A 144,179-nucleotide genomic window follows, 5' to 3' on the forward strand; every position below is an offset into this window, starting at 1 on the left:
GAACAAATGTTGGGCTGCTGAAAAGAATCCAGGATAAAGTGAAAGAGGAAAACCCTGTCCAGGATCTTATTTTCCTTCACTGCATCATCCATCAGGAATCCCTGTGTAAGTCTGTATTGCAGCTTAATCATGTCGTGAATCCAGTCGTAAAACTTGTGAACTTTATACGAGCAAGGGGACTTCAGCACGGTCAGTTTATTACGTTCCTGGAGGAAACTGATGCGGATCATCAGGACTTACTCTCGTGTCCGCTGGTTAAGTTTGGGGAAAGTGTTACAACGAGTGTGGGAGCTGAAAGAGGACATCATCGCATTTTTGGAGTTGATGGGGAAATCTGACGAATTCCCTGAGCTAAGCGACAAGAACTGGCTTAGTGACTTTGCGTTTGCTGTGGACATATTTTCACAAATGAATGAGCTGAATGTGAAACTGCAGGGGAAAGATCAGTTTGTTCACGACATGTACACACATGTGAAAGCCTTCAAATCCAAGCTCACTTTGTTCTCCGGACAAATTGTGAACAAATCTTTCGCTCATTTCCCCACACTTGCCATGCAGGAAAAGGCACCGCGAAACGCAAGAAAATGCAGCAAATCGCTTGAGGACTTGCACGGAGAATTCTGCCGTAGGTTCTCTGATTTCTAAAACATTGAACAGTCAAATTTCGATTTAAAGCTTTCGTGACTGCAGGGATTCATCTTCTTGGTTCATAATAAAATAATATGTTTTATTTTCATTATTTTATTATTTCCATTCTACGTGACTTCACCGAAAGAACCAAGAAGATTGAACAGTCATTTCAGCTGGTGTCCTGTCCCCTGTCACAAGACCCTGAAACAGCACCACAGGAGCTGCAATTGGAACTGATAGATCTTCAGTCTGACTCCGTCCTAAAGGAGAAGTTCAACTCTGTTAAACTGAATGACTTTTATGCTTCACTTAACAGAGCCACGTTTCCAAACCTCCGGAGGACTGCACAGAAGATACTGACTTTGTTTGGCTCGACTTATGTGTGTGAGCAGACATTCAGCGTCATGAACGCCAACAAAGCCCGTCACAGATTAAAGTTAACGGATCCGCACCTCAGATCTATCCTGAGAATTGCCACAACCAAAATAACTCCAGACTTGAATGCACTGGCAAAAATGGGAGATCAACAACACTGTTCCCACTGAAACTGATGATCTGTTGCTGCAGCGAGGTTGAAACCAAATCTCCATCACACAGCCTGCGTGGCTGCTCTAACCTGTTAATGTAGAAGTTCAAGTGAGGTCATTGGTTTGGGCGCAGGCCTCAGATGTTTTCATGATGTTTCATCAGTCACGTTACGACATGTTTTTGTATTGTTCATGTTCGTGCAATTTGTTAAATTTCCTTGCAAATAAATGCTTTGCTACTTGTTAAAGGCCAAATCCTTTCATGTAACGACTATTACATGTCATTTATATTAGTTCACACAAACACTCCATCCATCTGTTCCTGGCCCGGCCCCTCTGTCAAATTTTAGAACCCATTGTGGCCCGCGAGTGAAAAAGTTTTCCCACCCCTAACATAGACCCATCCACAGTGATGACCCCATTTGCAGGCTGCAGCAGCCCCTGTGCAGCGATGGAGGCCAGGGCTTTTTTATTATTATTACACACTTTTATTTAACTCACTCTGTCTGTTGTTGTCGTTGTCGTCGTTGTTGTATCCTCAAATCTTGTAACTCAATTTTAACTCACTTCCAAATGTGGTATCGACTGCAAACTTGGTATACTTATGTCATACTGATGACAATACCATATTCTATCATAAAACAATATTTTTTAACTATCTTTTTACACGCTTTCTATGAACTCACTGTTGTTGTCGTATCCTCAAACCTTGCAACTCAATTTTAACCCACTTACAAATGTGGTATCGACAGCAAACTTGGTATACTTATGTCATACTGATGACAATACTATATTCTATCATTAAAAATAAAAACAAGTATTTTTAAACATTCATTTTTAGATGTTATGTTTCGGCTTGGGTCTAATTGTCCACGCTCAACTGACGTTGGCTGTAAATCACCACGGTCCCTTATGTTATAGCAAGCCTCGGGGCCACTTCCTGGAGTCGTGGAGTTCTGCCATTACACATTTCTTTGAAGCGTGTTTTTAAAAAAAGTATTTTTAAATATTACTTATTGTGTTTAGTTTGTTGTCCTTCCCCCGCACCTCCGATTATCAAAGTTCATCACACAAACATACAGCTAGGCTCAAACAACGCGCAGGAGCCTGAGCCAGTGACCCAATCACTCTCCACTGCTACCTGAGTCGTGGACAGGGCTACCTGAATAGTAGATGGGGCTACCTGAGTAGTGCGTGTAGCTATCTGAGTAGTGGGCGGGGCTATCTGAGTAGTAGGCAGGGCTATTAGAGTAGTGGGCGGGGCTACCTGCGTAACGGGCAGGGCGACCCGAGTTGTGGACGGGGTGAACAGCGTGGTGGGCGGGGCTACTGGAGCAGTGGGCCGGGCTACCTGATCATTGGGCAGGGCTACCTGCATAGTGGGCGGGGCTTCCTGAGTAGTGGGCACGGCTGAGTAGTGGGTGGACATGGCACAAGGAGGGGCTGTCAGTCTCGGAGAAAGTGAGTTGTGGGTATCTTTATAAATAAGTAATTTTTTTTTTACTTTTTTTAAAACACGCTTTTATGAAATGGACTAGTAATTGAAGTACTCCACGACTACAGGAAGTGGCCCGAAGCTATACCAAGTTTGCCAATTACAGCCAACGTTAGTTGACTGTGGACAATTAGACCCAAGCTGAAACATAACATTTAAAAAAGAATGTTTAAAATGTTTTATATTTTTTTATGCTAGAAAAAAGAATTGTCATCAATATGACATAAGTATGACATAAGTATACCATTGTTTGCAGTCGATACCACATTGGGAAGTGGGTTAAAATTGAGTTACAAGATTTGAGGATACAACGACAACAACAACGACAACAACGACAACAACAGACAGTCAGTTAAATGAAAGCGTGTAAAAATATAAATACAGTAAAAAAAATACACGGTCTGTCAAAATCACGTAGCATTTCTGTAAGTCCCGTACCCCAGTAACTTTGCGCGGCAAATGGCTACGAAGCGGTGAGCACTGCGGCTCACAGTCCCAATCGTTGCAAATTGTTTTTTACATTTTATGGACCAACCCCCCTCTCCACCACAAAAGATGTTCTATACCAACCACAGTCTATGCACTCACGCTATTTTGAGAACACGTACAGATTCAAGTTCTTCAGTTTTATAAAATTTACAAAGAGCACATTTATACATTTGGCTTGATAATAGCATGTGGCTGTATTATTTATGCACTGTGACAACCTCCAAATACCTTATATATATTTTAAAAAAGGCTTGACACAATGAAGGCACACTGGGAAGCTGAGAGATGAATTATATATTTAATTGGATATCATTGTTTTGTTCTGTTTCTGCTGGGAAATAATGGCTATACAGGAGAGGCTCCCGCCCACACACGCAGACCGTCTCACCTCCCGTGTATTGTGCTCATCCTCCAGCGTAGCCACATCGTGACCCTTGTGGTCTCCTGCGATGGTGCAGGTTGTGCAGACCAAGCTCTTGTCCTGTCGGCAGTAAAACTCGAGCTCCTCTCTGTGCTTCTTGCACTTGCGGTCTTTAGGATTCGTGCCTGGATCCACCAGAACGTGGTCCTTAAACTTCGGGTTCTCCTGATGAGGCTTTACATGAGTCACACAGTAGGACATATCACACTTGAGGCAGGTGTTGGAGGCAGCAGTCGTGCCATCGTTACAGAAGTCACACAAGACCACGGTGGCCATTTTCTCTGCGGCACTGCGATGCTCCACCAGGTTGGCGAGCGTCACGCTCTTGTTCAGCTGGGGCCTCTGAGGGAAGGTCACTCGGCACTCCGGGCAGGAGAAGGACTCGGCCGCATCCCAGGCGCCCTCCACACACTCGAGGCAGAACGAGTGGCCGCAGCTGAGCGTGCAGGGGCAGCGGAAGGCGTCCAGGCAGAGGGTGCAGGTCAACTCCCCTGGAGCCTCGCTACCACTGGGAGCCGCACTCGCCATGGCCCCGCGGCTTTACCCAGAGACGGGCACTGGCTATACCTCAGGCAGTCTCTGGCTGTAGCTCAGGCAGTCTCTGTAGCTCAGGCAGTCGCTGGCTGTAGCTCAGCCAGTCGCTGGCTGTAGCTCAGGCAGTCTCTGTAGCTCAAGCAGTCGCTGGCTGTAGCTCAGGCAGTCTCTGTAGCTCAAGCAGTCGCTGGCTGTAGCTCAGGCAGTCTCTGGCTACGTCTGAGATGCTAAACCAGGAACAAGCCGCGCAAATGTGAGAAAGGGAAGTATTTGAGTTTCATCTTGACTTGCATATGGGCCGTCCATATTGACGTCAAGCGATTTTGGACGATTTTCTTTTATCCCCCCCCTCCCCCTTTCGTCACACAACGTTACAAAAAGTCAGACCCCCCCCTCAAATATGACGTCACAAAGCTCTGACCCCCCCCCCCCCCCAGAAAAAAACATGTTCCAAATCGCTTTAAACTATTGTCATTATAGTGCGTCACGCATCGTCACAAATGTCTAACCCCCCCCCCTCGTTGCGTGACGTCTTTTATGGACAGCTCCATATCACGATACAAGCTCTGGAATGTGTTGACGTGTGAGCGAGCACAGACGCCTTCGTGCCAGAGGAGACTGAATAAAAACTCAGCTCCCCTCGTTTCAAATTCTCATCCTCACACACCTCATCTAAACGCACCTCATGTGAACTCACCTTCACTCACCTCATGTCAACACAACTCATCTCAACTCACCTCTCTTCATCTCAATTCACCTTGTCTCAACTCACCTCTCCTCAACTCATATCGTCTCAACGGAACTGGGAGGAGAACGCTGCTAGGAAATGTGTTGTCTAGATTTAGATGATTTTGCTGCTATACATTTCCACGTGATGATAAGCCACGTGGTTGAGCTATAATTTGTGTTAGTGGGCCTCACCTGGTAAAATAAAACAAATGGCTTAGTTTCATTTGTATGTTTTTAAAAGTAATGTTGTTCACCTTTCTTATACTTTGCAATCCTATCGTGTTTCTGTATTGTTTGTTGTTGTAACGTTCTGACCTGCTCCTATTGGACATCTGTGAAAAAGAGCTTTATAGCTCATCGGATTCCGCCAGTATTTTCTGATTCTGTTGCCTCTCCCGCTCTGCTCCACGAGATTGTCTCTTCGTCTTTAAGCTTCAATTTGTTTTAGTTATTTAAATCGTTAAACTACTCGATTAAACATTGGTTATTGTCTTGCAGTCTGGTTCTCGAGCGTGACATTGTGGCGTTTAACTCAATCACGGCGCTGCGACTCACAGTCCAGTGTTGTACAGAGACAAAGCTCCCCCGTGTAGTCCACACAGACTGTAGTGGGGCAAGTGCTGTTTGCGAGCAGAGCCGATGAAGGCCGCCGCTGTAGTACACGAGGGGGTGGGTGTCCTGCACCACGCCCGGCCGCCTTTATCTCCCTGTTGGCGATATTTACTACATACCAAACAAGGTAAGGGGCCATCCATAAATGACGTCATGCACCTCGGGGGGGGGGGGGTCACACATATGTGACGATGTGTGACGAAGTGGAGGGGGGGGGGGCGTTGAGAAATGTGACGTCACATCAAAATGCGCAACTTTAAATAAATATAGACAACACGTTCTACTTAATTAAATATACTTTTAAATCCTTTATATTAAGTTCGCGTGCTTGCTTGCTTGCTTAGGACCGTGCAAATCTTTCGGTCGTTTTTTAACCCACTTCCCGTGATCCAATCGAGCTGACATTTTCCACACAGACTCGTTGTGCCAGACAATTATTGTTCGTGAAAAAAAATTCCCAAAATTTTACACTTTTTAGGCAAAATAAATTATTTTACATATATTCAAATAGAACGCATTCATGGCTTTGGCTGAACGTCAGAGTGTAAGAGCCCAGAGCGTAACCCCTCCACAGGCCGTGGCAGAGTAGCGCAATTGGTAGTGCCCTCGCTTCCCATGCCAAAGGTCGCGGGATCGATCCCTGCGTCCTCCATAGGCGAATATATTTTTAAATCCTTTATATTAAGTTCGCTTGCTTGCTTAGGACCGTGCAAATCTTTCGCTCGTTTTTTAACCCACTTCCCGTGATCCAATCGAGCTGACATTTTCCACACAGACTCGTTGTGTGTGACAATTAATTTTTGTGAAAATTTTTTTCCAAAATTTTACACTGTTTAGGGAAAACAAATTAAATATTTAATTACCAATTGCTTAATACTGGCAGACAATCATCTGACCCATAGATTGCAGCCATCTCAAGCCAGAGGACGAGAGGACTCTAGCCGCCACGCATATAAAGGATTTAGAGTGAAAAACTTTGTTTTTACGGGTTCACTTGTTAATAAATGTTTTCTCCTACAACATCAGAGTGCAGCGCCACGGTAAATACGCACTACAATGACAATAGTTTAAAGCGATGTGAAGCATGTTTTATATTTTTTTTGGGAGGGGGTGGGGGACAGAGCTTTGTGACGTCATATTTGAGGGGGGGTCTGACTTTTTGTGACGCCGTGTGATGAAGGGGGGAGGGGGGTCAAAAATCGTCCAAAATCGCGTGACGTTATTTATGGACGGCCCCTAAACAATTGAGGCTGAGTCGACCTAGGGGAGGCCCAGAACCCCGGTTCGGACAATCGCTGCTGTCGCTGGTGATGGATTCGTTGTTCATCGTAACGCGCTGACCGCTGTGCCACCGCTCTCCCCCCACAGTATTGTACACACAGGCGCGTACAGTAAGTGCAGTAACTCTTAACCGCTCACACTGCAGAATGCACAACACTTGCACTGCTATGGTGCACTCGCACATGACAGTGAGTGCTCCATGAGTCAGTCTCGACTCACTGCTAGCTCGCAGTACATTTCATCACTCCGTTATTTTCATTCCACTGCTTGGCTTATTCGTGTCTCTTATCCATTAGTCATTTTTATTTCACTGCAGGATTTCGCGTGTCTCATCGTGAGTCATTGTCACTCAATTGCTATAGCAAGTGCTGGTGATCTACCAGTCTCTATCACTCCACTGCTGTATCAACACAGTGCTGGTGATCTACCAGTCTCTATCACTCCACTGCTGTATCAATACAGTGCTGGTGATCTACCAGTCTCTATCACTCCACTGCTGTATCAACACAGTGCTGGTGATGTACCAGTCTCTATCACTCCACTGCTGTATCAACACAGTGCTGGTGATCTAACAGTCTCTATCACTCCACTGCTGTATCAACACAGTGCTGGTGATCTACCAGTCACTATCACTCCACTGCTGTATCAATACAGTGCTGGTGATCTACCAGTCTCTATCTCTCCACTGCTGTATCAGCACAGTGCTGGTGATCTACCAGTCACTATCACTCCACTGCTGTATCAATACAGTGCTGGTGATCTACCAGTCTCTATCACTCCACTGCTGTATCAATACAGTTGTTGTATGTCTTGGAATTATGAAATTTTTATGAAAATAATAAAAATTAATAATTTTCCGAAAAATGCGCAAATCGCATTAATTATGGTAGTGTGTGTATTAATATGCATAAATTATGATAATGCGTGTAATTATATGCATAAATTATGATAATCACGGAGATAATCGTAGTAATTTATGCGGAGGCTTGCGATTATGTTAATGTGTGCAGTTATGATAATTTGCTTAGTTTCGTTTATCCAGAGTTATCAATCAGGATAACACGATTATCATAGATTCATTTACCGATTATCCTAGTGTGTGTTATAATATTTTAGGTCTCCATTTTCATATCTCATCGCAGGATACAGTTGTCAAGAATAAGACAGTTTTGCATGGACTTGGAAGGAACACTCGATATGCTTCTGTGATAACAATTTTATTCTAACAAGCACGTGACATTCTATCATGCAGGTCAAACATGCGTCAATAATTCATGGGCAAGATTATGCAATTAACTAATATGAACGACAAAAACTTATGCAGTTGCGAAATTATGCAATTATGCAATATGAATAACGAAAACTCTTATGCATTTATGTAACTCGACGGCAGCAACTGCTTTGCACGATCAGTTGATATTGAACGCACCACCTCGAAATGGCAACCCTTTTTGAAACGAAAAGACAGTTTTTCTTTTAAAGTCTTATTCGTGTGCGTGCTGTGTGTGCGTTGTCCCCTCGTAATATTAATTGTGTCGTTAGCTTGTGTGGTGTGGGAGGATACGAACAGCTCCTGCTGCTCCCTCGCTCGGCGTGTCGCTCGGCTTTTGCTCTCTCTCTCTCTCTCCACTGCTGGATTGAGCGGCGTTGGCACGATGTTCCTTGACGAAACTTGCTTGCTTGGCGCTTGATGGTTCCGGGGGCTTGGTGCTGCTCGTGCGCTCTCTCTTTCTACTGCTAGATGACGAGTTGGCACGATGCTGTCCTTGAAGATGCTCGGTCGCTCGTGTCGCTCGGTGTCGCTCGGTGTCGCTCGGTGTCGCACGGTGGCGCACGGTGGCGCACGTTCAGCGCAAAGTGGTGCAAGGTGGCGCACGGTGGCGCAAGGTGGCGCAAGTTGGCGCTCGTTCAGCGATCTCCGCCTTTCCTGCGGGTTGTTCGCTGGTCGTCACTCTGACGAGGAGCGATGCTTCGTTCGTGGCAGGGTGGACGTTGGCGTCTTTGTTGGCTTCACTCGCAGCTCTGCGACTCAGGGTAGCGATTCTTCTCAGGTGGTGCAGACCTCGGCTTGTAGCTACTCGTCGCTACTCCGCGACCCTCGTCATTCTGAATGACAGGAGCTTCTTCGTTGGCGGCGACGAGGAGAGATGGTTGTCGCCCTGGAGAACTCTGGTGGGGCCTTAGCCCGGAGACGAGATGAGATGTAGGCCGGAGCTCGTGAAGATCTGTGGTGGAGCCGAAGATGGGCTCGTAGCCCGGATGATATGTGTGTTGGAGCCGAAGCCCGGACGATATCTGTGATGGGGGCCAGAGCCCCTGACGATCTCTGTGATGGGGGCCAGAGCCCCTGAAGATCTCTGTGATGGGGGCCAGAGCCCCTGACGATCTGTGATGGAGGCCAGAGCCCCTGTCGATCTGAGTTGTATGGATTTTCCTTCGGTTTATATCGGAAAATTCCACTCGGCTTCCCGAGTTGTTCAAAAGCTGTGTCATAAAACCTTCCTGTGGGGGTGGACCATCTGCGTCCGTGTGTGTGTCCGTCCGTGTGTTTCGCGTGCGTGTTTGTCCGTGTGTTTCGCGTGCGTGTTTGTCCGTGTTGTGGGGAGACAAAGGCGGTTGTTTCCACGGTGGGAGCACCCGGCGCATGCGCTTATTTATTCGAAGACGTGTTAATTTCCTTTGAGCCATTGCCCCCTTTATGGGTGTCATTTCCTAGCTTTGTGCCTGCGTGTGGAGATCCTCTCGGAAAGACAAAGGCGGCCGTGTTGCTCGCTTCCCATGGGTTGTTGTGTTTGGTTAATTTTGAGAGCCTTCTCCGCCCTTGATTCCTCTTCTACTTTAATTCCGTACTTATTATTTGACTTCTTGTGATTATTTAATCTGATATCCCGGCTAGGAATTTTGTTTTGGAGCGAAATCGATGCCATAATTATTCTTTGATGCTTCGGCCCGGCCGTGTAGATATTCTTTAAAGGTAAATAATGTCAGTATTTATTAACAATGATGGGTCGCGATTCTGGTTCAGATTGTCGTCTGGTTTTCAATTGGAGTGAGGATGGATACTGTTTGCTTAATCTTTATGGTTAAGTTGGTAACTTGTGTATTTAACATGGTTCAAAGACACATCTGTGCTTTTTGTCGTCGATACTGTTTCTTTGTTAAGAATATAATTATCTCTTCCTCCGTGTCTCCTGGTTATGCAACCCCCCGCCTGCAATTCCCCCCCTCCCTTGTTCCTCTTGTGTGAATTTAGGGGAGTTTTTTTTTATTACCTTATTGCCCCCCCTTTCATGTCCTCTCTCCTTTGAAATGAGGTATGCGCGCATCTGTGGAAGTGTGGGGGCCTCTGTGGAAGTGTGGGGGCGTGTTCGTTCCCACGTGGCCGCGTCTATTAAAAAAAAACGATATTATCTATGTTGGCAGAATAATTCTTAAAAAAAAATAATATTAAAAAAAAATAAAAAGGGGGTACATACACAACAGTCCGCCCTTTTGAAAATTATCAGGGGTCGATTTGGCCACTGGCGAATTTTCAAACAAAGTAATGCCCCCTTTTTATGTCATGCATCCCATCAGCCGCCCTTACTCTCGGCGGTTATTTCTTACGACGCGCGTGCACGTATTACGATCTTAACCTGGTTACATCTGAAATAAGCAAAGAAAATAACAACACGTTAACATCGATATTGCGTTACATCGGTTCTCATACATCATAACTCTGACGAACATTCATTTTTGTTTTTGTTAAATCCTGGTTACATTTGAATTAAGCAAAGAAAATAACACACGTTAACATCGATATTGCGTTACATCGGTTCTCATACATCATAACTCTGACGAACATTCATTTTTGTTTTTGTTAAATCCTGGGAAACGCTAGGTAGCGGTTTCGAACGCATTTATGCGTTACCTTCCTCATGTTGCCTGGTTTACCACTTATCACTTTGATAATTTGATCACGGTTTTCGGGTTCGTTTTTGTAGTTTCCTCTCTCACTCTCTCGCGTCGTGGGAGTGTGTGGTGAAAAATTGTGCTGCACGTAACCAGAATTCGCGCACACGACCCACTTTGACACTTGGTTCGTGGCATTCGCTCTCTCTGCGATTACATGCACATTTGCCGAGTCAGTGTGTCGATTTAATTCTGTCCTTCGTAATGTTGCCCTCTTTGTTTTTACGAGTGTGTTGGATTTCAACACCATTCCCGATACGTCATGGACATTCGTCTCCATTTTAGCACTCCGATCCACATAATTTTTGGTTTCCCTTGGATATTTTCCATTCAAAGGCTCACGCCTGCGCTCCTCAGGGCGTGTCTCTGTGTTCTCTCTTTGTCTCTGCTGTCTGCTATCCACCGTCCGATCACTCTTCCATTCAGCCCTGTCACTTGCAGCCTGCTCAGGGTTTAACACCTCAGCGGGTGGGGCGCGTGTTGGCCGCTCGCTCGCACTCACTGTGGATGGTTCATCACGTATTTGGACCGCATTCTGTGTTATTCCTCTATTCCCTCCTGGTATAGCCGGTGGAGGAATTGGTCGGAATTGGATCGATTGTGTTTGACCTCCCATCCTGCGATTCTCCTGAATGTTCGCATCCATACCTCCGCGGTCTGTGTAACACCTTCCCGCTAGGTGGTTATCTTCCCATCTCTGTGCGTAATTTGAACCTTGCGTGTGTCGTGGGATGGGGTGTTGATATGGTTCTGCTCTGAACCTCTCCCTCCTGCGATTCTCGTACATTTTTAGCCCAGTATTTCTCCCATTTGGGTGCCAAATTTTTCCTGGATTGTTACCTCGCCATCTTTGTGGGTAATTTTGATCTTGTGTGTGTCGTGGCATGGGGTGTTGGTATGGTTCTATTCTGAACCTCCCCCTCCTGCGATTCTCCTGAATGTTCGGCTTTGTGCCGCTCTCATTCTCGTGCCAACCTCTCTCTGGGTTATTTTGCCATGTGTGCGTGCGTTTCTGCTCTGTCCTGCATTGTGGGACTGCTCGGTGATTTTTATTCCTCTCTGAGAGGCTGGGTTCCTCATCCCTCTCCCTGTGTTCTGGATCCGAATTATGATTCTTAGCTCTGTACAACCATGCCATGTACGCCTTGCTCTCTATGCGGCGTAAGGATGCGGTTTCTGGATTCAAAACCATTCTCACCCTTTCTGTAATCTCTGGGCTCAAGGATTCAAAAAACATAATTTTGAACATTTTATCTCCTTCGTGGTATTGATTCACATCGCCTGCATAATACGCTCTTTTAAATTGGACGAGGTAGTCACGTGGATCTTGGTCCATGCCCTGGGTCATCGATTTTACAGCATAAAACCCCTCAGTGAGTGTCGAATATTCTCCAAACTTCCGAATCACTGCCAGGCTCAATTGTTTAAAATCATTTCTAACCTTGTGTGGTAGTGACTTTACCCATGGAATAGATTCTTTATGTAAGGTCCGTTTCAACAAACTCGCTTTTTCATCCCGTCTCCTCAGCCCTCTAATCATTGCCTCCTCTTCTACGGTTGCGATATGTGTGTGGATATCCATAGTCTTATTGTGGGGGTCAAAATCGGGAATTCTGACTAGAGCCTTGTCCATCAATTTAAGGGTTTTACTGGTGAATAGGTATTCCGAAAGTTGATTGCCGACAGCGTCATCATCAAACAAGTTATCATCAGGCAATCTGTCACTTTGGTCTGTGCTGTGTCGCTTGTGTTTAAGTGGTGTGCATTTTCTGTGTGCGCGCCCAGTGCCGTGTCGCTCGTGTTGCCATTTCCCTTCAGTTTTTGCCTCTGCCCTTAGTGTACCATGTCCTGGCGATTTTACTTTAACATTTTTCCTCCCTCTATCTGTGAAGTTGTCAGTCTCACATGTTTTTGTTTGCATATGTATCTCTCCATCCCTTCTCTCGAATTGTGAGGGTTTCCCTTTGTCAATGATTTTTTGTTTGATATCCATAATTTTTGTGCGATCAATCCCTGGACTCTGTCCACGTACCCAAGAGTGTGATTTAATGTCACTTCCATATTTATTCTGTGGATCCACGTCTGTGAGTTTCGCTGGTGTCGCGAGCACTGATTTCTCTCCCGTTTCCTTTCCAAATTTTCCCTCATTCCACAATCCCTGTCTGTATGCCTGTGTGAGAAGGAATGAGTCCTGTCCTGCCTTCTCTGCAGTTTTTGCATCGTGTTCGCCTTCGTTACCTTTTATCCAGTCAATTAGTTTCCCCCGAGGTGTGTTCGTGTTATCGATACAGCTCCCTTCCCATATGTCTCTCTGACTGTACTGCTTTGTAACAGATTGGTCGGTACGTTTAAATACGAGCTCCCCGTATCCCGTAACCCATTCAAAAATTATTCTCAATCCTAGCATCTTAGGTATGGCGGAAGTTACTTTGACATTTCTTTTCAGAGTGCATATAAAACAATTATCTCACAGAGTGTAGTCAATTTGACTCGAGCTATCTGTTATTTTCCGATTCAGAGTGCGTACCTCTAACACCATTTATCAGAGGATGCAATTGGTTTGATACGATATTATCTTAATTCCACTGTCTCTGTTTTAACCTGCTATTCTGGGTTTTAACCTTAGAGGGCGTTTTTTTTGTTTTCCGCCCGTTCACAATCACCATGCAATGTTCGATCCTGATATTCTGGTTAACACGAAGTGATTCATTCCATCATCCATGCAAAACACTGTCTGCGAGAGATCCCGGACGGGCCACCCATTATGTTGTATGTCTTGGAATTATGAAATTTTTATGAAAATAATAAAAATTAATAATTTTCCGAAAAATGCGCAAATCGCATTAATTATGATAATGTGTGTATTAATATGCATAAATTATGATAATGCGTGTAATTATATGCATAAATTATGATAATCACGGAGATAATCGTAGTAATTTATGCGGAGGCTTGCGATTATGTTAATGTGTGCAGTTATGATAATTTGCTTAGTTTCGTTTATCCAGAGTTATCAATCAGGATAACACGATTATCATAGATTCATTTACCGATTATCCTAGTGTGTGTTATAATATTTTAGGTCTCCATTTTCATATCTCATCGCAGGATACAGTTGTCAAGAATAAGACAGTTTTGCATGGACTTGGAAGGAACACTCGATATGCTTCTGTGATAACAATTTTATTCTAACAAGCACGTGACATTCTATCATGCAGGTCAAACATGCGTCAATAATTCATGGGCAAGATTATGCAATTAACTAATATGAACGACAAAAACTTATGCAGTTGCGAAATTATGCAATTATGCAATATGAATAACGAAAACTCTTATGCATTTATGTAACTCGACGGCAGCAACTGCTTTGCACGATCAGTTGATATTGAACGCACCACCTCGAAATGGCAACCCTTTTTGAAACGAAAAGACAGTTTTTCTTTTAAAGTCTTATTCGTGTGCGTGCTGTGTGTGCGTTGTCCCCTCGTAATATTAATTGTGTCGTTAGCTTGTGTGGTGTGGGAGGATACGAACAGCTCCTGCTGCTCCCTCGCTCGGCGTGTCGCTCGGCTTTTGCTCTCTCTCTCTCTCTCCACTGCTGGATTGAGCGGCGTTGGCACGATGTTCCTTGACGAAACTTGCTTGCTTGGCGCTTGATGGTTCCGGGGGCTTGGTGCTGCTCGTGCGCTCTCTCTTTCTACTGCTAGATGACGAGTTGGCACGATGCTGTCCTTGAAGATGCTCGGTCGCTCGTGTCGCTCGGTGTCGCTCGGTGTCGCTCGGTGGCGCACGGTGGCGCACGTTCAGCGCAAAGTGGTGCAAGGTGGCGCACGGTGGCGCAAGGTGGCGCAAGTTGGCGCTCGTTCAGCGATCTCCGCCTTTCCTGAGGGTTGTTCGCTGGTCGTCACTCTGACGAGGAGCGATGCTTCGTTCGTGGCAGGGTGGACGTTGGCGTCTTTGTTGGCTTCACTCGCAGCTCTGCGACTCAGGGTAGCGATTCTTCTCAGGTGGTGCAGACCTCGGCTTGTAGCTACTCGTCGCTACTCCGCGACCCTCGTCATTCTGAATGACAGGAGCTTCTTCGTTGGCGGCGACGAGGAGAGATGGTTGTCGCCCTGGAGAACTCTGGTGGGGCCTTAGCCCGGAGACGAGATGAGATGTAGGCCGGAGCTCGTGAAGATCTGTGGTGGAGCCGAAGATGGGCTCGTAGCCCGGATGATATGTGTGTTGGAGCCGAAGCCCGGACGATATCTGTGATGGGGGCCAGAGCCCCTGACGATCTCTGTGATGGGGGCCAGAGCCCCTGAAGATCTCTGTGATGGGGGCCAGAGCCCCTGACGATCTGTGATGGAGGCCAGAGCCCCTGTCGATCTGAGTTGTATGGATTTTCCTTCGGTTTATATCGGAAAATTCCACTCGGCTTCCCGAGTTGTTCAAAAGCTGTGTCATAAAACCTTCCTGTGGGGGTGGACCATCTGCGTCCGTGTGTGTGTCCGTCCGTGTGTTTCGCGTGCGTGTTTGTCCGTGTGTTTCGCGTGCGTGTTTGTCCGTGTTGTGGGGAGACAAAGGCGGTTGTTTCCACGGTGGGAGCACCCGGCGCATGCGCTTATTTATTCGAAGACGTGTTAATTTCCTTTGAGCCATTGCCCCCTTTATGGGTGTCATTTCCTAGCTTTGTGCCTGCGTGTGGAGATCCTCTCGGAAAGACAAAGGCGGCCGTGTTGCTCGCTTCCCATGGGTTGTTGTGTTTGGTTAATTTTGAGAGCCTTCTCCGCCCTTGATTCCTCTTCTACTTTAATTCCGTACTTATTATTTGACTTCTTGTGATTATTTAATCTGATATCCCGGCTAGGAATTTTGTTTTGGAGCGAAATCGATGCCATAATTATTCTTTGATGCTTCGGCCCGGCCGTGTAGATATTCTTTAAAGGTAAATAATGTCAGTATTTATTAACAATGATGGGTCGCGATTCTGGTTCAGATTGTCGTCTGGTTTTCAATTGGAGTGAGGATGGATACTGTTTGCTTAATCTTTATGGTTAAGTTGGTAACTTGTGTATTTAACATGGTTCAAAGACCCATCTGTGCTTTTTGTCGTCGATGCTGTTTCTTTGTTAAGAATATAATTATCTCTTCCTCCGTGTCTCCTGGTTATGCAACCCCCCGCCTGCAATTCCCCCCCTCCCTTGTTCCTCTTGTGTGAATTTAGGGGAGTTTTTTTTTTATTACCTTATTGCCCCCCCTTTCATGTCCTCTCTCCTTTGAAATGAGGTATGCGCGCATCTGTGGAAGTGTGGGGGCCTCTGTGGAAGTGTGGGGGCGTGTTCGTTCCCACGTGGCCGCGTCTATTAAAAAAAAACGATATTATCTATGTTGGCAGAATAATTCTTAAAAAAAAAATAATATTAAAAAAAAATAAAAAGGGGGTACATACACAACACAGTGCTGGTGATCTACCAGTCTCTATCACTACACTGTTATATCAATACAGTGCTGGTGATCTACCAGTCACTATCACTCCACTGCTGTATCAATACAGTGCTGGTGATCTACCAGTCTCTATCACTCCACTGCTGTATCAGCACAGTGCTGGTGATCTACCAGTCACTATCACTCCACTGCTGTATCAATACAGTGCTGGTGATCTACCAGTCTCTATCTCTCCACTGCTGTATCAGCACAGTGCTGGTGATCTACCAGTCCCTATCACTCCACTGCTGTATCAATACAGTGCTGGTGATCTACCAGTCTCTATCACTCCACTGCTGTATCAACACAGTGCTGGTGATCTACCAGTCACTATCACTCCACTGCTGTATCAATACAGTGCTGGTGATCTACCAGTCTCTATCACTCTGCTGCTGTATCAATACAGCGCTAGAAATCTATTAGCAGCCGTGATAGATCCGACCTCCCAGATATATCCAGGGCTGTCTCTTGAGAGGAGGGCATGTCCACCGGGTTGAAGAACTCAAAGTGTTCCTTCCACCACCCGACTATCTACAAAGTTGAGTTAAATGTTATGCCACCCTGGCTGAAAACAGCCTGGGTCACGTCCCGTCGACCCATCGTAAGGCGTCGGATGGTTTAATATCCAGAAAATATTTGAGGCTGCCCAGTAGCCCCTCTCCATAGCCCCTTCATACTCCGTCTGAGACCATCTTTCTCCCTGCCATACTGGCATTGCGCCCACCCTCACCCTTCATTCTGCTGATGGTGGGCCCACAGTACGGCACCACGTAGCCATTTCGGGCTGGGTCTGACCGAGTTATGTGGGTCACCCGGTCACCAGGTGCTTACACCACCTTATCGTGCACATAACGGTTCCCCCTGTATGAGGCCAGACCAGGCCCGACCCGATATAACTACGCCCAGCGCGGCCAAAGCTTGCTCAAATGCGGGAAAAGTGCAGATTCACTATGGGTGGCACAGGAGGGGCCAACATTAGGCTGCGCTCACATCGTGCATCGAGGGGTCACTGCCGAGTAATATGTATCGTCCACAAAGCGGTTTCCCCTCAGCCCATACCAGGCTCGGCCCGATATAACCACGCACCGTGCCGCCAGAGCTCGCATAAAGGAGTGAAAAGTATATATTAGCGATGGGCGCGAGGGGCCAACCTTAGCTTGTGCTCATACCACCCCTGTGGAGAGATACACATTTTACATACCCACCCACGGGTAAGATGACATATAGGTACATACACGCATAGAGGGACACACCTAAAGCGACGGTGGCACAGGCACCTCCGACTCAACAAAGCGAGGCGTGGAGTATTAACCCTGGGGCGAGGGAGTGGTTGCCCAGCCGGGGTGTGGGATGACAAACCGGTGGTGTACGGCGGTGCACTCAAAGGAGGTGGGGGGTAATATCCTCCAAGAGGGCATTGCTCGGAGGAAGGACTGTCCTATGCAGGGGGACGATGACACTGAGGAAGAGATGGAGACCAGCTAGAGGCGGGCCCGTCGAGTTCGCAACCAGCATGGTAGCAAGTCGCATGGTGCGCCCCCACAGAAGTTGTTCGCGGATACTAGAGATGATGGCGCACGAGAGCCTGGCAGTGGCCAGAACTGCTCCGGGAAGGCACTCGCTGTGCCAGCAAGACTTCAGGTGGAGTCGGCCCACCAATTCCCCCACCCTGCTTGTGTATACTTCGCGTCGCGTGACAAGTCTCTATCACTCCACTGCTGTATCAATACAGTGCTGGTGATCTACCGGTCTCTATCACTCCACTTCTATTCCTCAGTGTGTTTTATCATGAATCATTCTCATTTGACTTCTGGATCAATACAGCCCTTTTGACTTCATTGCTCTAGTTTTTGTAGTCGATAGGCATATGGCTCTAGATTTCATACAGTGGATAGGCATGTTTATCTGGATTTCATCCAGCAGACAGGCATATGGCACGATATTTTTTCAACGAATATGTATATGAGGGAAGAGAAGAGAGATAAGTGATTGAGTAAATGGGTGAACAAATGAGTAAGTGAATGATTGAAATAATGAGCGAGTGAGTAAATGAGTGAACGAATTAATGAATAAACGAGTGAATGAGGGAGTGAATGAGGGAGTGAACGAATGAGCGATTGATCTAGTGCAGGGGTCCTCAAACTTTTTAAACAGTGGGCCAGTTCACTGTCCCTCAGACCGTTGGAGGGCCGGACTATAGTAAAAAAAAAAAACTATGAACAAATTCCTATGCACACTGCATATATCTTATTTTGAAGTGAAGAAACAAAACGGGAACAAATACAATATTTAAAATGAAGAACAAGTAAAGTTAAATCAACAAACTTGCCAGTATTTCAATGGGAACTATGGGCCTGCTTTTGGCTAATGAGATGGTCAATGTCCGGTTCCATATTTGTCACTGCTAGTCGTAACAAGTGATGCAAGTGTGCATCCGTTAGTCTAGATCTGGTTGGAGATTTCAAATGTTTCATTCTGGAAAAAGTCTGTTCACAGACATAAGTGCTGCCAAAGATGGTTGCCATTTTGAGTGCATGGTTCCTGAGATGAGGATATGTCTCAGAGGGGAGAGATGCATAGAAATTATGAAGGCTGCTTGACTTGAATGCGTCTTTCAGTCACAATTCTGCAGTTCAGCCAGTTCCATTTGGTAAATTGTATCCACATTTTCAATGTCAATAGAAAATGGGTTACAGAAAAGCTGTATGTCCTGTTCATGGAGATGAAGCTCTTTAAATCTAAATTGGAACTCCTTTTGCAATTTTTCCAGTGAATCCACACATGTTTTGTTTGGGAATTGCAACCAATGGTTTTTCCGCTAACAGATTTTGAGTTGTGGGGAGATGGCAGAAGTTTTCCTCCTTAACTTGTTTGATGAGGAGGCCTAATTTTACTTCAAATGCTTTGACATGTGATTGCATATCACAGATGAGCTTCCCCTTTCCTTGAAGTTGCACATTGAAACTGTTGAGTAGCTCTGTTACATCTGTCAGAAAGGCAAGATGCCATTTCCATTCTGCATCATTGAGCTCTGGTACTTCTTTGTTTTTTTAAAGCAGAAAAGCTGTAATCTGTGGAAGTAAGTCATAGAAACATTTCAAAACTCTCCCTCGACTCAGCCAACGGACTTCTGTGTGGTACAGAACATCTTCATAGTCAACATTTAGTTCAGACAGAAATTCCTGAAATTGTCTGTGGTTTAGTGCATGAGCTCTAATGAAGTTAACACAAGATACCACAATTTTCATAACAGAGTCCCACTTCAGTAATTTACTACACATCGCTTGTTGGTGGATGAGGCAGTGTATGGCTATTGGATGAGAATTGTTATGTTTGTCCATCTCTTGGTTAATGCGAGCAATTACTCCTTTCTTAGACCCCACCATGCTAGGAGCACCATCAGTTGTCACACTGGCTAGTTTAGCCCAGTTCAGCTCCAAACCATTCACAGTTTGGCAAATTTTTCATAGATATCCTCTCCTGTAGTTGTTCCTTTGATGCTTTGCAGTGCAGAAAGCTCTTCTGTGACTTCGAAATAGTCATTCGTCCCACGAATAAAAATTAGAAGTTGTGCAGAATCACGAACATCATAGCTTTCGTCGAGTGCCAAGGAAAAATAGTAAAGTTTTTTTGTGGAGTTTTGCAAATGCTGATGCAAATTGTCTCCCATTTCTTCAATCCTCCGTGTAATTGTAGGTCCTGAAAGACTCACTGTACTAAATAAATCGGCCTTCTCTGGACACATCTCTTTGGCAACAGAAAGAAGGCATTCTTTAACAAATTCTCCCTCCACGAATGGTCTGCCAGTGCACGCTATTAGCTTGGCAACTTGAAAACTTGCTCGCAGTGATGAAATATTTATCTGCTTCTGCTTCACAAAAGTATTTTGCTGAGTTGTTAATGTATTTTTCAGTTTTAATATTTTATCTTTTCTCACTTCTCCGACCAAACAATCATTTATCTTTATGTTGAGTTTCATAGTGTCGACGTAAATTGTATTCTTTGAACACAGACACTATATTCTGGCATATCAGACACACAGCTCTTTCCTTGTACTGCATGAAAAAGTAATCATAAGTCCACTGTTCTTTGAATATCCTACACTCCGAGTCAATTTTTCTCTTTCTTGACATCATTGTTTCCTAGGGAGTCAAAATTGCTATTAGTAAAATACCAATATATATACAACGCTACAAAAACAATATACCAGCAATAACTTTGCCCACACAGAAACATACAGACTGCACTGCCCATCAATGCAGTCTGATTGGGGGAACTCCGCTTTTACCCCAGGCTCACACTGGTGCGGGTGCCATTAAAAAGTTAATTACACCTGCAGTTTTGTTCACAGATCGCAGTACATCCCCAGCACACAGGGATATCACTGGGAGTGGAGCCGAGGGGCAAGTGAGGGAGCTGAGGGAGGGAGAGCCAGTCAAGCGCAGCCAGGGGAGGGCTGGCAGCCTTAGGCCTGGGGGGCAAGTCCAGTCAATTGGCCCATTGAACCATTCACCAGCGCAGCCCAATGAGTGCCCACCGCCGCAGCTCAATCAGTACTCACCAGCGCAGCCAAATCAGTGCTCACCAGCGCAGCCCAATTAGTGCTCACCAGCGCAGCCCAATTAGTGCTCACAAGCGCAGCCCAATTAGTGACCATGGGCCGGATAAATGTCCTCGGCGGGCCGCATGTGGCCCGCGGGCCGTAGTTTGAGGACCCCTGATCTAGTGAGTGAATGAGTGGGCGAGTCCATTATGACCACATAACCATGGGGGATGGGGGTTTGTGGGCGAGTCCAAAATGACCGCCTGGTCCCGTGGGGGGAGGGTGGGTTGTGGGCGAGTCCATTATGACCGAGTCCCGGGGGGTGGGTGGGGATCTGGTTGAGTCGTTATGCCTTTTGTATTAAATATGTTTACCCCACATCCTCCCATCATACATTTTGACGTTCTGGGCGGTAGTTCCAGGGGCGTCGACGGCACCGGACTCATCAGAGGAGGCTGGAGGGGGGATATTCTTTGGGGGAGGGGGTGAGGGGAGAACGAGAGGAGGTGGGGTTGCCGCTCATTGTCATTCTGGCTTCAGCTGTTCAAGACTGGTCTAAGGTTTCGGAATGAACCCCATGTCCTTGGGTATTCTGTTTCTGTGCTTATCGTTTACATGCTGCAGGGCTGAGATTGGGCCGAATGAGTTTAGCTATTGAGTATGGGAGAGGGGTTAGTGATTATTCCACGTCTTCCTGGCCGCTATATTGAAAGTCCTTCACAAATCGTTCTGTTCTCAGGTCAGCCCGGCTTCCCTTAGGTCCCCACAGGGTAGTTTACAAATTTATATTGACAGATGTTGTGTTAACCTTATTGAAAACACACAGTAGATGTTCATAGATTTCAGCAATTGGTGAAGAGGACCATAAAACATGTTCATGATCGTATAATCTACGAGGGGGGGGGGGCACCTTGGGCAGTCCCGGCCCTCCTCTGGTTGGTCGTGTAATTGGATAGTTCTCTGGGAGAGGGATCTGGCCCCTTTGGAAGTGGAGCTCCAAATCTGGGGCCATTTCAGGTTGTGGATTGGCCGGTTTACTTTTTACTCCCGCAGCGCTTGGGTCCCAGAGTGCCCGCTATTCGTCCCTCAGAGCAAAATCCGGTATACCTTGGATAGTTTGTATCTCACCATTCTATGGGGGTGCTATCAGATTTCTTCCTCTGGCTCTGGCGATCATGTCCCGAATCTGGAGATACAGTGAGGGAAAAAAGTATTTGATTCCCTGCTGATTTTGTACGTTTTCCCACTGACAAAGAAATGATCAGTCTATTATTTTAATGGTAGGTTTATTTGAACAGTGAGAGACAGAATAACAACAACAAAATCCAGAAAAACGCATGTCAAAAATGTTATAAATTGATTTGCATTTTAATGAGGGAAATAAGTATTTGACCCCTCTGCAAAAAACATGACTTAGTACTTGGTGGCAAAACCCTTGTTGGCAATCACAGAGGTCAGACGTTTCTTGTAGTTGGCCACCAGGTTTGCACACATCTCAGGAGAGATTTTGTCCCACTCCTCTTTGCAGATCTTCTCCAAGTCATTAAAGTTTCGAGACTGACGTTTGGCAACTCGAACCTTCAGCTCCCTCCACAGATTTTTTATGGGATTAAGATCTGGAGACTGACTAGGCCACTTCAGGACCTTAATGTGCTTCTTCTTGAGCCACTCCTTTGTTGCTTTGGCCGTGTATTTTGGGTCATTGTCATGCTGGTATACCCATCCACGACCCATTTTCAATGCCCTGGCTGAGGGCAGGAGGTTCTCACCCAAGATTTGATGGTACATGGCCCCGTCCATCATCCCTTTGATTCGGTGAAGTTGTCCTGTCCCCTTAGCAGAAAAAAACACCCCCAAAGCATAATGTTTCCACCTCCATGTTTGACGGTGGGGATGGTGTTCTTGGGGTCATCGGCAGCATTCCTCCTCCAAACACGGCGAGTTGAGTTGATGCCAAAGAGCTCCATTTTGGTCTCATCTGACCACAACACTTTCACCCAGTTGTCCTCTGAATCATTCAGATGTTCATTGGCAAACTTCAGACGGGCATGTATATGTGCTTTCTTGAGCAGGGGGACCTTGTGGGCGCCGCAGGATTTCAGTCCTTCACGGCGTAGTGTGTTACCAACTGTTTTCTTGGTGACTATGGTCCCAGCTGCCTTGAGATCATTGACAAGATCCTCCCGTGTAGTTCTGGGTTGATTCCTCATCGTTCTCATGATCATTGCAACTCCACGTGGTGAGATCTTGCATGGATACCCAGGTCGAAGGAGATTGACAGTTCGCCGCGGCCCCGCCCCTCACTGCGTCGCTGGAGGTCACCGCTGCTACTGCTGCGGCTCTGCACCTCGCTGTGCGGGTGGGGTGGACTGCGGCAGCCGCGGCACCTCCGTATTACACCGCCGTGACTTCGGCGTGGCGGGATACGTGCAATGGGTGCACGTTCGCCTCCTGGTGGATACGGGAGCGTCTGCCACCATTATTTCAGAGGCCATTTTCGAGCTGCTACCCCGCAGCATTGGTCCGTTAAGGCTGGTTCGTGGGGCTTGTGTCGGCGCGAACGGCAGCAGTTTGGGCATCTTGGGCCACGTTATAGCATCAGTTCGGGTTGACGAGATTGAGTTGGCCGGGCCTATTTTGGTCTCCAAGACCTTGACTGTTCCATGCCTCTTGGGGACCGACTTTTTGTTTAGAATGCCCATTCGAATTCTCGTTGACCAGGGCTGTGTGGAAATGCTGTCAGGGAGGCGGCTGCATTTCTATCAATCACTTACCGTCCTGTCTCTCTTGGTCACCAGTGCGCGGGCCTTGAATAAAGTGGCGGTGACCGTACCGTCGGCGTCACAAATCCTGCGACCCCTTAGGTTGCGCAGACCGCTCGAAATGGGCTCCACCAAGACGGGTATCCTCCTGTTCCCGTCGAGCTACTTTTCAAGGACGAAGGTGTTGGTGGGCACTTTGACAGCCGTGTCAGGAGACCAGGACCTTTTTTTGCCCAGGTCCTCAATTTGAGGCCCGCGCCGGTCGTAGTCCCGGCCGGCAACGTCCTGGCACACGTGACCCCAGCTCCTTCACCCGAGAGCACTGCTCCGGATGGAGGGGTCGTGGTGGGCATGATGCGCACGGGGGACCCCGACGCATCGTGGATCGCCATGTTGTGTGACGAGAATGCCTCGTTGTCCTCCGGGGAACGTCGGCAACTCACCGACCTCATCGAGCGGTTCACCGATGTGTTTATCCAAAGTAAGTTTGATCTGGATCGCACTACTCTTTTGGACCACCACATAGACATGGGCGACTCGGCCCCTATTCGACTTAATTCCCACCACTTTAGCCTGGTGGAAAAAGATCATGTCCTCTCAGCTGTCGACGAAATGTTGGCGGCGGACATCATCTCCCCATCTACTAGCCCTTGGGGTGCCCCCATTGTGGTAGTCAACAAACGAGGACGGGAGTCTCCGGTTCTGCGTCGATTTCCGTAGATTGAACAAGATCTCGGTGGCTGATGCGTATACATTGCCTCGCATAGATGATTCCCTGGATGCCCTCTCGGGCGCGCGGTTCTTTTCGACTCTAGATTTGCTCTCCGGCTTCTGGAAATTGCCACTGGATGAGGCCTCTAGACCCAAGACAGCGTTCTGCACGCCCCAGGGGTTGTTTGAGTTCAATCGGCTTCCTATGGGTCTCCATTCGGCCCCGGTCACCTTCCAGCGTCTCATGGAGATGGTCTTGGCGGGGCTGCAGTGGGAGTCTTGTCTAATCTACTTGGACGACGTTATTGTTTTTGGCGGTACGTTTGGCGAGCACTTGCAACACCTTGAGGCGGTGTTCGTCAAAGTGCGTGCTGCTGGCTTAAAATTTTAACCCCAGAAATGCCACTTACTACAACCATCGGTGAAGTATTTGGGACACATTGTTAGCACGTCAGGTGTCACCATGGACCCGGATTAAACGGCTTTTGTCCGGACGTGGCCGACTCCCACATCTGTCACAGAGGTGCGTAGCTTCGTCGGCTTCGCATCGTACTATCGCCGGTTTGTCCGCGATTTTGCGATAATTGGGAAGCCACTGCATGCCCTTTCCGCCAAAGGCCAAAGATTTCACTGGGGCGCGGAGGAAGAGGCGGCTTTTGCGGCAATTCGCACGGCCTTGGTGGATAAGCCGCCCTTGGGGTACCCAGATTTTTCGAAACCCTTCCTGCTCGACACTGATGCCAGCGACAGGGGCATTGGGGCTGTCCTGGCCCTGGTGGTCGATGGGGTTGAGAGGGTGGTAGCCTATGGCAGTCACGTTCTGTCCCCGATGGAACAGCGATATTGTGTGACCCGGAGGGAGCTTTTGGCCATAGTTTTTTTTGTTCAGTTGTATAGGCCCTATCTGTACGGTAGGTGGTTTACGGTCCGAACCGACCACGCAGCCCTGCAATATTCCCTGAGGATTAGTCAGCCCTCGGGTCAGCTGTCCCGCTGGCTCGAGGTGCTCCAGGATTACCCCTTTGATGTAATTCACAGGAAGGGGACACAGCATGGAAATGCGGACGGTTTATCCCGATTGCCGGCAGGCGATGGGTGTGCTTGCGCCCTAGGCTCTAGCCGTTTCAAGGGCCCAGGGGACGTCGCGGCCCAGTTGGTCGCGTCGGCCGAGGCGGCCACCCCTCCAAGTGCGGCATTGCCGGCGGATTTCGGCCTGGGACTCCCTCGGGAGGTATGGTCCAGCTTGCAGATGGAGGATTCCTTTCTGCTAAAGCTACGATACCGCGTCGGGCGTCAGGCCCGGAGCTCGGCTTCGTCGGCTGCCCCGGTGATCGCCGTGCATGACGGACTCCTCATGCGTTGGGATGCCCAATTGGAACGCTATTATGTGGTTGTGCCCAATAGCCTACGTGGTTAAATGAACCCGAGCCATTCACGAGAGGCTTATGCACCTTGGCTACCGCAAAACCTTATTGACCCTTAAGCGGGACTATTACTGGCAGGGTGTGGAGGGTGACGTGGCAGTGATTTTGAAGGGTTGCTATGACTACGCGCGGAGAAAGGCCCCAGTTGTCCAAGACCGGGCCCCGCTGCAGTCCATCCGGGTCTCTCACGTTAATGAGCTCGTGGCGCTCGACATTTTGGGGCCGTTCCCTGCATCCCAACGGGGCCGCAAATACCTCTTGGTGGGCGTTGAGTACCTCACACGTTGGCCCATGGCATGGCCTTTGGTCGATCAGTTGGCCTCTTCTATCACCGAGGCCTTCGTCTAGGGGTACGTGTTTGACAAGGGCGCGCCGGAACAATTGTTGACTGACCAGGGGCAGAATTTCTCGTCTAGATTGCTCAAGGAAGTGTGTGACCTCCTTGGCACCAAGAAAATCTGTACCTCGCCCTACCACTCCCAGTCAAACGGGATGGTAGAGCGCTTGAACCGCACCCTTACTCCCATGCTGTGCCACCAGGTGAACACGTCCCAGTCAGACTGGGACTTGTTCGTCTCGGGGGTCTTGGCGGCATATCGGTTGGCCCCTCATGCCTCCACGGGATTTTCGCCCTTTTATTTGATGTACGGTAGGGAACCGAAACCCCCGGTGCATGTCCAAATGGACGTTGCCTCCTCCAGGAAGGGGTCGGCGGTGCCGGTCCCTTTGAAAGTCACGCTTGACCGGCTGCGCGAAGCGCGACAGGCCGCTGCCGAGAATTCCGCCAGCCGGCAGGCGGCTAATGAGCGGCTGCCAAAACACCAGGCAGCTGACCTTCCATGCGTAGCAGGCCAAAAAGCGTGGCTGCATTGTCCCCAGGTCCCCGTTGGCACATCGGCCAAATTGCATTGCCCTTGGCAGGGCCCCGTGGAGGTCGTGGAGGTCCGCTGGCCGCAATGCGTCCGGATTCGGTTCGGTCTCCGGCGGTGGATAGTGCACCCGTCCTGGCTCAAACGTTATGTTCCATCTACCCTGGGGGATCCACCCCCAACTCCGGAGCGGCCGGCTGGTGATGCGTCCAGCGTGCCTGACCAGCCGGGTCTCGTTGACAGAGGTGACGTCTGGCCTGTATGTGTGCCCCCAGGCCGCTCCCGAGTGAGGCCGACAGAGACCCCTCGGTCACCGGAGGCCACACCTGCATGGGTGGCGGATGTCGCACGGGGTAGCGGGCCGGCGGCGCATACCCACTCGAGGGGGATGCGGCTCCACTGATGGCCTTGGTGGCCGTTCAGCGAGCCCAGCCCCTGGCGCCCGTTCAGCGCTATTCGGTGGATGAGGCCTTCGGGCTCTTTTTGTTTTGTTGTGGTTGTTGTTTCTGTTGTGCCTGAGGGGCCGTGCTGCCTTAAGGTTGAGTTTGTTCTAGCAGCCGGGTTTGCCCTCAGGCACAGGCGTTTTGGTTGTTCGGCCTTCGGAGCGGGGTTGAATCCCCCGCTTGCGTGGTGGTTGCAGCTGGGTCGGCTGTTTTTTTCACGGGGGGGGGGGGGGTGATGTAGAGGAGTAGAAGAGGGTAGTGGCGTCATGTGTGCTGTCTGGTGCGATGGCGTCATGGGACGTGGGGTCATGCGCTCTGGATGGCGCACATGACGACACAGCTCCTCAAGTATAAAAGGGGGACCCCGTGACATAAGCGGGTCATAGCTGGAGAGTAGCGTCAGAGTAGGGGTGGAACGGGGAGCGAAGGGCAAGAGGGTAGGAAGAGGGTTTAGCACAGCGTCAGGGCTGGACGTGGCTGTGCTCCTCGGTCGGCCGTGTTGGCTGATCCCACAGCCGGTGCAGAGGAGACAGCACAGGGCAGCCGGCTGTGTCAGGACCCAGTGGGAGATAGTCCGGGACCCCTAACCCCTGGGAAGTGATTCACCCCCTGTAATCCCGATCCCTTAATAAACTTATGGCGGAAGCCCTTAACTCACCTCTATCTCCGAGTGAGTCGTCCCCAAGTCCTCTACACATGCATGTGACGATATTCATACGAACGGCAATAAAGAAACATATCCTGAAGGCAAAGTATGCGTCAATGAATTCATCGGTAAGATTATGCATTTAACGAATTGTCTTGGAACAATGGTGTGCGGCAGTGTGCCTGCTTCAGCAGATGCTTATCAATTGGTTAAGGCTTTATTAAATTCGCTGGCAAAATTCTGTGATCAAAAGGAAAATTTTACACAATATTCTCCTTGTGAGTGTGTAGGTTCGTAATGTAGGTTACAAAACGTTAGTTTTCATCGATGAATTCATTGGTAACATTTTATGCAATTCAATTTAAAAATAACGACTAAAATACTTCTAAACGACCGTATCCACGTAACTCAATGGGCAGCAATGTTCTTCGTTATCAGCTAATAGTTGACGCATTCTTATCATTAGTCTTTATTAGTCCGGGTATGTGTTTCATGCGTGAGTGGTGGTTTGTCTTCTTGTTCAACTCTGTTGTGTTAAGCAGACGCCGGGCGATGCATCATGAGTGTGTGAGTGTGGGGGAGGGTCATACGAACAGCTTCCTTGCTCTTTTTTCTTCTTGGTTCTTTCGGTAAAGTCACATAGAAGGGAAATAATAAAATAATACATAAATAAACATAATAAAAAAAATTCTCACGACGTTTTGGTCACAACGCAAGCAGCCGTCCTCAGGTGAAGAACAGGTATGTCGGGAAGACAGCTTCTGAATGAAACACCCCAGGCTTGGAGCATATATTTAAGCTGGGTTCGAGGGCGAAGAGCGCCTTGACAAAATAATTTGCATATGTGAAATGCGTAGGAGGTGGGCGGGGGGTTTCAAGGTCATATTATGCCCGTGCATTATGCAGGATTAGCAGCATCAAAGGGAGGGGATTGGGGTAGCATTAATAAAGGGAAGGAATGTTAATAGTATTTAGCTGCAGTAACTAAACCACCACATAAACTACGGACTACACAATCCGCAAAACCATCACTCCAACCATCAAGAAGGATCCTGTTGAGGAGCCTTTAAAATCCATCACCTTACCCTACATTGCTGGGGTCACAAAAAAGATCTCCAAAATCCTGATTAAACACAAGATCCAGGTCCGATTCAACACAGTACATAAAATCCGTGATCTGGTCCCGTCTGTAAAAGATGTGATTCCAGACATACAGTACCCTGGCGTCTACAAACTAAGTTGCCTCTGTGGTAGCAGTTACATTGGAGAAACCAAACGACATGTCTCGGACCGCATCCGTGAACATAAAGCAGACCTGAAACACGGTAGGACAAACACCTCAGCCATGGCAGATCACTGTTACAATTCAGTGGGCTCACATGGCATTGACTTCTCCAAGACAGAGGTTCTCTGCAAGCCATCTGTTCACCAACATCTTTACCACCTCCATGGAGACATGCCATGTACCAGCCTGTCTCAAGTCCTCCATCATCATTCCAGTGCCCAAAAAGCCAAGGCCAACAGGATTAAATGATTACAGACCCATCGCCCTTACCTCCGTGGTAATGAAGTCTTTTGGAGCGCCTGGTCCTGGCACACGTCAAAGCCATCACAGACCCTCTAATGGACCCCCTTCAGTTTGCCTACAGAGCCAACAGGTCTGTGGATGACGCAGTTAACATGGCCCTCCACTTCACCCTACAGCATCTGGACTCCACAGCATCCTACGCCAGGATCTTGTTTGTGGACTTTAGCTCGGCTTTTAACACCATCATTCCTAGCCTGCTTCAGGACAAGCTCTCCCTGCTGAACGTGCCAGACTCCACCTGCAGATGGATCACAGACTTCCTGTCTGACAGGAAGCAGTGCGTCAAGCTGAAATCACAAGTTTCTGCCTCCAGGTCAATCAGCACCGGATCTCCTCAGGGCTGCGTCTTTTCCCCACTGCTATTCACCCTGTACACCAACAGCTGCACCTCCAGTCACCAGTCCGTCAAACTCTTGAAGTTTGCGGACGACACCACCCTGATTGGGCTAATCTCTGATGGGGATGAGTCTGACTATAGGAGGGAAGCTGACAACCTGGTGACCTGGTGTAGCCAGAACAACCTGGAGCTTAATGCTCTTAAGACCGTGGAGATGGTTGTGGACTTCAGGAAGAATACAGCCCCACTCACCCCCATCACCCTGTGCGACTCCCCAGTCACCAATGTTGAGTCCTTCCGCTTCCTGGGCACTATTCTTTCCCAGGACCTCAAGTGGGAACTGAACATCAGCTCCCTTATCAAGAGAGCTCAACAGAGGATGTACTTCCTACGGCAGCTGAAGAAATTTAATCTGCCAAAGACAATGATGGTGTGCTTCTATACAGCCATCATTGAGTCCATCCTCACCTCCTCCATCACCGTCTGGTACGCTGCTGCCACTGCCAAGGACAAGAGCAGACTGCAGCATATCATCCGCACTGCTGAGAAGGTGATTGGCTGTAATCTACCAACCCTTGAGGACCTGCACACTTTGAGGACCCTGAGGCAAGCGAGGAAGATTGCGGACGATTCCTTGCACCCTGGATACTCTCTGTTCCAGCTACTCCCCTCCGGCAGAAGGCTGCGGTCCATCAAGACCAAAACCTCACGTCATAAAAACAGTTTTTTCCCATCCGCTGTTGGCCTCCTCAACAAGGCCAAGGGCTTAAAATGACTTTTACACTTAAAATGACTGTTACACTTACTATAACATTTTATCTACATAATTACACCTTTCCATACTTACAACGTGTAATCTTATTTGTATTTTTGTATTTTAAGATTGTTTAATAAGGCTAATTAACATTTTACATTTCGCATTTTATAAGGTCTACTTATTCATAATTTTAAAGATTGTAGCCCTTTAGTATTACTTATACTTTGTAACGTTAGTATAGTTAGAGTGTATACCTTTTATATAAGTTAAGATTCCTACTTGTTAAATGTATGCACCGTCCTGCCATAGTGAATTCCTTGTCTGTGCAAACTTACATGGCGATTAAAACCGTTTCTGATTCTGATTTCTGATTCTGATTCTGATGAGAGATTCGTCCATGAGGCGATCCATATATACAAACACAGAGACAATTTCAACCGAGAAGATGGATTCCGGCTTAGCAATCATTGGAAGGACGTAATAAACCATTTCGGATCTTAACTGATTGTGTTCACGTTTACGGTGACTTTCAGACCGCAGTCCACTCACTGGCATTGACTATATATCTTGTATTCTCCACAGGGAATGGATTATTTGCTCCGCTGCAAGTCTCCTACCACCACTTTCCCATTGACATATTTCGTTGCTTCCTTTTAGTATCTTTCATGCGACGGTCAACGGTATAGTGTATAGCAGATTGTATAATAATAAATAGTATAAAATTGTAATGTTTAATACAATGTATGAGGTAATATATAGTATCGTACTTGTATAGTGAATATACAGTGATACCTCGGTTCACGAACGCTTCGGTTCATGAACAACTCGGTTCACGAACAGAAAATTTTATAAAAATATGCTCCGGTTCACGAACTCCGCTTCGGTTCACGAACAGGAGCCGCGGCCATTTTTATGCTAATTCCAGGCTGTCACATGGTCGTGACTTCCTGTAGGAAGATCGTGGAGAGAAGCAGAGACACAGAAAGAAGTACTGTGAGTACTGTGAAGACACTTTCAGTTACTTTTTGATTTTTGGTGTGCTTTTTAGCACATACAGTACTGTACTACTGTACTGTACAATACTGTACTTACTGTATTGTACAGTTCACCCGTTTGAGTGCTTACTGTCTCCCACCCGCCTCCCACCTGCGTTCCTCCATGCCAGAAGTCATCTCAAGCAAGGTTAGTGTTCTCTCTTTATACATTACTATACTGTACAGTACTACAGTAATGTGTATTGTCATTTGTTTCATATTTTTGTGCTTCAAAAACCAAAAAAAAAGGTCAGAACGGATTAACCGGATTTACATTGAACCCTATGGGAAAATGTGCCTCGGTTCACGACCAATTCGGTTCACGATCAGAGTCAGTTCACGAATTAAGTTCGTGAACCGAGGTATCACTGTACAGCAGTGTGATATACAGTAGGGTGGGTAGAATAATACATAGTGTAATATTACAATGTACAAGGTATAGGGTGGTGTAGAGTAATACAGTATATAATTTAATGTTGGGTTTGTCTATGGCAGTATATAGTACTGGGTAGACCCGTGTGATGTAAGAGAAAAAAGTTTAGCTGGAAGCATATTATATTTTTTGCGACATAGAATTGTAATGTATTACTTACTGTTTGAAGCTCAGCTTATTGGAGAGTATATTTAGTATACTGATGATACTATGTAGTTTATACTTTAGTTGTTTACGTGGTGGTTTAGTTACTGCAGCTACATACTATTAACATTCCTTCCCTTTATTAATGCTACCCCTATCCCCTCCCTTTGATGCTGCTAATCCTGCATAATGCACGGGCATAATATGACTTTGAAACCGCCCACCCACCTCCTACGCATTTCACAAGGAGTACTAATCCCATATCTGCATTTCCCATAAATATGCTAAATTCATCTTGATATGCAAATTATTTTGTCAAGGCGCTCTTCCACCTCCAACCCAGCTTAAATATACGCTCCAAGCTTGGGATGTTTCATTCAGACGCTGTCTTCCCGACAGACCTGTTCTTCACCTGAGGACGGCTGCTTGCGTTGTGGCCAAAACGTCGTGAGAATTATTTTATTATGTTTTTATTATTATTATTTTATTATTATTTCCCTTCTACGTGACTTTACCGAAAGAACAAAGAAGATGAATCCCTGCAGTCACGAAAGCTTTAAATCGAAATTTAAGCTTCCTTGCTCTCTCTCGCTTTGAGGCAGCAACAGTTTTTGTCCACTGCTGGAGGAAGGGAGTCAGCACAACGCTCGCCGTCGGCGGTGTGCGATGATGCCGTTGTCAGATAGCGCCCGCAGCTCACGGCGCTCTCCTCTTCCTCACGGGCGGCTGATCAGGCTCTTTCCCCTGCTGGATGTGCTGAGTCGGCACAACGCTCGTCGCTTGTCCACTGGCAGCTGACACCCTTGCTCGGTGGCGCTCGGTGGCACTGCTGCGAGCTCTCTCCTGCTCCCTGCTCTCTGGTGGAGCACGATTGTGCGTGCAGCTGGTTCTCTGTGATGCTGGCTTGGTCGACGCTTGGCGCTTTCCGCCCTTTCTCGAGGTTGATTGCTTGACGTTGCTTGTCAGTTCAACTCGAGCTGCAGCTCCTCTCGGGAGCTGGGACTCACTCTCAAAACTTGTAAATTGTATTTGCACCCTCTTAAACAACTGTGAAAGCTTAATACAATACAACTTATCGCAATCCTTGACTTTGCAAGCGACTCAAAACATCAGGAGAACTGTAGAATACAACTTTCAGCGATACTCCGTCGGTCCATGCCGATCTCAGCACCGAGCATATCACCTCGCCCCTCTTCTCTGCGAGACACCACCCATTGTTGAACTCGAGGCCATGCCCCGGAGTCTGCTCACTGGTCGTAGCTCTTCTGTCCCTTGTAGTAGCATCAATGTATGGGTAGTGTCTCTGTTTTTATGTGAAAATCTCTCCCCTCGGCTCGCCTTCTCACAAAGGACCGGAACTTACTTTGATTTCGCTCTCAGCCTGTAGCAACAGCTGTTTGTCCAGGGTACTTGTGTGTGTGTGTTCTCATTTTATTCAAGTAATATAAGTTTAATCAAAGCCTGGTTCCTGTCGCCTTCCTCAAGCCATCCCGCCATCAATGGAAACAGCTGCTCCATATTGCCCCCACGTGTGTCCTTTCAGTCCTCCAACCCTCTGCAATAATTAATCTAGAAGGAGGGGGGGGGGGTCCCCCTCTTCGGTTGCATTCTCCCCCTCTTTCCCCACGGCTGGGTGTGACATTCTTTGCCTCTCACAAAGAGGGGTGTTGTGGCTTTTGAAGTTCTTTCTCTGTTGTACCATTTGGAAGTAAAAAAATATAATTTTACCTCTTATAGCTTGATACCGTACCACTTTTCTAGTTATGATTTTGTAAGTGACTCAAAGTATGTTTTATGTAGTGTTTACAATACTTCCATCGTAGTGTCTGATTATTGTTTTTAAGGAAAGATGTCCTCTGCATGCGTAAGCAAATTTCTATCACGTGCTGCTGGGAGACAAAGGTGGTTGGGAGGCTCTCTCTCTATGAGATGCATTTTATCTTGGCTATGTGTGATTGGCCTATTTCGCCTCATCCCTCCTTGATGACCCTTGGTCTAATACTTCATAATTATTGTTTGGTTTATGTTTTTTAAAGATTTGTGATTTATCATTGTTATTACCACGTATATTCCTAGGGTTTTATTAATCTTTGTTGTCTGTCTGTATCCAGAGATTTGTGCTGTTTTACTCGAGTTATATTTTGATGTCCTGAGGTTAGATGTAACTAAGTTTTCACTTAAGCTTTCTTGACTGCTGGAATTCATATTCCTTGGTTTTTGGTAAGGTCACGTAGATAGCAAGATACAACAAGAAACAATATGTGAGGTGAATGGGAGTAAAATAAGGTAATTAATAAATCAAGGCCACCAATGTGACTGCAGTCTGGTTTTTAATCTGGGTGAGTGTGTTGGCAGACTATGATATCGACTTAATCTTTGTCGCTAAGTTCTGAACTTTTAACCGTTGTATTAAGGGAAACTAATTTTTATTTTTAAATATCGTGGCGCCTGCTGTCTGCATTGTTTTGAGGGGGGCCTTTTGAAGTCCTGTTGAGATTTTCCAGAATCTCATTAGCAAAACCCCCTCCCCCTTCTCTTTTGTTTTTTGATTTATTACCTTTTATGGCTTATCTCCGTTGCTTTGTCGGTGTGAAAGGGCAGCTGCTGTGGGGGGGGGGGGAGGGGGGTCTCACTCTTTCATGTCCCATGCTCGCCCCGATCAATTATAAAAAAAATTGGAAGAATTATTCCTAATATAAATTTTGGAAAAATACCTATATATATGTAATGCGAGCAAGGATTGAGTGGGGCGGAGTCTAGGTCACGTGAGGAGAGGGAGGAGTTAGGGTCACGTGGGGGATAGGAGTTAGGGAGAGGAACCGGAAGGGATCGGGGAGTTAAGACGGAGTGAAATGGGAGGAGGCCACGCTGGGCAGTACTGGGAGAGTGGCGCGATCGCCACGTGTTGGGAGACCTCGGCACCGTTGGCCATCGGGGTCCAGGCGTAGAGGGGCTAGCGGGCTGTGGAAGGCTGGCCGTGGACGAGGAGGAGTGGAGCAGCAGTGTGGCTGCAGAGCGGAGCAGCAGTGTGGCTGTGGAGTGATCGACGGAGGAGACCCAGGCCTGAGCGAGGACGCCGTGGGAGCGAGATTTATACGAACCCAAATAAAGGACAACGGAGATCGACACTGTGAAAGAGTCCTTTATTACACTGGTGTCAGAAGTGAAACGGCATGTCAAAACAGCTCAGAAGAAAGAACGTCCCTGCACCATCTTCTGCAACATCTTCGGACGACGACCTTCCTCCAGCGGTGGCGCTACCGACGATGAAGGGAGGGAGCGACGCAGGGACGAGCGACGGTCCGGGGGTGCAGGACATTGCCGATTCGGTGGGTCCATCCGCGCAGGTGGACGCCGACGAAGGATGGCGACAAGTGGCGGCCCAGCTTGAGGCACTGAAGGCGGTGTTGATGCAGCTGTGCGACCTCGTGACGCCGGCGACGACTTCAGGGAGGCCCAGTGGGGAACAGTGGACCGGGGCCTTGCCTACGCCGTCAGCCATCTCCACCACGCGGCACGAAGCCGCCATCTTGGGCGTGGCCGACGAAGAACGGCGGGAAGCCGCCATCTTACGCCCTCCACCGCGGGGAGCCGCCATTTTGAACACGTTGCAGAGTGACGCCATCTTATCCTTGCTGCACGAGTCGCCACCAATGGAGGACAGCGGAGCAAGGACCCGCAGCCGTCATCTAACAACTGTTAAAGAATTCTCCATCGGCGGGGATTGGAGTGCGTTCGCCTGCCGGTTTCAAGCAACGGTACAATCCGCCAAATGGACGGACGCGGAGGCCCTAGAAGTCCTGCCAACACTTCTCGACGACGAGTCCGTCAGGTTCTTCCGCTCCATCAAGGCCGAAAAGAAGAGGACGCTACAGGGGGTCTTTGAGGAAATGGCGGATGCGTACGAGCCTCCAGACGATGCTCATTGCAGATTCGTACAGCGGCAACGGGCGCCGGAAGAATCGCCGGTGGCATTCCGAGGCGCCGTTCTGGAACTGGCTATGGCTGCATATCCTGAGATAGAGCCTGATTTGTTGGAACCCCCATATTGGGCAAGATGCTGGAATTATCTAGAGACTTGGGGATCCCCATGCCAGTGTGCGGCCATGATAAGTTGATGTCCCGTGCTGCGGCTAAGTGCTTGGATGCCCAGTTTAACCTGCGACGGTGGAAACAGGTGTCGGCTTGGACGGGGGGCCCCATCGTCGAAGGCGGTGCTACAGGGTGGGACCCCAAGAAGGCCGTCTATGTTCCTGACGACAGGGATCCGCAGGAGCTGACGGCCGCGTCCGCCCAATGGCCTGCTCGAGGGGGAGCGGGGGTGCGCTCCGGGCCGCCGACGCGGGAGCGTCGGGACAGAGGTGGTGCTGCGCGCCGAAACGACGTGGAGTGTTTCCGCTGCGGCCGTAAGGCCCACTTCACCAGGGATTGTTGGGCTCGCATCTCGGGGCCGCCCCAGCAGTAGGCCTCTGCCACGGACGTGACACGAAAGGACCATCCAGGACAGACGAACCGGCCGTGACACAGGCGGATACATCGAAGCCTGCTCTGGGTGGGCCTACCACGGCGACGGGGACACTTGACCCCGCTGCCCCTCCAACCCCACCACAGACAAGATTGCGGGAGACCTCGGACTCGGGTCTCTCTGGGGAACGGGACCTTGGCGTTGACGGGCCTCCAACAGCGGCGGGCGGTTATAATCCCGTCGCTTCTAAAACCCCGTCGCGTTCTCGGTCTGTAGGGGGGCCGCCGCCCGTTCAGGACAGGCCGGCGACCCGCACGCATTCCAAATCCCTTTCCTTTCGTTGATTGTTGTTCTTGTTCTTGTTGTTCTTTGTTATCGTCTTGTTATAGTCTCCGTTGTCCGGTGATGCTCGATGGTTGAAAGTTGCTCGCATTATTTTGTTCTGTTGCAGCCGGGGACGGCTGGGTTTTTCATCAGGGGGGGGGGTCGTGTAATGCGAGCAAGGATTGAGGGGGGCGGAGTCTGGGTCACGTGAGGAGAGGGAGGAGTTAGGGTCACGTGGGGGAGAGGATTTAGGGAGAGGAACCGGAAGGGATCGGGGAGTTAAGACAGAGTGAAACGGGAGGAGGCCACGCTGGGCAGTACTGGGAGAGTGGCGCGATCGCCACATGTTGGGAGACCTCGGCACCGTCGGCCATCGGGGTCCGGGCGTAGAGGGGCTAGCGGGCTGTGGAAGGCTGGCCGTGGGCGAGGAGGAGTGGAGCAGCAGTGTGGCTGCAGAGCGGAGCAGCCGGGTGGCTGCAGAGCGGAGCAGCAGTGTGGGTGCAGAGTGGAGCAGCAGTGTGGCTGCAGAGCGGAGCAGCCGGGTGGCTGCAGAGAGGAGCAGCAGTGTGGCTGCAGAGCGGAGCAGCATTGTGGCTGTGGAGTGATCGACGGAGGAGACGCGGGCCTGAGCGAGGACGCCGTGGGAGCGAGATTTACACAAACCCAAATAAAGGACAACGGAGATCGACACTGTGAAAGAGTCCTTTATTACATATACAACAAGACCACCTGGAGGAGCGTCACGGACCGCACTCTGAGAGCCACTGCCCTCGAGGGTTATCCCAGTTAAGGAAGTAGACACCAAGGAATTAGAGTTTAGTGAAGCACATAGACAGGCTATAAATATAAACGGTTGATAATAGTAATTTAAACACGAGGGCTTTTACAACCAAAATTATTGATGATAAAGTGTGTAAATGATTTTATCCTTGGGTAAGATCACATTAATAATGTGTCGTTAACCTGAAAACACAAGACAAAACCAATTAGTGAGGGTAATTCTGGCAAATCGTCCGATGAAGCCGATTGTTTTAATCACCAGCGACACGTCACAGCACTCACGTTGTAAATGTTGAAGTGGCTTTACTCTCCTGGAGGAGCGCTGCGGATCCATAATCTGTCAACCACTGCGATAGACGAACACGTTACAAACTCCACGCTTATCGATTATTTTTTCTAGTGTTTACTTTAACCGACATCTGCGTTTTCTAAGCACAGTTCCAGGCGATGAGACTGAGCAAGGCCATGTCCCTGTCAAGTAGGACACGCGTGCCAACGTTGATGGCGGCGGCAGTGGTGGTTGGGGCAAAGGATATCAGCGGAATGATTGGGTGTGGGGGGGAGCAGCAGCGCAGTGGTTATAGTGCCCTGCACTACGAACCCGGCACAGAGATTCCCGCTCACGGCCACCGACACCAATTAACGACTTCATCGGTACTGCTACTTGCTCAGGGGCCGTTCATAAATGACGTCACGCGATTTTGGACGATTTCTGACCCCCCCCCCCCCCCCCCATCGTCACACGGCGTCACAAAAAGTCAGACCCCCCTCAAGTATGACGTCACAAAGCTCTGCCCCACCCCCCCCCCCCAAAAAAAAACATGCTTCAAATCGCTTTAAACTATTGTCATTGTAGTGCGTTATTTTAATGTGCCGCTGCACTCTGATGTTGTAGAAGAAAACATTTCTTAAAATATTTAATGATGTAGAACGTGTTTATATTTATTTAAAGTTGCGCATTTTGATGTGATGTCACATTTCTCAAACCCCCCCTCTCGTCACATATCGTCACAAATGTATGACCCCCCCCCCCAGGTGCGTGACGTCATTTATGGATGGCCCCTAACAACACTTGCTCCCCAAAAGCCTGATGAGGCTATAACAGTGGGGTCTGTGTCTTTGATGCGGTGCAGCTACTGATGTTCAAATGCGTTTGTGATGGTTGCATCAGTGGTGAGTGGTGGGCGAGTGAGGAGCGGTGGTGCAGTGGTTCGCATGCTGCGCTACGAACCGAGCAAAGCCCCATCACGGCCACCAACACCTTTTACAAGGAATCAAGTCTGCATTAACTAAACGTTCTTGTGGTGAACATGCAAACAAACATTACTCTGACAATGATGTTACATGTGTAGAGACGTAAATAGCGTCTCTATGGCGTATAAGCCAACCACAACCACAACTGGTGAATGAGTGTGCACGTACCTCTCGATGGGGCCGACGGAGATGTGGCGGGGAAGCAGGCCCGACAGAGCAAGGTCCCGTCGCAGAGAGAGAGAGGGGACGTGCCGACACTGAGTGGGGAAGGGGGCCCGGAAACGGGGGCCCGGAGGACATGTGACGCTGGCTCCGGTTCCGTCGAAAGAGACCGAGGAAGGGGTGTGGCTGGAGGCGGAGCGAGGCCACGCTCGGGAGAATAAGAGAGATGGATGTAGAGCGATCGGGGTTGTCTGGTGGGAAGAGGCTGAAGAGCTAACCATGCGGGGTTGGTTCGGGGGGTCTTAGAGCGTCGGTCGTCGGGGACTCGCGTTACATAGAATGACCCCGTTATTAACCAGGAAAAGTCTTTACTGACTGTGATATTTCCATCCTACCTGCCTATGTCAGCTGTTATTTCCGACTCTCTGTGTCTCTCTCTCTATGCCTCTCTCTTAGATCTCTCATGCTCACATGCTCACATGTCCTTTGGATTGCACTCTCATACTCACATGCCCTTTGGATTGCACCCGTTGGGTTGCACTCCCTCGTCGAGGAGGCCGCTCTCCTCCTATCTTACAGTTACATGCTAATTTCTCACATTAACATCATGCTAATCTCTCACATTAACATAGCCACTTCCGTGCCCTCGTCGAGGAGGCCGCTCTCCTCCTATCTTACAGTTACATGCTAATTTCTTACATTAACATCACTAGCCCCGGCCACTTCTTTATGACCCTTGGGCTACACCCATTTCAAACCTTTTAAAACAGTCTGCCTCAGCAGCAGACAATACTTTCCCACCTGATGACGGACACTTGTGTTGCGCCCGAAACATCGTGATTTATTATATTTTATACCTACGTGACTTTATCGAAAGAACTAAAGAGTATGGATTCCTGCAGTCACGAAAGCTTCAAATCAAGATTGTAATTTACCCACTAAATATGTCGCGAGTTCATTGTGTCCGGTTCAGCAGCCACGCCCAATCACTCAATGTCAGGTGCTGTCTCATTAACATTATTTATTCAAATTTTGATTTCAAGTTTTCGTGACTGCAGGGATTCATATTCTTGGTTCTTTCGGTAAAGTCACGTAGAAGGGAAGTAATGAAATAAAAAATAATGTATTGTTTTATACTTTTTTTACTTTATTATGAAAAAATTACATTCATTTTTTATTGTTGTATATTTGTACTATTTTATTATTTCCCTTCTACGTGACTTTACCTAAAGAACCAAGAATATTATTTATTCAGTGGGAGGGGGTAAACTCGCTAGTGACGTCATGTCATCTCCACCGCGCGAATCCGCGTGACGTCACGAAGTCCCGGAAAGCTGCTCGCCACTCAACTGAGATCAGAGGTGAGAAGTTCAAATCGTGGTGGTGGTTTTTGGTGGTGGTGTTTGTTTATTGAGGTACAGCCTCGCTTCTTCTATTGTTCTCCTCGGGATATCAATTGAGTGTAACAGCGAGAATGGAATCGATGTCCAGGTTGGAACGTTACAAAGTGTGGCCTAGCCATGCTGGCCTTGCCTCCTGCCATCGCCTGATTGTATTTGCTTTGATTTTTGTTAATTTTTATTTGTCCTCACCTGGCTGATTACTTTAAAACCATGTTTTGTTTTAATATTTCTATTTTTAGCTATATATCTTTCAGAAGCGACCTGCCCACAACAAAGTGGCTTGTCATCGTGTGGAAATGTATTGCTTTCAAATGCTCTAAACTCGTGTTTCTAAATTTGGAGTTCAAATCCACGCGACCACGCAGAAAGAGAGACACGCAAACTCCAAATAAACACGCGTCAGCGTCGGGATCCAACCCACGACCTCCTGTATACCGCGCGATGTCGTGAAAATCTCGCCAGCGTGGTGCACACTCGAGTGCTTTATCACACTGAGTCTCTTTACTTCAGTTCAGAAGCGTCCTGCCGAGTTGGTTTGGCAGTCGGGGGGAGGGGCGATGCTTATTCGCGTATTCCCGATTGAGTAAACTGGAGGCATTTGTTCAGCATTGCAATATTTGAACGATACCAGTCCAGAAGTTTATTTCCCCATTGAAGTCCATTGAATACACTTTTTTTGGGGGGGGGGGGGGGAGCTCAATAATGCATATATTTTTTGCACAGCAAGTGAGCTGAGACGTCAAATCTGGCATGTGACCCGCGCATGTGGAACTGTAACGCATTGCAGTGTAGGGGTTAGCGCGCTGCGCTACGAACCCGTCGACCCGAGTTCGATTCCCGCTCACGGCCACCACCACAGACGATTATTTGAACCGGTCCTGGGCCTCCCCTAGGTCCACTCTACCTCAAACAATTAACTGGTGTGGTGTGTGAACATCGCCACTGGAGAGACAAAGGCGGCCGGGCGTGGTAAATTAAGTCCCGGGTGAAGCCGGGGCAGTAAAGCTAGTGAGGTTATAAATAGCAGAATTGAGATGCCAAAAGACGATACGTGGTTCCAAACCTTTGGGCAGAAACATCTGGGAGACGGTTAAGACAATCAGTCATACAGCAGGGACGTGCGGTCAGGGGAGGCAGAGACCCACCTGTCATACTCCAATGAAAATACAGTAGCTGTTAGGAAAAAAATGAAGATTTTTCCACTGATCTGTGTGACAAATGTAATTTCTGTTTGATTCCAATCATTACAGAGAAATAGTAACAGGCACGAGCTTATTGCCCGCGCTCCATCCAGTTTCTGAAGGGTTGCGCAATCAGAGGGGAGGCTGAGCTCGTCGCTGCCTCACCTCTCTCCCTGTATTTGCAGCGGAGCTCCGCAAATTTGGCGATTTTGACTATAAAAATTATTGGAATCGTACAGAAATGAGATAACAGATCAGTGGAAAAATCGTAGTTTTTATTTTATTATTTTTAACTTTTCGTTACAGATATTTTCATTGGGAGTATGACTGGTAAGGCTGTGCCTCCCCTGCCTCCACTGACCGCATGTCCCTGTCATACAGGAACCCCTGGACTCGCACAGAGACCCAAAGAATCGCACAGAGACCTAAAGAATCGCACAGAGACCCAAAGAATCGCATAGACAATCGGATGCACGTCGCATATTTTTCGGGATTGTCCAATGGTTTAATAACAAGTCAAATAAAGAGCAAATCTACTGAAAAAATTGCCTTGTAAATAAAAATATCATGCGGTTGATACAGACTTAATGTTTGTGTTAAAATATACCACAACAATGTTTGGTTAATGCAGACTTAATGCTGCCTTTCAATAGATATCTGTTTGCAAATTGGACTATGTACTTTATTCATTTCTATTTATTTTTCGTGAATTGCTTACCTTTCATCTATTTTGCACTCCTATCGTTTTTTGTATGTTGAACTTCTTTCACACCGTACATAGCCAACGATGTTTGTTTTTGTAACTTTCTGACCCGCCTCGACTGGACATCTGTTACATTCCTCCAGAAGACAGATTCTCATTTTAAAGATTCTGATCTTAATGTCTGTCTTATTGCCGAAAAGGTTAAAGCCTTTTCTTCTTTAATCAAAATAGTTCTATCATCATACATTTCAACCATGACGCCAGTACACAATGGCCTACTTATGAAAAATAACGCTAGAAAAAAATACTTGAACATCTATATGGAAGCATATTGTGCGTGTTGGTGTGTATAATATGCCTGCAATATTCGTAATACAATTATAATTTACATTTGTAAAGTGCTGCATTTCATCCGTGGACCCCACCAATCCGTGCTGTGTATCAAAAGTACGAAATATACACACCCACTAACTCAATCACTCACTCACTGGATGACCCACTCACTCCCTACTCAATCACCTCACCCACTCGGTGACCCAATCACTCACCCACTCGCTTAGGTAAACGGCGAAACTAGGCCGGGGATGAAGACCAGTTTATAGAGGTGAGTTTTAAAGACAGACTTAAATATATCTAACAACTCTGATTGTCTTACTAATCAGAGTGGCTGCTACATTTTACATGAGTGGTGAACCCGGAATATTGTGATTGGTGACATTTGCAATTCGTGGGCAAAACCTTATCTGGAACTGGGAGAGGAGGCAGTTTGACTAGTAGCTTCTGCAGTCGGTGTGGGTTCCTTTGCACTCATACTGGTAGAGCTCATATTCTTGGTTCTTTCAGTAAAGTCACGTAGATAGAAAAATAAAAATAAAATTTAAAAATAAATTAAAAGCTAAAAACCACGATGTTTCGATCGCAACACAAGCGGTCTTCATTAGGCGGAGAGAAAAGAGGGGGCAAGCCTCCAAATGCAACTGCTTATAAGGGCTTACAAAGTGAGTAAAGCTGTGCGGCGTAGAGCTCACTTCGTGGCGATGGCGAATGGCAGCTGTTGTGTGCGATAATGTAACCTATAGCGCGCTGCGCTACGAACCAGGCAACACGAGTTCAATTCCCACTCACCGCCACCAACACCAGTGACTATCTGAACCAGACTTGGGCCTCCCTAGATCGACTCAGCCTCAAATGAGTGCCTGGTGCAGTGTATAAACATAGCCACTGGAGAAACAAAAGCGGTCGGGTGTGATGCTGGCCATACACCCACTCCTGACCTTATTGTTAAGGCTATATTGGGGGTCTTTGTTGCGGGTAACTGTGTATGTGTGTGCATTGGAATATGCTCATGTGTGTTAATGTATTTTATTTGACTGCGAGTGTAAGTTAACACTGAACCTTGTTTTTTTTATTTGCATGTTTAGCCTCTGTTAGTATTACCGTTTTGTAGAGCGTGTTTTGGGAGTGTGTTAACGACCTGGGTAGCTAACACACGGGTTTGTGTATTTTAACGTGTGTTTGTGTGTATATATATTTGTTGCTTTTGCTATGCCTCAAATATTCCAGTAAGTAACCACACTGTCAATTGTTCGATGGTGCAAAACTCTGGTGACAAAGTTTAAACCCAGAATATTGTGATTGGTGACATTTGCACAGCTTGGGTAACCCAGAGTCTAAGAGCAGTTTTAGTGCCAGGCATAATTGACTTCCAAAGGAAGGTGCTGAGGGAGGGTGGTAATTTTACACAGGTTGCATTATGGAAAATTATAGAAACAACGTAGACTAAACGATGATCTCTTCTGGATTGGACGAAGATCTAACGTTCGTCCACACTGATTGCCAGATAATGAATATTCAGCTTGCCAGACCTGCAGAGAAGAAGCTTGCAAAGCCCCAAAGCAGTTTCAGGCCAGGGCAATAATGCGCAAATGTCATACAGTAGACCCATGAATACCACGGGTTTATTTTTTGCGGTTTTGACCTATCACGGGCAACCTCTTTGCATACCAATTTACACTTTTGTGAGTATACTGTTCTGGGAAGGAGGGCGGGGTGGGTGAGGAACGTGAGGAAATCGCTGGTACCTCAACTTTTGCCATGCAAGCATTTAGCCTTAACAGACTGTTAGGGCAAGTAGCACCTATAAAGGTTGGCACGGTACACAAAGGGGTAGGTTACCAGCATCATTCCCGGCCTCCTTTTTCTCCCCAGTGGCTGTGTTTACACAACACACCAGATACTTATTTGAGGCTGGGAAGGCCCATGGCCAATTCAGATGATCGTCATGTTTTTGGGCGTGAGCGGAAATTGAACTCGGGTCGCTGGGTTCATAGCGCAGCACGCTATCCCGAAGCACTTACCACTCTCCACTCACGCATACACATTGTCATCATTGTAAGTAGAGTATTTATTCAGTATTTATAATCCTATTTATTGTCTTGGAATGTTTTATTCAATACAGTTTCTACTTGTTTATTTAAATTGTTTTGTTTTTAGTTTAGTTGGCATGCTGTATAATACTTATTTCAATTGTGATGTGTATTTTGGTTGCCGTTTACCTAACCCCGTTCTTTCAGTAAGGCTTAAGAATTGCATATCGCTGTTTTGGCTTTCTCGGCATGTTCCAAGAACGCAACCCCTGCGATATTCAAAGGTCTCCTGTATTTTCTGTTCTTTGCTACAGCACAGATGTTATCGATTTTTTCTTTCAAAAGCTAGATCTCTGCTTTCTTGATGTCATCAAGGTCTAAGTACCATGAAGAGGCTCCAGCTTTTGGTTGTTCATTGTTTACGATATCCGTGCCCCTCTGCTCACATTTGTTAAGGATTTTTATGATTTTGGGCAGGCCCGGCAAATGCTGCGTGACAAGGATTCGGAACCGTTTCCTGTTCAAGTTGGCGTGTGACAGGAAGTCCCTCTGGCCACATACATCACGGTAAGTCCCCGGGTAGCGGAAGACCCGACTTACGGAATTCCAACCTTACGGAAATGCTCCCATAAATCATGTATAAAAATTCAACATGCGAAAATGTTTGCCTTGGTTACTTAAGCGTAAGTAGTCCAGCGTTTTGAGGTTGTAGATGAATACTGTGGAGCGAGGCGTAAGGCAGGCAGCATCTTCCCCAAAACGGTGGTGTATAGCCGCTCTGCACTCTCAGTCATGCTGTTACATTGTTACCGTGAGTGTGTTGTACTTGCCACATCGTCTTGTAACTTTCAGTGTAATATCACCCTTAATTGCATTGGAATAATGACTGGAAAAGATTACGGTAAATGGAATTGTTTTGTAGCATTGCCTAATTATTTTTCTTTTGTAGCATTGCCTAATTATTTTTCTTTTGTAGCATTACGTAATTTTGGTTTTCTGTGCTTAGAACTATCTTGTCTTTCCCATGTTTCTCTTTATAGTTTTAATTTGAAGTTTATTTAATAAGTTATTTACATTGTGTACTTTATTTAAACATTACACTTGGATTGCTTATGGTCTAAACCAACAGCGATCAGAGAGGTCTAGGCCTAGCCTATTGCATGGTAAACGAATAGTCGGAAGTGACTGTTTTCTGTTAATAATTAATATTAGAATGTCTCATGGTGTTCATAAATAATTGGATAAGTATATATTCCATTAGTTTAATTATGGGTAGTGTTAGGGTAGATATTCGATAAAATGAAAGAATCATAGGAAGTGCAGAACGTATGTAGAGCAATACGATACAGGTCGTGATAGAAAATGGACTATAGCGCGATACAGTACTGAGAGAAAACGAACGAGTAATTGGGTAGGGGCGGCACAACACAAATATTTCCGGCTATGGGATTTCGTCTGGATTTTGGGGGCGAATTGCGTAGTGTCCGACATAGGAAATTGGGGTTACAGGACGTTCCCAGGAACCTAACCCTTCCATAACCCGGGGACTGTTTGTACATTAAGATACAGTGGTACCTCAGTATACGTCGTTAATTCGTTCCAGAAGGTAGGACTTGTACCGAAAATGACATATACCAAACGAATTTTTCCCATAAGAAATAAAGGGAAAGGAAATAATCCGTTCCAGAGTATAAGAAAATTTTTTTTAAAGGGCATATTATACATTAATGGGGTTGTATAAAATTATTTAGACACTACTTATTACTAAAATGCATACATAAATTAAAATAAATGCATAAATAAATTTTAATAAAAATTAATTTTAACGTCACTTTACCTTGCTGAGAGGAGTTGATAGTCTACGAGGATGGTGGTGAGGAAGGGGAGGAGGAGGAGATGATATTTTTTGGAAGGAGAGTCCCCTTCAATTAAAACTACTGTACAGGCAGACTGAGGAGCGGCGCTTTGTTTCACACGGGTACGCGGTGACTCATCCCGACCCATACAAGTTCTAGCAAGTGCGTCATATCCCAAGCAAGACGACGTATCCCAAGACATTTTTTCTCTCATAAAAACACGACGTATACCAAATTCGATGTATTCCAAAGCGGTCGTATACCGAGGTATGACTGTAGCATCTTTAATAGTTGCATCGTTTTGAGAACCTCACAATAGCCCTACAAAAACCCATTTGGTGCAGTTACAATGAGAGGCTAATCGATGGCTGGTTACAGTTAAGGGATGGAGTTAGGGACTTCTGTACCTGGATAATTTCATCATGAGGAGGAGCCTTACATATGTTCCAAAAAAAGAAAGCACCTGCCTGGGTATATCATGGCATCCAACATTCCGCCTACTCACCTCTTTATGAGTAATCAGGCAGTTCTACAGGTGGTGGAGGAGCTCCCATACTTGGTTAATGTGTTCACGACCAGCTCTGGTTTGGCAGCTAAAGTCTCAATTCAAATTAGTCAAGCAGCATTCTTTAATTAGACTGTCTAACATGGTGAGGAAGCAGCCTGGACCGTTGCTCCATACAAATCGCTGAATCTTCTTGCCCACAGCTATGACCCCTTTCTCTGTGGATGTGAAATGTGGACTCCTTTAAAGAAGCATCTGTGCTGTCTTATACAATTAAGGCTTGCCTGCCTATGATTCATCCTCTATTGAGCCAGACTTGATGGTATTCGAAGCTTACAAATCCCTGAGATATACGTACAGAATATAATCAGTGAGCCTCTTTGGCAGGCGAGGCTGCATTCGTTGGTCGATCTCTGCGGAGGAGGTCAGAGGAGTGACACATCAATGCAGCAAGTTGGCACAGTTGGTAACACAGGTGATGCATCTGTCAGTCATCTCAGTCATCCCTTGATACCTGCATCATTCCCATGACCTCCTTGCAAGTGCTCCACACTTACATGGCCTCAATTCGCACCTATCATGGCATGACCACTGTAATGATGTTACTACCAATTAGTGGTGATTGGTAGCTGTTTTCTTTATATAATCTGTCAATGATCCATGTGAAACATATCTGTATGTAAGAGTGTATCTACATGGGGAGCGGAGGCACATTTGTTCGTCCACTGCATTATGGAGCCAACATTCACAGTTGTATTATTGCTGACAGCAGACATGATTGACAAGTGATAGCTTAACTTATTGTAGGCCTCTGCTGGGTTAATTGTTCCTAGGTTAGTACTTGGTGAAGAGTATAAGCGTCTGTACTGAGCAGATGAAGGCAGGCAGGCAGGCATGGTTCTAGCCACAACACCACCACCTTCACTGTTCCAGTGCGAGAGAGTGTAAAGTTTTTTTTTTTCTGTAAAGTATATTGACCATATTATACACCTAGGTTTAATCAAAGAAATGGGGGTTTTCTATTACATGTGTAAATAAGCTCCTTGGAGACATACATTTTCAGGGGAGTAGAGCTTTAGTTTTCCGAACGTATATACAGTCCAAGTGTAACGACTGCCACCCTCGCAATCGCTATGGCTATCTTCAACCCCGATGGTTTCCACAGTTGGCCCCAACGTCGTCCACCTCTGGTCGTGAATCAGTCCCCGAGTAAGCGCCCCGACCGCGGGCCTCGCTCCCCCTTATATACTCGCCCCCCCCCCCCCACTTTACTATAACATGTTTGTCCTTAATTGAATAATTCTTACAGTGCCTTCCGGTCACCTGTTTCCAATCATCACAAGGCGCGCCTTCTAGAACCTTCTCTTGTACAGTCCCCGACACATGGAATGTTTCATAAGCATAGAAAACACAGCACATGAAGCTGAAATTACATCTGTCCATCCAAGCATTCAAGCAAATCTGAGCCTGGCTTCGGACTTCCAAGTTGTGATTGAACGTTAATTTGTCCATTTTATAATATTTCTTCCTAATGTGAATAGTTTTATTTTTAACACTATTTGCTATTTTTATGAAACTTTTGCAATAGTTAACATTTCTTCAGTAGCCAGATACAACCGACATTCTGTACATTGAGTTATGGGTTATCATTGATATTAAATATGCTTGGGCCTCCAGGCATTATACTGACCACTTGCCTTGCTATACCAGGCCAACAGCTGGTCGTCAATAGTAGCAAGTGCCGTAAAACAGCCTGTGTGATACATTTGAGGATTATTCTTTTTTTATATCTCGTTAATGTTTGAGTGTTCTTGTCTATGTAATATGTGAATATCACGTGTGACTGTGTATATATATATATATATGTATTTCTATGCTTCTATGCTGACATACATTGCGTGGGTCTTACTGTTTTCTGTCTGCAGCTGCCAGTTCCTCTGCCACTTTGCTGTACAGAATTGGTCAGATGGAGCGAAGACAATCAGCGGGAGAGAAACCATTCAAGTGCACTGTGTGTGGGAAGGCGTTTGCATATCCATCACATCTTCAGGTCCACCAGAGAACACACACGGGAGAGAAACCGTTCAAGTGCACTGCGTGTGGGAAAGCATTTCCACGGTTATCAAATCTTCAGGGCCACCAGAGAACACACACGGGAGAGAAACCCTTCAAGTGCACTGTGTGTGGGAAGGCGTTTGCAGATTCATCACCTCTTAAAAGACACCAGAGAATACACACAGGAGAAACACCCTTCAAGTGCATTGTGTGTGGGATGGCCTTTTCACAGTCATCAAATCTTAAAGAACACCAGACTACACACACAGGAGAAAAACCCTTCAAGTGTACTTTGTGTGGAAAGGCATTTGCACGGTCATCAATTCTTCAGGGCCACCAGAGAACACACACGGGAGAGAAACCCTTCAAGTGCACTGTGTGTGGGAAGGCATTTGCAGAATCATCACATCTCAAAATACACCAGAGAAGTCACACAGGAGAGACACCCTTTAAGTGCACTGTTTGTGGGAAGGCCTTTGCAAAGTCATCCCATCTTAAAACACACCAGAAAACACACACGGGAGAGAAACCCTTCAAGTGCACTGTGTGTGGGAAGGCGTTTGCAGATTCATCAAATCTTCAGGTCCACCAGAGAACACACACGGGAGAGAAACCCTTCAAGTGCACTGCGTGTGGGAAGGCATTTGCACGGTCATCAAATCTTCAGGGCCACCAGAGAACACACACGGGAGAGAAACCCTTCAAGTGCACTGTGTGTGGGAAGGCGTTTGCAGATTCCTCACCTCTTAAAAGACACCAGAGAATACACACAGGAGAAAAACGCTTCAAGTGTACTGTGTGTGGGAAGACGTTTGCAGATTCATCACCTCTTAAAAGACACCAGAGAACGCACACAGGAGAAAAACCCTTAAAGTTCACTGTATATGGGGGGAAGGGTTTTCGACAGTTAGGGGATCGAAACAAGCATCAAACCATTCATCAGAAAATTAATCTGAAATCGGCTTGTGAAAGTCAAAGTGCTGCAATGAGTCCATTCCTCATGAAACAAGAACCAGAAAAACATTTGAGATATGAAACGTGGCCAGGATTGAAGGCGAAATGTCAAGAAGTGAAAATTAAATTTGAATCGGTGAAGGTGAAAAGTGAAGTGATGGTAAAGAGTGAAGAAGTGATAGTGAAATGTGAGGATGAAGATTCAACTCCAAAATCTGACCTTCACGTCGATGGAGACAGCGTGAAGCTGGAGGAGACTAGGGACTCTGAGGCAGAGCGAGGCAACTCCCAGAAATTTGTGGATGTGGAGGTGTGGGTGGATTTTTTAGACAATACTGAGTCAAATGGAGACCAAGTCGATGTGTATCATTGAGCTTAGTATAAAGAAGTTCCATTCCATTCAAAGGCCTTTCTCATAATAGAGGTTTTTTGGGTTAGATCGCGTAAATATATAAATGTGTCGTTAAAACCCGCCACCACCCGACACAGCCAAACTAGTAAGGGTTGTCACGTAAACAGAACATGCCAATTTGTCACTAGTACAGCACACCGGTGTGTTGGAGAGCCAAGCCACAACATTTACAATCGGACTATGATGTTTCGCAGTCATTACAGCGAGCTTCATCAGGCGACAGCCAGATTTGTGCCTTTCCCATTGCAAGGTTTTAACCTCCAAGTGGTCAATAGAGGCAGCCTGAAGCTGGAGGAGGCTGCGGACTGAGAGAGAGTGAAATGAAATCCAGCAGTTTGTGGAGGTGGACTTTTTGGAGGATGCAGAGTCGGAACGGCCAGCATGTGTGGTTTTGGAGGTTGGGTAGATCTGTAAGCAGGAGCGGGAAACATAAAAGATCCACAGCATTCAACGTGTTATAATATTTATATTAATAATTGGCGCTAGCATAAATGTGTTATTTCTTTCTCACTGTACGTAGCCAATCTTGCAAATCAAAGGTGAAATGCTTCAGCAACTGCAAGCGGCTTATATCATATTTCATCTCAATCGTTCGACGGCTCGCCCAAGCGGCAGCTGTCCCTTTGTGGTAGAAGGTGACTCAGTACCGACCTGCACGTGGACATGAGTCTGCCAGTAGGGTGGAGCGATGATTGATGTGTAACCCCAGTTGGGTCGTTTGTGGCTAATCTTTCGAATCTGGCAAATTTTGACCCTGACACCATGAATGTTGAACATCCACTGTTAAGCAGATGGTGCATATTTTTGGTTAATATTGCTGCAGTAATCATGAGGGCTGCCGGACAGATGTGAACTGTGAACTTATTTTTAAATCCTTTATATTAAGTTTGCATGCTTGCTTGCGTGCTTGCTTATGACCGTGCAAATCTTTCGGTCGTTTTTTAACCCACTTCCCGTGATCCAATCGAGCTGACATTCTCCACACAGACTCGTTGTGCCAGACAATTAATGTTCGTGAAAAAAAATTCCCAAAATTGTACACTTTTTAGGCAAAAAATAGCGCAGTTGGTAGCGCCCTCGCTTCCCATGCCAAAGGTCGCGGGATCCATCCCCGCGTCCTCCACAGGCGAATATATTTTTAAATCCTTTATATTAAGTTCGCTGCCACGCATATAAAGGATTTATAGTGAAAAACTTTGTTTTTACGGGTTATACTTATAACTAATATCAACCGTGCTATCACTTGGCTTCTCGCATTCTAAGAATGCATGCAGGTGTAGGCATCCATTGAGAGATCAGTGTACAGTAAATGCGCTGTAATGTGATGCAGTTTATTTCAATGCAATAATTGAATGTTGGCGATGTGTCTCTTCATCATTTAGAGTTATAATTTTAACACGTATGATCTGATTTTGAGCATATACAGCAAAATATCTTATCCAGCATCCATGGGGAATCGAGGGTGCCAGTTCATCAAATGTGCCGGTTGTCTGAGAGGTATACTTTATGGTTCAGCAAAATTCTCAAATGTGAAGAAATTAAGCATACATTTTTACTGATATTAAAAATAATTTACTATTTTACAGAGGCACTCGCCAGTCATTTGTACAGCATTTTAAGTTCATAGTTGAGAAGCAGTGGTGCTGTTTAGATTACAGTGTACAGTAGTGCAGTATTGTATGTACAAGTCCAGTGAAACAATTAGGTTAGGCAGCCCACAACACGATCACAATGGCCGATTGCAGATTGCATTTGCGATTCCATTTAGTGCTACCACTCGGCAACGTCATAAAGCACGCTGCAAGATTGCAGAATTTTTCTCGATACGTGAAGTAATATTTATTTTTCAGCTTGACAGATGCCGGTTGATAGAGCATTCCGGATGGTAAAGTGCGTGATAGCAGAGATTTTGCTGTAAGTACCATTTGGTATTTAACGGTCAAAAATGGAAAGTCCTAAATAGACGAACTTTTGTTTTGATCGTAACCTTTGCGGAACATTTAATTGATTGCTGTTGTTCATGTGATGCAGGGTCAAAAGCATTTTTGTAGCTTAGGAACCATATCGCCCAACTCATTGTCTTCTAAATTACGAATAGAAGGGAAAACACTGAAATGTTACATAAAGGAGATTTTCTCCACAACACTAATTATGTTGTGTTATCTGACATATAAACCTGATTTTTTTTGTCTGCCTGTGTCTGCTATGCCTATCCTCGTAACGCTTTCAACTGACAAACTGTAGGGTTTATGTTTTAACAAAGTACATATACAACAAACTAAGCCCCTCCACGAAAACCGCTATTTGTTTTTGCTCTTGGTCCAATGTAAACTAATAAGATCACACCTTGTAACAATGGTCACTGATCATAATGATAACTTTGAGCGCGTGCTTTGCATCTGCGCATACATAGAAACGCCACCTCACTGTTGCCCGTAGCAACGCAAACAAGCTTTTGATTGGCGATGGGAGGGAGGTTCTCCGCGTTAAAAAAAGGCAAAAAAAAATCAGTGACTGCTGCACAAGCACACAGCTGAGGTAAATCCTGAACAGTGTGATGTCCCCCCCACCTCAATTTGCATTTACTACAATGGTCAGTATATGCTACGAGAGTGAGTAGATACTACTATAGAGTCGGTAGATATTCTATGGTTCTTTCAGTAAAGTCACGTAGATAGAAAAAATAACAATAAAATGATACAAATAAAGTGAATAAAAATATCACGACGTTTTGATTGCGACATGCGGTCGTCATCAAGAACAGGGAGGTTAGCCTCTGAGGGAAAGCTGTTTACAAAGGTTTAGAGATGGACGGGGCATCTAATGTTAATGTAGGAGAGGACTCTGACACCGGCAGTCGGTCTACATCAGGGGTCCTCAAACTTTTTAAACAGGGGGCCAGTTCACTGTCCCTCAGACCGTTGGAGGGCCAGACTATAGTTAAAAAAAAAACTATGAACAAATTCCTATGCACACTCTATATATCTTATTTTGAAGTGAAGAAACAAAACGGGAACAAATACAATATTTAAAATGAAGAACAAGTAAAGTTAAATCAACAAACTTGCCAGTATTTCAATGGGAACTATGGGCCTGCTTTTGGCTAATGAGATGGTCAATGTCCGGTTCCATATTTGTCACTGCTAGTCGTAACAAGTGATGCAAGTGTGCATCCGTTAGTCTAGATCTGGTTGGAGATTTCAAATGTTTCATTCTGGAAAAAGTCTGTTCACAGACATAAGTGCTGCCAAAGATGGTTGCTATTTTGAGTGCATGGTTCCTGAGATGAGGATATGTCTCAGAGGGGAGAGATGCATAGAAATTATGAAGGCTGCTTGACTTGAATGCGTCTTTCAGAGAGTCACAATTCTGCAGTTCAGCCAGTTGCATTTGGTAAATTGTATCCACATTTTCAATGTCAATAGAAAATGGGTTACAGAAAAGCTGTATGTCCTGTTCATGGAGATGAAGCTCTTTAAATCTAAATTGGAACTCCTTTTGCAATTTTTCCAGTGAATCCACACATGTTTTGTTTGGGAATGCAACCAATGGTTTTTCCGCTAACAGATTTTCAGTTGTGGGGAGATGGCAGAAGTTTTCCTCCTTCACTTGTTTGATGAGGAGGCCTAATTTTACTTCAAATGCTTTGACATGTGATTGCATATCACATATGAGCTTCCCCTTTCCTTGAAGTTGCACATTGAAACTGTTGAGTAGCTCTGTTACATCTGTCAGAACGGCAAGGTGCCATTTCCATTCTGCATCATTGAGCTCTGGTACTAATTTGTTTTTTGAAAGCAGAAAAGCTGTAATCTGTGGAAGTAAGTCATAGAAACGTTTCAAAACTCTCCCTCGACTCAGCCAACGGTCTTCTGTGTGGTACAGAATATCTTCATAGTCAACATTTAGCTCAGACAGAAATTCCTGAAATTGTCTGTGGTTTAGTGCATGAGCTCTAATGAAGTTAACACAAGATACCACCATTTTCATAACAGAGTCCCACTTCAGTGATTTACTACACAGCGCTTGTTGGTGGATGAGGCAGTGTATGGCTATTGGATGAGAATGGTTATGTTTGTCCATCTCTTGGTTAATGCGAGCAATTACTCCTTTCTTAGACCCCACCATGCTAGGAGCACCATCAGTTGTCACACTGGCTAGTTTAGCCCAGTTCAGCTCCAAACCATTCACAGTTTGGCAAACCTTTTCATAGATATCCTCTCCTGTAGTTGTTCCTTTGATGCTTTGCAGTGCAGAAAGCTCTTCTGTGACTTCGAAATAGTCATTCGTCCCACGAATAAAAATTAGAAGTTGTGCAGAATCACGAACATCATTGCTTTCGTCGAGTGCCAAGGAAAAATAGGAAAGTTTTTTTGTGGAGTTTTGCAAATGCTGATGCAAATTGTCTCCCATTTCTTCAATCCTCCGTGTAATTGTAGGTCCTGAAAGACTCACTGTACTAAATAAATCGGCCTTCTCTGGACACATCTCTTTGGCAACAGAAAGAAGGCATTCTTTAACAAATTCTCCCTCCACGAATGGTCTGCCAGTGCACGCTATTAGCTTGGCAACTTGAAAACTTGCTCGCAGTGATGAAATATTTAGCTGCTTCTGCTTCACAAAAGTATTTTGCTGAGTTAATGTATATTTCAGTTTTAATATTTTATCTTTTCTCACTTCTCCGACCAAACAATCATATTTATCTTTATGTTGAGTTTCATAGTGTCGACGTAAATTGTATTCTTTGAACACAGACAATATATTCTGGCATATCAGACACACAGCTCTTTCCTTGTACTGCATGAAAAAGTAATCATAAGTCCACTGTTGTTTGAATATCCTACACTCCGAGTCAATTTTTCTCTTTCTTGACATCATTGTTTCCTAGGGAGTCAAAATTGCTATTAGTAAAATACCAATATATATACAGCGCTACAAAAACAATATACCAGCAATAACTTTGCCCACACAGAGACATACAGACTGCACTGCCCATCAATGCAGTCTGACTGGGGGAACTCCGCTTTTACCCCAGGCTCACACTGGTGCGGGTGCCATTAAAAAGTCAATTACACCTGCAGTTTTGTTCACAGATCGCAGTGCGATCTGCGAACTCGCATAGGAATCTGATCGCATGGGGGAGAAGACCCATGCGATCCGATTCCACTGCAGGAAAAAAGAAGGCACATGTGCCTTTTTTCTTCCGAATCTAATGCAAGTTCAGCCATACAAGCATATGGCTGAACTCGCACTGCTCAGAGATCGCAACAGTATGAACCGGGTCTTGCACAACATACAACATATAACCTCATACAACTGAATAGCAATCAGAATATAAATGCACTTACTGTCATTTAAATTGGGTTTCCTACTCCTCGGCTGTCTGTCACTGACGAGGACGGGAAAACAGCAGGCAGCCCCTCCAGAGATCAGAGATCACTCTGTTATTACCCCTCTATCATTTACTCAGCGGTGCGTGTGCTGGGGATCTACATCCCCAGCACACAGGAATATCACTGGGAGTGGAGCCGAGGGGCAAGTGAGGGAGCTGAGGGAGGGAGAGCCAGTCAAGCGCAGCCAGGGGATGGCTGGCACCCTTAGGCCTGGGGGGCAAGTCCAGTCAATTTGCCCATTGAACCATTCACCAGCGCAGCCCAATGAGTGCCCACCGCCGCAGCTCAATCAGTGCCCACCGCCGCAGCTCAATCAGTGCCCACCACCGCAGCCCAATGAGTGCTCACCAGCGCAGCCCAATTAGTGCTCACCAGCGCAGCCCAATTAGTGCTCACAAGCGCAGCCCAATTAGTGATCATGGGCCGGATAAATGTCCTCGGCGGGCTGCATGTGGCCCGCCGGCCGTAGTTTGAGGACCCCTGGTCTACATCAATCAAAAGAGCTGTTTTATAAAGATTTAGAGATGGGCGGGGCAGCTAATGTTATTGTAGGAGACAGCTCCGACACCAGCAGTCGGTCTGCATCAATCAAAGAGCTGTTTATAAAGGTTTAGAGATTGGCGGGGCAGATAATGTTAATGTAGGAGAGTGCCCTGACACCAGCAGGCGGTCTACACCAATCAAAGCACTGCACCTCGCTCCACACACCCACACTGCTGACGGTGGAGGTGGACAAGAAAACAAATCAAGTCAAGACCCAAAGTGGTTGATGATATCTTTCCAATGATTGCTGAGTCTATAACCTTCCTCTCGGTTGAAATTGTCTCTGTGTCTGTATATATGGATGGCTTCATGAACGAATTCCTTCATGAAGCCATCCTGATGACTGCTTGTGTTGCGATCGAAATGTCATGACATTTTTATTCCCTTTATTTTCATTACTTTATTATATTTTTTTCTATCTATGTGGCTTCACCGAAAGAATCATGGAATATGAATTCCTCCAGTCAGGAAAGTTTTAAGTCAGTAGATACTACTGTGAGCTCCTCCGGCAGGCAAGGCTGTGTTGGTTGGGTCATGTCCAGCCACCGCATGCCTAAACAGCTTTTGTTCGGCCGGATCGAGTGGGCTAAACGGGCGCTGTACGGGCTAGAGAAGAGATGGAGTGATGTGGTACAGAAGGACGTGGAGCTGAGTGGACTTGCCGATGACTGGTACCAGCGGTGTCAAGATCGGCCTCTGTGGAGGAGGATCGTGAAGGACGCTACTTGGCAGTTGGAGGCAGTCGCCTTCCAACAACAACGGAGGGCGGAGGAGGGACGCTCACAACAACGAGCGGAGCGCCGGGTGGCTAAAGCACAGCAAGTTGGCACAGTAGGGGGCACAGGTGGAGCATCAGCCAGTCATCTCGGTCATCTCAGTCGACCCGTGGCACCTGGGTCTGCCCCGTGACCTGCCAGCGGGCTTTTGACACTTCACGTGGCCTCAGGGTGCACATTGCCTGGCACAAGCGTCGTGGTGATGTTACTGCCACTTAGTGGCGAATAGCGGTTGTTGTGTGTGTCAGTCGCTATGTGTGCGTGTATAAGTAGATGTGTGTGTTAGTTGATGTGTATTTGAGTCCATATGTGTGTGTGTAAGTTGATGTGTTTGTGTGTGTGTGGGTCGATGTCTGTGTGTGTCTTTTTCGCCCGGACAACGCCGGGTATAATAATAACCTTATGTGCCATGACGATTTGACCAAACTATCATAATAACGTTATGTGTCCTGACTTTTGGGCCACCCTGTATAATAATCCCGTGTGTATTTTCTGTTGTGCCATCCTGCATAACAATCCTGTGTGCCCTTCCTTTTGGGCCACACATTATAATAATATCTCTGTGTCCTAACTTTTGGGGCATCTTGTATAATAATCCTGTTTGTCCTGACCTGTGGGCCATCCTGTCTAAAAACCCTATGGGTCTGCACTTTTGGGCCACCCTGTATAATTATAGTAATAATAACTCTGTGTGAATTCCTGCAGTCACGAAAGTTTTAAGTCAAAATCTAATCCCAGTCCTCACCAGAGGCGTAGCTAGGGGGGGCAGGGGGGTACACGTGTCCCCGGGCGCCAAGGTAAAGGGGCGCCAAAAGGAGGCTTACAACGTTACATTAGAACTTATTGCGGCGGGCGCGGCAGCCTGAAAATACTGCACAAATCTACACCTCAACCTAAAAGTTTATATATCCTGCCACACACAGCCTACATGTCATGTAATTACATTTTGGTACGCCCGCCTATTAAGAACTTACATGGAAGATTGTCCCAAACAACAAACAGGCGCAGTCTTTCAGCCTTAGTCACTGGCCTGTTTTTTGGTGGTGGAAACTACGACATGATGATGAACTTGTTGACAGTAACGGGGAAGATGAGATAGAATAATCTTCTGATAGAGACGCTGATAATACTCATTATGATGCTGTTCCTGTTGTACTAAGGTTTCACGATGTTGGCTACTTAGAATTTGATAAAACGACAAAGCTATCGAAAATATCACAACCTCTTCACAATGAAATGATTACTCTCGGATCCTTGCCTTTTCAGCAAAGAGACAATCTATCATCAGTATCCAGAGAACGTTCAATTACATCAGCATGGTTTAAACGCCGACTAGCGAACGGAGAGGAAGTGCATCGTTCGTGGCTATTATATTCACCAATCAATAAAGCTGCTTACTGTTTCTGTCTATTATTTACATCATCGAGTTCAAACTCACAAGCTTCGTTTGAGTTAACAAACGGTTTCAACAAGTGGAGAAAGCCAGAAAAACTAAATTCTCATGAAAACAATCCTAGCCACCGCACGGAAGGAAGCCGAACGAAGGATAATTGATGGTACTGGAATTGACGCAGTGGTTCAAGCTCAGATTCATTTGGAAAAACAACGTTGGCGAGATATATTGCAAAGGATACTCACTTATATAAAGTTTCTGGTTTCACAAATTTTGCACTACGTGGCCATGAGGAAAATTTGAATGCGGATGAGGATACAAATGTTGGTCATACTGATCAAACTCGTTGCAGTATGACCCATTGTTAGCAAAACACGTACAGCACGCAGGAGAAAATCCGGGATCAGTTTCTTATTTGTCACCGGAAATCCAGAATGAATTTATCCACATACTTGCGTCGACTGTAAAGAACCAATTGTTGAGTGATATCAGGAAAAAACAAGTACTACGGTATCTTGCTTGACTCAACTCCTGATCTAGGACATCGGGAACAGCTTTCTCAGGTCATAAGATTTGTGGATGTGGATTTTCAAACTAAAAAAGTAACTATCAAATAATATCTTCTTGGTTCTTTCGGTAAAGTCACGTAGAAGGGAAGTAATAAAATAATACAAATAAAACATAATCAAATTATTCTCACGACAATTGGTTCTTTACCCTTCTATCTGGCAACAAAACTGACACCTTTTTGCAAGGAGTCATGTTTGCATAGACCGCAATACCTGCAGTCATAATACAAACAAAAGAACATAACTCTGATAATGTGCACTGTCCCTGAAGTTGATTGGTCCACACCCGAGACAGCTTTCCTTCGAGCCTAGTCTCATATGGGTTGGACCAGATGACGCCAAAAGGCGCACAACTCAAGGACAATGCACCATCAGAGTATGAGAGCTCGGGGCAAGCATCTACACTATGGGGACCTCATTTGCCAGTAAAAATATGATAATTGGTTCTTTACCCTTCTATCTGGCAACAAAACTGACACCTTTTTGCAAGGAGTCATGTTTGCATAGACCGCAATACCTGCAGTCATAATACAAACAAAAGAACATAACTCTGATAATGTGCACTGTCCCTGAAGTTGATTGGTCCACACCCGAGACAGCTTTCCTTCGAGCCTCGTCTCATATGGGTTGGACCAGATGACGCCAAAAGGCGCACAACTCAAGGACAATGCACCATCAGAGTATGAGAGCTCGGGGCAAGCATCTACACTATGGGGACCTCATTTGCCAGTAAAAATATGATAATTGGTTCTTTACCCTTCTATCTGGCAACAAAACTGACACCTTTTTGCAAGGAGTCATGTTTGCATCGACCGCAATACCTGCAGTCATGATACAAACAAAAGAACATAACTCTGATAATGTGCACTGTCCCTGAAGTTGATTGGTCCACACCCGAGACAGCTTTCCTCAGGGACAGTGCACAAAGCTGTCTCGGGTGTGGACCAATCAACTTCAGGGACAGTGCACATTATCAGAGTTATGTTCTTTTGTTTGTATTATGACTGCAGGTATTGCGGTCTATGCAAACATGACTCCTTGCAAAAAGGTGTCAGTTTTGTTGCCAGATAGAAGGGTAAAGAACCAATTATATTTTTACTGGCAAATGAGGTCCCCATAGTGTAGTTGCTTGCCCCGAGCTCTCATACTCTGATGGTGCATTGTCCTTGAGTTGTGCGCCTTTTGGCGTCATCTGGTCCAACCCATATGAGACTAGGCTCGAAGGAAAGCTGTCTCGGGTGTGGACCAATCAACTTCAGGGACAGTGCACATTATCAGAGTTATGTTCTTTTGTTTGTATTATGACTGCAGGTATTGCGGTCTATGCAAACATGACTCCTTGCAAAAAGGTGTCAGTTTTGTTGCCAGATAGAAGGGTAAAGAACCAATTATCATATTTTTACTGGCAAATGAGGTCCCCATAGTATTCTCACGACGTTTCGGCCACAACGCAAGCAGCCGTCCTCAGGTGAAAACAGGTCTGTCGAGGCGACAGCGTCTGAATGAAACAGCACACGAGCTTGGAGCATATATATAAGCTGGGCGCCTTGACAAAGGAATTTGCATATCAAGAGGAATTTAGCATTTTTATGGGAAATGCAGGAATGTGATTAGTACTACATATTAGCAAAACACGTACAGCACGAGGACGGCTGCTTGCGTTGTGGCCGAAACGTGAGAAATATTTTATTATGTTTTATTTTTATTATTTCATTACTTCCCTTCTATGTGACTTTACCAAAAGAACCAAGAAGATGAATCCTTGCAGTCTCGAAAGCTTTAAATCGAAATATCAAATAATAATTTTTAGATTATATCGAGATACATGCAAAAGATGCAGCAAGCCTAAAAAGAGTCATCGTCGAGAGACTGAAATCTGACAACATACCTCTAGCCGAATGTCGGGCACAATGTTATGACAATGCTGCTGTGATGACTGGGCATATATCCGGCCTTCAACAACGAATATGTGACAAAAATTACAGAGCATTGTTTGTCAACTGTGACAACCACAGTTTAAACTTAGCAGGAGTACACTCAGCTAAACAGGATCCACTTGTCGTCACATTTTTTGGAACAGTTGAAAGTATATATTTGTTTTTCTCTCGTTCAACAATTCGTTGGGAAGAGTTAAAAAAAGCTGTGCCCATCACAGTAAAGCGGGAGTCTGAAACACGCTGGAGTACACAATCAGAAGCTGTTAAAGCTATCTGAAGAACTGGATGAACTAGTATGGCTGCTAGACAAATTATCGGAGGACGTAACTATGACGCCTGAAACCAGAAGTGATGCAGACAAGTTACAGGCATGCGTATTAAATTTTAACTTCATAGTTTTATTACATTTCTGGCATTACATGTCATTCTTGGAAAAATTGATCTTGTTCAGAAGCGCTTACAGGATCCTATTATGAATTTCAAGGAAGCAGCAACTGATCTTGAATCTTTGGAGCATGAATTTGTCAAGCTTCGTGATGATTTGAGCCAAGTTGCTGTAGAAAACGCCAAAATAAGATGCACAGCCTGGGGGATCGATGTGGACAGAAGAATTAGGCGACGTCGGAAGATGCCAGGAGAACTGGCAAGAAATGCAGGACTTTCAGCAGAAGAACAAATTGTGCGCGTTATGAAGAGCGTTTTTTATCGGCTTCGACAGGAGATGTCAACACGGTTTTTACGACTATAAGACCTGAACACGAAATTTGGATTTCTGCTGGACGTCAAAACTCTTCTATCCGACACAGATGTCGATGCAATTCGTCGAAATTGCACAGATTTTGGAAATTTCTACGACACCGACATCAATGGCCACGAACTTTTCACAGAAATTGGAGATTGCAAAATGCTGCTCAGTAACCGGAATGAAGATCTACCAGAAACTCCTTTGGATCTTCTTGGTTTTATTGTGTTTTATGGAGACGACATATTTCCGAATTTGCGAATTTCACTGCAAATTTCATTAACAATAGCAGTTTAAATTGCAAGCTGTGAGTGGTCGTTCAGAAAATTGAAACTTATTTTGTCGTATTTGCGTGCTTCAATGGGACAAGATCGTCTCAGCGATCTTGCTCTTCTTAGCGTTGAAAGAGAAACATTGGAAAAACAGATTTTGACTACTAGATTGACCAGTTTGCGACAGTGAAATCAAGAAAAAATAATATTTTGTAGACTGTCAACCAGTCTACGACAGTGACTGAGTGAGCCATGTAATATAATTTCTATAAATTTGCTTCTTTAAATACAATGTTTCATTAAAATTTAAATTGTTATTCCTTATTCGATGTAATAGGAAAATGTGATTAAAGGGGGGGGGGCAATTTAATAGTTCGTCCCCAGGCACAAAATATCCGAGCGACGCCTCTGTCCTCACCCTGCTCACTCTCTCACTTTACCACTCCATACCATGTTACATCATCGTCGCGAGACGCTAGTGACGTCATGTAACTAGTAAAATATAATTTAGGCAAAGCCACGCGCAATCACTCCCAATAAGGGCCTGCTTCATACATGTCATTTATCCATGAAATCTGTCGCGAGTTCATTATGTCCGGTTCAGCAGTCACGCCCATTTACTCAATGTCAGAGGGCCTGATTCATTCAGCGGGAGGGGGTAAACTCGTTAGTGACGTCATGTCATCTCCACCGCGCGAATCCGCGTGACGTCACGAGATCCTGGAACGCTGCTTGCCACTCAACTGAGATCCGAGGTGAGAAGTTCACATCGTGGTGGTGGTCGTGGTTTTTGGTGGTGGTTGTTTTTGTTTAATTTGGTGCAGTCTCGCTTCTTCTATTGTTCTCGGGATATCAGTTGAGTGGAGCAGCGAGTAATGTAATCGATGTACAGATTGGAACATTACAAAGTGTGGCCTAGCCATGCTGGCCTTGCCTCCTGCCATCGCCTGATTGTATTTTCTTAAATTTTTGTTAATTTGTATTTGTCCTCACCTGGCTGATTACTTTAAAAGCATGTTCTTAAAAAAATAATGCTACTATTTTGAGCTATATATCTCTTTCAGAAGTGACCTGCCCACAATGAAGTGGCTTGTCATCGTGTGGAAATTTACAGCAGCCAAATGCTCTAAACGACCACGCAGAAAGAGAGACACGCAAACTCCAAATAAACACGCGTCAGCGTCGGGATCCAACCCACGACCTCCTGTATACCGGGCGATGTAGTGAAAATCTCGCCAGCGTGGTGCACACTCGTGTGCTTTATCACACTGAGTCTTACTTCAGTTCAGGAGCGTCCTGCCGAGTTGGTTTGGCAGTCGGGGGGAGGGGCGATGCTTATTCGCGTATTCCCGATTGAGTAACCTGGGAGGCATTTGTTCAGCATTGCAATATTTGGACGATACCAGTCCAGAAGTTTATTTCCCCATTGAAGTCCATTGAACTAAGGAGCTTATTTATTTTCAAGGGCGACTCAACCGGCAGACATGAAAGCATTTAATTATTAAGCTCACTGGCCCACTCACTCATCCGTCCACTCACTCATCCACTCTCCCACCCACTCTATAACTCGCTCACTCATCCATCCACTCTCCCACTCGCTCATTCACTCTCCCACTCGCCTTCTCACTCGCCCTCCCACTCACCCACACTCACTGGCCCACTCACTATCAGAAGTGAATTTCACGAGTAACACGCTATTTTTTAAGGGCGACTTGGCGGGCAGACATCAACGCATTCCAAAATTACAGGTTAACAAAACCAACTTAACAGCAATTCTGTTGAGAGAATATGTTTTCTCCAAAACAGGTGTTAAGATTTTGTTTTAAAGCTTTCGTGACTGCAGGGATTCATATTCTTGGTTCTTTTGGTAAGTCACGTAGAAGGGATATAATAAAATAAAAATCTTGTGCCGTGTATCAAAAGTACGAAACATACACATCCTCCAGGTCCAAAACTCAAGGGCGGGTAAAACATAATTTACCCACTAACTCAGTCACTCACTCACTGTATGACCCACTCACTCTCTACTCAATCAGTCACCTACTCACCCACTCAGTAACCCAATCACTCACCCACTCGCTCTGGTAAACGGCAAAACTAGGCGGGGTATGAAGATCAGTTTACAGAGGTGAGTTTTAAAGACAGACTTAACTATATCTAACAACTCTGATTGTCTTACTAATCAGTGGCCACTACATTTCACCAGAGTGTTGAACCCAGAATATTGTGATTGGTGACATTTGCAATGTGTGGGCAAAATCTTCTCTGGAACTGGGAGAGGAGGCAATTTGACCAGTAGCTTCTGCAGTCAGTCGGTGTATGTTCCTTTGCACTCATACTGGTAGAGCTCACTTCGTGGCGAATGGTGGCTGTTGTGTGCGGAAATGTAACCAATAGCCTGCTGCGCTACGAACCAGGCAACATGAGTTCGATTTCCACTCACTGCCACCAACACCAGTGACTATCTGAACCAGACTTGGTACTCCATTGATCGACTCAGCCTCAAATGAGTACCTTGTGCAGTGTATAAACATCGCCACTGGGGAAACAAAAGCGGTCGGGTGTGGTGCTGGCCATACACCCACTCCTGAACTTTTTGTAAAGGCTAATTAAATGGTGGTTCTTTGCGGGTAACTGTGTGTATGTGTGTGCAATGGAATATGGTCATGTGTGTTAATGCATTTTATTTGACTGCGAGTGTAAGTTAACACTTAACCTTGTTTGTTTATTTGCATTTTTAGCCTCTTTTAGTATTACTGCTTTTGTAGAGCGTGTTTTGGGAGTGTGTTAACGTGCTGGGTAGCTAACACAGGTTTGTGTATTTTAATGTTTGTGTTTGTGTATATGCATTTGTTGGTCCAGCAAAAAACAACCCCCTACCTTCTCGTGGTACCGGATGGCAACGCTGTGGTAGGCAGTGCCTTGGGGGGAAGGACAATTTAGATTGGCCTTTCCCTTCATGGTGTTTGTAACCACCACAGTGGCCAAATGGAGGCTCTGGACGGGTGCGAGACCCGGAGGGACAGGCGTCTTATGACGTCTCCTGGCCAAACCCAATTTGATGGAGCCAGGAGACTGAATCCTTACCCTCAGCGCTCCTCCAGAAAGAACATAAGACCTACATCTCTGCTTTATTGACCTGGCAAAGGCCTTTGATACCATCAGTAGGCCTGGGCTATGGGTTGTTCTTCGTGCTTTCAGAGTCCCTGACCCGCTGCTCACGATCATTAAGGACCTTCATGATGGTGAACGAGCCCGGGTAAAGCTACGTGGCCGAGAGTCGGAGCCACTCCCTCTCTACACCTTGTAGTGTGACAGAGATGTCCTCTGGCTCCCACATTATTTAACATCTATTTCGACGACCTGGTTCGTGAAGCCTTCAATAGCTGTAACGGAGGATTTTTCATCTGGTAAAGATACAATGGGAGGCTGATTGATGCCCGGGTGCGGTCAAGGGATGGCTCCCTATTGGTCAACCACGTTATGTATGCCGACAACCTGGTAATCACAGCTCACTCAGAGGAGGAGTTTGAGGCACTGCTGCTGAAACTGGAGTGTGCCACTAAGAGCTGGGGCCTTACCATCAACCCCACCAAAACGAAGCACCTGCCTGGGTATTTTGTACCATCAGGAATTCCACCCCCACAACTCCCAATCGGTGATGGGGCAGTTGTGGAGAGAGTGGAGAGTTTCCCATACCTGGGCAGTGTGCTCATGACCGGCTCCGGTTTAACAGCAGAGGTCTCATTCCGAATCAGTCGAGCGGCATTATCTTTTCATCGGTTGCCTAACGCTGTGTGGAAGTTACCTGGTCTGTCGCTCCGCACGAAGCTTCGGGTCTTCTCGACCACAGTCATTCCTTCCCTTCTCTATGCTTGTGAAACGTGGACCCCCCTAATGAAACATTTTCACCGGTTAGAAACATTTAGGCTGGCCTGCCTACGATCCATCCTGGGTTTAACCAGGCTAGATTGTGTGAGGAGCTCACAAATCCTTGAAAGAGCTGGACAAAGTCCCATTGGTAAGCTCCTCCATCAGGCAAGGCTGCGTTGGCTGGGTCATGTAGCCCGCATGCCCAGCCACCGCATGTCTAAACAGCTTTTGTTTGGCCAGATCGAGTGGGCTAAACGGGCGCTGTACGGGCTAGAGAAGAGATGGAGTAATGTGGTGCAGAAGGATGTGGAGCTGAGTGGACTTGCCGATGACTGGTACCAGCAGTGTCAAGATCGGCCTCTGTGGAGGAGGCTCGTGAAGGACGCTACTTGGCAGTTGGAGGCAGTCGCCTTCCAACAACAATGGAGGGCGGAGGAGGGACGCTCACAACAACGAGCGGAGCGCCGGGTGGCTAAAGTACAGAAAGTTGGCACAGTAGGGGGCGCAGGTGGTGCTTCAGCCAGTCATCTTGGTCAATCGACCCGTGGCGCCTGGATCTGTCCCGTGACCTCGTGCCAGCGGGCGTTCGACACTTCACGTGGCCTCAACGTGCGCATAGCCTGGCATAAGCGTTGTGGTGACGTCACCACCACTTAGTGGCGAATAGCGGTTGTTGCTGTTGTATTTGTTGCTTTTGCTATGCCTTTAATATTCCAGGAAGTCACCACACTCTGTCAGTGGTTGGCCGGTGCACCATCTTGTGACAGTGTGAACCCAGAATATTGTGATTGGTGACATCTGCACGGCTTGGGCAACCCAGAGTCTAAGAGCAGTTTTAGTGCCGGGAATAATGGACTTTCAAAGGAAGGAGCTGAGGAAGGGTGGTGATTTTACACAGGTTGAAATACGGAATATTATTACAACAACATGGACTAAACGATGATTTCTGCTGGATTGGATGAAGATCTAACGTTCGACCACACTGATTGCCAGATAATAAATATTCAGCCTGACAGACCTGCAGAGAAGAAGCTTGCAAAGCCCAGTTGTGATTTTCTGGCCAGGGCAGTTTTGCGCAAATGTCATACAGTCGACCCTTGAATATCACGGGTTTATTTTTTGCAGTTTCACCTATAACGGGCAACCTCTTTGCATACCAATTTGCACTTTCGTGGCTATACTGTTCTGGGAAGGAGCGCGGGGTGGGTGAGGAATGCGAGGAAATCGGTGGCACCTCAACCTTTGCCATGTACAGTGAGGGGAAAAAAGTATTTGATCCCCTGCTGATTTTGTATGTTTGCCCACTGACAAAGAAATGATCAGTCTATAATTTTAATGGTAGGTTTATTTGAACAGTGAGAGACAGAATAACAACAACAAAATCCAGAAAAACGCATGTCAAAAATGTTATAAATTGATTTGCATTTTAATGAGGGAAAAAAGTATTTGACCTCTCAATCAGAAAGATTTCTGGCTCCCAGGTGTCTTTTATACAGGTAACGAGCTGAGATTAGGAGCACACTCTTAAAGGGAGTGCTGCTAATCTCAGCTTGTTACCTGTATGAAAGATACCTGTTCACAGAAGCAATCAATCAATCAGATTCCAAACTCTCCACCATGGCCAAGACCAGCTCTCCAAGGATGTCAGGGACAAGATTGTAGACCTACACAGGGCTGGAATGGGCTACAAGACCATCGCCAAGCAGCTTGGTGAGAAGGTGACAACAGTTGGTGCGATTATTCACAAATGGAAGAAACACAAAAGAACTGTCAATCTCCCTCGACCTGGGGCTCCATGCAAGATCTCACCTCGTGCAGTTGCAATGACCACAATGCAAGCAGCCGTCTTCAGGTGGAGAACAGGTCTGTCAAGTAGACAGAGTCTGAATGGCACGCTCCAGGCTTGGAGCGACTAGTCATGCTGGGATGGAGGGGCGAAGAGCGTCTTGACAAAATAATTTCCATATCAATAGGAATTTAGCATATTTATGGGAAATGCAGATATGCGACCCAGCTTGTGGTCTGGGCCGCGAAAGCGAACCATGTCTAGTTCTGCCATAGCGTGGCTAGATGGGCATTCAACACCCAAGTGTAGGTTGTGTTATGTTATGTTGAGTTGGTGAAATAAATAGTGTTCCTCCCAAGACAATGTCTGTGACTCAGTTGGACTCACTACATAGTGAATATCACCATTTTGGCTTTCTCGGCACATTCCCAAAACATAACCTCCGCGATATTCAATGGTCTCCTGTATTTTCTGTTCATCTGCTACAGCACAGATTTATCTATTTTTTTTTCAGAAACTAGACCTCTGCTTTCTTTATGTAATCAAGGCCTAAATACCATGAAAAAGCTTCGGCTTTTGGTCGTCCCTTGTTTTCGATATCCCTGCCCCTTTGCTCACATTCATTAAGGATTTTCATGATTTTGGGCAGGCCCGGAAAAAGCTGCGTGACAAGGATTCGGAGCCGTTTCCTGTTCAAGTTGGCGTGTGACAGGAATTCCCTCTGGCCACATACATTACGGTAAGTCCCCGGGTAGCGGAAGACCCGACTTACGGAAATCCAACCTTATGGACATGCTCCCATAAATCATGTAAAAAAAAATCAACATGTGGTTATTTTTGCTTTAGTTAAGCGCAAGTAGTCCAGCACGGTGAGGTTGTGGATGAATACCGCGGAGCGAGGCATAAGGCAGGCAGCATCTTCCCCAAGGCGGTGGTGTGTTGCCACTCTGCACTCTCAGTCATGCTGTTACAGTGTTACCGTGCATATATTGTACCCGCTACATCGTCTCGTAACTTTCAGTGTAACGTCACTCATAATTGCAATAATGACTGGAAAAGATTAAGGTAAATGAAATTTTTTGTAGCATTACCTAATTCTTATTCTTTTGGACTATTATGTAATCTTGGTTTTCTGTGCTTAGAACTATCTTGTTTTTCCCTTGTTTCTCTTTATGGTTTTCATTGGAAGTTTATTTCAATAGTTATTTACATTATGTACTTAATTTAAATTTGGACTTAACTTTCGTGACCGCAGGAATTCATATTCTTGGTTCTTTCGGTAAAGTCACGTAGATAGAAAATTAAATAAAAATCATAGATAATCAAATTATTTAACACAATTACACTTTCGATTGCTTATGGTCTCAGCCAACAGCGATCGGAGAGTTCTAGGCCTCGTCTATTGGCCGATAAATGAATATTCGGAAGTGGCTTTTCTGTTATCAATTAATATTAATGTCTCATGGTGTTCATAAATAATTGGATAAGTATATATTTTATTAGTTTAATTATGGGTAGTGTTAGGGTAGATATTCTATTAAATGAAATAATCATATGAAGTGCAGAACGTATGTACAGAAATACGATACAGGTCGCGATAGAAAACGTACTATAGCGCGATACAGTACTGAGAGAAAATGAATAAGTAATTGGGTAGGGGCGTGTTGTATATGTCGGGTCTTGAAAAATTAATAAAGATAATAAAAAATTAAATGAAAAATTTAAAACGTGTAATTACCTGAAATTAGGCTAAGTTGTGTAGTTATGAAAATTTGTATATGCTAATTGTGGGTGTAATTATATTAAGTTATACAAGTGTATGCAATTATGCTAATGTATGCAATTATGATAATTAGGCTAGGCAGTGTTGTCTAGGGTTGTATTATCAATCGGGATAATACAATGAATTGTATGAAGCTCTGCAAGTGTGATATAAGTATGCCGATTAAGCTCGGCTTCGTTCTCTAGGGTTTTATTATCAATCGGGATAATACAATGATTCTTGCTTTAACTTTTACTGATTATGTCTTAGTGTGTTTATGTCAGGTCTCAAGATTCAGATATCACCGCAGGATACAGTTCTTATAATTAAGATTATTATGCATGAACTTAGGAAGGCACCACTCAAGACTCTTCTGTGTTAAGCAACTTTAAACTCTAAACAAAAACACTCTAATATGCGAACTTTCATGCTAGGAATGTCAACACGGTACTCCTCATTGATCCGTACATTTAACCCTCAATGATTACGTTTGTTAAACTGGGTAGCAGAACAATTGGTTAATTCCTCAGGGTAAAGCGAGCATTCACGGCGATGGGAAAAAGTCCTTAAAAATTAATGTGACAATATTTATGCAAATAGCAATAAAGAAACATGTCCCGAAAGCAAAAGTAGACCTCAATGAATTCATTGGTAAGATTATGCAATTAACGAAATGTCTTGGAACAATGGTGTGCGGCAGTGTGCCTGCTTCAGCAAATGCTTATCAATTGGCTAAGGCTTCAATAAATTTGCGGGCAAGATTCTGTGATCAAAAGAAAGAGTTTAACACAATAATAACCCTGAGTGTGTAGATTCGTACAGTTAGGCAATTAACAAAAATAATGACTAAAATACTTCTCAACGACCATATCCACGTAACTCAATGGGTGAAACACAAGGAGAACTTTTGGAGTACTCTTATTAGTCCCGCTATGTGTGCGTGGGTGGATTGTCTCCTCTTTGCATTAAGCAGACACCGAGGTTGGGCGTTTCTTGTACCAAAAATTAGTTTGTTCCCTGCTGAGTGATGAGTCGTGTGTGTGGGCGTGTCATACACATGGCGCTCTCGCTCTCTCTCGCTCGGCAGCAGCTGCAGGCTCTTTTCACTGCTGGATGAGCTGAGTCGGCATGACGCTTGTCTTGGAAGGTGCTCGATCGCGCTCGGTGGAGCTGGTTGCGCTGGTTGAGAGCTCTCTTCTACTCCGAGCTCTCTGGCGATGCACAATTGCGCTTGCAGCTCGTCCGCTGCAGCTGGTCCTCTGCGATGCTGGCTTGGTCGATGCTTGGTGCTTTCCGCCCTTTCTCCAGGATGATTGCTTGTCGTTGCTCGTCACTCTTTCTCTCTTGCTCTCTCCTTGATCGTGCAGCTGACAACTTTGCGCGGGCATTCAGTGGTGCCTCTCCCACCCTTCCTTCAGGGCTTCGCCTCGTCGTTGCTCAACTTCCGTGCTCTCCGCCCATCCTCCAAGAGGGCTCCTGCTGTGAGCTGCTCGTCGCTGGCTGGGTCACTCACTCTCAAAACTTGTAAATTGTATTCGCACACCTCTTACATAACTCTGATAGCTTAGTACAATACAACTTATCACAATCCTTGACTCAAGACATCAGGATATCAGAATAAATGTAGAATACAACTTTCAGCGATACTCTGTCGGTCCATGCCGAACTCAGCACCTAGCCCGTACAGCGCCAGATCGCCGTTAACCCCTCTCTTTTCCCTGGAGTTTATTATTGAATGGCTCTTTATGACCTCCAGATGCTTGGTGTGGCTTGTGGGAGGTAGCGGGGTTGAGGTTGTTTGTTTCATTTTTTATCGATTATTATTACAAAAAATATTGGCAGAATTACAGTGATACCTCGGTTCACGAACTTAATTCGTGAACTGACTCTGGTCGCGAACCGAATTGGTCGTGAACCGAGGCACATTTTCCCATAGGGTTCAATGTAAATCCGGTTAATCCATTCTGACCTTTTTTTTTTGTTTTTGAAGCACAAAAATATGAAACAAATTACAATACACATTAGTACTGTACAGTATAGTAATGTATAAAGATAGAACACTAACCTTGCTTGAGATGACTTCAGTAAGCACTCAAACGGGTGAACTGTACAATACAGTAAGTACAGTATTGTACAGTACAGTACAGTAGTACAGTACAGTACTGTATGTGCTAAAAAGCACACCAAAAAAGCAAAAAGTCACTGAAAGTGTCTTCACAGTACTCACAGTACTTCTTTCTGTGTCTCCTCTTCTCTCCACGATCTTCCTATAGGAAGTCACGACCATGTGACAGCCTGGAAATAGCATTAAAATGGCCGCGGCTCCTGTTCGTGAACCGAAGCGGAGTTCGTGAACCGGAGCATATTTTTATGAACTTTTCTGTTCGTGAACCGAGTTGTTCGTGAACAGAATCGTTCGTGAACCGAGGTATCACTGTATTCTTAATATAAATTTTGGAAAAAGGCCTATATATACAACAAGGCGGCACAACTATTCCTGCTATGGGATTTCGTCTTGATTTTTGGTTACGGAGCGTTCCCGGGAACCTAACCCTTCGATAACCCGGGGACTGTCTGTACATTAAGATAGCATCTTCAATACTTACATAGTTTTGAGAACCTCACAATGGCCCTACAAAAATGCATTTGGTACAGTTACAATGAGAGGCTAATCGATGGCTGGTTATATTTAAGGGATCGTTTCCTGCTGGTCAAGCATGTTATGTATGCTCATGATCTGATCATGGCTACTAAATGCGATGGAGTTTGGGACTCTTGTTCTGTACCTGGATAATTTCATCATGAGGGGGAGCCTTACATATGTTCCAAAAAAATAAAGCACCTGCCTGTGTATTCATGTCATCCAAGATTCCGCCTGCTCGCCTCTTATTGAGTAACCAGGCAGTTCTACAGGTGGTGGAGGAGCTCCCATATTTGGTTAATGTGTTCACGAACAGGTCTGGTTTAGCAGCTAAAGTCTCAATTCAAATTAGTCGAGCAGAATTCTTTAATTAGACTGTCTAACATGGTGAGGAAGCTGCCTGGACCGTTGCTCTTGCCCACAGCTATGACCTCAAAAAAAATGGGAAAAACCTATTCTTATATTTTGGTACTGGCAAAGGAGGTCCCATGACGACTTTCACACTCGTAATTTCTATGGCTATCTTCAGCCCCGATGGTTTCCACCAAGTTGATACCTGAACAGTCAACCCCGATGGTTTCCACAGTCGGCCCCAATGTCATCCACCTCTGGTCGTCAATTAGTAAGCTCCCCGACCGCGGGCCTCACTCCACTTTATATACTCGCTCGGCCCCGCCCCTATCAGACAATGCCCCCCCCCCACTTTACTATAACATGTGTGTCCTGAATTGAATAATTATTACAGTGCCTACTGGTCACCTGTTTCCAATCATCACAATGCACGCCTTTTAGAACCTTCCTTTGTACAGGCCCCGACACATGGAACGTTTCATAAACATGGAAAACATAGCACATGAACCTGAAATTACATCTGTCCATCCGAGTATTCAAGCAAATTTGAGCCTGGCTTCGGACTTCCAAGTTGCAATTGAACATTAATTTGTCCATTTTATAATATTTCTGCCCAATGCGAATAGTTTTATTTTTAACACCATTTGCTCTTTTTATCAGACTTTTCAATAGTTAACATTTCTTCAGTAGCCAGATACAACCGAAATTCTGTAGGTAGACTTACGGTTATCATTGATATTAAATATACAGTAAAACCTTGGATTGCGAGCATAATTCGTTCCGGAAACGTGTTTGTAATCCAAAGCACTCGTATATCAAACCACTCGTATATCAGTTGTGATCACGTGACGCTCGGCAGACAAAGCGTATACATAGTACTCTTATTGCAAGACCTCGCTCGTTTATAAACTTAATTTTTATTTAAAATTTTTGCTCATCTTGCAAAACACTTGCAGACCAAGTTACTCGCAATTCAAGGTTTTACTGTACTAGCGCCTCCAGGCATTATACTGACCACTTGCTTGCTATGCTAGGCCAAGAGCTGATCGTCAATTGTAGATAGTGCCTTAAAACAGCCTGTGTGTTGCATTGGAAGTGATTTTTTTTATTTCTCGTTAATGTTTGAGTGTTCTTGTCTATGTAATACTTGAATATCATGTGTGACTGTATATATATGCAATATCCCCGAACCTTTATGAACATTTTGCTTTTAGAGGCTAACTCCTCTGCCTGATGACAACCGCTTGAGTTGCGATCGAAACGTCGTGATATTTTTATTCACTTTATTTATATTGTTATATCTACGTGACTTTACCGAAAGAACCAAAGAATATGAATTCCTGCAGTCACGAAAGTTTTAAGTAAAAAAATCACATGTGACTATATATATATACATTTCTATGCTTCTATGCTGACATACAATGTGTGGATATTACTGTTTTCTGTCTACAGCTGCCAGTTCCTCTGCCACTTTGCTGTACAGAATTGGTCAGATGGAGCGAAGACAATCAGCAGGAGAGAAACCATTCAAGTGCACTGTGTGTGTGAAGGTCTTTGCACAATCATCAAATCTTAAAAGACACCAGAGAATACACACAGGAGAAACACCCTTCAAGTGCACTGTGTGTGGGAAGGCATTTGCAATGTCATCACATCTTATAATACACCAGAGAAGTCACACAGGAGAAACACCCTTCATGTGCACTGTGTGTGGGAAGGCCTTTACACAGTCATCAAATCTTAAAAGACACCAGAGAATACACACAGGAGAAACACCCTTCAAGTGCACTGTGTGTGGGAAGGCATTTGCACATTCACCAAATCTTAAAACTCACCAGAGAATACACACAGGGGAAACACCCTTCAAGTGCACTGTGTGTGGGAATGTGTTTGCACGTGCATCGCATCTTAAAACACACCAGAGAATACACACAGGAGAAAGACCCTTCAAGTGCACTGTGTGTGGGAAGGCGTTTGCATATTCATCACATCTTAAAACACATCAGAGAATACACACAGGAGAAACGCCCTTCAAGTGCACTGTGTGTGGGAAGGCGTTTGCACGTTCATCACATCTTAAAACACACCAGAGAATACACACAGGAGAAACGCCCTTCAAGTGCACTGTGTGTGGGAAGGCGTTTGCAGATTTATCACATCTTAAAACACACCAGAGAATACACACAGGAGAAATGCCCTTCAAGTGCACTGTGTGTGAGAAGGCGTTTGCACTTTCATCACATTTTTATAGACACCAGACAATACACACAGGAGAAACGCCCTTCAAGTGCACTGTGTGTGGGAAGGCGTTTGCACGTTCATCATATCTTAAAATACACCAGAGAACACACACAGGCGAAACGCCCTTCAAGTGCACTGTGTGTGGGAAGGCGTTTGCACGTTCATCATATCTTAAAATGCACCAGAGAACACACACAGGAGAGAAACCATTCAAGTGCACTGCATGTGAGAAGGAATTTTCATTGTCATCATGTCTTAAAAAACACCAGCAAACACACACAGGAGAAGAACCCTTAAAGTGCACTGTGTGTGGGAAGGCATTTGCAGAGTCATCACATCTTAAAATACACCAGAGAATACACACAGGAGAAACACCCTTCAAGTGCACTGTGTGTGGGAAGGTGTTTGCACGTTCATCACATCTTAAAATACACCTGAGAATACACACAGGAGAAAGACCCTTCAAGTGCCTTGTGTGTGGGAAGGCATTTGCACATTCACCACTTCTTAAAGTACACCAGAGAATACACACAGGAGAAACACCCTTCAAGTGCACTATGTGTGGGAAGGTGTTTTCACGTTCATCACATCTTAAAACACACCATAGAACACACACAGGAGAAAGACCCTTCAAATGCACTGTGTGTAGGAAGGCATTTGCACATTCATCACATCTTAAAAGACACCAGAGAATACACACAGGAGAAACGCCCTTCAAGTGCACTGTGTGTGGGAAGGCGTTTGCACGTTCATCAAATCTTAATATACACCAGCGAATACACACAGGAGAGAAGCCATTCAAGTGCACTGCATGTGAGAAGGAATTTTCACGGTTGTCGTATCTTAAAAAACACCAGCAAACACACACAGGAGAAGAACCCTTCAAGTGCACTGTGTATGGGAAGGGTTTTCGACAGTTAGGGGATCGAAACAAGCATCAAACCATTAATCAGGAAATTAATCTGAAATCGGCTTGTGGAAGTCAAAGTGTTGCAATGAGTTCATCCCTCATGAAACAAGAATCAGAAAAACATTTGAGATACGAAACGTGGCCAGGAGTGAAGGTGAAATGTCAAGAAGTGAAAATGAAATTTGAATTGGCGAAGGTGAAAAGTGAAGTAACGGTCAAGAGTGAAGAAGTGTTAGTAAAATGTGAGGATGAAGATTCAACTCCAAAATCCGACCTTCACGTCGATCGAGGCAGCTTTAAGCTGGAGGAGACTGTGGACTCTGAGGCAGAGCGAGGCAACTCCCAGCAATTTGTGGATGTGGAGGTGTGGGTGGATTTTTTAGGCAATACTGAGTGAAATGGAGACCAAGTAGATGTTTATCATTGAGCTTAGGATAAAAAAAGTTCCATTTCATTCATGGGCCTTTCGCATGATAAAGTTTTTTTTAGTTAGATCGCATAAATATATAAATTTGTCGTTAAAACCCACCACGAACTGTGAACCTCTTTAAACAAATATCAACCGTGCTATCACTTGGATTATCTCATTCTACGAATGCATGCAGGTGTAGGCATCCATTCAGAGAACAGAGTACAGTAAATCTGCTGTAATGTGATGCAGTATATTTTAATGCCATAGTGCAATGTTGGCAATGTGTCTCTTGATAATTTAGTGATAATTTTTAACACGTATGATCTGATTTAGAGCATATACAGCAAAAACTCTTATCCACCATCTATGGGGAATCGAGGATGCCAGTTCATCAAATTTACCGGTTATCTGAAAGGTATACTTAATGTTTTAGCAAATTATTTCAAGTATAAAAACATTTTTCAACGAAGAAATTAAGCATACATTTTAACTATGATATTCAAAATAATTAACTCTTTTACAGAGGTACTCACCAGTCATTTGTATAGCATTCTAAGTTAATTGTAGAGAAGCAATGGTGCTGTTTAGATTACAGTATACAGTAGTGCAGTACTGTCTTCCAAGAACAGTGCAACAATTAGGCAGCCCACAACACGATCACAATGCTGGCAAGATGCCAGCATTTTTCTTTATACTTGAAGGAATATTTATATTGCCGTATTACAGATGCCGGTTAATAGAGCATTCCGGATGGTAAAGTACGCGATAGAGATTTTGCTGTACGTGCCATCTTACCTATAAACATCACTTTTTGTCTGTCTGTCCGTCTGTCTGCGTACGCTCGCTTGCGAGGGATTTGGCGCTCGGGCCGTGGGGTTTAGGACGAAAAAAATTTGCCGGGAGGCACGTCCCGTGCAACGGGCAGCAACGCCGTCGCTGCGGGGTGGACGCAATTTTTAATTCCCGTTAAAAATATGCACACGCGTTAACACGCAACGCTGAGGTAAATTAATCAAAGTTTCACGTCCTCTTCACTCCCCCCCACTCCAGTGTGCGCAATTACTATTATAGGGTCGGTAGATAATAAAATTATAGCGATTAGACAGTATTCTAGCGCGGGGGGGGGGGGGGGGTAGCGGGCCCAGCACCCAGCCTCGGCCGGGTGGGCAATCTAGGCGAGGCCGGAGGCTCTGCACGGTACTAGGCCTCGACACCCCACACGTGTCAGGCGAGGACTTTGAGCTATAAACTCGATATACCCAGCGTTGCCCGAGGGAAAAAATACATTTAAAATACAACTGTGTAATTAAGTTTAAACCCGACCGTGCCAAGAATCGATTATCTGGTGAGCGTGAGTGGTGAGGGTGTGTGGTGAGGGTGAGTGGGGAGGGTGAGTGCTGAGGGTGTGGTGAGAGTGAGTGGTGAGGGTGAGTGGTGAGGGTGAGTGGTGATGGTGAGTGTTGATGTTGAGGGTGAGTGGTGAGGGTGAGTGGTGAATAGTAAGGGTGAGTGGTGAGGCTTAGTAGGTAGGGTGAGTGGTGATGGTGAGTAGTGAGGGTGAGTGGTTAGGGGTGAGTGGTGAGGGTAAGGGTGAGTGGTGAGGGGTCAGGGTTAGTGGTGAGGGTGAGTGGGGAGGGTGAGTGCTGAGGGTGTGGTGAGAGTGAGTGGTCAGTAGTGAGGGTGAGGGGTGAGTGGTAAGGGTGAGTGGTGAGGAAGAGTGGTGAGTAGTAGTGGTGAGGGTTAGCGGTGAGGGTGAGTGGTGAGGGTGAGTGGTTAGGGTTTGTGGTGATGGTGAGTGGTGAGTAGTGAGTGGTGAGGGTGAGTGGTGAGGGTGAGTGGCGGTTGTGAGTGGTGAGGGGTGAGCGTCAGTGGTGAGGGTGAGTAGTGAGCGGTGAGGGTGAGTGGTTGTTGTAAGGGTGAGTGGTGAGGGTGAGTGGCAGTTGTGATGGGTGAGTGGTGAGCGTTGAGTGGTGAGCATGAGTGGTGAGGGTGAGTGCTCAGTGGTGAGAGAGTGGTTAGTTTTGAGGGTGAATGATGAGGGTGAGTGGTGAGGGTGAGTAGTGAGGGTGAGTGGTGAGTGGTTAGGGTGAGTAGTGAGCGTGAGTGGTGAATGGTGAGGGAGAGTGGTGAGGGTGAGTGGTGAGGTTGAGTGGTGATTAGGAAGGGTGAGTGGTGAGTGGGGAGGGTGAGTAGTCATTGGGGAGGGGTCAGGGTTAGTGGTGAGGGTGAGGGTGAGTAGTGAGGGGTGGAGGGTGAGTGGTGAGGAAGAGTGGTGAGTAGTAGTGATGGTGAGGGTTAGTGGTGAGGGTGAGTGGTGAGGGTGAGTGGTTAAGGTTTGTGGTGATGGTGAGTGGTGAGGGTGAGTAGTGAGTGGTGAGGGTGAGTGGCGGTTGTGAGTGGTGAATGGTGAGGGTGAGCGGTGAGCAGTGAGGGTGAGTGGTGATTGGTGAGGATGAGTGGTGAGTAGTCAGGGTGAGGGTGAGCGGTGAGTGGTTAGGGTGAGTAGTGAGCGTGAGTGGTGAGCGTGACTGGTGAGTGGTGAGGGAGAGTGGTGAGGGTAAGTGGTGAGGGTGGAGGGTGAGTGGTGTGATTGGTGAGGATGAGTGGGGTGGGTGAGTGGCGGTTGTGAGTGGTGATTAGTGAGGGGTGAGTGGTGAGGGTGAGCATAAGTGATGAGGGTGAGCAGTGAGGGTGTGATTGGTGAGGGTGAGTGGTCAGGGTGAGTGGTGAGCGGTGAGGGCGAGTGGTTGTTGTAAGGGTGAGTGGTGAGGGTGAGTGGTGAGGGTGAGTGGCAGTTGTGATGGGTGAGTGGTGAGCAGTGAGTGGTGAGGGTGAGTGCTGAGTGGGGAGAGTGGTTACTTTTGAGGGTGAATGATGAGGGTGAGTAGTGAGGGTGAGTGGTGAGTGGTTAGGGTGAGTGGTGATTGGTGAGGATGAGTGGTGAGTAGTGAGGGTGAGTGGGGAGGGTGAGTGGCGGTTGTGAGTGGTGATTAGTGAGGGGTGAGTGGTGAGGTTGAGTGGTGAGGGTGAGCAGTGAGGGTGATTGGTGAGGATGAGTGGTGAGTAGTGAGGGACAGTAGTGAGTGGTGATTGGTGAGGGTGTGATTGGTGAGGATCAGTGGTGAGTAGTGAGTCTTGAGGGTGAGTGTTGAGGGTGAGTGGTGAGGGTGAGTGGCGGTTGTGAGTGGTGATTAGAGAGGGGTGAGTGGTGATCGTGAGTGGTGAGGGTAAGCAGTGAGGTTAAGGGTGTGATTGGTGAGGATGAGTGGTGAGTGGTCAGGGTGAGTGGTGAGCGGTGAAGGTGAGTGGTTGTTATAAGGATGAGTGGTGAGGGTGAGTGGCAGTTGTGAGCGGTGAGTGGTGAGCGTGAGTGGTGAGGGTGAGTGGCAGTTGTGAGTTATGATGGGTGAGTGGTGAGCGGTGAGGGGTGAGTGGTGAGCATGAGTGGTGAGGGTGAGTGGTGAGAGAGTGGTTAGTTTTGAGGGTGAGTGGTGAGGTGGAGTGGTGAGGGTTAGTGGAGAGTGGTGATTGGTCAAGATGAATGGTGAGTAGTGAGGGTGAGGTTGAGTGGTGAGGGTGAGTGGTGGTTGTGACGGTGAGTGGTGAGGATGAGTGGTGAGTGGAGATGGTGAGGGTGAGTGGTGAGTAGTAAGGGTGAGTGGGGTGGGTGAGTGGTGATTAGTTAGGGGTGAGTGGTGAGGGTGAGCATAAGTGATGAGGGTGAGCAGTGAGGGTGTGATTGGTGAGGATGAGTGGTGAGTGGTCAGGGTGAGTAGTGAGCGGTGAGGGTGAGTGGCAGTTGTGAGTTGTGATGGGTGAGTGGTGAGGGGTGAGCATGAGTGGTGAGTGCTGAGTGATGAGGGTGGTTAGTTTTGAGGGTGAATGATGGAGGGTGAGTGGTGAGTAGTGAGGGTGAGTGGTTATGGTGAGTAGTGAGCGTGACTGGTGAGCGTGACTGGTGAATGGTGAGGGAGAGTGGTGAGGGTGAGTGGTGAGGGTGAGTAGTGAGTGGTGAGGGTGAGTGGTGAGGGCGAGCGTGAGTGGTGAGGGTGAGCAGTGAGTGGTGATTGGTGAGGATGAGTGGTGAGTGGTCAGGGTGATGGTGAGCGGTGAGGGGAGTGTTGAGGGTGAGTGGTGAGTGGTTAGGGTGAGTAGTGAGCGTGAGTGGTGAGCGTGACTGGTGAGTGGTGAGGGAGAGTGGTGAGGGAGAATGGTGAGGGAGAGTGGTGAGGGTGAGTGGTGAGGGTGAGTGGTGAGTAGTGAGTGGTGAGGGTGAGTGGTAAGTGGTGAGGGTGAGTGGTGATTGGTGAGGGTGTGATTGGTGAGGATGAGTGGTGAGTAGTGAGTGGGGAGGGTGCGTGGCGGTTATGAGTGTTGATTAGTGAGGTTGAGTGGTGAGGGTGAGTGTTGAGGGTGAGCAGTGAGCAGGGGCGGTTTCTTCATTAGGGCGATTGGGCGACGCACCACCAATGTCATTCAACCACAGAGTCACGCTAGCCGTCACTGCAGCCTCTGGATATAGTCCAATCAGCGTCATGTCACGTTCTGTGGAGTACCGCCTCTTTTTGGGCGATTTCACTCCGGCTGAGAATCGCCCCGAGTGGCCCCCATAGACTTACATTCAAAGATGTTTTTTTTCGAACGGGGGTGCTGCAATCCATTCTCTATGGCTTCCGGGAGGGCTCGCCCTAGCGTGCCTACGTCATCATACGTACTTACGTCATCATACGTAAACAGGTTTCATCCAACAATATAATTTGTGGCCACCTAGTGGAATCTTTAATAAAATAAACTTGAGTGGTTTGTTTCAATAGTGAGTATAGAAAGAAACAAGATGTATTGTAAGAGTCACTTTATTTTTCATTAATATTAAAGAAGTGAAGTTGCCTTTACATGCTTAAGCTGTTAATTTATCCATTGCATGGGGGGACCTTATCCTTATCAATCATCCAAACATTTGCCCCCCCCTGAGAGATTTTGCAGGAGCCGCCACTGTACAATGGGAGGCTGGTCGATGCCTGGGTGCAGTCAAGGGATGGCTCCCTATTGCTCAATCATGTTACGTATGCCCATGATCTGGCAATTGCTGCTCACTCAGAGGACGAGTTGGAGGTGCTGCTGCTGAACCTGGAGCTTGCCACTAGGATGTGGGGCCTTGCCATCAGCCCCACCAAAAACTAAGCACCTGCCTGGGTATTTTGTATCATCGGACACTCCACCCCCACAACTCCCAATTTGTGATGGGCCGGTTGTGGAGAGAGTGGAGAGTTTTCCATACCTGGGCAATGTGCTCATGACCGGCTCCGGTTTAAGAGCAGAGGTCTCACTCAGTCCAGCGTCATTGTCTTTTCATCGGTTGAGTAACGCTGCGTGCAAACTACCTGCTCTGTGGCTCCGCACGAAACTTCAAGTCTTCTGTGCCACAGTCATTCTCTACCTTGCGAAACGTGGAGCCCCCTTATGGAACATCTTCACCGATTACAAACATTTAGGCTGGCCTCCCTACGATCCATCCTGGGTCTAACCAGGCTGGATTGTGTGAGGAGCTCACAAATCCTTTAAAGATGTGGACAAAGTCCCATCGGTGAGCTCCTCTGGCAGGCAAGGCTGCGTTGGCTGGCCCATGTAGCCTGCATGCCCAGCCACCGCATGCCTAAACAGCTTTTGTTTGGCCAGATCGTGGGGGCTAAACGGGCAGAGCACAGGCTACAGAAGAGATGCATCATGGGACCTCCTTTGCCAGTACTAAAATATGAGATTAGGTTTTCAGTGGACTTGCCGTTGACTGGTACCAGCGGTGTCAAGATCGGCCTCTGTGGAGGAGGCTCGTGAAGGACGCTACTAGGCAGTTGGAGACAGTCGCCATCTAACAACAACGGAAGGTGGAGGAGCGACGCTCACAACAACGAGCGGAGAGCCGGGTGGCTAAAGCACAGCAAGTTGGCACAGTAGGGAGCACAGGTGGTGCATCAGCCAGTCGTCTCAGTCAGTCGACCTGTGCCACCTGGGTCTGCCCCGTGACCTCCTGCCAGCGGGCATTCGACACTTCACGTGGCCTCAAGGTGCTCATAGCCTGGCACAAGCATTGTTGTGACGTCACCGCCACTTATTGGCGAATGCCGGCTGTTGTTAAGTCTATGTATGTATGTGTGAGTTGATATGTGAGTGTAAGTCTACGTGTGTGTCAGTCGATTTGTGTGTGTAACTACATGTGTGTGTCTAAAGTCGATGTCTGTGTGTGGGAGTCCATATGTGTGTATGTGCGTGTAAGTCGATGTCTTTCTACGTGTGTGAGCCGATGTCTGTGTGTAAGTCCACGTGTGTGTCTGCCTTTTTTGCCTGGGCAACGCCGGGTACTTACCGCTAGTAACCTATATGTCCTGACTTTTGGGAGACTATGTGTAATAATAACCCTTTGTCTCCTGACTTTTGTGCTACCGTGTAAACAGTAACGTATGTGTCCTGACTTTTGAGCCACCCTTTATAACATTCACCCTATATCTCCTGAATGTTGGCCCAACCATTATAATAACCCTATGAGTCCTGACTTTTGGGCCCCGCTAAGTAATAGCTATATGTTCCTTGAGTTTTGCACACTGTATATCAATAACCCTATGTCTCCTGACTTTTGGGCCACATTGTATAATAATCCTGTTTGTCCTGACCTTTGGGCAACCCTGTCTAAAAACCCTATGGGTCCTCACTTTTGGGCCAACCTGTAAAACAATTTTCCTCTGTGTCTTGACTTTTGAGCCATCCTGTATAACGTTAACCCTATGTCTCCTGACTGTTGGGCCATCCAGTATAATAACCCTGTGTCCTGATTTTTTGGCCTCCCTGTATAACAATAACCCTATGTGACTTGACTTTTGGACCCTCTTGTATAACAATATTCCTATGTGACTTGACTTTTGGGCCACCCTGTATAATAACCCTGTATCCTTACTTTTGGGTCACACTGAATGATAATGCTACGTGTCCTTAATTTTGGGCCACCCTTTAAAATAAACCTATATGTCCTGACTTTTCAGCCATCCTTTATTATAATAAGCTTATGTGCCATGACGTTTTGACCAACCCCTATCTTCATAACGTTACATGTCCTGAATTTTGGGCCACCCTGTATAATCTTGTGTTTTTTGACGTTTGTGCCACGCTGTATAATAATCCTGTGTGTTCTGACATATGGGCTACCCTGTATGAAAATCCTGTTTGTCCTGACCTTTGGGTAACCCTGTCTAAAAACCCTATGGGTCCACACTTTTGGGCCACCCTGCATAATAATAGTAATAATAACCCTGTGTGTCCTCACTTTTGGGTTACCCTGTGAAATAACCCTATGGGTCCTAACTTTTTGGCCACCCTGTATCACAACTCCGTTGTGTGTCTTAACTTTTGGGCCACCCTGTATAACAATCACCCTACGTCTTCTGCATTTTGGGCCACCCTATTTTATAACCCTGTGTGTCCTGACGTGTTGGCCACCTTGTATAACAATAATCCTGCATGTCCTGACGTTTTGGCCACCTTGTATAACAACTCTGTGCCCTAACTTTTGCGCCAACTTGTATAACAACACCCCAATGTTTCCTAACTTTTGGGCCACCCTGTATGACAATAACCCTACGTCTCCTGACTTTTGTGCCACCCTGTTTTGTAATGCTGCGTGTCCTGACTTTTGGTCCATCCTGTATAACACAATAACCCTATGTGTCTTAACCTTTGGGCCATCCTGTGTAACAATAACCCTACGTCTTCTGAATTTTGGGCCACCCTATTTTATAACCCTGTGTGTCCTGACTTTTGGGCCATCTAGAAAATAATCCCATTTGTCCTGACTTTTTGGCCATCCCTGTACAACATGAACCATGTGAGTCTTCACTTTTATGCCACCCTGTATAACAATAACCCTGTCTCCTAAATTTTAGGCCACGCTATATAACAATAACCCTAGGTGTCATGATTTTTCGAGCCACCCTGTAAAAAAATAACCCCATGTGTCTTTTACTTTTGGGCCACTGTATAATTGCCCGTTAAGCACTGCTGATGGGATTGGATGCACCCAGAGCTCAGGGGGATGGAGCGTAGCCAGCGAGCCGCACCCCATACACTCACGGGCTTCAGCTACGTGGCCACGTATATAAAGTTGGCACAGTAGGGGGCACATGTGGTGCATCGGCCAGTCATCTCAGTCAACCAACGACACCTGGGTATGTCCCGTGACCTCTTTCTTGCACGTTGGCGTTTGATATTTCACGTGGCCTTAGCCTGGAACGAGCGCCGTGGTGACGTCGGCGCCACTTAGTGACGAATTGTTGTTGTTGGTGCTGATACTGATGGTGTTGATGATGATTATGGTGGTGTTGATGACGATGGTGCTGATGATGATCGTGTTGTTGATGATTATGGTGGTGTTGCTGATGGTGCTAATGATGATGATGCCGATGATGTTGATGCTTATGATAGTGGTGTCATACACAGTGTACACACACGCAATAATGCTCATGTTCTTGTTGTTGAAGCTAAGCTTACCCAAACCAAGGGATCCCTGTGTAACGGAGGAAGAAATGTAAAATGAATCTAATTAAACTTAAACTCTAATACCACTCTTCACCGTGCTCGCCCTCTCACTTTACCACTCCACGTGACGTCATCGTCGGGAGACGCCAAGGGGTGTGTACCTCGCTAGTGACGTCATGTCACCAGTAAAATGAATAAAAATCAAGCAAAGCCACGCGCAATCACTCCCCATAAGGGCCTGCTTAATAAATGGCATATAAGCATTAAATCTGCCGCGAGTTCATTGTGTCCGGTTCAGTAGCCACGCCCAATCACTCAATGTCAGGGCTTGGTTCATTAACATAATTTATTCAGTGGGAGGTGGTTAACTTGCTAAGTGACGTCATGTCATCTCCCCCGCCGCGCGATTTCGCGCTGCTCGCCACTCAACCGAGATCCGAGGTGATAAGTTCACGTCGTGATGGTGGTGGTTGTTTTTGTTTATTTAGGTGCAGCCTCGCTTCTTTTATTGTTCTCCTCAGGATTTCAATTGAGTGTAGCAGCGAGTGTGGAATCGATGTCCAGGTTGGAACGTTACAAAGTGTGGCCTAGCCATGCTGGCCTTGCCTCCTGCCATCGCCTAATTGTATTTGCTTTAAGTTTTGTTTATTTGTGTTTGTCCTCACCTGGCTGACTACTTTAAAACCATTTTTTTATATTTCTCATTTTGAGATATATATCTTTTAGGAGCGACCTGCCGACAACGAAGTGGCTTGTGTGGACATTTACAGCAGACAAATACTCTAAACTCATGTTTCTAAAATTGGAGGGGAAAAGCGGATTTCAAATCCACGCAGAAAGAGAGACACGCAAACTCCAAATAAACACGCGTCAGCGTCGGGATCCAACCCACGACCTCCTGTATACCGCGCGATGTCGTGAAAATTTCGCCAGCGTGGTGCCCACTCGTGTGCTTTATCACACCGAGTCTCTTTACTTCAGTTCAGGAGCGTCCTGCCGAGTTGGTTTGGCAGTCTCGGGGGGAGGGGCGATGCTTATTCGCGTATTCCCGATTGAGTAAACTGGAGGCATTTGTTCAGCATTGCAATATTTGGACGATACCAGTCCAGAAGTTTATTTCAGAGTCAGAAAACGTTTATTTCCCAAGTGAAGTCCATTGAACTAAGAAGCTTATTTTCAAGGGCGACTCAGCCGGCAGACATCAAAGTATTTAATAATTAAGCTCAATCACTAGCCCACTCATCCGTCCACTCACTCATCTCTTTATCCACCCTCCCACTCTATAACTCGCTCGCTCACTCACTCATCCATCCACTCTCCCACTCACTCATCCATTCACTCGCCCACACAAGAACAGTCACCTAATCACACTCCCTTACTCGACCTCCCTCGCACTCACCCACCCACTAACTCGCAATCAGAAGTGAATTTCACGAGTAACACCTATTGAGCTTAGACGCTAATTTTGTAAGGGCGACTTGGCGGGCAGACATCAACGCATTCCAAAATTACAGGTTTACAAAACCAACTTAATAGCAGTTCTGTTGTAAAATTACATTCCCACTCAAACTTGAGTGAGTATTAGTCAGTTTAAACGAGGTTATAGATGGCAGAATTGAGATGCCAAAAGACGATACGTGGTTCCAAACTTTTGGGCAGTGAAATCTGGGAAACTTAACAGACAATCAGTCATGCAGGAACCCCTAGACTAGCACATAAACCCACAGACTCACACACAGACCCACAGACTCACATAGACAATCAGATGCACGTCGCAGATTTTTCGGATTGTCCAATGGTTTAATAGCAAGTCAAATAAAGAGCAAATCTATGGAAATAATAGCCTTGTAAAAAAAAAATATCATGTGGTTGATATAGACTTGATGTTTGTGTTAAATTATACCACAAGAATGTGTGGTTAATGCAGACTTAATGCTACCTTGCAATAGGGATCTCTTTGCAAATTGAACTATGTACTTTATTCATTTCTATTTATTTTTCGTGAATTGCTTACCTTTCATCTATTTTGCACTCCTATCGTTTTTTGTATGTTAGTTGAGCTCCTTTCACACCGTACATAGCCAAATATGTTTCTTTTTGTAACTTTCTGACCTGCCTCGACTGGACATCTGTGACATTCCTCCAGAAGACAGATTCTGATTTTAAAGATTCTGATCTTAACATCTGTCTTATTGCCGAAAAGGTTAAAGCCTTTTCTTCTTTCATAAAAATAGTTGTATCATCATACATTTCAACCATGACGCCAGTACACAATGGCCTACTCATGAAAAATAACGCGAGAAAAATGTACTTTAACATCTTTATGGAAGCATATGGTGCATGGTGGTGTGTATAATATGCCTGCAATATTTATAATACAATTATAATTTACATTTGTAAAGTGCTGCATTTCATCCGTGGATACCACCAATCCGTGCCGTGTATCAAAAGTACGAAATATACACATCCTGCAGAGTAAACAGCCAGAACTCAAGCTTCATTTACCCACTAACTCAATCACTCACTCACTCACTGGAAGACCCACTCACTGCCTACTCAATCAGTCAACTACTCACCCATTCTGTGACCAATCACTCACCCGCTCAGGTAAACGGCAAAACTAGGGGGGATGAAGACCAGTTTACAGAGGTGAGTTTTAAAGATGGACTTAAATATATCTCTGATTTCGATTTAAAGCTTTCGTGACTGCAGGGATTCATCTTCTTGTTTCTTTCGGTAAAGTCACGTAGAAGGGAAGTAATAAAATAATAAAAATAAAACATAATAAAACAATTCTCACGACGTTTCGGCTACAACGCAAGCAGCCGTCTTCAGGTGAAGAATGAGACACTACCAAACTAGGAGCTTATATATAAGCTGCATTGGGGGTTGAAGAGCGCCTTAACAAAAAGAATGTGCATGTGAAGAGGAATTTAGCATATTCATGGAAAATGCGTAGGCGTTGGGCGGGGGGGTGTCAAAGTCATATTATGCCCATGCATTATGCAGGATCAGCAGCAACCAAGGGGGGTGCAGGGATTAGCAGTAACAAAGGGAAGGAATGTTAATGATATGTAGCTGCAGTTACTCAACAACCACGTAGAAAACTAAAGTATAAACTACATAAAAAACTAAAGTATCTGGCCACATGGCCGGCCTGCTCTAGACCAATTTCTCGACCACATCAATTCCATACACCCAGCCATCAGATTCACCATGGAAGTCGAAAATGATGGCAAGCTACCCTTTTTGGATGTCCTAATCAAAAGGAGACCTGATGGTTCAATGAGCCACTCTGTCTACAGGAAAGCCACCCACACGGATGCTTATCTAAAACCGGATTCCCACCACCATCCATCCCAGAAGAATTCCCTCATCAAGACTCTATATCATAGAGCCCAATGCATCTCCGACCATGAACACATTTCCAGTGAACTCAAACACGTACGCCAAGCTCTTAAGGCAAATGGTTACTCCGACTATACAATCCGCAAAGCCATCACTCCAACCATCAAGAAGGATCCTGTTGAGGAGCCTTTCAAGACCATCACCTTACCCTACATTGCTGGGGTCACAAAAAAGATCTCCAAAATCCTGATTAAACACAAGATCCAGGTCCGATTCAACACAGTACATAAAATCCGTGATCTGGTACCGTCTGTAAAAGATGTGGTTCCAGACATACAGTACCCTGGCGTCTACAAACTAAGTTGCCTCTGTGGTAGCAGTTACATTGGGGAAACCAAACGACATGTCTCGGACCGCATCCGTGAACATAAAGCTGACCTGAAACACGGTAGGACAAACACCTCAGCCGTGGCAGATCACTGTTACAACTCAGTGGGCTCACATGATATTGACTTCTCCAAGACAGAGGTTCTCTGCAAGCCATCTGGCTATCATGAGAGATTCGTTCATGAGGCGATCCACATATACAAACACAGAGACAATTTTAACCGAGAAGATGGATTCTGGCTCAGCAATCATTGGAAGGACGTAATAAACCATTTCGACACACATTAGGGTGTGTAGAATAATACATAGTGTTATATTAAATGTATAAGATATAGGTTGGTTTACAGCAATACAGTATATAATTTAATGTTGGGTTTATCTATGGCAGTATATAGTACGGTATATGCTCGTGTGATGTAAGAGAATAAGGTCTAGATGGAAGCATATTATAGAATTTTTACGAGGTAGAATGGTAATGTATTACTTGCTGTTAGTAACTCAGCTTATTATAGAGTATAGTAAGTATACTGATGGTGCGATGCAGTTTATACTTTAGTTTTTTATGTAGTTTATACTTTAGTTTTCTACGTGGTTGTTGAGTAACTGCAGCTACATATCATTAACATTCCTTCCCTTTGTTACTGCTAATCCCTGCACCCCCCTTGGTTGCTGCTGATCCTGCATAATGCATGGGCATAATATGACTTTGACACCCCCCCGCCCAACGCCTACGCATTTTCCATGAATATGCTAAATTCCTCTTCACATGCACATTCTTTTTGTTAAGGCGCTCTTCAACCCCCAATGCAGCTTATATATAAGCTCCTAGTTTGGTAGTGTCTCATTCTTCACCTGAAGACGGCTGCTTGCGTTGTAGCCGAAACGTCGTGAGAATTGTTTTATTATGTTTTATTTTTATTATTTTATTACTTCCCTTCTACGTGACTTTACCGAAAGAAACAAGAAGATATCTCTGATTGTTTTACGAACTAGAGTGGCCGCTACATTTTACCAGAGTGGTGAACCCGGAATATTGTGATTGCTGACATTTGCAATGCGTGGGCAAAACCTTCTCTGGAACTGGGAGAGGAGGCAGTTTGACCGGTAGCTTCTGCAGTCGGTCGGTGCGGGTTCCCTTGCACACATACTGGTAGAGCTCACTTCGTGTGCAAATGGCGGCTGTTGTTGCGTGCGGTAATGTAACCTATAGCGCGCTGCGCTATGAACTAGGCAACACGAGTTCGATTCCCACTCACCGCCACCAACACCAGTGACTATCTGAACCAGACTTGGGCCTCCCTAGATCGACTCAGCCTCAAATGAGTGCCTGGTGCAGTGTGTAAACATCGCCACTGGGGAAACAAAAGCGGTCGGGTGTGGTGCTGGCCATACACCCACTCCTGAACTTATTGTTAAGGCTATATTGGGGGTCTTTGTTGTGGGTAACTGTGTGCGCACATTGGAATATGATCATGTGTGTTGATGCATTTTATTTGACTGCGAGTGTAAGTTAACACTGAACCTTGTTTTTTATTTGCATTTTTAGCTTCTATAAGTATTGCTGGTTTTGTAGAGCGTGTTTTGGGAGTGTGTTAACGTTCTGGATAGCTAACACATGGGTTTGTGTATTTTAATGTGTGTGTTTGTGTATATGTATTTGTTGCTTTTTCTATGCCTTAAATATTCCAGGAAGTAACCACACTGTCAGTGGTTGGCTGGTGCACCATCTGGTGACAAAGTGTGAACCCAGAATATTGTGATTGGTGACATTTGCACAGCTTGGGCAACCCACAGTCTAAGAGCAGTTTTAGTGCCGGGCATAATGGACTTCAAAAGAAACGTCCTGAGGGAGGGTGGTGATATTACACAGGTTGCAAGACAGAACATTATTACAACAACATTGACTAAACGATGATCTCTGCTGGATTGGACGAAGAGCTAACGTTTGACCACACTGATTTCCAGATAATGAATATTCAGCTTGCCAGACCTGCAGAGAAGAAGCTTGCAAAGCCCAATTGTAGTTTTAGTCCAGGACAGTTCTGTGAAAATGTCATACAGTAGACCCTTGAATGTCATGGGTTTATTTTTTGCGGTTTCGACCTATCTCGGGCAACCTCTTTGCATACCAATTTACATATTATTGGGTCTTCCGGTAAAGTCACGTAGATAGGTTCAAAGAAAATAACAAGAAATAACAATTTACTCTTTCCTGGGAAGACTTCTGGGAAGGAGGGCGGGGTGGATGAGGAATGCGAGGAAATCGGTGGCACCTCAACCTTTGCCATGCAAGCATTTAGTCTTAACAGACTGTTAGGGAAAGTAGCACCTATGAAGGTTGGCACGGCACACAAAGGGGTAGGTTACCAGAACCATTTCCGGCCGCCTTTGTCTCCCCAGTGGCGATGTTTACACAACACACCAGGTACTTATTTGAGGCTGAGTCGACCTGGGAAGGCCCAGGGCCAATTCAGGTAATCGTCATGGTTTTGGGCATTAGCGGAAATTGTACTCGGGTCGCTGGGTTCATAGCGCAGCACGCTAACCGAAGTACTACCACTCTCCACTCGCGCACACACATCGTCATCATTGTTAGCAGAGTAGTCAGTAATCAGAATCCTATTTATTCTCATGGAATGTTTTGTTTCTATAGAGTTTATCTTTGTTTATTTCAATTGTTTTGTTTTTAGTCTAGTTGGCATGCTGTACAGTACTTATTTCAATTGTGATGCGTATTTTTGGTTGCCATTTATCTAACCCCTTTGTTTCGGTAAGGCTTAAGTATTGAATATCACTGTTTTGACTTTCTTGGCACGTTTTTTGATGTTGTCAAGGCCTAAGTACCATGAAGAGGCTTCGGCTTTGGGTTGTTCCTTGTTTTCGATATCCCTGCCCCTCTGCTCACATTCGTTATGGATTTTTTTTTATTTTGGGCAGACCCGGCAAATGCTGTGTGACAAGGATTCGGAGCCGTTTCCTGTTCAACTTGGCGTGTGACAGGAATTCCCTCTGGCCACATACATTACGGTAAGTCCCCGGGTAGCGGAAGACCCGACTTACGGAAATCCAACCTTATGGACATGCTCCCATAAATCATGTCAAAAAAATCAACATGCGGGAATTTTTGCTTTAGTTACTTAAGCGCAAATAGTCCAGCGCGGTGAGGTTGTGGATGAATACCGCGGAGCAAGGCATAAGGCAGGCAGCATCTTCCCCAAGGCGGTGGTGTATAGTCGCTCTGTACCCTCAGTCATGCTGTTACATTGTTACCGTGCGTATACTATATCTGTCACATCGTCTCGTAACTTTCAGTGTAATATCACCCTTAATTGCATTGCAATAATGACTGGAAAAGATTAAGGTCAATGGAATTGTTTTCTAGCATTACCTAATTATTTTTCTTTTGTAGCATTCCGTAATTTTGGTTTTCTGTACTTCGAACTATCTTGTTTTTCCCATGTTTTTCTTTATGGTTTTGATTTGAAGTTTATTTCATAAGTTATTTACGTTATGTACTTTTTCTTGTTTCTTTCGGTAAAGTCACGTAGAAGGGAAGTAATAAAATAATAAAAATAAAACATAATAAAACAATTCTCACGACGTTTCGGCTACAACGCAAGCAGCCGCAAGCAGCCGTCTTCACCTGAAGACGGCTGCTTGCGTTGTAGCCGAAACGTCGTGAGAATTGTTTTATTATGTTTTATTTTTATTATTTTATTACTTCCCTTCTACGTGACTTTACCGAAAGAAACAAGAAGATGAATCCCTGCAGTCACGAAAGCTTTAAATCGAAAGTTAAGTACTTTATTTAACACAATTACACTTCGATTGCTTATGGTTTCAGCCAACAGCACTCGGAGAGGTCTCGGCCTAGTCTATGCCTGGTAAATGAATATTCGGAAGTGACTGTTTTCTCTTAACAATTAATATTAGAATGTCTCATGGTGTTCATAAATATTTGGATAAGTTTTTCTTGCATTAGTTTAATTATGGGTAGTGTTAGGGTAGATATTCGATGAAATGAAAGAATCATCGGAAGTGCAGAACGTATGTACAGCAATACGATACAGGTCGCGACAGAAAATGAACTATAGCGCGATACAGTACGAGTAATTGGGTAGGGGCTGGACAACTCTTTCCTGCTATGGGATTTCGTCTTGATTTTGGGGGAAAATTGTTCAGTTTCCGGCATGGGAAATTCGGGTTACGGGTCGTTCTCGGGAACCTAACCCTTCCATGACCCATGGACTGTGTACATGAAGATAGCATCTTCAATATACACATAGTTTTGATAACCTCACAATGGCCCTACAAAATGCATTTGCTACAGTTACAATGAGAGGCTAATCGATGGCTGGTGAAAGTTAAGAGATTGTTTCCTGCTGGTCAACCATGTTATGTATGCTGATGATCTGGTATTGGCTACTCAATGCGATGGAGTTAGGGACTCTTGTTCTGTACCTGAAAATTTTCATTATAAGGAGGAGCCTTACTTATGTTCCAAAAAAATACAGCACCTGCCTGGGTATTTCATGTCATCCAACATTCCGCCTGCTCGCCTCTTAATGAGTAATCAGGCAGTTCTACAGGTGGTGGAGGAGCTCCCATATTTCGTTAATGTGTTCACGACCAGCTCTGGTTTGGTAGATAAAGTCTCAATTCAAGTTAGTCAAGCAGCATTCTTTAATGTCTAACATGGTGAGGAAGCTGCTTGGACCGTTGCTCCATACAAATCACTGAATCTTCTTGCCCACCGCTATGACCCCTTTCTCTGTGGATGTGAAATATGGACTCCTTTAAAGAACCATTTGTGTTGGCTTATACAATTAAGGCTGGCCTGCCTATGATTCATCCTCTATTGTACCAGATTTGATGGTTTTCGAAGCTTACAAATCCCTGAGATATCCGTACAAAATATAATCAGTGAGCCTCTTTGGCAGGCGAAGCTGCAATCGTTGGTCATGAATCCCGCATGCTCAGAAACTGTGTGCTCAAGCAGCGTAAGTTAGTTCAGATGCGAGGGACTAAACGGGTAGGGAATGGGCTCGAGAAGAGATTGTAAGACATGGAGGTGATCGGATTTGCCCATGACTGGTACCAGGAGTGTGAAGATCGGCCTCTGTGGAGGAGGCCCGTGAAGGATGTTGCAGGGTAGTTGGAGGCATTCATCCTGCAACAGTGAGGTCAGAGGAGTGACACATGAATGGATGGAGCACTGGGTGGCTAAAATGCAGCAAGTTGGCACAGTGGGTAGCACAGGTGGTGCATCTGCCAGTCATCTCAGTTATCCCTTGACACCTGGATCATTCCCATGACCTCCTGGCAAGTGCTCCACACTTAAATAGCCTTCAATTCGCACCTATCATGGCATGATCACTGTGATGATGTTACTAACATATAATGGTGAATGGTGGCTGTTTTCTTTATATAATCTGTTAATGACACATGTGAAACATATCTGTATGTAAGAGTGTATCTAAATGGGGAGCGGAGACACATTTGTTCGTCCACTGCATTATGGAGCCAACATTCAGAGTTGAATTTCGATTTAAAGCTTTCGTGACTGCATGGATCCATCTTCTTGGTTCTTTCGATAAAGTCACGTAGAAGGGGAAGTAATAAAATAATAAAAATAAAACATAATAAAATAATTTTAAATAATACTCACGACGTTTCGGCTACAACGCAAGCAGCCGTCCTCAGGTGAAGAATGAAACACCACCAAGCTTGGAGCGTATATTTAAGCTGGTTTGTCAAGGCACTCTTCTTCCCACCCCCCCTCCAAACCAGCTTAAATATACGTTCCAAGCTTGGTGGTGTTTCATTCTTCACCTGAGGACGGCTGCTTGCGTTGTGGCCGAAACGTCGTGAGAATTATTTTATATTATTTTATTATGTTTTATTTTTATTATTTTATTACTTCCCCTTCTACATTACTTTACCGAAAGAACCAAGAAGATTCAGAGTTGAATTATTGCTGACAGCAGACATGATTGACAAGTGATAGCTTAACTTATTGTAGGCCTCTGCTGAGTTGATGTGTTCCTAGGTTAAGTACTTGGTGACGCATTATAGCATCTGTACTGAGCAGATGAAGGCAGCCAGGCATGGTTTTTGCCACAACACCACCTTCTTCACCGTTCCAGTGCGTGAGAATGTAAAGTTGTTATTTGCTGTAAAGTATATTGACCATATTAAACACCTAGGTTTAGTAAAAGCAATAGGGTGTTTTTATTACATGTGTAGTGGATTCAACTGAGTCACAGACGTACCCTTTGGAGGCAACACATTTATTGATACCAACACAAAGTGGTAACTGCCCCTTTAGCAGATAACAGCCTATGGTGGTGGACCACCAGGCTAACTACACTAATCACACTGGGATTGGTTACAATGGACAGGACCCCGGCTTGGGTCCCGGTCCATGTGTTGGTGACTCTTCTCGGACGTAGAATGTAGATCTTAAGGATAACAACAGCAACGCATGAACTCTGGTCCCTCTGGGGACCCGGTTTATATCCCCACTGTTCGAGCAGGATCTCACCCTGACATGTCACCACCCCTAGCCCCCACTTTAGGCCCCTCTGGTGATCTTACCTGTCACGTGCCTTCCAGGGTCAACTCGAGTGCCATGGCCTTTATTAACCCCATTCATGGCCGGCACTCTCACACCCCCTCCTATAGGAGACAGCACTGCATGCCGAGCGTGGTGCCACTCAGCGCTCACCAAGCCCCTCTAGGGCTGGTACTACACCCACATGTACGAGGTGTCTGCGATGGCAATACATCGCAACGTCGTGCCTCGCGAGAGCCGGCTTTACCCAGTGACCGCGACGAATGTCACTTCATACGTGATGTCCGCGATGTAACTACATCGCACGCCGTGCCTCTCTAGGGCCGACACCCCATAGTGACATCCGCGATGTCACTACACACGTGTAAAGAAGCTCATTGGAGACATCCATTTTCAGGGGAGGAGAGCTTTATTTCTCTCAACGTATATAGAGTCCAAGTGTAATGACTGCCACACACGTAATTGCTATGGCTATCTTCAGCCCCCATGGTTTCCACCAAGTTGTTAACTGAACAGTCAACCCCGATGGTTTCCAGTTGGCCCCAATGTCGTCCACCTCTGGTCGTCAATTAGTCCCTGAGTAAGCACCCCGACCGTGGGCCTCGCTCCTCCTTATATACTCGCTCGCCCCCCCACCCCCACTTTACTATAACATGTGTGTCCTTAATTGAATAATGCTTACAGTGCCTTCCGGTCACCTATTTCCATTCGTCACAACGCGCGCCTTCTGGAACCTTCTCTTGTACAGTCCCGGACACATGGAACGTTTCATAAGCATGGAAAATACAGCACTTAAAGCTCAAATTACATCTGTCCATCTGAGCATTCAAGCAAATCTGAGCCTGGCTTCGGACTTCCAAGTTGTGATTGAACACTAATTTGTCCATTTTAGAATGTTTCTGCCCATTGCAAAGAGTTTCATTTTTAACACCATTTGCTATTTTCATCAGACTTTTGCAATAGTTAACATTTCTTCAGTAGCCATATAGAACCGAAATTCTGTACGTAGAGTTATGGGTTATCATTGATATTAAATATACTAGGGCCTCCAGGCATTATACTGACCACTTGCCTACTATGCCAGGCCAAGAGCTGATCGTCAATAGTAGCAAGTGCCTTAAAACAGCCTGTGTGATGAATTGGGTTTTTTTTTCTCGTTAATGTTTGAGTGTTCTTGTCTATGTAATATGTGAATATTACGTGTGACTATATATATAAATTTCTATGCTTCTATGCTGACTTACATTGTGTGGATTTTACTGTTTTCTGTCTGCAGCTGCTAGATCCTCTGCCGCATTGCTGTACAGAATTGGTCAAATGGAGCGAAGACAATCAGCGGGAGAGAAACCATTCAAGTGCACTGTGTGTGGGAAGGCGTTTGTATATCCATCAAATCTTCAGGTCCACCAGAGAACACACACGGGAGAGAAACCCTTCAAGTGCACTGCGTGTGGGAAGGCGTTTGCAGAGTCATCAACTCTTAAAAAACACCAGATAATACACACAGGAGAAACACCCTTCAAGTGCACTATGTGTGGGAAAGCGTTTGTACATTCATCAAGTCTTAAAAGACACCAGATAATACACACAGGAGAAACACCCTTCAAGTGCACTGTGTGTGGAAAGGCATTTGCAATGTCATCACATCTTAAAATACACCAGATAAGTCACACAGGAGAAACACCCTGCAAGTGCACTGTGTGTGTGAAGACCTTTACACAATCATCATATCTTAAAATACACCAGAGAATACACACAGGAGACACACCCTTCAAGTGCACTGTGTGTGGGAAGGAATTTTCACGTCCATCACATCTTAAAACACACAAGAGCATACACACAGGAGAAAGACCCTTCAAGTGCACTGTGTGTAGGAAGGCGTTTGCAGATTCATCACATCTTAAAATACACCAGAGAATACACACAGGAGAAAAGCCCTTCAAGTGCACTGTGTGTGGGAAGGCGTTTACACGTTCATCAAATCTTAAAACACACCAGAGCATACACACAGGAGAAACGCCCTTCAAGTGCACTGTGTGTGGGAAGGCGTTTACACGTTCATCAAATCTTAAAACACACCAGAGCATACACACAGGAGAAACGCCCTTCAAGTGCACTGTGTGTGGGAAGGCGTTTGCACGTTCATCATATCTTAAAACACACCAGAGCATACACACAGGAGAAACGCCCTTCAAGTGCACTGTGTGTGGGAAGGCGTTTGCACTTTCATCATATCTTAAAACACACCAGAGAATACACACAGGAGAAACACCCTTCAAGTTCACTGTGTATGGGAAGGGTTTTCGACAGTTAGGGGATCGAAACAAGCATCAAACCATTCATCAGGAAATTAATCTGAAATCGGCATGTGGAAGTCAAAGTGCTGCAATGAGCCCATCCCTCATGAAACAAGAACCTGAAAAACATTTGAGATATGAAACGTGGCCAGGAGTGAAGATGAAATGTCAAGAAGCGAAAATGAAATTTGAATCAGCAAAGGTGAAAAGTGAAGTGACGGTAAAGAGTGAAGAAGTGATGGTGAAATGTGAGCATGAAGATTTTACTCCAAAATCCGACCTTCACATCGATCGAGGCAGCATTAAGCTGGAGGAGGCTGTGGACTCTGAGGCAGAGCGAGGCAATGCCCAGCAATTTGTGGATGTGGAGGTGTGGGTGGATTTTTTAGGCAATACTGAGTCAAATGGAAACCAAGTTGATGTGTATCATTGAGCTTAAGATAAAGAAGTTCCATTTACTTTACAGGCCTTTCCCGTAATAGAGGTTTTTGGAGTTAGATCGTGTAAATATATACATTTGTCGTTAAAACCCACCGCCACCCGACACAGCCAACTTCGAAATGTTGTCACGTAAACAGAACATGCCAATTTGTCACTAGTACAGCACACCTGTGTCTTGGAGAGCCAAACCACAACATTTACGATCTGAGTACAAGGTTTCGCCAGTCATTACAAGCGACAGCCAGATTTTTGCCTTTCCCATTAAAAGTGTTTAACCTCCAAGTAGTCAATAGAGGCAGGGTGAAGCTGGAGGAGGCTGTGGACTGAGTGAAATGAAACCAAGCAGTTTGTCGAGGTGGACTTGTTGGAAGATGCAGAGTAGGCGCGGCCAGCATGTGTGGACTTAGAGGTTGGGTTGATCTGCAAGCAGGAGCTGGAGACAAAAAAGCTCCACAGCATTCAACGTGTTATAATAATATTTAGATTAATAATTTGCGCTTGCATAAATGTTTTATTTCTTTCTCACTGTATGTAGTCAATCTTGCTAATCAAAGGTGAAATGCTTCAGCAACTTAAAGCGGCTTGGATCATTTAATCTCAATCGCTCGACGGCTAGCCCAAGTCGCAGCTGTCCCTTTGTGGTACAAGGTGACTCAGTACCGACCTGCACGTGGACATGAGTCTGCCAGTAGGGTGGAGCGATGATTGATGTGTAACCCCAGTTGGGTAATTTGTGGCTAATCTTTTGAATCTGACAAATTTTGACTCTGACACCATGACTGTTGAATATCTACTGTTAAGCAGATGGTGCGTATTTTTGGTCAATATTGCTGCAGTAATCATGAGGGCTGCCGACAGCTATGAACTGTGAACCTCTTTAAACAAATGTCAACCGTGGTATCATTTGGCATCTCTCATTCTACGAATGCATGCAGGTGTAGGCATCCATTCAGAGATCAGTGTACAGTAAATGTGCTTCTTCTTGGTTCTTTCGGTAAAGTCACGTAGAAGGGAAGTAATAAAATAATAAAAATAAAACAAAATAATTCTCACGACGTTTCTGCCACAACACAAGCAGCCGTCCTCAGGTGAAGACCAGGTCTGTCGAGGCGACAGCGTCTAAAAGAAAACACCATCACGCTTGGAGCGTCTATTTAAGCTGGGTTGGAAGGGCGGGAAGAAATGCGCATTGACAAAATAATCTGCATATCAAGAGGAATTTAGCATATTTATATGAAATGCAGGAATGCGATTAGTGCTATTTGTGAAATGCTAATCCTGCATAATGCCCATGCATTATGCAGGATTATCAGCATCAAAGGGAGGGGGATAGGGGTAGCATTAATAAAGGGAAGGAATGTTAATAGTATGTAGCTGCAGTCACTAAACAACAACGTAAAACGCTAAAGTATAAATTACATAGTATTAAATTGTATACTGTATTACTATACACTACCCTATGTCTTAGAATAATACATAGTGTAATATTACACTATTATTCTACCTACCCAACTGTATACCACCCTGCTGTATATTCACTATACAATTTCGATACTATATATTACCTTATACATTGTATTAAACATTACACTTCAATACAATGTATTATTATACAATATGCTATGCACTATACCATTGACCGTCGCGTGAACGGAGCAAAGAATCCATTCCCTGCGGAGAATACAAGATATATAGTCAATGTCAGTGAGTGGAACGCGGTCTGAAAGTCACGGTAAATGTGGACACAATCCGTTAAGATCCGAAATGGTTAATTACGTCCTTCCAATGATTGCTAAGCCGGAATCCATCTTCTCGGTAGAAATTATCTCTGTGTTTGTATATGTGGATCGCCTCATGAACGAATCTCTCATGGTAGCCAGATGGCTTGCACAGAACCTTTGTCTTGGAGAAGTCAATGTAATGTGAGCCCACTGAATTGTAACAGTGATTTGCCACGGCTGAGGTGTTAGTCCTATCGTGGTTCAAGTTTGCTTTATGTTCACGGATGCGGTCCGAGACATGTCGTTTGGTTTCTCCAATGTTACTGCTACCACAGAGGAAACTTAGTTTGTAGACGCCAGGGTACTGTATGTCTGGAACCACATCTTTTACAGACGGGACCAGATCACGGATTTTATGTACGGTGTTGAATCGGACCTGGATCTTGTGTTTAATCAGGATTTTGGAGATATTTTTTGTGACCCCAGCAATGTAGGGTAAGGTGATGGTCTTGAGAGGCTCCTCAACAGGATCCTTTTTGATGGTTGGAGTGATGGCTTTGCGGATTGTGTAGTCGGAGTAACCATTACCCTTAAAAGCTTGGCGTACGTGTTTGAGTTCACTGGCAATGTGTTCCTGGTCGGAAATGCATTGGGCTCTATGGTATAGAGACTTGAGGGAATTCTTCTGGGATGGATGGTGGTGGGAATCCGGTTTTAGGTAAGCATCCTTATGGGTGGCTTTCCTGTAGACAGAGTGCTCCTTGAACCATCAGGTCTCCTTTTAATTAGGACATCCAAAAAGGGTAGCTTGCCATTTTTTCGACTTCCATGGTGAATCTGATGGCTGGGTGTATGGAATTGATGTGGTCGAGAAATTGGTCGAGAGCAGACCGGCCATGTGGCCAGATGACAAAAGTGTCATCTACGTACCTCTTCCATAAGGTCGGGCGTAGAGTGGCAGTCTGGATGGCGTCAGTCTCAAATTTATCCATGAAGACGTTGGCTACAACCGTAAATGGGGGGGGGGGGGGGGGGGGGCATTGGGGTGCCCTCAGTTTGCTTGTAGAAAGTTCCATTCCAGGTGAAGTATGTATTGGTTAAGCAGTGTCTCACCAGGGGGGGTACCCCAGCATTCAGTCCTTGATGAACCAAGTCTTCAATGATTGCGATGGTGTCAGGTACAGGAACTTTGGTGAATAAGGAAACCACATCAAAACTCCCTTTGATGCTGCTAATCCTGCATAATGCATGGGCATTATGCAGGATTAGCATTTCACAAATAGCACTAATCGCATTCATGCATTTCCCATAAATATGCTAAATTCCTCTTGATATGCAGATTATTTTGTCAATGCGCATTTCCCCCCCCTTCCAACCCAGCTTAAATAGATGCTCCAAGCGTGATGGTGTTTTCTTTTGGACGCTGTCGTCTTGACAGACCTGGTCTTCACCTGAGGACAGCTGCTTGTGTTGTGGCCGAAACGTCGTGAGAATTATTTTCTTATGTTTTATTTTTATTATTTTATTACTTCCCTTCTACGTGACTTTACCGAAAGAACCAAGAAGATGAATCCCTGCAGTCACGAAAGCTTTAAATCGTAAAGTAAATGTGCTATAATGTGAAGCAGTATATTTCAATGCAATAGTTCAATGTTGGCGATGTCTCTTGATAATTTTGAGTTATAATTTTACACGTGTATGATCTGATTGAGCATATACAGCAAAAGCTCTTATCCAGCATCCATGGGGAATCGAGGGTGCTAGTTCATCAAATTTACCAGTTATCTGAAAGGTATACTTAATGTTTCAGCAAATGTCTCAAGTATAAAAAGCATTTTTCAATGAATAAATTAAACATACATTTTAACTATGATATTAAAATAATTTACTCTTTTATAGAGGTACTGTGAGGGTCGCTAGCCCCCGAGATCCCTCCCTCGATGAGGCTTACGGCCGGGCTAACATCCTCACTCGCCCCCCCGCCGCTAAGCGAACCGCTGCTGGGTTCTTCACCCATGGTGTGGGAGCCGTCGCTCGAGGATTCCCCTCCACCGCGGGTCCGCGTCGTAGGCATGGTTAGATACCGAGTAGTATTATGCCCCCTTTACGCTACCACGATACCTCCCTTTCCTAATCGCGCACCTGCAACCCACGGAGCTGAACGTACGCACGCCCACACACACGCCGCTCCGCGCACTCCAACTCAACTCACGTTATGATCGCGCACCTGTATCACACACGGAGTGAACACATGCGACACCCACTCTCGCGCCGCTCTGCGCAGCGCTCCCCCGAGGCGAGCCGCAGCACTACACTCACCCCTGACTACTCGCGTTATGATCGCGCACCTCTATCGCACCCGGGGTGGACGCACGCACACACACGCAGCTCCCCACGCGACACACCGCCCAACAAGATCACGCGAGACCACGCTTCGCTATTAATGATTTATTATCTGCTACCTGGTAATTAATGTTATGTCAGAATGAGTCGACGAGGCTGGCCTATCCTACTTCTCCTGGACCTATTCCCTATTTATCGGCTTACGATACCCTGTCACCTTGCTACTCACGGGTCGAAGTATTCGGCATCCTGTGGCTTTTCCTCTATGCCGTCGGGGCACGTCGCGCGGACGTCCGGAGGGCAGAGCTGGGAGCCGACTTGCACGCGTGCCTCTTGAAGAGAAGTGAGACTCTACCTTGCTGCGATCCCTTTTATCCTTTGTCCCGTACTCCCGAAGGCTCTCCGCTCATGAGCGGCGCATATGCTAATTAATCCTCTGTCCGCGCGGTGTAAACTCTAAACAATGGCTCGCGCCCCCTTGCACGAGCACGGCGGCTCCGCGGCGCCTCCACGGCGCTTTTGTTATGCTAATCAATGAGCGACCTGCGCGGCGCAAATTCCAATCAATCCCTTTCTCACGCAGGCCCCCCCATTATTGCAGTTCATGCGGCGGCGTCCGTCACAAAGGCTCGCCGTGGGAATCTGTGCCTGGGCTCCCCGTGCGCCTCCCCTCTCCCGATCTATTCATACCTTCAGCTCAATCATTTACCCTCCCCAACAATTGTGCCTGCGCGCTCAAGCGCAACTATCCCAACCTTCCGTGACTATGCGCAAGAGCCCCTGCGGTCCTGCTACTCATGCTGTCCCGTCCTTCCCCTGCTGGCCTCGTCGATGCGTGGGGGGGTGGGGGGGTGTGTGTGGGGGATGCGTTTCAACCGTGGTGGCTGAATGCCCTTCGCCGCAGCCACACCATATTAAGGCCGGTTGCAGCGCCGCGGTGCAACGTAGCGTCGGGGGAGGTCATCCAATTCCCTGATCGCCGGAAACCGTGAGAGTTAATCCCGATAAGGGTTTCTCGGATAAAAACCGGTCGATCAGGTGTCCTCCCCTTCCAGCTCTATGGGGGGGAATGCGTGCGGGTGTGTTCATGTGAGGTGAGGGGGACAAGGGGTTGGCTCCGTTGCTTGGTGGTGGCGAGGTCGGGGATGGGTCGCCTGCCGAACGGCTTCGTGGTGGCGGCATCACATAGCCCCCCGAGGTGCCAGTCCCTGTCCCGGGTTGACTGGAGCACCTCGCTTGGGCCGTGCCCACGAGGAAGCGTTGCGGGGTCCGGGGCATCCGTCCGGACCTGGTGGCTGGCCTCGGGGCGGGTGGTTCCGTCCTCTGTAGCTCCTGCGGCGGTCCCTTCCACTTCAGCGGTTCTCCCCGTCCTCCGGCACCTGTGGGCTGGGGCACAAACTCAGCAGCGGAAGGGTTTAGTGGCCGTCGTCCGCGCCGTCTCCGGACTGGATCGGGGCGTCTCGGGGGCCCGGCGGGGCCCATGTAGTGTGCGAGGCCCCCCAACACGAGGGGTGCGGGTACTCCGGGATTTCGGGGCCTTCGGGTGACGGGGTTCTCTCTCGCCGGGGCCGCTTTCCACGGTTTTAAGCGGCGGACATTGACCACCGTCTCGACCCCTCTCCCTGCCATAAATTAGTACCGTCCAGGGGGAGATCTGCCGCACCACGGTCCAGGGTCCCCGCCAGTAGGTCGTCAGTTTCCCCACCTGCCCGGCCCCGACGCGAGGGGTGTGTAGCCACACCTTAGCGCCTGTCAGGAATAAGGGGGGTTCCATGCGGGGTCGGGTGCCCTGTTCCTGCCGCCGATGCGCGGCTTCCCCTTGCGGGTATGCTCGGCCTCGGGATTCTCGCAGGGTCTCGAACAGGTGTTCCACGGGGCGGCTTCCCTCCTCCGGCTAGGGGGAAGGGACGCCGAATAGCAGATCTGCGGGTAAACGAGACTTACGGCCGAACATCATTAAAAACGGGGTTTGTCCCGTCGACGTGTGTACGGTGGTGGCGTAGGCGAAAAGGGCGTAGGGGAGGTGTTCGTCCCAATCCCGTTGATTTGCGGCCGCCATACGTTTGAGTTTCCCCGCTAGGGTCTGATTCATGCGTTCTACCATACCATTCGCCTGGGGGTGGTACGCTGTGGTTCGGTCCTTCTGGATTCCGAATTCTCGGCACAGTGCCTGGAACAGCTCGGCCTCGAACTCGCTACCCTGGTCGGTGAGGACTCGTTCTGGGATCCCGTGCTTAAGTACGTAATGTTCCACGAATGCCCGGGCCACCACCAAGGCCGTTTTGTCAGGGATGGCCACTGCCACGGGGTAGCGGGTGAAATACTCTACTGCGATTAGGATATACCGGTTGCCTCGATGGGATCGCGGGAATGGCCCCTGTAGATCGATCCCGACCAGCTGATTCGTGCGGCTGACGCGGAACGGCCTTAGGGGTACCTGGTATCGTGCCGGTTTCGGCCCGCACTGCTGACAGGCGCGGCAGCCCTGTACCCAGGCCGCCACGTCTTGTGCCAATTTGGGCCAGAGATACTGGCGATGCAGGGTCTCTCGCGTGCGTCGTTCCCCATCGTGGCCCCCGAGTGGGTGGTCATGCACCAGCCGTAGCAGCTGGGGTCGCACCTGGGCAGGAACACAGATGCACCCCGGCTGGCCGGCCTCGGTTAACTCCCGTACCACTCCGTTCTGCACACACAACCGTGCATTCAAACCGCTCCAGGGTCCTGGTAGGGCGCTCTTTTCCTCCCGCAGTGCCGCCTCCACTGCCGCCAGATCCGGATCTCGCTGCTGGGTCTGTTTCAGCTGCTCGTCGTTTAGGCCCGGGAAGGCGCAGCCGACGTCCTCCTGGATCCGTCCGATCGGGTCCCGAGCCGCGGGTCCCGTGCTTGCCGGGCGGTCGACGGGATCCTCGGCGCCACCTGTGAGGGTCTCTGTGGCGCACACTGCACTCTCTCTCGCTGGGGGGGGGGTGAGTGGCCGCGGCCTCTCGGGGGTCCGTTGCCTGCCGGCAGTGTCCCCCCGTGAAACACGGGCAGGCCTCCTCCGCCCTTGTCTCGGCGTACACCGTGGGCCGCCTCGACAAGGCGTCCGCGTTTGCATGCGTCCGGCCAGCCCGATACTCGATTTGCAGGTTGTACTCCTGCAACTGCGCCAACCACCGGGCCATCTGCCCCCGCGGCTCCTTGAATGTAAGAAGGAACTGTAGAGCATAATGGTCAGTGCGTACGCGACATCTCCTGCCGTACAAATACGGCCGGAACTGTTTACATGCGAAAATCACGGCGTTCAACTCTTGGCGGGTCACGCAATAGTTCAGCTCGGCCCCACTCAAGGTCCGGCTGGCGTACGCGATGACTCGTTCCGTCCCATCCTGTACCTGTGACAACACCGCGCCCAGCCCGCTGCTGCAGGCGTCGGTGTCCAAAATAAAATCGGTGGTAAAATCGGGGAAAGCGAGGGTGGGGGCGTGGGTGAGGTGGTCTTTGAGAGTGGTGAAGGCCGTCTGGCAGGCCCCCGTCCACTGATAGGGGTGCTTAGGGGAAGTGAGTTGGGTGAGGGGGCGTGCAATCTCGCTGAATCCCTTTACAAATCGACGATAATAGGTGGCAAGCCCCAAGAATGATCTGATCTCCGTCGGATTCCTTGGCCGTGGCCACTCCACTACGGCGTGTACCTTCTCCGGATCGGTGTGCACGCCTGCCTCGCTGACGCGATGCCCGAGGTACCCCACCTCGCGTTGTGCGATGTAACACTTATGTGGCTTGAGCTTGAGATGAGCCGCTCGCAGTCGCTGGAACACCTCTCGTAACCTGGACCAGTGCTCAGACATAGATCTACTGAACACTATCACATCATCCAAGTAAATCAGGCACTGTTCCCATTGCAAGCCCCGCATCACCAACTCCATCAGCCGCTGGAACGTCGCGGGCGCATTGGTGAGTCTGAACGGGAGTACTCGAAACTCGAATAGTCCCATCGGGGTGGTGAATGCGGTTTTCGACCGATCCTCCTCCGCCATCTCCACCTGCCAGTACCCGGATGCGAGATCGAGGGTGGAAAAATATCGCGCTCCGGCAAGGCTGTCAAAAGTGTCGTCGATGCGGGGTATGGGGAAGGCGTCGCCGAGCGTGACTGCGTTCAGTTTACGGTAATCGACGCAGAACCGGGTTGACCCATCCTTTTTCGTTACTAGTACCACTGGGGCTGACCAGGGGCTCGCCGAGGGCTGAATTATGTTATCGCGAAGCATGTCCCCAACTGCCTCTTTGATCTGGGCGCGTTCGGGTGCGCCCACTCGGTACGCAGGGAGTTTGATGGGTCGGGCTGCACCGGTGTCAATTTGGTGCTTAACAAGGTCGGTCCGACCCACGTCCGAGTCGTGTTCACTGAATACGTCGGCATACTCCCGCAGTAACTCGCGCAGCCGATCGGCCTCTCCCTTAGGTAAATCCGCCCATGGTACATGTAACGCGTCAAGCAGGGGAACGACCTCGGCTCGGGGAGTCGGGCCGACTCGCCAGGCCAGGTCCTGGTCACCCTCAGGACGACCGGGGTCCTCAGCCCAGAGTGCGAACACCGAGTCGTTAGTGGCGTGCGTGCAGGGGGTGTACGGTGGCGATCGGGGTGCGCCGTCGCAGTATCGCTGGGGTACTGTGGGGGTTAAACATCCGCATAAACAATCGGTCCCCATCTGCGTTTACCAACGTGGCGGATCCCACGACCCCATACCGTTTTGCCAACTCCGGGTGAGGAGTCAGCATTACCTCCCCTGATGGTCGGAGCGCGGGGTCGGTGGGGGATGTTGCCACCGGCACCAGCATCTCGGTGAGCGGCCCGATGGTGACTGCCGTCGCCAGGATAGCGGCCACAGGTGTGAAGCGGGGGCGCGTCGGTTCTCGTCCCAGGAACGGTATCCGCTCGCCGTTGCTCTCCATGGTGGCGCATCGCTGGCGGGGTTGCACGTTGAGTCCCAGCTTTTCTACGAGGTCGGTACCTGCAATACACTCGTGACACAACACACTCGACACGTAGAACTCCTGGGTGCACACCTGGCTGCCTATGCGGACCTCTAGGGTGGTTCTCCCCAGTAACCCCATTCCGGCTCCGCTCGCCGTGTGCAGCGCGCGGTCCGGGGCCTGCAGGTGACGCACGTCGACCCCGATCGCGCTGCAGTGCGCTGCGCTCACGAGCGAGGCCACCGCCCCCGTGTCCAGCAGGATTCGGGTACGCACTCCGTTTACCTCCCCTTCCACCAGCGACGTGGCCCCCGTGATCTCCGCCACCAGCTCCCGTAGCCAGTCGCCAGGAGTCCCCGTTTCTGTGGGCGTTGTTGCTGGAACCTGTGTGGAGATCACTTGCTCGCCATTATTCTCATTATCGTCTATTTGTATCGGGACCGCGTCGATTGCACCCCTAGTTGGTCCGCTTTCTAGGGGGTGTTGGAGTTTAACCCCCGCATCTGCCTAGCTCGGGTGATTTCAGGACAGTCTCTCACTAAATGCCCTCGGCGATCGCACATATAACATGCCCGAGGAGGGGGGGCGGCTCCGTAGTAGGCCCCCTGCCCACTCCCTCCCCCCCCATTACGCCGCTGTCCACCCTCCGCCTCTAGTCGGGCTACCCTTCCAGATAACCCCCCTACCGTGGCGCGTAGGTCCCCCATTTCGGATCCGATTGTCTCAACGGAGGATTGCAGTTTGGTCATATTTGTATTCGTTTCCTTGCGTACCTGGGTTACCTTACCGTCCATTCGGTCTACCCGGCCAGTAATATCTCCAATGCCGGTCTATAACCCGGCTACCCACCCCGGGGTAGTCTCGCTGGGTCTCTGGGGCTCCCTTGCCCCGTCCCCTTCCTGCGATGGCGAGCTCCTCCTCCTCCTCGTCCGAGAGTAGGCTCGCTACGGCGCACTCTCGTCCCCTCCCTCGAGGCTGCGCGCGCTCACCAGAGAGCTTCTCGCATTTACGCGCGCGCTCGACAAGTGTGTTAAAGGAGAGGCGTGCACCGTCTATATTTGGCTGCCACCACGGGGTGCGTGCCAAATATCGCTGGACCTTGCCGGCGGCGAGGCTCTCAATTGCTTTCGCCTCGTGCTCCGGGTACGCGAGCTGGGTCAACATGCGTACGTCCTCGGCGTAATCTCGCAGATCCTCGCCGGGTTGGCGGCGGCGTGCCTCTAAGGCCGCCTGCGCCTCCTCCTCGTCATAGGTGCCGAAGCGCCGTTCGAGTTGGCACATTAATTCTTCCCACTGAGTTTGTGCGCTTGCGGGCAAAGCTTCCACAAAGTCAGCTGCCCGCCCATCTAAATGTATCTCTAACTGCTGCAACGCCTCCTCATCCGACCACCCATTAACCTTTTTAGCCCCCCTGATGCTGCGGGCAAACGATTTCCATGATGGAATTCCTTTGCCCGTAAATGTGCATTTGATTTTAACCTGGGTTGGGGGGCCTCTTTCCCTTGGGGGTGCGGGGGATCGTCCCGTTTCTGACACAAATATGTGAGGGTCGCTAGCCCCCGAGATCCCTCCCTCGATGAGGCTTACGGCCGGGCTAACATCCTCACTCGCCCCCCCGCCGCTAAGCGAACCGCTGCTGGGTTCCTCACCCATGGTGTGGGAGCCGTCGCTCGAGGATTCCCCTCCACCGCGGGTCCGCGTCGTAGGCATGGTTAGATACCGAGTAGTATTATGCCCCCTTTACGCTACCACGATACCTCCCTTTCCTAATCGCGCACCTGCAACCCACACGGAACGAACGTACGCACGCCCACACACACGCCGCTCCGCGCACTCCAACTCAACTCACGTTATGATCGCGCACCTGTATCACACACGGAGTGAACACACGCGACCCCCACTCTCGCGCCGCTCTGCGCAGCGCTCCCCCGAGGCGAGCCGCAGCACTACACTCACCCCTGACTACTCGCGTTATGATCGCGCACCTCTATCGCACCCGGGGTGGATGCACGCACACACACGCAGCTCCCCACGCGACACACCGCCCAACAAGATCACGCGAGACCACGCTTCGCTATTAATGATTTATTATCTGCTACCTGGTAATTAATGTTATGTCAGTATGAGTCGACGAGGCTGGCCTATCCTACTTCCCCTGGACCTATTCCCTATTTATCGGCTTACGATACCCTGTCACCTTGCTACTCACGGGTCGAAGTATTCGGCGTCCTGTGGCTTTTCCTCTATGCCGTCGGGGCACGTCGCGCGGACGTCCGGAGGGCAGAGCTGGGAGCCGACTTGCACGCGTGCCTCTTGAAGAGAAGTGAGACTCTCTACCTTGCTGCGATCCCTTTTATCCTCTGTCCCATACTCCCGAAGGCTCTCCGCTCATGAGCGGCGCATATGCTAATTAATCCTCTGTCCGCGCGGCGTAAACTCTAAACAATGGCTCGCGCCCCCCTTGCATGAGCACGGCGACTCCGCAGCGCCTCCATGGCGCTTTTGTTATGCTAATCAATGAGCGACCTGCGCGGCGCAAATTCCAATCAATCCCTTTCTCACGCAGGCCCCCCCATTATTGCAGTTCATGCGGCGGCGTCCGTCACAAAGGCTCGCCGTGGGAATCTGTGCCTGGGCTCCCCGCGCGCCTCCCCTCTCCCGATCTATTCATACCTTCAGCTCAATCATTTACCCTCCCCAACAATTGTGCCTGCGCGCTCAAGCGCAACTATCCCAACCTTCCGTGACTATGCGCAAGAGCCCCTGCGGTCCTGCTACTCATGCTGTCCCGTCCTTCCCCTGCTGGCCTCGTCGACGCGTGGGGGGGTGGGGGGGGTGTGTGTGGGGGATGCGTTTCAACCGTGGTGGCCGAATGCCCTTCGCCGCGGCCACACCATATTAAGGCCGGTTGCAGCGCCGCGGTGCAACGTAGCGTCGGGGGAGGTCATCCAATTCCCTGATCGCCGGAAACCGTGAGAGTTACTCCCGATAAGGGTTTCTCGGATAAAAACCGGTCGATCAGGTGTCCTCCCCTTCCAGCTCTATGGGGGGGAATGCGTGCGGGTGTGTTCATGTGAGGTGAGGTGAGGGGGACAAGGGGTTGGCTCCGTTGCTTGGTGGTGGCGAGGTCGGGGATGGGGCGCCTGCCGAACGGCTTCGTGGCGGCGGCATCACAGTACTCACCAGTCATTTATATAGCATTCTAAGTTTATTGTAGAGAAGCAATGGTGCTGTTTAGATTAGTGTACAGTAGTGCAGTACTGTATTACAAGTGTAATGCGAGCAAGGACAGGGTGGGTGCTGCCTCCGTGTCACTCACACGGGCCAGGGTATTGGGAGACGGAGCCTGGTCGACGAAGAGAGTGGGAGGAACCACTGCTCACCTCGGCTCCAATGGGAGTCGGGGTGAGGAAGGGTGAGGAGGGGCGGAGACAGGGGCAGCACGGGAAGGAGGAGTCAGGGTCACGTGAGAGGGAGGATATAGGGCGAGAGCCGGAAGAGATCTGGGAGTCGGGGAGAGTGGAAATAGGGGAGAGCCACGCTGGGTGGTGGCGGACGAAGTGGCGCCATTTGCCACGTGGTCGGAGTCCCGGCACAGTCGGCCAGCGGTGTACGTGGAATAGCAGTAGCTAGCGAAGTGTGTGGAGCTAGTGGGGAGTGAGGAGACAGGAGAGTGTGCGGGGCACACGGAGCAGCGGTGTGGCTGCAGAGTGTGCAGGGCACACGGAGCAGCGGTGTGGCTGTAGGTGTGTGGAGCACGCGACGAGTGCGTGGGGCGCACGACAGAGGAGGCACGGGTCCAGAACGCGGATATCGCGGGGTGCGAGACAAGAACCCAAATAAAGGACAAACGGAGACCTACATTGCCTGCAGAGTCCTTTATTACACAAGTACAGTGAAACAATTAGGTTAGGCAGCCCAAAACACGATCATAATGGTGTATTGCAGATTATTGCAATTGCGCCACCACTCAGCAACGTCGTGAAGCAAGCTGCAAGATGCCAGAATTTTTTTTTATACTTGAAGGAATATTTATTTTGCTGTTTTACAGATGCCGGTTAATAAAGCATTCCGGATGGTAAAGTACGTGATAGAGATTTTGCTGTATATTCCATCTTACCTATAAATGTTATTCTTTGTCCCTCTGTCTGCGTACACTCGCAAGGGATTTGGCGCTTGGACGGTAGGGTTTACGTGGAAAAAAATTGCCGGGCGGTTTGACCCGAGCCCCACAGCGGGAATAGGCCATTCCGTTTTCCCATCCGTCACCTTTAAACCTTTAAAGTGGTTAAAATCGCGTTTTTGTGCGATTTATCTTTATTTATTTACTTTTGCCGCCCAAGCTGCAGGGGGGTTGCCCCTGGAAACACGCGCGGCATCGGATGGGGGGGATTTCTCCGCGTTCAAAATGCAAAAAAATACACGCAACGCTGAGGTAAATTCATCACAGTGTCATGTCCTCTTCTCTTCCCCCCCACCTCAATGTGTGTACTTACCATTGTAGGGTCGTAAGATACTAAAAACACGTTCCTTCGGAGTGGGCAGGTAGGAACTTGGTTGGACAGTGCATTCATGCGATCCGTGTTGGATACCGTAGTCGTATTGGAAGTTGTAGCTGTTACTATTGCATCAGATGATGATTGTTGATTTATTGGTGTAGGTCTTTAAGTTCATGTAGCTGTTGCAGCAAGTCGCGCCTGTGCTGTGACGCCGCCTCCTGCGTGTACCACGCGCGTCAATCCACCTGACCTGGTCCTTGAACGGCCACGATGTTGTAATAACGCACCAGGTGCATGATGTTGAGCAGGGCGTAGACGCCGCAGTCGTAGCCGTTCGGTTGCTGCGGCACAAGCACCGTGGTGATTGCCACGGTGGTGATCGCCACCGGCGTGCTCACCGATTCGGCATGCACGACCCGGTCCACCACCGTGCTGGCGAAGGCCGCGATGTTTTTGGCGTTGCGCGACTGCCCGCACGCAGCCATTGAGTCTAACAGCATGGCAGTCGACCTTGGTGGGCACGTGGCGTTGACGATGACCAAGATCTGCCAGTGCGACTGGTCGTGGATCGGTATGATCCACACCGGCCTGGAAGACGCCATCGAAGACGCAATTCAAGTCGTCGAGATGGCCCGCCAAGAACTTTGTGTACAGGAACGTGTTGAATAGGTGGACGTATGCCGCTCGCGGCAGGCAGTAGAACTGCCCGAACAGGTTGATGATGGTGTCGTTCAACCACTGGCCAGGTTGTAAGCAGCGGAAGTAGTTCGGGAACAGCCTTCCGTACCCCGGAACGAAGACAACGTGTTCGACCGAGACAGGGGGCGGACAACGTGGAGTGACGCTGGGCGGAGGCGGGCTTGGTCGCTGCTTCACCGCCACAGCAGACTCTTGCGGCGTCGGAGCTGGCTCCTCTGGCCACGACCGTTTTCCGCGCAGGATGAGCGGATCGGGTGGAGGCGGGCTTGGTTTGGACCTCCGCCGCTTCACCGCCACAGCAGACTCTTGCGGCTTTGGCTCCTCCGGCCGCGACCGTTTCCCGCGCGGGACGAGTGGCTTGCGAGCCTGTGGTCCCGCAGGTTTTTGCCACATGCCGTTTTTGGCAATATCCATTCGCCATTTCGTCGAATGTATATTTGGCCGCAACGTCTTGAGGTGCGCCTTCCGGAACGAGAGCGCCAAAGAAAAACAACGAAATCGACACGCCTGCCGTACGCGGCTGAACATCACGTACAGCAACTTGAATGACAGATTCGGGCTGGCGCGACTTGGCTCCAGCAGGGCGATGATGTACGCAAACGTCACGCCCTGGCATTTCCATGTGGTAATTGCAAATGACAGGTCGACCGCGTGCATCTCGTAGGTGACCGTGACCTTGCCGATCCGGATCGTCTTCGGCTTGCGTTTGATCAGTTCGATCGGGATGTGGACCACGCCGACACCACCGTCAGCATCGCGCGGGGCGACGTTGAGATGACGCGGCCATGCGGCCACATCGACCCCATGCACGGAGACGATGATATGGTCAGGCGGCATCGGCACGTCAATGACACGGCAGACGCCATCGTCGCCGCTGTCGCTTTGAGCACGTATGGCGGCGATGGTGGCGCGGTGTTCGTCCGCATTGTCCCACGCGACGGACACCAGCGTGCAGGGTGTGCCATTCGCGACATTGTAGACGACGTTGCTATTGCCATTGTCGAGGATCTGGGCAGGGCAGCCAGCGACGAAGTACCCGAACAGCTCGGGATTGTCTTTCTCCTGGTAGAGCAGTGACTGCAGCGAGACAGGAACGTCGCGCTTAAGGCGCCGACGCCACCGCAGAACGTGTCGACCCGTGGCGATGGCGACGTGTACAGCACGTGCAGCATTGATGTCGGTCCGATCGCGATTGCTTGTCGTCAGGCACATGGATTCCGTGAGCCAAGCCCGATCTGCGGCGATCTCGGTCTTGGTAATCGGTGCCGTCAGGCCATCGGTGATGGGGCGGAAGGCGCAGTCGGCATCCGTCCAGCTGGTCCCCGTCGGGTAATGCCGCAGTAGCGCCCGCATCCCCTGGAGGCGCCGGCAATGATCCGGACAGCCAGCGGCCCGGAGCTGCTCAGTCATCTCGAATACATGGAATCGCTCGAATAGGGAGCGCGCCATCAGGTCTTCCGACGACACGGCGTCATACATGACGCGATATAAATCGCGCCCGCATGTAACCGGCAGCTGTATGAAGTCGTCCACCAGGAGGATGGAGATGCCCCCGAAAACCACGCGTGGATTGTACATTGAGCGCAGATGCTGGTCCAACAGCACGAGGAAGGCAGCCGGCAGCATGCTGACCTCGTTGATGACGACGAGGCGCAAACTGTCGCCGCCGATGACATTGAAAATCAAGTCCACCAGCTGGCCGGCGTTCAGGTCCTTGACGAACGACTTCCACATGGTGGCAAAACTCTGCCCCTGGGGCAGCGGGCAGGCGTCGCGGGTCCGTTAGGCCCACGCAGGCTCTCATCGTTGAAGACAAAGGCGTCGGGATGGTTTGCGCACAGGTGGAAGTACAGCAGCGCCAGACGCGGATCCTTCGCAAAATTTTGCGACTTCGCCAGGAACCTGACGATCTCCTCACTTGGGTCCTGCTCAGCGAGAGCGGTCTCGGCCAGAGACGCCAGCATGGCGTCCTCAGTTTCGACGCTGACGCGTCGCTTCTCAGCCTTCGCGACGTGTGCGCGCTCCAGTCGGGCAGCACACTCTTCGGGCGTCTGGGGCGCGGCACTTCGGGCAGCCAACGAGACGCGCGCGCATCAGTTGGGCAGCACGCTCTTCAGGCGTCTCGTCCTTTATTGTGCGCCCGTCGCTGTACTGTGGCCAGACGTCGCCGATGGATGCGAACATCCCCACTATCTCCACACCGCCGATGGTTGCACTGAACGTCGGCGATCGTGAAGTACCGTTGATGACGCTTGGACATCGTTGTTGGGCACACGTATTTATTCGTACAAGTAGTCACACTGCGGACATACAATACTAGAGGGGTGTATCGGCCCCCTCACCCGGATAGCTGGGAATACTCTACTAGCTACCCCTGACCTACCTCCTAATCCTCCACTAACGGGCTAGGGGAGGCTATCTGGCCCGACACTGGTCAGTCGGGCTACGGTACCCGGAGTCCCAGAGTACTAACTCTGGTTCAGGGGACCACGCCACTGGCTCGGTCCTGCGCGGCCCTGACAAGGGCGGCGTCCCAGGGGAGTCCAGGGCTCTAGCTAGTCGATCTTCTGTCTTCCCTCCTTTTACTCTAAACTGAACCCCGAGCTCTCCGGCTCATCCCCATTTATACCCCCCGGAGGATCACAACCCCCCGGGCAGCCCCCCAGGCCGCCCGGTGCGGACGTCGTTGCGGGCACCTCCCCGTGTACTCACGGAGCCCCGCCCACTGTGTTTGTTACCCGTGTGATCCTATGCATACAGCCCTACACATACAGCCCCTCTGTAACAGCCCTACAATCGCGCCAGAAAACTTTTGCAGTCAGGCAAACTGCAATATGCCAAGACAGTCACAGTCACTGAACTGCGCAGAGTGCATGACAGACAAATATGCACGACAGACAGCCAAATAATCCCTGGTGGGCAGTGTGGAACCTGTTGTTCCTCCCTCTATAATACTCAAATACTGTTAATTATACCTGCATAATAATCAAATACTGTCAATTATCCTTTTTCACACTCACGATGTATGTGTCATGTCAGAATTATTGATAATTAATAAATGCCAAAACTATTTTTTTCAAATTAATAAATGTTAGAGAATGTAGGTATATATACCTAAGTGGGGGTAAATATATTTTTTGAGGGGGGGTGGGTCGACAATTTTCATAAACCTTTTAGATCAACTATTTGCCCCCCACTTTCTATAACTTGTTGGACTTGTGCAATCCTCTTATAATGTTGTTGGTGGAGAAATGGACAAACGTCTCACCGGGCTTTCACAATAGCTTAGTATCTGTGTATGTATATGTAAGGTTTTTAAGAGTTTTGAAATATATTTTTCACCCGGGCAAAGCCGGGTACTTCCCGCTAATTTGGTATAAAATGGTCAAATATGGAATGTCCTAACTAGTCGAACGTTTGTTTGACAGTAACCTGTGCAGAACATTTACGTGACTCCTGTTGTTCATGTGATAGAGTCCAAGGTATTGTTTGTAGCTTAGGAACCATATCCCCCAACTCATTTTTGTCTTCGAAATCACGAATATAGTATATGCAAGGGAAAACACTGAAATATAAAGGAAATATTTTCTCCACAACGCTAATTATGTTGTCTTTTCATACTTAATGAACATGATTTTTTCGTCTGCCTGTCTGCGTACGCCTATCCTTAACTGACAAACTGTTGGGTTTACGTTTCAACAAAGTACACATGTTGCGTGGTAGAAAATTACGCTGAAGCCGGTCGTGTAGGGGCTGACGCCAAACTGTTTATTTAAGGCTTACGCCTAAATTTCGATTTAAAGCTTTCATGACTGCAGTGATTCATCTTCTTGGTTCTTTCGGTAAAGTCACGTACGCCTAACTCGGGGGAAGAGGTTAACATAAGGGTTCTTAACTAATCTCCCCAGGGGAAGGATACTGGGAGTTCCCTACACCCCACCAGGCTATCGGGATCTTCCCACAACACTGACCGAGGGTTCATCCAACTCTGCCAGCCGGGTAAAGTAGCCCTTTAGCCTGGCTCTCTACCCTCTATCCAGGAGCCCCCTACTCCCCTAACACTCACGCTCTCGATTCCCGGCGAAGACCCCGTCCACGTCACGGGTCTCCCCTCAAATACCCTGGGGGGCATGACGTCGCTTTACCCTGACGGCATTCCCCCGAGGCGAAGGTGACCTGATGTCAGCACTCCACTCCTCAACACACAGATACAACAAACTAAGCCCCTGACGAAAACTCGCTATTTGTTTTCCCCTTGGTCCAATGCATACTAATAAAATCACACTAACAATGTACGCTGACCGTAATGATAACTTTGAGCAAGTGACAAAGCACGCATCTGCACATGCATGGAAACGCCAACTGGCACTTGCCCCTAGCACAAACAAGCTGTCTGATCGGCAACGGGAGGGAGGTTCTTGGCATAAAAAATGGCAAAAACATCAAGCACAGTTACTGCTGCACAATCATGCTGAAATAAATCCTGAACAGTGTGATGTCCTCTTCTCCTCCCCCCCCCATCCCAGTGTGCATGTACTACAATAGGCAGTATATATTACTGTAGTCAGTAGAGACGACTGTAGAGTCAGTAGATACGACTGTAGAGTCTCTCGATACTACTTATATTGTATGTAGGGTGTGTAAGTATATATGCCTGCAAAATAAATAAATAAATTGGTCTCGACAACATTTGGAAACCTTTCAATCAACTTTTGACCCCCACTTCTATAACTTTTTGATTCAGGTCTTCAGAAAGCCTGTTATTATTTTGTTGATGGACAAACGGAGTGCCGGGCTTTTATAACATGTAGGCTTTCGCGACCAATATGCATAATAGTTATTTTTGGTTAGATTGTGTAAATATAGAAATTTGTCATTAAAACCCACCACTACCCGACAGCCAACAAGTAACGGTTGTCATGTTAACAGAACTTGCCAATTCGTCACTAGTACAGCACACCGGTGTGTGGGAGAGTCAAGCCACAACATTGATAATCTGAGTACGACTTTTCGCCAGCCATTACAACTAGCTTCATCAGGCATCAGCCAGATTTGTGGAGAAGTCTAACTGTTTCGTTCGTAATGTAGTGGGTTCTAATCAGGCACACACCAAGACTGGGAGGCAACACAATTATTTTCTAACACAACCAAACACTACTCAACGTTCCACGGTTAACTATGTACATTCCAAGCGACTATGTACATTACAGGTTAACTACATAAGGTGGTGGCCACCGTTCCTAACCACCTAACCACTTGGAACGGAATCCCTGTATGGTTTAACCAGAATCAGCCAACACGCCGTCGTGTCGTCGCGTACGGAGACTGAAGAGCGAAGACTGAAGAAGACGACTTCTTTCCTGGGTTGAACAGCCACACTCCCTCTCGGGGCTAGGCTTATATTTCCTGTGGCGTGACTGGGCTCCGCTCCTGATCAATCCCCCTTCTCGATCCTTTACGAAGAACCTGGGTCCACATCACGTGACCCGCTCACCCCTTTTTAGGGGCCTCCGTGCCCCCTCGTCCGGTCACGTGCTCTCACGGGTTCACCCTGACTGTCATGTCCTGACCCGACCACCGTGACATCCGGAATCTGCCCTCTAGTGAGCCCTTGTGTATAGTACACCCACTGTCGCCGTAGAACGGCCCATTTATGTCGTTACATCACCCCCCTCCTCTTAAAATACAGCCGTTTCAGCTGTCAACAATAACAACTTAACACGAGTATGCCTCCAACAACATAACGACAATAAATAACCATTGGCCGAGAATAAATACAGAATATACAATGTGCAGGAGAGAGAAAAGGGGAAGGGAGCGAACAACAACACAGTGAAAGAGCAAAAAAAACGGCAATGTACATAAGCCCGGTTACCCCTCCCAATAAAAAGCCCACGTCCCCACACCTGTGTGTGTCTGCACCCCCGAGTACAAGAAGGCAGAGGTCGCAAACGGGTTTTGATTCTTTACCCACACCCGTACCCACCCAGCCATTGCCTCCAGCGGGTATCCGTACCCGTACCCGGTTACCTTCATGAAATCCTCTACCCGGCCGACTACCCGGCCGACTACCCAGCACACGATCTAGCTTAGGCGGTGTCTGGCAGTCAATAATGGTCAGAGTCCTTTTATTATTGACTGTTTTGGGATGAATAGCTCTAGTACAGGTCCAGGTTGGACTGAATGACCATGAGATGGTCAAATGCCGATGGCGAAAGCATTGTGCGTCGCTTGGAGAAGGTGTTGCTGACCGCGGAAAAGTTGCACTCAGCTATAGAGCTGGAAGCAGAAATGCAGAGCACCGACCGTGCCACTTGAGCCATCATCGGTAGCTGAGCAGCAATCTTCGCGTGCAGAGACGTACTGTGCGTTCACCACCATGTCAAAATGCCATCATTCGTGTCGAGCCACTTCTTCTCTGCCTTGGACAGTTTGATTTCGCGGTAGGCGGCCAGCTCCCGATCGACCCCATCCTCCAGATTCAACGCAGCATTATGGGCTTGAGCGCCCCGGTCCTCTTTGTCAGAGTAACAACTAGAGCTCGCCGCTTTGGTCAGGTCGATGGTGCGTGAGGACCTGGGACGCTTCACCGGACGCTCGTCCTCGTCGTCTGCACGGTCAGCTTGTGATTTCCCGATCAAAATCATCATGGCTTTCAGCTGTCTGATCGCTGCTTGTTCTTGGCCAGGGGTGACGCCGAACTTGGCCAGTCGCTTCTGCAGGCCGGGGTCCAGGAGGGCGGCGACAATGACCATAGGCTCCAAATTCCACTTGGCGTCCTGCGTCTGATTCAGCAGCATCTTGATGGCCGCAATGTCGTCCGAGTCGCTCTGCCAGACGGCAAGATGCTGCGACAACACGTGCCTCTCATAGATGACTGTGTGGATCGTGGGCGACTTTAACACCTCTAGCCTGAGCGTTGCAATGCGGAACGGTTCGAGGAATTCCACCAGGTCCCTCAGGTTTTGCTTGTTGATGTGGCCTATCTTCTGAAGCTGTTTCTGCTCACATAGCATCGTCACTACCTCGTCATACGACTCCAGGACGCTGTTCAGACAGGTCAGTCTTGGTCAGCTTACACTGCAGGTTTGCCTGCTTGAAGTAGGCGACCAACGCCTTGCAGTCGTCGATTAGGTCGAATAGGTCCTTAGGGCAGTCGTAGTTTCGGTATAACGACAGTGATTTAACCTTGTTGATGGTCTCCATGGTCTTAGACAGAACGGTGGTCAGCACGGTGGTCAGCTTGTGGTCGGCGCACGGCCCCCAGCCGTAGAACGAGCGAACACCGTTCTCGGCGGACATGTTGGAGCCATTGTCTGAAACGACAAAGCATTTTGCTGGGTCCAGGATCTGGTAGGATTCGAGACATTGAATCCGCACCGCCTTGATCGCCACCGCCGTGTGCCGTTCCGCATAGAACACTTTGCATTGCAGCGTCCGGGCATGCAGCAGGAACGAGTCGTCAATGTAGTGGACAGTGACGGACATGAAGCATCGCTTCTTCAGAGTGTCCTTCCACAGGTCGGTCGTGGCCGCCATGTGCAGGCTGTCATCGACATGGGTCTGAACGACCTGGCGAATCGCAGCATGAATGCGTTCAGCTCCTTGCTCCACATGATTCTTGACTGTGTTCGGAACAGGTAGCAGGTCATCCAAATCCGGAGGGCGCATCAGGCTGACGTCAATGTCGATCAGGTCGGCAATGAGTTTGCGGAAGCCGGCATCCTCGACAATGCTGAATGGTTGAGTGTCCTTGGCACAGAAGAACGCGAAGGACATCTTGACTTTGTCCTTGTCTCCTAGGCGGGCAGGTGTCTTGTGCAGGAAGGGACGGAGAGAACCCGCTTGACTGACTGCACTCGATGACGTTTCCGATCTGCGCATGTGCTTCTTGAGTGTTGTTGTTCCATTGCTTGTCTGGTACGCGTAGACCACCAGACAATCAAGACAGGCAGCGAAGCTGTTGCATTCGAAATTTACACCATTTCCGTCAACATTCGCCACGTCGGTCAGCCGAACGAAAGCGAACTTCGTCCAAACATCCGACGACGACTTGCCCGAGGTTGTTCAAGGCAGAACCTGCATAGACTGGCGTCGATGCCCTCTGCCTTCTCCTTCCTGATGGCCTTCTGGAGACTGTTCTTGACCGACTCCAACGAAGTCCAGTCAATTGGATTGGCAATAGGGTCGATCGGCAAACGCGAAGAGGAGGAGGATGAAGCCATGTTGCAGGCGCGGGTGGAGACAAGACGTTGGGAAATGAGTGACAAACGGTTACTCACCAGTGACTCACGGCCTTCTCACTCATTGGTTGGGGTGAGTCACGTGTGGCTACCCATACCCGTACCCGGGTCGCAAACCTGTACCCGTACCTGTACCCGGCAGGGTACGGGTAGCCAGATATCGGGTAGGGTACGGGTATCGGGTACCCGATTTCGATCTCTGCAAGAAGGGCCAGGTTCATCCAATTACTCTAGTGACCCTGGAGTGCGACAAACAGCGAAACGACACAGGAACATGTATGGTGGAAGGAGGTCACTTGAACCGGGCAGTTTTTGAATGAATCCTTGCAGCCGGGGCCCCCAGGCGAGGAGGGCATGAGCTCCCTGGAGGTGCTGGAAGGATCCTGAAAATGGCCTGATGGGCACGGCCCCTCCCGAGGGACTACAACGCCGAGCGGAGGATGGGAGGCGGACAGTTGCTCTGTTCTCTGGTCCATCTGAGGCAGGCAAAATCGGCAGCACCGGGGGTGTTACTTGCTTGGAGTCTGTGGACGGAATAACATAACTCCCTTGAGGATCGGGCCCACCGGACATGTGCCCCAGCTCGTCGAACTCGCCAGACACCCAGCCCTTGGTTAGTGGAGATGAGGGGGCATCGTGCATTGGAACAAACGGCTTTAAACAAGCCGGATAAACAAACCACCGTCTGCGACCGAACTGGATACGAACATACTGAGGGCTCAAAACTTCCACGATCTCCACCAGGCCCTGCCATGGTTTGTGTAATTTGGGTGACGTACCCACCGGCACCTGGGGGCAGCGGAGCCAAGCTCTGTCACCTGGCATCCACTAGTTAACAGCCTGCCGCAATGCCAAATTACCCCGGGACGCTTCCCATGCCTCAGATAGCCATTTAAGAGTGAGGCACATAGGATCAGTAATGTTAATTGATGGTCTATAGGGGGTCTTGTTCCCTGCCATACATAAGAAAAAATGGGGAGAACCCGGTGGAAGCATGGGGAGCCAATCTGTAAGCAGCCAGAACACCCGGCACGTGTAAGTCCCAGTCGGACTGGTCAACGTTAACTTGCACAACATAGAAGTCAGGGTCCTGTGTTGCCTTTCGACCATCCCAACCGTTTGGGAATGATAAGCGCAACCAACTCGTTCACACGAGACACACTGATGGACTTCAACGGAGGGTGATCTACCTTCGCCGGGAACTCAGTGCACCCTTTCAAAATATTATAAACATCGTCCGCCATCCCAGGCCAGAAAAAAATTACTTGGATGGCAGAAAGCGTTTTACGGACTCCCAGATGCATCACCCGGGCATACATGGCCCAAACAATCCTACCACGTAAACTAGTGGGCACAATGTTATACTGGTGCAATTCCCCATCCCACTACATGAGCAGGCCCCCCTTCATAAACATCAGGGATTCCCAGCGCCAACTCTTTCCACTCTCGTTTTCCAACGTGGCACCTCAATTTGAGCAGGGAGGAATCTTCCATTTGGAGTCGACCGTATTCCGCGTGGGTGAGGCCAATTGTTTTATCGCATCGTACCATTGTGGTGGGAAGGGAAACGCCCGCAGACGCCACAACAGTGGGGGTCAAACCCCCGTTAGGGGGCTTACACTGGCCCGACCCCGTAAGGCATGAACAGCGGTCGCTCGATGGGAGCCACGACAAAGCGTCGGCGTTAACGTGGCGAGTTCCCTTTCTGCACACAACACTGAAGGAGTAGTCCTGAAGGACCTCCAACCACCTGGAGAGCTGGCCTGACGGTTGCTCAACCTGCAACGCGTATTGTAAAGCAGCATGGTTCGAGCGCACCACGAACTGCCGATGGTATGGCTGGATGAAATGGACGAGAGCCAGCAGTTCCCGGTGCGTTACACAGTAGCGCTGCTTGGTTGGAGACAATACCCGACTCCCATAGGTTATCCACACACTCCTTGTCGTTTACCACTTAAGACAACAAAGCACCAATCCCAGTGTTGCTCGCATCCGTGTCTAGGATGAAGGATAGGGAAAAATTGGGGTAATGGAGGGGTGAGGCGTTCACTAGGCTGTCACGTAGCACAATGGACGCGGCCTCTTTTTCCTGTCAAAATTTTTTACCTTTGGAGATCAGAGCATGGAGTGGCTTTGCAATGGTAATGAACCCCGGCACAAAGTGTTAATAATAGTGTAATGTGAGGGTATAACTGGGTGGTTGATTGATCACACCTCGTTACGATGATTGGCTCTACCGGTCCTGGCCCATAGCCAATGGGGAGGGGTCTAGGGGTGTGGCCCTGACGTAATGGGAAGGTGACATCTGGGAGTAGTGGATCTGCTGGCTTTAGCCACAGCCAATGGGGGGACGAGTCAGGGGCATGGTCCTGGGATCGTACGATGGACTCTGGAAGATTCCATGGAGGTTAACCAGGACTGGTGGAAAGGTACCACGTGACCCGGGTATTAAAAGGGGTGGAGACGGGCAACACGTGGTCAGATCTGGAACGAACGAAGGGTGAGGCCACGCTGGAGCGGGGATCCAGGCCTGCCACGTGGCAGCACGAGTCTCTCTCTTTCCCTCTCATGCTGTCTGTTAGCAGCACGAAGGAGTTAGACAGGAGTGGAATTTATATGAGGAGTGTTGTGAACTAAAGATAAATAAAGACCCTGATTCCAGAAGTCGCTTCCGCGACTTTTATTACAATAGGATGTGAACCCAATTAAACTTCGCACGTCGCCCACCGATCGAGGCGTCAGGCAGATGCGAACATAAGCAGTCTTTTCTGGGTCCGTCGATATCCCTGGCTCAATGACCATGTGGCCGAGGTATCGCACCGATCGTTGAAAAAGATGACATTTTTGTGGCTTGAATTTGAGGTTTGCCACGAGCATTTTTAGGAAAACGGCATGCAACCTGTCTAAGTGTCCATCAAAAGTACACCTGAAAACAATGACATCATCAAGGGAAATTAGACGAGCATCTCATTGGAGCCCAGCCAACACCAGCTCCATAAGACATTGGAATGTAGCCGGGGCTGAGTGGAGTCCCATTGAAAGCCGATTAAATTTGAATAACCCTTGTGGTGTACGGAATGCCGTTTTAGGCCTAGAATCGTCATCCAACTGTAGCTTCCATAATCCGGACAATAAATCGAGAGTGGGAAAAAAACGCGCCCCACTAAGACCATCCAAGGAATCATCCATCCTAGGGAGTGGGTACGCGTCGGCAACTGACACTCTGTTTAGCTTGCGAAAATCAACGCACAACCGGAGACTTCTGTCCTGTTTTTTTCACAAGTACTATAGGGGCACCCCACGGACTATTCGATGGGGAGATAATGTCAGCGGCCAACATCTCGTCGACCACGACTCACACCTGATCTTTCTCCTTGGGGGTTAACCTATAGGGGATTTGGTGAATGGGGCAGCACTCCCCGTATTAATATGATGCTGCAACAGGGATGTGTGACCGATGTTATACTTCCCTTTGCTAAAAACGTCTGAAAATTATAAGAGGAGCGCGCTCAGCCTGTCTCGCTGGTCATCCGATAACTCAGGGCTCTCAGAACAATGCATGTCCACCCATAAGTCATTGCGCCCCACTCTCTGTTCTACGGCTGCCTCCACTCGCCCCGCATTCAACTCCCCACCCCCGCAACTCGCGGGCGATGCATGTGCAAGAACCGTGCCCACCTGGACAACGGAAGTTTTTATGCCTGCATTTAGAATAAAAGGTTCTTGTTCCCTCACGACCAAGGTCTGCGCTTCTACCAAAGTCACCTTTTTCGAGGGGACTAATAATATTCTATAAGCGGTCGCCTCCCGCCCCAGCTGCTTACGCAGTCGCAGGGAACTAACATTTGAAACCCGGAGGGAATTTTATCAGTTCTGGTCGCTAGGGCTTGGATGGTGGCATAACCTGTGAAAAACTGTGTAGAGGAGGACAGGATCGCCATCTGCCAGCTTGATGCTAACTCAATACAGCACTGATCAATGACTGTTTTAACGGGCATCTTACCTAGGAAATCCGTGCCAAATAGGCAGGGTACAGCAAGAGATCTTGTGACGACTACGGTCCCTGTCATGCGGATGCCACCAATTCACACTTCCGCTGCAACCTGACCGATAATGCCCAGAGACCCCCCATTTGCTGCGAAACACGTAGAGGGTGGGAGGATATAATAAAATAATTTCCGAAATCATGGTTGCGGATGCACCAGTATCAATCAATATCCGTACCTCCACACCTTCTACCGTGCAACAACAGCCGACGAAGCTGCCGCTGCGGCGATCATATGGTGACCCAGCGCTGACCACTGGCTATTACCTCGTGGCCAACCGTTGTTCCATACAACATGGTTCACACTGTCTACAACCCGACCCGATATACCATAGAGCCCAATGCATCTCCAACCAGGAACACATTGCCAGTGAACTCAACCACGTACACCAAGCTATTAAGGCTAATGGTTACTCCGACTATACAATCCGCAAAGCCATCACTCCTACCATCAAGAAGGATCCTGTTGAGGAGCCTTTCAAAATCATCACCTTACCCTACATTGCTGGGGTCACAAAACAGATCTCCAAAATCCTGATAAAACACAAGATCCAGGTCCGATTCAACACAGTACATAAAATCCGTGATCTGGTCCCGTCTGTAAAAGATGTGGTTCCAGACATACAGTACCCTGGCGTCTACAAACTAGGTTGCCTCTGTGGTAGCAGTTACATTGGAGAAACCAAACGACATGTCTCTGACTGCATCCGTGAACATAAAGCAGACTTGAAACACGGTAGGACAAACACCTCAGCCGTGGCAGATCACTGTTACAATTCAGTGGGCTCACATGATATTGACTTATCCAAGACAGAGGTTCTCTGCAAGCCATCTGGCTATCATGAGAGATTCGTTCATGAGGCGATCCACATATACAAACACAGAGACAATTTCAACCGAGAAGATGGATTCTGGCTCAGAAATCATTGGAAGGACGTAATAAACCATTTCGGATCTTAACTGATTGTGTTCACGTTTACGGTGACCTTCAGACCGCGTTCCACTCACTGACATTGACTATATATCTTGTATTCTCCGCAGGGAATGGATTCTTTGCTCCGCTGCAAGCCTCCTACCACCACTCTCCCATTGACATATTTCGTTGCTTCCTCTTAGAATCTTTCACGCGACGGTCAATGGTATAGTGCATAGCAGATTGTATAATAATAAATAGTATAAAATTGTAATGTTTAATACAATGTATAAAGTAATATATAGTATCGTAATTGTATAGTGAATATACAGCAGTGTGATATACAGTAGGGGGAGGTAGAATAATACATAGTGTAATATTACAATGTATAGTAATACAGTGTATCATTTAATGTTGGGTTTGTCTATGGCAGTATATAGCAGGGGGTAGACCCGTGTGATGTAAGAGAATAAAGTTTAGCTGGAAGCATATTATATTTTTGCGACATAGAATTATAATGTATTACTTACTGTTAGTAGGTCAGCTTATTGGAGAATATATTTAGTATACTGATGATACAATGTAGTTTTTACTTTAGTTGTTTACGTGGTGGTTGAGTTACTGCAGCTACATACTATTAACATTCCTTCACTTCATTAATGCTACTCCTACCCCCTCCCTTTGATTCTGCTAATCCTGCATAATGCACGGGCATAATGACTTTAAACCCCCTTCCCACCTCCTACGCACTTCACAAGTAGTACTAATCCCATATCTGCATTTCCCATAAATATGCTTTTTTCCTATTGATATGCAAATTATTTTGTTAAGGCGCACCTTCCCGCTCAAACCTAGCTTAAATAGACGCTCCAAGCCTGGGGCGTGTCATTCAGACGCTGTCTTCCCGACAGACCTGTTTCTTCACCTGAGGACGGCTGCTTGCGTTGTGGCCGAAACGTCGTGAGAATTGTTTTATTATGTTTTATTTTTGATTATTTTATTACTTCCCTTCTACGTGACTTTATTGAAAGAACCAAGAAGATGAATCCCTGCAGTCACGAAAGGCTTTAAATCGAAATTTATATCGGGACTAATTGCACTGGTCAACACACTTTTTCTGGCATAAGGTATTCCAACGGTTCTAAGGGAATTTTGGGGTGCTGATTCCAAATCTGGCATCAGTTTTTGTCTATCACATCAGGTTTTTGAGATATGGAATATTGCATTTTCAATAAAAACAGCAAATTTCCTGCCTTTTTCTTCTCGGCACTAAGACTTGAAAAGGTTGAACATATATAGCTGAAGCAGTCTCCAGTGTGATCAAGAGCTTTGACGATTTGCTTCATTAAACCAAGTTTTATGTACAGTGAGGGAAATACAATGTTATTCCTATCAACCAGAGGCTCATTCTTTATGTTCTTGTCACCAGGCGTCAAACTGATTCTTGGTGGCCAGTTCTTTTTAACCCAGTGTTCTAATGTAGCCCTACTGTCCCATTAGCACAGGAAACAAGGGTATTTGGTGTGACCTCCTTGCTGACCTAGCAGAAAATTAACCATTTTCAAATCAACACAAATTAGCCATTAATGAACATGGTATTCCAATATATCCAGAACAATCTTGATGTTGGCTTACTCTTCATTCATTTTTACAGAGTGTCCTATTGGGATTGAACCATACATATTTCTGTTGTGAAGTAACACACATTTCAAACTCCTTTTACTACTGTCAATAAAAAGTCTCCATTCACTTGAATCATATGCGGGCAGTCCCATATTGAGAAGAAGCCCTTCAACATCATTTCAATAAACAAGTTGACCATCTGAATGGAAGTACTTTCGCAGTGCAGCTTCTCTGTTACGATAAAAGGAGACACTAGTGCCAGGTATGAGTAGTCTTTTCTCTTGCAGCCTGGAAGCCAACAATTCAGCAGACTGCTTTGGCAAATACAAATCTCTTACAAGATCCTTCAATTCAGGCTAACTAAACAGAGATATTTTATCACAATCTGCATCAGATGGCGTATATTCTATCTGAGCATCATCAACATCTGTAGAAGCAAGTAAACTGAGGGATTCAACATCAATATCTGGTAGCTCAGTAAATGCAGGCACAGGTATTTCCTCACACTCCTCACCTGATCGACTGGCAGATGTGATATCTGGGTATTGTAAGTGTTGTTTGTTTTTCTTATTGAAACCTTTTACATTAACAAAGCAGAAGTAGCAGTTTTCCAAATGGTTTGTAGGTTCTCTCCAAACCATTGACACACCAAACTTCAGCTTAGCATTATTACCTTTAGACCATTATCGCAAAGTTTCAACACAGGTTTTACACACTTTGTGAGGAGCCCAATTTTTGTCTTGGTTTCTAAGTCGTACTTTAAAGTAGGCAAGATAAACCTTCTTGACAAAGGTATTGATGTTGCGCCTTTGATCCTGCAAAGTGAAGCTGCCACAGATGTAGCAGAAGATATATGGGTCATTACTGCATTTTCGGATGTTGTAGCCATTTTTAGATCACGCCCTTGCAGAAGAAAAATATTAAATAAATGTGGATTTCTACATACAATGATATTATAAACACACTATCCTAAAAATACAGCACCATATTTTAACACTAAAGCAGTCACTGACTCGCAACAACTTGCAATCTTAAGTGACAGAGTTAATTGAAAATGAGATGTAATAGAGCAAATCTGAGATCAGATTTGGAATCAGCACCCTGAAATTAGTCTAAAACAGCGGCAAAAGTCCAGGCCAGAATTTGTTTTGTTGACCAGTTTTATAAGAGTGCGTCAACTATTAGCTGATCATGAAGAACATTGCTGCCCATTGAGTTACGTGGATACTGTCGTTTAGAAGTATTTTAGTTGTTCTTTTTGTTAATTGCATAACTGTACCAATGAATGAATTGATGAAACTAAACGTTTAGAAACCTAAGTTTCGAATCCACACACTCACAGGGAGACTATTGTGTTGAAATCTTACTTTTGATCACAGAATCTTGCTCGCGAATTGATTGAAGCTTTAGCCAATTGATACCCATTTGCTGAAACAGGCACACTGCCGCACACCATTGTTCCAAGACATTTGGTTAATTTCATAATCGTACCAATGAATTCATTGAGGTCTACTTTTGCCTTTGGGACATGTTTCTTTATTGCCGTTCGTATGAATATCGTCACATTTATTTTGAAGGACGTTTTCCTATCGCCGTGTATGCTCGCTTTTACGTTGAGGAATTAACCGATTGTTCTGTTGCCCAATTTAACAGACGTGATCATTGAGTGTTAAATGTACGGGTCAATGAGGAGAACATCTCCAAGAGTACTGTGTTGACAATTCAAAGCATAAGAGTTCCCATATTAGAGTGTTATGTTTTTGTTTAGAGATTAAATTTGCTTAACACAGAAGTGTCTGAGTGATGCCTTCTTGAGTTCATGCATAATAATCTTAATTATGAGAACTGTATCCTGCGGTGAGATTTTAATTTGGAGACCTGAGAAAAAAACACTAATACATAATCAGTAAATGTTAAAGCGAGAATAATTGTATTATCCTGATTCATAATACAACCCTAGACAACGAAGCCGAGCTTAATCAGCATAATTACATCACACTTGCATAACTTCATACAATTCATTGTATCATCCCGATAGATACTACCCGAGACAACGAGGCTGAGCCGAATTTTCATAACTGCCCACATTAGCATAATCGCATACATCTGCATAACTTAATACAATTACACCTCCTTAGGTAGCATTAAATAGTACATCATTACACACATTAGCATAAATCTGAATAATTACACATGTTTTATTTTCAGCAAAATTGTATTCTTGTTTTATACATTTTTCAAGACCCGACATATACAACAATGCCTCCATTTTTGCGAGCGATCCAGTGCACACCACCACCTCCACCCGCCGTTGCATGTTAAATGTAAGGACAACTTGATTTCCAAATTCAACCGCCTCTCAAACAAGAAACCGGACCCACACATTGAAAAGCTAGATGTTAACAAAGTCGTAATTAATCGCAGTAACAGTCCTATTTCTGAAGGTTTGAAATCCGTTTTAGCTAAAGGACTAAACTTTGCAGTCACACCTAGACACATACCAGTTAATGATATAATTGCTCGAGTAGATGTAGCTCTCAAGGGCTTGAGTCACATCGCTGCAGACGTAGCAAGATCTGAAATCTCTGTAACCCTCAAAAACGCTAAGATGCCAGCTAGCAACATTAGCAAAGATGAGCGTTTTGAATTAGCTCAATTAAAAAAGAGGGATGACATTGTCATCCTCTCAGCCGACAAAGGCAATGCCACTGTCATCATGGACAAAATAGAATACAACAACAAAATTCAAGAACTACTCAACGATGGCAGCTATACAAAAATAAAAAGAGACCCCACCAACAGCCTCGTCTCCAAAACCAACAACATCATTTCTGCTTCAACCGCATTAATTGATCAGACCAAACAGTTCTCGTTGAAACCTTCTGCAGCCAGGCCACCAAGATTGTACGGCTTGCCAAAGATACATAAAGAAGATACACCTCTTCGTCCCATTGTCTCTACTATCAACTCCCCCACTTACAAACTGGCTCGTTTTTTGTCCGAAATCCTACGGCCTTTCACTGGAAAAACCACCTCTGCAGTACTAAACTCTACTGACCTGGTATCGACAATCAAGGGGATTTCCCTGTCCCCAGACGACCTGCTTGTCAGTTTTGATGTGGTTTCCTTGTTCACCAAGGTGCCTGTGCCTGACACCATCGCAATCATTGAAGACTTGGTTCATCAAGGACTGAATGCTGGGGTACCCCCCCTGGTGAGACACTGCTTAACCAATACATACTTCACCTGGAATGGAACCTTCTACAAGCAAATTGAGGGCACCCCAATGGGCTCCCCCCTATCTCCGGTTGTAGCCAACATCTTCATGGAGAAATTTGAGACGGACGCCATCCAGACTGCCACTCTACGCCCGACCTTATGGAAGAGGTACGTAGACGACACTTTTGTCATCTGGCCACATGGCTGGCCTGCTCTAGACCAATTTCTCGACCACATCAATTCCATACACCCAGCCATCAGATTCACCATGGAAGTCGAAAATGATGGCAAGCTACCCTTTTTGGATGTCCTAATCAAAAGGAGACCTGATGGTTCAATGAGCCACTATGTCTACAGGAAAGCCACCCACACGGATGCTTATCTAAAACCGGATTCCCACCACCATCCATCCCAGAAGAATTCCCTCATCAAGACTCTATATCATAGAGCCCAATGCATCTCCGACCATGAACACATTTCCAGTGAACTCAAACACGTACGCCAAGCTCTTAAGGCTAATGGTTACTCCGACTACACAATCCGCAAAGCCATCACTCCAACCATCAAGAAGGATCCTGTTGAGGAGCCTTACAAGACCATCACCTTACCCTACATTGCTGGGGTCACAAAAAAGATCTCCAAAATCCTGATTAAACACAAGATCCAGGTCCGATTCAACACAGTACATAAAATCCGTGATCTGGTCCCGTCTGTAAAAGATGTGGTTCCAGACATACAGTACCCTGGCGTCTACAAACTAAGTTGCCTCTGTGGTAGCAGTTACATTGGGGAAACCAAACGACATGTCTCGGACCGCATCCGTGAACATAAGGCAGACCTGAAACACGGTAGGACAAACACCTCAGCCGTGGCAGATCACTGTTACAATTCAGTGGGCTCACATGACATTGACTTCTCCAAGACAGAGGTTCTCTGCAAGCCATCTGGCTATCATGAGAGATTCGTTCATGAGGCGATCCACATATACAAACACAGAGACAATTTCAACCGAGAAGATGGATTCTGGCTTAGCAATCATTGGAAGGACGTAATAAACCATTTCGGATCTTAACTGATTGTGTTCACGTTAACGGTGACTTTCAGACCGCGTTCCACTCACTGGCATGGTGCAGTGTGCAGAGTAATGTATGGTGTCGTAATTGTACAGTAAACATATAGCAGTATGATACACATTAGGGTGGGTAGAATAATACATAGTGTTATATTAAAATGGATAAGGCAGCAACTGCAGCAGCAGCAGCAAGTGCAGCAGCAGCAGCAAGTGCAGCAGCAGCAGCAAGTGCAGCAGCAGCAGCAAGTGCAGCAGCAGCAGCAGCAGCAACTGCAGCAGCAGCAGAAACTGCAGCAGCAGCAGAAACTTCTGCAGCAGCAGTAACTGCAGCTCCCTTTGATGCTGTTAATCCTGCATAATGCACATGCATATGCAGTACTAATTACATTCCTGCATTTCCCATAAATATGCTAAATTCCTGTTGATATGCAAATTCCTTTGTCAATGCGCCCAGCTTATATATATGCTCTAAGCCCGTGTGCTGTTTCATTCAGACTCTGTCGCCTCGACGGACCTGGTTTTCACCTGAGGACGGCTGCTTGCGTTGTGGCCGAAACGTCGTGAGAATTGTTTTATTATGTTTTATTTTTATTATTTTATTACTTCCCTTCTACGTGACTTTACCGAAAGAACCAAGAAGATGAATCCCTGCAGTCACGAAAGCTTTAAATCGAAATGTTAAGGTGAGTTTGTAGGCACCGCGCGATTTGTAGTGAAGACAGTCCGTCATCCGCGGTGGCTGGAATAGTGACTTTGAGGTCCCGCACCAGTCCCAACAACCGCTCAAGGATCAAGGAATCCAAGCTGTTCGCATCCATTATCGGGTAGGCAGCTTGCGCCAGGGCCATGAGCACGCTGTGGAAAGCGAGGGGCGTCTCGGCCTCCCCCCGCCGTCGCACAGCGAACTTATGCCGTACTTATAGATTTGAAGCTTTCGTGACTGCAAGGATTCATATTCTTAGGTTTTTTTCGGTAAAGTCACGTAGGTAAAAAAATAAAATTAATAAAAGTAAAATAAAAATAAAATAAAAATAAAAATCACGACGTTTCGGAGGCAACACAAGCTTCCGTCTTCAGGTGGAACCGTCACAGCACGATAGCTGTATCAAGTAAATGAGAGATTACAAGAGATGCTACAACCATTATATATACGGAGATCTCGCATAATGCACATGCATAATGTACGTTGACTCTGTCATCCCCCCCCTCCACTTTGCGCAAGAGCGCAGAAGCGTAGTCACCACATCTATGCCTCTGTAGTGGTGATAACTACTCGCTATTCGCAAGCTGTGAGGGAGCATTTGGTAAACAAGGTTTTCCCGCTCAAAGGTTTTCCCGCTCAATCAAACAGTAGGGTCAAATGGGGTGAAGTAAGATCCAAACGCCAGATTGGGAATAACCAATCGGAGGGGTCCAAGAGGTGGCCGGGGATTGGTTAACCCGGCCACGAACAGGTATAAAAGCCGGAGCGCTGAGAGCTCCGGAAGACCCAAGTCGGCTGAAGACAGCTAGGGAAGTTCTGCTACACGGACCCTGGACCAAGCCCTCCAGCCCTTGTCAGGGCTGGGGCTCAGAGTAACCAGTGGTCAGGGGAGATAGGTCCTGGATAGGACCCTGGCTCCCAGCCTTCCCGCCCTTGTGAGGGTGAAGGTCTCGAGCGACCAGAGGTCGGGGACCCGCCGGGCCAGCGGCGGGTCAGTATGCCTCCCCTAGGTCCCAGCCGGAGGACGCTAGGCTACGGGGAAGATAGCCGGCAAGTCCGGAGTCTGTAGCTCGTCAGGATAACGGGTAAGGGGACCATATACCCCTTGTGTTAGGTGTAGCAAGTATTTGGTGAATAAAAGCGTGTGGCCTCTAAGAAGTCTCCGTCTCCTTCAAGAACATTACATTGGTGTCAGAAGCGGCCAAGAACTTCGCCTACATGGAGACCAGACAGAAGGCACTCACCAGGGCCTCAGACAAGGAAGTCGATGTCGACGCTGATCAAGAGGCGGGAGCGCCATTTCCGGGGGACGGGTCCCCAGCGCCTGGCTCGCATTCTCCGGGCCCATCAGGGACTCCACCATCGCCGGGATGGGCGATCCAGTCGGCTCACAGCTCGGCTGGCCGATCTCCTGCACGCCGCTGCCTCCATCCTCGACGAACTCACGCTGGGAGGAGCGGGGGTGGCGAGGGGAGGACCAGGCCAGAGATTGGGGGCCGAGTCCGCCGAAAAACACGGGATTCCCGCGCAGAGTGTTGACGTCATCTCCACCCGGGGATACGTCACTCCCGCCGGAAGTGCTGCAGCCGGGAGCGACGTCACTTCCGCCGGGGGTTTCAACACTTCCACAGGAAATGATGTCAGCTGCCCCGGAAGTCACGTGGACCAGGGGTCACGCGTCACTTCCGGTCCTGAAGGCCTCCTACGCAAGGCTGTCACGTCTGCAGAGATGGGGCCGCCGCTGCTGCAGGACATTTTATCATTTGACGGCGCTACAAACGCCACACTCGGGCTGCAGCTCGCCTCGGGGGGAGACTATGTTCCTGGACTGCAACAGCGCTTGCCGTCTCTACAAGTCTTCACGGTTAAAGGTGGAGACTGGGCAGCGTTTGCCCGACGATTTGTGGCAAATGCGGAGACAGCAGGGTGGACTGCGGACATCGCTCTCCGAGCCTTGCCTTCCGCACTGGACGACGTCGCTCTGGCCACGTTCCTCCTCATCCCACGGAAGGCTCGCTCCACGCTATAAGATGCCCTCGATCGGATGGCCTTAGTGTATGGGCCTCCATCAGAAACCAGGCATCGCTTCACGAGTCGGAGGAGGGAGGCTGACGAGACACCCCTCGCCTACCAGAGTGCGCTGATGGCGCTGGCTGAAGCGGCCTATTCTCGAATGGACGACGTGGGCCTTGACTCCATTGTGCTGGAGAAGATGCTGCTGCTGGCTTGGTAGTTGCGGATCGCCGTTCACGTCAAGGACGAGGCGAATCTCTCCTCACTGGGCGCTGCCCAGTATTTACATACGGAGCTGCTCCTCCAACGAGACGGGCAGGTGGCGGCGTGTGCTACGCGCGCGGCTGTGCGTGAAGACGAGGTCCTGGACAACCAGGCCTTCGCATCGCAGCATGCCGCAAGCTGGAGAGCAGCCGACCGGCCTCACCAGGGGGAGCCCCGGCGGAGACACGACTCCCCGCGGGCATGGGGCCGTGTCACATGCTACAATTGCGGCTGACAGGGTCACCTGGCATCGGGCTGCACAGCTCCTCGATGCCGTGCTCCGGGTCGCCCGCCATCGTCAGCCCGCTCGCCTGCTGCTCCACAAGAACCGCAGGCATGTCACGACACCTCACGCATCCGGTCCCTGCCCTCATCTCATACACCGCGTTTCCGTGCACCACTCCATCGCGTTGGCTTGAGTGGTCAGAGCCGAGATGGGGTTTGACGTTCGGCAGCCACTCCGACCAGTTCAGTGGTCAGAGTTGGCCCACAGGGTTGTCGCCGCAGCTACGAGCTCTTCGGTTATTATCGGCGCCATCGAGGGGGTTGATTTTCGATTGTTGGTTGATACGGGCGCTTCAGCTACTATAATTTCGGACCTCATATACAATGTGCTGCCCCAGAAGTGTCAGGCGCTCGCACCAGTTTCCGTCCCTTGCTTTGCAGCGAATGGCGGTTCCTTGGGAATTATTAGGCAAATAACGGCACAAATTTGTATTGGCGATATTAAATTAACGGGTCCCATTTTGGTTTCTGAGACCCTTGCCGTTCCCTGTTTATTGGGTATGGACTTCCTTGGCAAAATGCCCATTAAAATTTTAATCGACAAGGGCTGCATTGAGCTCCCTTCGGGCCGCCGGATGTCGTTCCTGCCGTTCGCCCATCGGGCTACGCACGACTTGTGCGACTGTTCCAGCTATGACGTCCCAGACCGTGCGAATTCCGCCGGGCGCGCAAATGTTAATTCCGCTTCGGTTACGGAAACTGCTCAGGGGGAAACTATATCTGGTATTTTGCTGGCGCCTTCCAATACGGCCGTACGGGGGTTGGAGCTGGTGGGAGCACAAACACTTGTGCATGCTGAGGGACAACCCTTCATTCAGGTGTTGAATGCAGGGTTGCGGACAAAGGTCATGCACCAGGGGGCTGTGATTGCCCATGCATCGTTGCCACTCCACACTGACTGCATCGTGGCTCATGTAGATGATACGTCAGGGTCCGGGGCGCAGTCTGATACCGATGAGGGTGGGATGGATTCTCTCTGTTCAGGGGCTGAAAATCTTTCCGAGTCCCAGCGATTTAAATTGCGTATGTAACTCCGTGAATTCCCCGATGTTTTTAGTAAGCACAAATTTGATGTCGGGTGCACTAATCTATTGAAACACCACATTTATACAGGTGATTCCACTCCCATTCGGCAAAATCCATTTCGGTTGAGCCCGGCAGAGAAAGAACATGTCCGGTTGGCAGTGAACGACATGCTTGCCGCAGACATTGTGGCTCCCTCCAACAACCCATGGGGTGTACCGATTGTGCTCGTGAAGAAGCATGATGGCAGTTTGAGATTTTGTGTGGCTTTTCGGAAACTTAACAAAGTTTTGCTGGCGGACGCGTATCCGCTTCCTCGCATGGATGAGTCACTCGATGCCTTGGCGGGGGCGCGGTACTTTTCCACCTTGGACCTTTTGTCTGAATTTTGGCAACTGCCCTTGGATGAGGCATCTTAACCGAAGACCGCGTTCCATACGCCACAGGGCCTTTATCAATTTAATCGGTTACCCATGGGATTGCACTCAGCTCCGGCAACGTTCTAGAGATTGATGAAGCTGGTCCTCGCTGGGCTGCAGTGGGACTCAGGATGACGTAATTATTTTCAGCCGCACGTTTGAGGAACATTTGGAGAGATTGAGGGCTGTGTTTGTTAGGATGCGGACCGCTAACCTAAAATTTAAGCCTCAGAAGTGTTTCCTACTGCGGGAATCTGTGCGGTACCTAGGACACATTGTCAGTCGTAAGGGCATAGCCACCGACCCCACCAAAACTGATTGTGTAAGGACGTGGTCAACACCCACGTCTGTCGGGGAAGTCCACAGCTTTATAGGCTTCGCGTCCTATTACCGCCGGTTTGTTGAGGGGTTTGCAACAATCGCGAAACCTCTCCATGCTTTAACAGTAAAGGGGGCCAAGTTCCATTGGGGGGATGCAGAGGACGGGGCGTTCAAGGCGCTTCGTGATGCCCTCATCAGGGCCCCTCCCTTGTGCTACCCTGATTTCACATTGCCCTTTATCCTGGACACTGACGCCAGCAATACCGGCATTGGAGCAGTGCTCTCGCAGGTCGTGGACGGGGTCGAACGCGTCGTTGCCTACGGGAGTAGGGTGCTGTCTCCGGCGGAACAACGGTATTCCGTTACTCGCCGGGAACTGCTCGCTATTGTCGTGTTTATACAACAATATCGTCCGTACTTGTATGGCAGGTATTTTACAGTTTGTTCCGATCATCTGGCACTGCAGTATGCTCTAAAAATAGACCAGCCATCTGGCCAGTTGTCACGATGGCTCGAGGTCTTACTAGGACTACACGTTCACGGTAACCTACCGGAAGGGCACGCGGCATTCAAACGCTGATGGCTTATCGCGCCTTCCTCTGAGTGATGGTTGTGCGTGTTTTATGGGTTCTGGGAGATGCAAGTTGGCCACGGTGCCTACATTGGCTTCTCCCATTGCGGCAGCGGCAGGGGTGGTCGACGAGGAGCCTGTCCCCATTGTTGACTCGCAGGAGTTGGTCGCTCGCGACTCGCTGCTCAACCTGCCCCTGGATGAATGGGGACGGTTTCAGATGGAGGATGTTTCCCTCCTTAGGTTACGCCGTCGTGCTGAGCGTGCTGGAAATTGCCAGGAGGGTATTGGAACTGTTGTGTTGCGTAATGGTCTCCTCATGTCATGGGACGCCAGCTCGCGGCACTATAAAATCGTCGTCCCCACCGCTCTGCGGGGCAGGGCCGTGTGGGCGGCGTACAAACGCATCCTGCATTTAGGACATTCACAAAACGCTCGCCACACTGCGATGGCGCCGACCACTTAAATAGTTGTACGCAGTGTGCACGGCGGAAACACCCGGCTAGGGCGGCCTGCCCACCCCTTCAGTCGATTCGGGTGTCCTGGATCAACGAGCTGGTGGCACTTGACATTCTGGGTCCTTTTCCTGTCACCGCTCAGGGTAATAAGTACCTACTGATTGGGGTTGAGTATTTCACCCAGTTAGCCTATGGCCTGGCCCCTCCCCAACCAGTCGGCGGCGGCCATTGCGGAGGCGTTCCTCCAGGGCTATGTTCTGGATAAGGGCGCCCCGGAACGGCTGCTGACCGATCAGGGAAAAAACTTCTCGTCTAACCTTCTGCGGGAGGTCTGTGACCTTCTGGGTATGCAGAAGGTGCGAACGTCTCCCTACCATCCGCAGACCGATGGTATGGTCGAGCGTCTGCACCATACTATTACTTCGATGTTGTGCCATCAGGTGAATGAGGCACAGTTGGATTGGGACCTGCATATACCTGGGGTTCTGGCCGCATATCGTTTGGCACCTCATGCGGCCACGGGCTATTCACCCTTCTACTTAATGTACGGCAGGGAAGTAGACCCCCCCATGGAGGCGCAATTGCGGGTCAAGGCTGCTGCGTCACGCTCGAAACTGTCCGACCACGTTCAATTTAACATTCGGAAGTTGGTCGAGGCGCGGGTGGCCGCGCTGGAAAATTCCGGGGTGAGGAAACGGGCAAATGAGCGTCTGTATGATCGCCGGGTTTCGGTACACAAATGGTCCATAGGGGATAAGGCGTGGTTGCACTGTCCCCAGGTACCACTGTCAACGTCGTCTAAGTTGCTAAGACCCTGGCGAGGTCCGGTGGACATTGTTCGGGTCGTTCGGGACCAGTGTGTTAGGGTCGCGTGCGGACGGTGGTCGTGGTACGTTCACCCTTCGCGCCTGAAACCCTATGTCGCACCGCGCACTCACATATCTTCATCTCGCAGGGGCCGTTCGCGTGATGTGTCCGGCATGCCGGGGGAGAGTTCTCTTGATCCTGGGGTTGCTCCGCACTCTCCTGCCGCTCCTTCGGATGTTGCAGGTGTGAGTCCACCGAGGGTGGCCTCACCGGAGGATCAGGGCGCTGTCCGACCGCCTGGCCTGCAGGAGGAGGGCTCTCCGCAGGGAACGCTGAACTCTTCCGATGGACCTGCCACACGGACTCGCTCGAAGTGTCCCAGGTTCTCGTGAGACCTGATCCGACGCATACACACCGCCCCTCCTCCCAGGGCCATAGCGTTCCGTGGGGGGTGCGGGCGTGCAGGTCCCACAGTGTTCATTTGTACATGCGGGTTAGGGTAAATTATTGTGGGTTGTTGTTGTTACTGTTGCGAGACGGCTGCTTCCTGTACAGAGGGGGGGGGGGGTGATGTAGTGGTGATAACTACTCGCTATTCGCAAGCTGTGAGGGAGCATTTGGTAAACAAGGTTTTCCCGCTCAAAGGTTTTCCCGATCAATCAAACAGTAGGGTCAAATGGGGTGAAGTAGGATCCAAACGCCAGATTGGGAATAACCAATCAGAGGGGTCCAAGAGGTGGCCGGGGATTGGTTAACCCGGCCACAAACAGGTATAAAAGCCGGAGCGCTGAGAGCTCCGGGGAAGTTCTGCTACATGAAGACCCAAGTCGGCTGAAGACAGCTAGGACCCTGGACCAAGCCCTCCAGCCCTTGTCAGGGCTGGGGCTCAGAGTAACCAGTGGTCAGGGGAGATAGGTCCTGGATAGAACCCTGGCTTCCAGCCTTCCCGCCCTTGTGAGGGCGAAGGTCTCGAGCGACCAGAGGTCGGGGACCCGCCGGGCCAGCGGCGGGTCAGTGTGCCTCCCCTAGGTCCCAGCCGGAGGACGCTAGGCTAGCGGGGAAGATAGCCAGCAAGTCCGGAGTCTGTAGCTCATCAGGATAACGGGTAAGGGGACCATATACCCCTTGTGTTATGTGTAGCAAGTATTTGGTGAATAAAAGCGTGTGGCCTCTAAGAAGTCTCCGTCTCCTTCAAGAACATTACACCTCTATATGAGGAATGAAACAATTAAACTTCTCCACAAATCTGGCTGTCGCCTGATGAAGCTAGTTGCAATTACTGGCGAAACGTCGTACTCAGATTGTAAATGTTGTGGCTTGGCTTTTCAACACACCAGTGTGCTGTACTAGTGAGGAATTGGCATGTTCTGTTTACGTGACAACCCTTCCTGTGTCGGGTGGTGGCAGGTTTTAACGGCATATATTTACGCGATTTAACCCAAAAAATATATATATTGTGGATTTGTGTACATGTAGTGACGTGTATGAGGTCACTGTAGGGTAGCGCCAGTACCAAGAGAAGAGTGGTACTGTATGTGTGGAGCCTCTCTGTCTAGCACGGGAGTGAGTACAGCATGGAAGGGCCCCTAGGGGGCATGGTGCGGTTGACAGCAAGAAGAGGTCGGGTGAGGACATGGTAGTCTGGGTGAACCCGAGAGGGCATGTGACCGGACGGGGTGGCAAGGGGGCCCCCAAAAGAGGGGTGAGACGGACACGTGATGTGGGACCAGAGTCCTTGAGAAGGATCTGGAATGGGGCATGGCCAGGGGCAGAGCAGGGGGCCTGTCTCTGGGAATAAAATCCGCCGACCACGTCGTCGGTCTTTGATAATCGGTTTTCGCACAAGACATCGGGGATTAGGCGCGTGTTAGCTGACCTGGCCCAATTACATAGTATTCTGTGCAGTGGTTAGGTAGTTACCCATGGTGGTCACCACCATATGTCGTTATCAAGTAAGTGGTTATATAGTTACCCCGTTGGGTTCGGAATAAACGTTTAACCTCCAAGTTCGAGTGTGCGCCTCTGTGGAACCCACTACATTTGGCATCAGAAGTGGTAAACATAACTAAGTGATACTCTTTGGTTCTTTCGGTAAAGTCACATAGGTAGAAAAATTCAATAAACAAAAAATAATACAGTCAGGGAAAAACGTTTTTGATCCCCTGCTGATTTTATACGTTTGCCCACTGACAAAGAAATGATCAGTCTATAATTTAATGGTATGTTTATTTGAACAGTGAGAGACAGAATAACAACAAAAACGCATGTTAAAAATGTTATAAATTGATTTGCATTTTAATGAGGGAAATAAGTATTTGCCCCCTCTTAATCAGAAAAATTTCTGGCTCCCAGGTGTCTTTTATACAGGTAATGAGCCGAGATTAGGAGCACGCAAGGGAGTGCTCCTAATCTCTTGTTACCTGTATAAAAGACACCTGTTCACAGAAGCAATCAATCAATCAGATTCCAAACTCTCCACCATGGCCAAGACCAAAGAGCTCTCCAAGGATGTCAGGGATAAGATTGTAGACCTACACAAGGCTGGAATGGGCTACAAGACCATCGCCAAACAGCTTTGGTGAGAAGGTGACAACAGGTGCGATTATTCGCATATCGAAGAAACACAAAATGACTGTCAATCTCCTTCGGCCTGGGGTTCCATGCAAGTGTAATGCGAGCAAGGATTGAGGGGGGCGGAGTCTGGGTCACGTGAGGAGAAGGAGGAGTTAGGGTCACGTGGGGGAGAGGATTGAGGGAGAGAACCGGAAGGGATCGGGGAGTTGAGACGGAGTGGAAACGGGAGGAGGCCACGCTGGACAGTGACGAGAAGGTGGCGCGATTGCCACATGTTGGGAGGCCACGGCACCATCGGCCATCGGTGTCCGGGGCACAGAGGAGCTAGCGGAGTGTGGGAGGCTAGCCGGGAGTGAGGAGCGGAGCAGCGGTGTGTCTGCAGAGTGGAGCAGCGGTGTGGCTGCAGAGCGGAGCAGCGGTGTGGCTGCAGAGCGGAGCAGCGGCGGGGCTGCGGAGTGCTCGACTGGAGGAGACGCGGGCCTGAGCGGGGATGCCGTAGGAGTGAGATCACCACGATACAAAAATAAAGGACAACGGAGATCTACACTGTGAAAGAGTCCTTTATTACACTGGTGTCAGAAGTGAAACGGCATGTCAAAACAGCTCAGAATAAAGAACGTCCCTGCACCATCTTCTACAACATCTTCTGAAGACGACCTTCCTCTAGCGGTGGCGCTACCAACGATGGAGGGGGGAGGCGACGCAGGGACGTGCGACGGTCCGAGGGTGCAGGACGTTGCCGCTTCGGTGGGTCCATCCGCGCAGGTGGACGCCGACGAAGGATGGCGACAAGTGGCGGCCCAACTTGAGGCACTAAAGGCAGTGTTGACGCAGTTGTGCACCCTCGTGGCGCCGGCGGCGAGTTCGGGGATGCCTAGCGGGGAACAGCAGACCGGGGCCTTGCCGACGCCGTCAGCCCTCTCCACCACGCGGTACGGAGCCGCCATCTTGGGCGTGGCCGAGGAGGAACGGCGGGAAGCCGCCATCTTGCGCCCTCCACCGCGGGAAGCCGCCATTTTGAACACGTTGCGGAGTGACGCCATCTTGTCGCTGCCACATGAGTCACCATCGACGGAGGATGCCGGAGCAAGGACCCGCAGCCGTCATCTAATGACTGTTAAAGAGTTCTCCATCGGCGGAGATTGGAGCGCGTTCGCCTGCCGTTTTCAAGCGGCTGTACGATCCGCGAAATGGACGGACGCGGAGGCCCTAGAAGTCCTGCCAACACTTCTTGACGACGAGTCCGTCATGTTCTTCTGCTCCATCAAGGTTGAAAAAAAGAGGACGCTACAGGGAGTGTTTGAGGAAATGGCGGACGCGTATGAGCCCCCGGACGATGCTCATCGCAGATTCGTACAGCGGCAACGGGCGCCTGAAGAATCGCCGGTGGCATTCCGAGGCGCCGTGCTGGAGCTAGCTATGGCTGCATATCCAGAGACGGAGCCTGATTTCTTGGAGTTATCTATGGACTTGGGTATCCCCATGCCGGTGTGCGGCCATGATAAGTTGACGTCCCGTACTGCGGCTAAGTGCCTAGATGCCCAATTTAACCTTCGACGGTAGAAACAGGTGTCGGCTTGGACAGGGGGCCCCATCGTCGAAGGCGGTGCTACAGGGTGGGACCCCAAGAAGGCTGTCTACGTTCCTGACGACAGGGGTCCGCAGGAGTTGACGGCCGCGTCCGCCCAGTGGCCTGCTCGAGGGGGAGCGGGGTTGCGCTCCGGGCTGCCAACGCGGGAGCGTCGGGACAGAGAGGGTGCTGCGTGCCGAAACGACTTGGAGTGTTTCCACTGTGGTTATAAGGGCCACTTCGCCAGGGATTGTTGGGCTCGCATCCCGGGGCTGTCCCAGCAGGAGGCCTCGGCCACGGACATGACGCGAAAGGACCATCCAGGACAGGCAAGTCGGTGCGCATCAGACACCCGGCAAGGCCTGTCACCTCATGCATCACCATCGCCGCGCGGTACGTGTGCCATTAACAACGGGGACCGCCGATTGACTCGTGTCGCTCGCTGACGCAGTGGCGGAAATTGGCACGGAGGGTGGTTGCGGCCGCTACTGGGTCGTCCACTGTGCCTGGTTCTATTCAAGGGGTCGAGGTGTGCATTTTGGTGGACTCAGGTGCGTCCACGACCATTTTCTCAAACGTAATTTTCCATCTCTTAGCCATTCCGCCGGGAAGGGTGCGACCGGTTTATGACTCTTGCATAGCGGCGAACGGGGAAAGTATGGGCATTGTGGGCCAGGTGGACGCCAACATATCGATTGGGGGGGTGTCAGCTTCAGGGACCGTGTTGATTTCCAGGTCCCTCGTGGTACCCTGTTTGTTGGGGACTGATTTCCTGGCAAAAAAGCCCATTCAAATAAGGGTGAATCAAAATTGCATTGAATTGCCGGGGGGTCGGAAAATTTTGTTCTTGCCGTCGCCCTGGGGCCAGTCTGCCCCTGTCTGCCAGGTGCAGGCGATATCCGAGGTATCTGTTGATATTCCACCTGGTTCGCAGATGCTTATTCTGTTGAGGTATCGGAAACCAGTGCCTGGCGTTGAGGGAGCGGCAGGTGTCTTGTTGTCGCCGTCCACGGCTATAACGGGCAGCTCGGCGCTGGTCGGGGCACAGACGATTGTCCGGCCGGGTCAGCCTCCGTTTTTACAAGTGCTGAATGGGAGTGCGGATAATGTTAGTGTACTGGCCGGAACGGTTTTGGCTCACGCCATGACTGCTTTTACGGCCCATGACGACCGGGGCCACCGGGACCTGGTAGGGGGGGTTTCGACCCCCACGGGGCAGGATGATCGGTGGGTTGCTGAGTTGTGCGGGGAAAACTCATCCCTGACTGGGGAACAACGGTCCACGTTTCGCGCGCTGTTGCAAAGCTATTCCAACGTTTTCAGCTCGGATGATTTTGACTTGGGACGCACCTCCTTGCTCTCCCACCACATTGATACGGGGGATGCTGCTCCGATTCGGATGAACCCACATCGGTTGAGCCCGACGGAGCGGGATCATGTTCGCGGCGCAGTGGAGGATATGCTGGCTGCTGACATTATTTCCCCGTCTAACAGTCCGTGGGGCGCGCCGGTGGTCCTTGTGAAGAAAAAGGATGGAAAATTGCGATTTTGTGTCGATTTTCGCAAATTAAACAAAATGTCCGTGGCAGATGCGTACCCCCTGCCGCGTATGGATGATTCCATCAATGCCTTGTCCGGGGCGAAATTTTTTTCTACGCTTGATCTCTCCTCGGTATTCTGGCAGCTTCCCCTGGATGAGTCCTCGAGGGAAAAGACGGCTTTCCGTATGCCGCAGGGCTTATTTCAGTTTAATTGTCTTCCTATGGGCTTGAATGCTGCCCCCGCTACTTTTCAGCGGTTGATGGAGCTGGTGTTAACGGGTCTGCAGTGGGACACATGTTTGATATATTTATATGATGTTATCATCTTTAGCCGCACGTTTGAAGAACATCTACAGAGATTGGAAGTGGTGTTTGCTAGGATGCGCTCCGCCAATTTGAAATTTAAACCCAAAAAGTGTCACCTACTGCAACGATCCATGCGCTATTTGGGACACATAGTCAGTGCGGACGGGGTGGCCACGGACCCGGAGAAGACGGCGTGCATTCGCAACTGGCCAACCCCGGCCTCAGTAGGGGATGTACGTCGCTTCCTTGGGTTCGCCTCATATTATCGCAGGTTCATTCCAAACTTTGCTACGATCGCTAGGCCCTTGCACCTCCTTATGGGGAAGGGCCGGAGGTTCAGCTAGGGACCGATGGAGGAAGCGGCGTTTGAAGGCCTACGCGATCGTTTGGTGACGGCGCCGACGTTGGACTATCCGGATTTTGATCGCCCTTTTATTCTGGATACTGACGCTAGTGACACCAGGATTGGGGCCGTTCTGTCCCAATCCAAGGGCAGCGTGGAACGCGTGGTAGCCTACGGTAGCCGCGTGCTGTCGCCGGCAGAGACCCGCTACTGCGTTACTCGCCGCAAACTATT

General features: G+C 48.0%; 1 protein-coding gene across 1 annotated transcript; it reads left to right on the forward strand.

Moving 5' to 3' along the window:
* The first annotated feature begins 40,117 nt into the window (after window positions 1–40,117).
* On the forward strand, window positions 40,118–98,314 carry LOC133358980 (zinc finger protein 729-like). Its single transcript, XM_061577360.1, has 9 exons — window positions 40,118–40,175; window positions 44,945–45,034; window positions 47,216–47,303; window positions 48,754–50,204; window positions 68,246–68,272; window positions 70,714–70,819; window positions 73,740–75,831; window positions 94,181–94,254; window positions 95,956–98,314. The coding sequence occupies exons 3-9, from the start codon at window positions 47,273–47,275 to the stop codon at window positions 97,407–97,409; spliced, it is 5,235 nt and encodes a 1,744-aa protein (XP_061433344.1). The 5' UTR covers window positions 40,118–40,175; window positions 44,945–45,034; window positions 47,216–47,272; the 3' UTR covers window positions 97,410–98,314.
* Window positions 98,315–144,179: the final 45,865 nt, after the last annotated feature.

This window comes from Lethenteron reissneri, chromosome 64 (assembly GCF_015708825.2).
Source record: "Lethenteron reissneri isolate LAM-NWPU_2019-01 chromosome 64, ASM1570882v1, whole genome shotgun sequence".
Lineage (NCBI taxonomy): Eukaryota > Metazoa > Chordata > Hyperoartia > Petromyzontiformes > Petromyzontidae > Lethenteron > Lethenteron reissneri.

Bases quoted from the DNA above. Each gene is read 5' to 3' on its own strand.
- LOC133358980 (XM_061577360.1), top strand. From the start codon at position 47,273: ATGCAGCAAGTTGGCACAGTTGGTAACACAG. The intron at 47,304-48,753 runs GTGATGCATCTG...TTCTGTCTGCAG, and splicing joins TGGCACAGTTGGTAACACAG to CTGCCAGTTCCTCTGCCACT. The intron at 70,820-73,739 runs GTAAATTGTATT...TTCTGTCTACAG, and splicing joins GTCACTCACTCTCAAAACTT to CTGCCAGTTCCTCTGCCACT.